At 37.6% G+C, this 138,775-nt stretch overlaps 2 protein-coding genes across 2 annotated transcripts; both read right to left on the reverse strand.

Moving 5' to 3' along the window:
- Positions 1-4,314: 4,314 nt before the first annotated feature.
- Positions 4,315-9,275, reverse strand: LOC145980687 (uncharacterized). The gene is made up of 2 exons (XM_083113745.1): positions 9,224-9,275; positions 4,315-5,138 (listed from the first exon to the last, which is right to left on the reverse strand). The coding sequence occupies exons 1-2, from the start codon at positions 9,233-9,235 to the stop codon at positions 4,449-4,451; spliced, it is 702 nt and encodes a 233-aa protein (XP_082969871.1). The 5' UTR covers positions 9,236-9,275; the 3' UTR covers positions 4,315-4,448.
- A 6,046-nt stretch (positions 9,276-15,321) lies between these two features.
- On the reverse strand, positions 15,322-107,098 carry LOC145980856 (uncharacterized). The gene is made up of 5 exons (XM_083113939.1): positions 107,048-107,098; positions 101,381-102,155; positions 21,130-21,197; positions 15,982-16,941; positions 15,322-15,442 (listed from the first exon to the last, which is right to left on the reverse strand). The coding sequence occupies exons 1-4, from the start codon at positions 107,057-107,059 to the stop codon at positions 16,009-16,011; spliced, it is 1,788 nt and encodes a 595-aa protein (XP_082970065.1). The 5' UTR covers positions 107,060-107,098; the 3' UTR covers positions 15,322-15,442; positions 15,982-16,008.
- Between the last annotated feature and the right edge of the window lie 31,677 nt (positions 107,099-138,775).

A 138,775-nucleotide genomic window follows, 5' to 3' on the forward strand; every position in this document is an offset into this window, starting at 1 on the left:
GCGAATTACTTTCCGAACATCTTCAGCGGACTACGCGAGTCTGTCTGGCGAGCCTAGTGGGCGTGCAGAGCCTGAGCAGGGGGGCTTAGCGATAGGTTCTGGGTTGAGATGACGTCAGTGGCTCGCTTCGTTGATTGGCTACTTCGAGAGTTGTGACTCGTTCCGAAGCTTCAAATGCATAACAGCCAAGGATGTTCTGGAAATAATCTCCCTGTACCGGCTGTGAGTCCAGACGTCAAAGCCTCGCCAGTCTTCAAAATTAGTCCAGGATGTACTACGTGGAAGAGAGATTGACATTAGGGTGTACTTAAGAAGGGCCACACCTTACACCTCAGGTTGGCGTGGGAACGCCGGCCATCGTGGCGGAGTGGTTAGCACATCGCGCTACGACGTCAGGGATCCCGGGTTCGAATCTAGACCTGGGCATGAGCGTTCTTTGTGAGTGTCTCTTCACATCATTACTCATCTTCACGATTAATCAAAGGTGGCAGAAAAGCGAGGTAAAGTAAACAAAATCAATCAATATACTGGGAACGTTGTAACTCGTGACGTCATTAATTTGTCCATATATTCACTAGTACGAATACTCTATTTAGTCCACATTGGTGTCCTTGCAAAGACCGTGCAACATCGGTAACCACACACCATCAACATTGTGAAGATGCAAAAATCCGACTATCATTAAATTTTGCCTGAGCTATCATCTTCACTTCTTAAAACTGTCGAAGGTATAGGTTAGAGTGTTGGAGAGAGAGGATTTCGTTCGAGTGTCAAATAGTTCTCACGGACGACGCTAGATAGCGCACGGAATTGAATAACGCTCGAATAGGCAAAACGAGCGGTGTACGCTCGAAGCCTATTAGTACACGTATATCAGTAATTTGTCTACCGTAGTGGGCCCTCAAATATGCATCGTGAAGTAAAAGACACAGTGAAATTGAAACTTAAGTGAATATAGTCATTATCTCCATGTTAAAATGTAGTTACATGTCTATCTTACAAATACAATGGTATCTGAAAATGAAACAGATGATTATGGGCTGAAACTGAGAGGACTGATATTTTACACATATGTCTACGGTTATTGTCACATTAAAATAATCGAGAGTTGAAGATTTTTTGATCTGAAGTTCCTTTCACCTTAATACATTCGCGTCTTTATGTTGTTTTAAGAAGGACAAGAACTCCATAATTTGTCGGAAAAGCTGGCTGAAAAAAAATATTCATAGCGCATGAACTGCATAGAATTTGCATTAACATGCACTACATTGCAAGTATGTGCATAATCTTCTAGTCATGTTTCTTCTTGCATTTCATTAATTTAATGCACTGATCGTGCTTCACTAATACATAAACTTCATTATATTTCAATCGCATAACGCTATACTCATTATACTCATTTTGATTGTAGCTTTTGCACTTTCATTGGCCTTTCAAAATAAAATACACTGTTACGTTTTAAGCTGGGGACGGTTATCTTGCTGAGGTGTATTTCATAACTAGAGCCCGGAAGTTTGGCAAAATGCCTCTTTTTATCTACTGCATATATTCATAAAATTTTTCCGGATATACGTTTCTTATGTTGTTTCGAATGTTTTAGAAGCCTTCTCATTTTGCCTATTTTGCCTATTTGGAACCCCACTGCTTATTTTTAATTATAATGCCTTTTTTTGCCTTTTTCAATGTAATTTGACAATTTTTTTTAAAAAAATGTGTGTATAAATTATTTTTCTCCCAAAAAAACGTTGTTGGCATTTATTTTTCTTCCGTTTATTATGTGAATAATTTTCGCCTTATTTAAGTAATATTGAACTCACGCATGTTTCAACATTGCTGAAGGAGAAAACTGTGAGAAAAAAGTATTTCATGCTGAGTTAGGATATTGCCTTTCGGTTAACATTTCCTTGTGCATGATTGACTGCTGAAGTGGAGAGGTTGATTTCGAACACAAAGAAGATATTTCTGAAATCTCCCTCTCGAACCTGAAAATTTCAGGAAGTTGCGATTGAGCTTAGTTTACCTCCGCAACCAGTCTTGACCAGATGGGGAACCTGGATATCAGCAGCTATATATTATGCTAACAACCTTCAAAAAATCAGTGAGGTGATCGATGCTCTTCCAGAAAATGAAGCGGCTTCAATTCGTGAAGTGAAAAAACTCCTGTGCTATTCAAGTTTATTTTTGCACATTATGGTGCATTGCCAGAGACAATTACAATTATAGCATCCATGAAAATCTACGAGGAATCTATGCAGCAGATGATGGAAGTGCCAGGAGAAAAGGGGTCAGCTGTTGCGGAAAAGTGCAAACGGGTAGTGAGTGCAAATGATGACTTGAAACAATTGAAAACAATTTGTGATATTCTTAAAGGTGAAAATGCTGTTACCAAAATGAGTTCAGCTACATTAGCTTGTTTTATGTATGCTCCAATAACTTCTGTCGAAGTAGAAAGATCATTTTCTATTATGAAAAACATTCTCTCTGACAAGACGACAATCAATGAATGTTGAGAACTTAAAAAAAACACCTTGTAGTTATGTGCAATCAAGACGGAGAAAATTGAAATGCTCTTCCCAATGTAGATTTTAATATTTTGCCAGAAATTATATATAAAAGTAAGCGACTTCCAAATGTGCCTTTTTTCGGTTTATTTTGCCTTTTTTCATTTTTAGTGCCTATTTTCCACATTATAAATGCCTTTTTGCCTGCCTATTTTAACGAAAATAAATGCCTGAACTTCCGGGATCTATTCATAACTATAACTGTTGATGCTAGAGGTGTATGGGAATTCCGGAAGAGATGCCCCAGCTAAGAAAGATGGGCTGTAAAATTGTTCAGGATAATAAAAAAAAATCTATTAAATTACATGTAAAGATGGGAAATTTATTCAATTTTTCTGTTATAAAAATCTGCGTCTCAGCATATTAACTACGTTAGTTTGAAAGGCAAAAATGTAACACCTTTACGTTTGTCCATCTCTCCTGACTCTCCGCGAAGGGGCTTTGGGATTTTACCAGAGGCGTCTCCTGAGGCGATGGATGCTGCTCATGCGTGAATTGTGGGGAAAAGGACAGCTTTCCCTGCGACGACATTAATGAGCATTTCTACATTCTAATTTCTTCATATAGGAGAAGTAATTATTTTACACGAGAGCGCTCATCTACGCTTATATTACATTTCTTGGATCTGAAGTGAAAGAAAGTGATAATTATTTTCCCACAATAGGATCATGCGTCACTTCATCCAAAATTAGAATGTAGAAATACTCATTAATGTCGTCGCAGAGCAAGCTGTCATTTTTCCCACAATTGGCGCATGAGTTCAGCAGACGCCTCTGGATTTTACACTTCCAGTAGCGGCTTACCAAGTGACGAACATTCGCCTTTCGAGATAATTCAACCTTTTCGGTACTGTTCATGACACGAGAACTTTATCGAGAGGACAATATTTAGAAAGTTCGATTTTTTAGATCTCTCTCCAGAAATGGAATAAACTTATTTTCTGAAGATATCTATATTGGGTGTTGATTAACGGTACAACACCACTTCATGACACCAACTGATAAGTTTGTTCTATGCCAAACCTACATTCTTAAATATGACTACCTAATTTATATTAACAACTTCTAACTCTTAAATTTCTTCCGTTGGGATATTTTGCAGTTAACAATTAAGACTGATTTAAGCGCCATCTGTGATTTACTAAATAAGTTGAGTATCACAAACAGTAACTTTTTTTGTTATGTCGTTCTTTTTCATCTCGAATTAATTTCAACGATGATGAAGATGAATGGAGTATTGGAGATAAGCAAACACAATTAAGGGTCCATGCTTGTTCAGGATTCAAATCGGGAACTTCTGGTTTATTAGCGCTCAGTGTTACTAAATACACTGCCGCTGATGCCAGCAGTGTCACCGTTAACTAGTAAATTGTTGTATGTAGATACAAGATATGTAACTAACATATAGCTGAATAACTAGACACTATCAATGAATCTTTCCAAGGATATAAAAGCAGCAATATATTATATTGGATAACATGTAGACATGTGCAGGCTATCCCATGGATCCAGGACTGTATATCCCATGGGCGGCCAATGGATATCTTATTGATATCCAGTATTGGAGATTCTATAGATATCCAGAACTGGAGATCCTATGAATATCCAAGATTGGATATCCCATGGACGTCTAATGGATATCAAGAACAGGTTATCAGAAGCGGGATATATAAGGGACGTCCAATGGATATCCATGGATCTGATCTGAACATTTTGGATATGCTTTGTAGGTATACACAAGAAAAATACAGGAAGAAGTTTTATGAGCTGAATTTATTGTGTTTAATGTTACAAAATATACATTATCTTTTGCGTGAGAATGAGAATGTTTTCAGCAGTGAGGTGACGGACAGCGCAATTATGGATGGACATGTGCGATGGGACCTCTTTATTCTTCTTCTTCTTTGTACGCATCACCGTGGAAACCGCCAAATCCACCATGGAGGCCTTCCCCACCATATCCGCCATCATGGTACGACTCGTGATGCTTGTGGTGGATGTGGACCGGAACCGGGACGGGGACCGGCTTCTCGATGTGGATCGGAACAGACTTGGGGACGTGGACCGGGTAGGGCTTGTGGACGGGTACCGGGACCGGATGCGGGACCGGAACGGGCACGTGCTTGATCACAGGGACCGGAATCTTCTTCTCGATGTGGACCGGGTAAGGCTTGGGGATGTGGATGGGCACGTGCTTGACGACCGGGTAAGGAATGTGATGCGGGACCGGTACCGGAACGTGCTTCTCGACCGGGACCGGTATGTGCTTGGGGATCGGTACGTGCACGGTTTTCACGATGGTGTGGACGTGATGGTGATTTTCCTTGGCGTAGTGATGGCCGCCGAAATCACCGCCGAAACCGCCTCCGTATCCACCTCCGTATCCACCTCCGTATCCACCTGAATATCCTCCGTAGCCCAACCCAAAGAGGCCTCTCTTCTCGTGCACCTTCCCCTCCGCCCCCTCAATCTCTTCCTTCTTCTCCTCCTCTTCTTGTACGGACTGCTTCGTCTCCTCTTTCTCCTCTTCCGCGGATGAGGAATGAAGGACGAGTAAACCGACGAATAAAAGAGAAATCTGAAAAAATATATAAAAAAACAAATCAAGGGTAGAAAATTTTTCAACTGTTGGCTGAATTCTTAAATTCAGTTCAATTTTTTTTATATATTTTGAGTTCCCTTATGGAAATTTCCATTACTTTTTTTAAAAAAAATTATAATAACAGTATGTGTCTTTATGCTGGGGGTTCGACGTGCTGACCACACGTCACCCCATTACCGATTGAAGATCTCCACACCTCTAGGTAAGATTGTGGGAGGAAGACTGGCAGTTGGGAGATAGGCCAAATCCCGTGTAGGGCTGTATAGCCACGGGTTATGTTAATTTATGTGTTTCTAATGTTTGTGATTTTTCTGTATCATGAACCACGGTGATCTAGTCGATAGGGCGTCTGAGTGCCACGCGGTAGATCCGGGTTCGATTACCGGAATGGGTGATCTGAAGTTGGAATTTTTCCACTGTGGTTCTGTGGCTCTGTGTTTCAGCCAGCTTCAAAATCATTGGACACCCCTGGGGAGAAAAGGCGGCCGTAGCGTGATGCTGATCACATCACCTCCGAAACGACCGATTGGTTGATTTGCTGTTTTAAGTCCACTTTATGTGCAGTAAGGCTAATCGGGACAGGACCTACAGTTTAAAGTGGAATCCATGTGCCTCCACATGATATCGAACCCAAAATTGCATAGATGGAGACATCCCCTAAGAATGTGCCTTCATTGCACGGTACTATATGCACAGGGGGGAACTTTACCTTATATATTTTCTAAATCGTTCTGGGTATGGACGTTATAGGAAATTCGATATCGTGATATATTGTCAAGAAAATATCATCACAGACGATACGATACGATATTTTTTCCGTATCGTGATATCGTCGATATATCGTTTCCACGATATATATCGCAAAATATCGTAACGATCTATCGCCGACACGATATATATCGCCAAAATATCGTGACGGTATATTGTCTAGTTGATATCGCCTGACGATACTTTTCTTTTTCAATATCGCAATATATCGCCTGGACGATAGCTTTGCATCAGTAAAACAATAACGTAGTTTAATATTTAGTTTACAATCTATGAATTAATTGCTGTTTATGTTCATACTTTGGAGCGGAGTAGTTAGCAAATTTGTTTCGAGTTCGAGTCCCAGGCTGGGTAATGGGTGATCTTTGCCAATGTTTCTTAATGAATGTCATCATATCATCTCTCATCTTCATCTTCGCGAACAGCCAAGAAAGGCAGAAAAGACAAGTAAAAATAAACAAATTCCAAAAAATCAAATCATAATTTTGCACTAAATTACATACAATTTATAGATATATCGAATCGCTAAAGTTATATATTTTTATCGATAGATCGATATGCCTATATCAGCCGATACGATTAATCTAACCAATCCCTAATATACACGTAAACACCATCTACACATAGCTTACGTGTATGTTTTTGTGTGTGTAACGCATGAGTGCATTACAGAATTACATGATCACTGTTAAAAGATTTACACGACAATTCCATAGAATACAACTAAAGATGGCAGCACTATGACTGTATATTGTATGTTTAATATTAGTAGAAATTCAAATCTTTAACTACAAATTTGCATAAGAACTTATAGGCACATAAAAGTTCTTTAACTATTATTGCAACATAAAATCTTCTCGTATTTAAAGTTATTTTACGTTGCGAATCGAATGATGTTATATTCTGAAACATTTGATACAAATAAACTATATAAGTTCATTAAGATTCAGTTGTTCTTGAGGTAGTATGTGTGCTTGGTATTTTATTTCTATTAATGAAGGTTGAGCAGAACAGTAGTTGAAGTTATGCGACTGTTTACGTTAATTTTACTCATTGTAGCACATACCTTCTAGAGTGAGATTATTTCCGTAACATCTCTGGCTGTTTTGCGTTGGCTGCTTGGAAGCGAGTATTAATTCCGCAATCCACCAATCAACGAGCGCGCCGCTGACGTCATCTCAAAAGAGCGCCTATCGCTAACCCTGTTGCTCACGCTCTAGACTGTTGGTAGGCTCGCTAGTTGGACACTGTCAATAAGCTGGAGATGTTACGAAAATAAACCGACTATACCTGCGTTTTCGAGTTTTCGAGTTAAACAGCTCCAGAAAAAATACTGTTACTCACTGCAAGTAGTGCAATATTTGAAGTATAATTTTACACGTTTTTCATCGTTAGCGGTGTTATTAAAGTTATTGACAGTATACAAACTGACAATGCACAAAAGTAGTATCAGCACGAAAATAAAACACAATAACGTACAGTTTCCCTAACGTTCAAATTCAATAATAAAAATAAGCGTTTCATATTTTAGAAATGCCTTCTTCATTGTAATATGCCTTATTTATCGCAATTGTAGCAATTATTCTATCACTAAGGCTCTCCCAAATGGTGCAGTGGTAGCGTCGTTGCCTTGTAATAAAGGGGTCCCGGGTTCGATACCAGTGGTTCGTATCCCACTTTAAACTGTAGGTCCAGTCCTGATTATCCTTACTGTGCATAAAGTGGACTTAAACCACAAAACCAATCAATCAATCATTTTATCACCAAGGACTTTTTTTTTGCAGATATTAAATTACATTATATATATTTAACATGGCTTCCATTTTACGTTTCACGATACACTGAAAATTTTGGGACTAGAAGACTGAGGTTAAGGTACACACTTTCGCTCTATATATATGCTACTTTTAATCTTAACTTTACTTTAAGTTACTTCTGTAGAAGAGTGAACGAAGTAATGATAAAGTTGGTTCAAAGTGTTCCAGGTACTGTTACTTAAGTATAACAAGTAACGAAGTCACGCTTTCCCGTTCCCCAACCAATTGAAAAACTTTTACAATATTTAAAAAAAAGGATGTTTCCTAAAATAAATAAAACTTTTGTTGACATTCTGTATATTTTCTTGTGAATGTTCTTTTAAATAGGACTGTCTACAAACTCTCATTCACTTTTCCTTTGAGCTAATTAATTTACTGAGTAATTTTCGAAAATCGTCTAAATTCACAGCACAAACACGATTATATTCTCTAGAATTAGAAATTCTTAATTTATGGGCGAATTTCAGCTAATGTTCCGTGCATTTTTTGGGGAAAATTTCTCTATTCGCAAATCGATGGCGGAATGATTACGACGCCAGAGGTCTCGGGTTCGAATCCCAGCCTGGGCATAGACGTTCTTTGTGAGCGTCTCTTCATCAATTTAATCATATCATCACTCATCCTCATCTTCGCGACTAGCCAAAAGTGGAAGAAAAAGCGACGCTAAATACCAAAGATCAAAATCTAGAAATCTCAATGGTTCTAAATCAATTGGATTTTCCCCCACTATGAAAAGGCATACTTTCGTATTGCCTTTAAAAATGGTGGCAACGTAGTACCATGACAATTGGTGCAACATAATCTCAACACTTGGTGCTGCTCGAAAACTGATGGTGTTACTAGACCCCTAAACTGGTGTTAGACGACACCAGTCTCGCATTATTGTCAGAAGAGTGTTTTTGTTGCACAAATCCTGAGTATTTGTAACACTACATTTGGTGTTATGATACACCACAGTTACACTGCCCACCTAAACCGCTATAAACATTTACATTTAGTATTGGTAGAGTTATTTTATTTCACCATATCCAGCAGACTTCACGTGTATGGCTAGCGAACCTATGAACAGCCTAGAATGTGAGGAAGATGGCTAGTGATTGGTGCTGAGGTGACATGACGTCATCGCCTCACAAGTTGATTGGCAGAGTCGGGTGTGGTTACTCGCTATTAACCTGCAAGTGCACAACCGCACTAGGTGTTACTAGAATCTCACTCTACACTATTGTCACTCAGTGGCGTGTCCAAGAGGGGTTGGTGGGGTCATAGCCTCCATTCTTTGGCCAAGTATTCCTAAAACTGAACGTCGAAGGCAGGGAAATAAGGCAAAATGAGGGCTGACTAATAAGAAAAATGTACGTAGCCCCTCTTTTTAAAAATGCTAGGCACAAACTAGCAAAATTTCAGGAAAATCCGATTACAAGATTCCGAACAATTCTTCCTAGATACAAACACATCTAAGATTTATCTCATACTTACAAAGAGCTTCATTGTGGTGCTGTTACTGTGTACTGCACCTGCTGGAGAGGACGAGTGCATCATGATAGTCTGTGGATGGATTTTTATACAAAAGCCCATCCTTGTGTCTCCTTGTGGATGCAACCAAAACAACGCTTTCTCTTTTCGCATTGTGACTTTTGCACCTCCTTTCCTAACTCATCCAATTACAGGAACAAAAGCCATGTTCCTGGTCCCGACGGAAAAGATCTTATTGTTCCATCGTTTTCATCCGAGGGAATCTCCTTGAAGATAGGATATCCCGTTTCCCGCCAATTTTCTTTGTTTGCCTCAGAATGTCCATATTCCTGTTGCGGTGGGGATCCCATCACTTGTCTGTTTTTTTATGGCTCTTGGTGTGGGTGTCACTGCTCCTTACATGACATTGCGACATTTTTCTCGCATTTCCTCGGATGCGTTACGCAACGAGCCTTGACATGCGTGATGCGTGTCTCTTGAAGATTGACTCTCGCCTCTCAGGGTGAGATGTGTTACATCTGTTCGCTGTGGATCACGACATGGAATCAGTATTCTCAATGAAGTTCATATGGCAAGCAAAGTGTATCACGGCTGAGATATAAGAGCCGAACTCCGTGGGGTAGTGGTTAGCGTCAGGGAGGGATTTATAAAATGTGGACCCCTAGGCTAGCCTTTGGTTTGGCTCCGGGGCTCACCCAGCTTCAAATCAATAGGCACCTGGGGCAACCCGGGGGGGGGGGTAAAGGCCGTCGGCACGGTGCTATATGCACGGGGAACTTTACACTTGCCTTATCTGCCGGTATTATTATTAATATTAACAGTTTTATTATCATTATAATGCATTTCCACTAATTGCATGCTCTGTGTTTATTATACTTGTATACTTTAACATATACACACCTTATTAAAATTTATTGATTAAACTTTCATGAAATAAGCAAGGAGGAGTACAGCATGTTGTTTTATTTTGCTATTATCACAATATTAAGGAATTTTAATACTCGATGGTCTTTGTCAGTTCTGCCCATTCAACGTATCACTTTTGTGCGCCCCCCTGGACTTGTGGCCCCTAGGTTATAGCTAACGATAGCCTAGTGGCAAATCCCACCTGGTTAGCTTTGCGTTCTACGGACTAACAGGGCTGTTTTTACTAAGGTTTGATGTATTATGCTACATTAGGAAGGGGGGCAGTGCTCAAAGTGGGGGGAATGTGAGGGTAATGCTATCCCCATATTTGTCTCAATCTTATGGAGAATGGTTCTACGGTACATGGTAGCCGGACAATTGCGGTGACGGGCAATTGCGATGACGGACAATTGCGATGAACACAGTTAGAAGTGAAAGGACGGGTGGACAATTGCGAATTCTAGCAAGTATGCTGCTTAATTTCCATATTTTCATGAACATAGGTAAGCTCTGCCGAACAAAACAAGTCTTTTTCTGTACCAATTTAACAGTTTTATGAATCATATCTTGTTTAATTTGACAGTGAAGTTGCGAGGTGGAACTTCGATAGCTGCACGAGGCAGCCATGTTGCTTCGCAACTTCCAGTTACGCTGGTAACTGCAAGAAGAAGTAGCAGTAAAGATAATCGCCACCAGAGCTCCAGTTACGAGCTAACTGTACATTGAAAAACAGAAATTTTCACAAACTTCCAGTTACGTGCTAAGATGAACCTTAACTGGACATTGAAAAAGCGGCCCTAAGTGAAGTATACCAGATAAGTATGAAGAATCAGAATCCATACAGAAGTATGGATCAGGAATGGCAGATTTTTAACTAAGCAAACTTCTGCTACTATAGAGTGTCTCAACCTTATAAGTCAGTATGGAAGTAAATGGGAGTAATTCCCTCTCTCTCTAATACATGAGTTTTGCAAATAGCTCTGTCCTTCTCTACCACCGCTGCGTTGCGAGATGTTACAAAATTTACAAAATGTAAAAGTAAAAAATTTCAAACAGTGAAATCATTATCCTGTAGTGTTTTTTATGCTCTATTTACTGACGGCATTATATAGCCTGTCATAAATTCATGTGATCGGAATTTTTCATAATTATGCAAGTTTGCAAAACGCTTAATTTTTTTCTAGTAAATACTTCAAAAGCCATAAATATCAAACCGCTTGAACAACTTCGCCAGTTTTTTCTACGGGATCTATGATGTTTGTAGATATGATATTCTTCGCCTGAGTGAATTAATTTGCTTACGAGGAGAGTTATATATATATATAAAGCCCTACATTGGATATTTTGTATAAATCATCAGACCGTAACACGAAAAAGTTGGTTAGCGAGAAACTTTTCGGTTTGTCGCGATACACATGCAGACCAAGCGAGAAAAGTGTTGACCATTGTTGTTTGAAGTTATTTTTAGTATGCATTGTTACTCCACAGCACCGTTATTTATTCCGCAATCGTAGTTTGCTTATGCGGGCTGTCTCGCGTATCAAATTCATTGCGCGCCACCAAAGTTACAATTCAGTTGAAGGAAGGTGCCCCGGTTCGTAGGAAGTGTAGTGTGCTTTATTTTCCGTAAAGAATGTATCTTAATGTTTGTTTTTGCATTTATTTAATTCTGTTTATGTAAAGGATACAACATTCAACGAAAGAAGTAACAATAGTTGCGTCGTGTATTACACATGTGATGTAAATGTAAAATGGTAAATAGTTACGTCGAAATATAAACATTTACATGCAAATCTTGAGGTAATTATATTTTTTTTTCCAAAATGCATCAAATACATAGATTTTGATGATTTCCTATACGATATTAAGGAAGTAAATTTGTCGAAATCATTAGCGATTAACAGCGACTCGATGCGACTCCGTTTGTTGATCTGGCAACGCCGCGCTCCATTTAACCCATACTGACTCTTAAGGTTGAGACGCTCTATAGACGTGGAGTAGGGGGATTCCAGACATTTGTGACACCTGCAAAGAAAACCTGTATTCCTCAGGACAGATAAGCAGACGCCTGGATTCAACTTTCTGTGATTTCAGACTTAGGGGCGTAGGAATGAAGGGCTGTCAATTATGGTGCATCTGTGGGTTAGTGGCAATTCTCCTACCATTCATTTTAAAATTACCCTAACCGTCAAAATCATTGCAATTGTCATAGATTCGGTTGTACATTAGAATGCAATGTTAATTGGACATTATCCATTGTCTTGTGCTTCAAACCAGAGAGTTCTTGCCTTTAAAAATTTATTTTGTCGGTGGTGGGAATCGAACCTACGACAGATTGTGATTCTTACTACAAATTTGTTGCTCTAACGTTGCACGGGCCCGCCATGGAGCAGTTAGAACAAAGGATTTGTAATGAATAGGGAACGAAATTTAAGGTACTGAACCTTTCCAGATATATAGCTGTTTTCATATCGATCGTTTGAGATATGTATTTTAGGACATGAAATCAAGTAAAATGAACAACCTTTGTTGCACCTTTTTGTGAGATTAGCCCCGTTTTAACCCCTCTTCACACAGAAAACTAAATGCATCATGTCGATTGATGCACTAAAGTGTGTTTTGTAGCTTCTTCAAATTCACATTTTATGGATTTTGGTGCATTTTTATGTGTCGTGAAATAAACACCAAAGTGCATCATTTGATTCAAGTGAGGATTTCTTTAAGTCGAGATGCATTTCAATGCATCAGTTGATGCACCTTCCTGCATCTTTTTTGGATGAGCACTTCAACGTTTCCTCTGAGCTACATAAAGTCTGTAGATGCATTCTGGTGCATCAACACACTGTGTATGAGGCGAAAGCGGTGTAGTGTGGAATGTCGAAAAAGCTGTCAGATGCCACATAGGCCTACCCCACATCTGAATTGGTGGTAAACATCCCGTGCGAACAGGAAGACGTACTGAGCTTGCCATGCGATTAAGTCACTTCTTTGCCGGACCAGCATCTAGGAAGTACTGTCAGTTGTTGTGTGTTCATCACGACCCCCCAACCCCCCCCCCCCCCCCCCGGAACCATTTCACCCGGGCTCAACGCCAATGTCTCCCACCATGTTTCCCGCCAGTTCAGATTTGGAGTATGTGGCATCTGACAGCTTTTTCGACATTCCACACTACACCGCTTTCGCCTCATACACAGTGTGCAGCGTTTTCGAAAATGCGCTCTGACGCATTTCCGGACCCATGTTCATATAACATTATTTCATCGTCTCCATGTAAGGAATATGTCCCCCAAGTATTGACATATAATCATGTTACACCCTGTATATAAATATATATTGATATTGATATTATACGAGAAGATAAAAGTTTTTCAAAAGTACAGCATTTGCTGAATTAAGCCTGCCTTTTATTTCCTCTTTAATATCATTTTCATTTGTTAGTATTACTCCTAAGTACTTGAATTTGAAAACTGGTTCAAACGAGTTATCAATAATTAGATTTTGATTATTACTGTGAGCATATATTTAGTTTTTTCTTTGCTAACTTCCAAACCTATCTCTTTAGCTGCTTTGAAAAATACTTTAGCATTATTCTTAATTGTATTTACATCATCCCCCAGTAAGTATACATCATCTGCATATGCTAACAACTGAGTCATATCGTTTAATTTTAGTCCTTCGTTAATTTCTTTTACCTTCCTAACCGCGTATTCTAAGGCAAAATTAAAGAACAATGGAGGTAATGCATCTTCCTGTCGTAACCGATCATGTAAATTTGTCAGACATATTAATAGTAATGCTACGGATATGCAGTCTTTGCTATATTTTCAGGTAACTGTGGATAATGATCTACAGCAGCGGTTCTCAAATATTTTCCTCGTTGTAGCTTTTAGTCGTAACTAAACGACTAATGTTTTGGGGAATTTTTTGTCCTCCTGATTAGTGGGGCGTTTCTTATATGCTGGAGGCATGTATATGCAAAATGGCATTCGGGCTGTATGTGGAGAGATGGTAAATAAATTAACATTAGAATCCTACGTTTATTATCTTATTGGGTGTTCCTACGTTTACAATACTTATAATTAATTACAAGAATAAAAACGTGAAACACATGTATGCTAGGAAGTATATAAGGAACTTTAATTTTTCATATATTTTTCCAGAGATGTTGAAAAAACGTAAAGAGCAAGAATAAGTTTGTAATCAAACTGTCCACCACAATTTTGGAGTTTTTATTGTTAATCCTCCGAGTTTCTGGTGAGAAGAATGTGCCTGCATAGCTTGACACAGTTGCTTGATGTCTCGCTGTGTACTTGAAACTTTCAAGCGGAGATTCGGTTTCAAATTTTGTATATTATAGATTTCGAACGAGTATTTTATTTCAAAACACATGAAACAAAGACAAGAATGTCAGTGACAAAATCAGCATTACGTTTCTGTTGAGTGTTTAAGCTTTGAAGTCTGCTCTACACATCTGCAGCAAAAAATGTTGTCGTGTGGGTATTCTCGACATTTCTCTTCCGAGCTGATCGCGTACCCCTTTCAAGTCATCCATGTACCCCCCCCCCCCCCCCGGTACATGGTACGCGTACCACAGTTTGAGACACCACTGAGCTAGAGGATCTGTTAGTTTTTGAAACTATCCGCCTCAGCTGTACCTATTTTTAAACGAGGATTAAGTTATCTCCCTTTCTTATTCTCGCCCAATTGGTTGCCAGATGCCTTGGCTTGCTTAAACTCTGTCCCGTTATCTCTTGAGCAATGCCGCGCATAGCGGCAGAGAAGAGGAGAAATCGAGTGGCAGAGGGAAGCAGTACACGTCGCTGCGAAGGCTGTTAACTGGTCGCTTTCCTTCCTCCACGCAACCCCGTTCCCTCTCATGTGATCATAGGTGGAGCAGTTTCGCGTCACTACGGAAACTTGTTTTCATTCGCTTGCTCAAGAGATACCGGGACAGAGAATATAACACTCGTTATGATTGATTATGTATACACGTGTAAATATAACTATTTTCAAATAATGTTTTAATGTCTCTTCAAGCTATGAGACAGATTTCTAGTTCTCTCTTCCTATTTAATGTATGTTCATTGAGTCAGGGTATTTCAACTTTTAGAGACATATACACCCTTACAATATTATGTTCTATACTAATGGACAAGTTTTGAATATGTTTTGGACAATGAACAACAATAGATATATTTTTTCAGGCGCCTTTATTTAACATAGAAAAGAGTAGAAAATTTTCCGATACGTCGAAAACAAGTGCCTCTGTTGTATCTTTGGTGTAAGCTGCAGCTTCATTCTGGCACAAGGATGGCCCTGAAAATACAAGACAGTGATTTGTATTAGAAATGCACTACTTGTGTAAGCGTTATAACACAGAGTAATTGTGTTTCACATATTAGTAAAGTTAGTAATAATACTTTAATTTAATATGGCTTTTAAAGGTTTAAAGGCACAGCAGAATGAACATCTGTATGTGATAAGATCATACTTGTTCGTCTATAAGGGGGAATCACATTTAAATCACATTAAAATAAGTAAGAATATGTTGTCGGTGAGTGTAAGAATACGACATGCAATAATAAGTATATTTTTAAGTCCACTTGATGTACAAATGGTCTAATCGGGACTGGATATTCAATTTAAAGTGGACCGATGTTACGACTAGCGTGTCACGGAAGGTGCACACTCGATCTCCGCCAAATCCGCGCCACTTCACTCGGTCATGGTAAACCTACGGTTTAAATACAGTTTAAAATGGGATATGAACCACTATGCGCCTCCACCGGGTATCGACCCCTTGATTACAAGGCGACGATGCTTCCACTGCGCCCCATAGTTAATAATAAACTTACCTATACTAGTAATAACGTGAGAGGTGCTTAGTAGCTACCCCCCAGGCCTCCTCCATATCCACCGAAGCTTCCACTAAGCCCGCTGCCTTCTCCAATGCCTCCATATCCTCCTCCGATGCCGCTGGAGCCTCCTCCGATGCCGCCGGAGCCTCCTCCGATACCGCCGGAGCCTCCTCCGATGCCTCCGTATCCTCCTCCGATGCCTCCGTATCCTCCTCCGATACCGCCGGAGCCTCCTCCGATGCCTCCGTACCCTCCTCCGATGCCTCCGTACCCTCCTCCGATGCCGCCGGAGCCTCCTCCGATACCGCCGGAGCCTCCTCCGATGCCTCCGTACCCTCCTCCGATGCCACCGGACCCTCCTCCGATGCCTCCATACCCTCCTCCGATGCCGCCATACCCTCCTCCGATACCGCCATACCCTCCGCCGATGCCGCCCTCAAAGGACTCGTGCTTATCGTGGTGGACGGGGTACGGGACGGGCACGTGCTTCACGACCGGGACGGGAACGGGTCTCGGGACGTGGACAGGGTAGGGTCTGGTGACCGGGACAGGCACGGGATGCGGGACAGGGACGGGCACGTTCTTGACCACCGGGACGGGCACCTTCTTCTCGACATGGACTGGGTAGGGCTTGGGGATGTGGATTGGGACATGCTTCACCACCGGGACAGGCACGTGGTGGGGGACCGGGACAGGCACGTGTTTCTCGACTGGGACTGGAATGTGCTTGGGGACTGGGATGGGCACCGTCTTCACGATGGTGGTGTGGTGCTTCTCGTATCCGTGGTCTCCCAAACCACCTCCAAAACCGCCATCGAGTCCACCGCCATAGCCATACCCTCCCCCATAGCCATAGCCAAGTTCACCTAGTCCTCTTTTCTTAATGTTCTTTTCTTCAATCTTCCCCTCCTCCTCTGCTGCGGCGAAGATGGCCACAGCCAAGAGAACAACAAAAGCCTGTAATAAATAAAATACATAAATAAATTAATACACCACATAATAAAGTCGTTTCTATACTCTCTCCCAGGATTCTGTGGTGCAACCGAACGAAAACACGCCTTCCCGCAGTCAGAGACACGAGAGGGCTCAAGCAATGAGCGCATGCACCTACTAGACGTTTGTTGCTTTACTCCGCCCACTGGCTTTCTCCCCTTCTCTACCGTTATGCGCGGCGTTGCTTCACAGACTTCTGGGACGTAAAATATGCAAGTTTTCTCTGAGATAATCTATGGTTTTCATTTATTAATTATCTCAGAGAAAAGTTCAATTCTTAAAAATCGCAAAACTGTTTTCTTCCTTAATGGTGCATAGATGGCGGCATAGTATAAACTTCTATTAACAAGTCCATTGAGTTACGTATTTACATAATACTCTTGAGTTCGACTTGAATTTTTACGGAAATTTATTGGATGTTACAAACGCTATTTGATTTTCAAATATTGTATTTTTCACTTATATGAGCCACACAAAAATGATGGACACTTTCAAGAATCATATTACGTATTTGAGATTAGACTTTAACTGTTTCAAAAACAACAGAATAGGTCACATGATAAATATTGCTTGAGCCTTCTGAGAATTACTTTTACGAAGAAAACACTTCCATGTTGATAAACATAAGGAAATTTATGATAAGATATTAAAAATTTTGAAGTGATGTTTGAGTGATAAATTTTAGGGCAAGCAAGATTGACATAAACCGTACTATATGCCCCTGTAATCCATCGACTAATTACTCATCTCAATTAATTTATGACCGAGCAATCATGACAGTTGCCATGTGACAGATTTAGAAGTGCTCAAAATGTAATTGTGTTTGAAGAAAGATTAGCACACAGAAAGGTAATACGTGAGTGGTAATTATTTATCAACGGAGGATAAGGTATACCAGAATTCTGTAGATATACAAAATATATAAGACGTGCCGACGATACAACTCCAACCCCCCGCATGTTGTCATATATGGCATTGTATCAAAAAGTTATCAACTTGTTTAAAAGTTGTCGAAATGCTCACCTAACACGAATTTCATTGAGTTGAAAATTCAATTGTATTCTGGTATGCATCCTGGTAAGATAGCACGTGTTTTATTGCTTCTAGCTACAGTAATAGTAGGCTAACGAAGCTTAGGCGGGAGAAACTATAGCCAGGATTCTCATCTGTGCTGTCTCAGTTCTTCTCATATATACAGAGAAGAAAATGCATAAAAATTAATTTATGCATTTCACATGTATTCATTGATACAACCATGTGCTTGAGTCAAAATTCGATGCATTTCCTTGCACCTTTCGCTTGGTTTGTGAGAGGTACTGAAGTCGTTACCAGCATCTCCACCACGTAGCCTATCATTCTAATGAATGATGGGATCGAACCTGCTCTCCCAATGGATGATGTAGCTAATCATCATTCATCCTCATAAATGATGAAAGCAATTGTCATAATGACAGGTTAAATGCTTGGCAGCAAAATGCACAATTGAAATAAAATACCTTAAACAACTAGAAATGGTAAATAGTCTCTCGTTGGATTTTAGAACCTTGAACCCGAATCAAACATGGTAAGGATTAGGATAAATACCTGTCTAGAATTAGAAGAATGATGATGAAGTTAATATCGAAGAGTAAATAAAACTATCCTTTCTCCAGGCTTTGTAGGTAGTTCAACTAAGTCAGGCAGACTGCTCTCCTTCTCTCCTTCCCAAAGTGCTATTGCCTGTCTCTAATCAAATCAAAAAGTGGTCCGCTGCCAGTCTGTCGTGGAGACTTCCTATACGCTGATACATTAGTTTTTACCTTCCTATTATTGCAAACAGCTTACTACTTGTTTACCTGTTGTAAACCTTGTAGCCTCAATATATCAGGAAGTGGAAGTCTGCTTAACACTCGACAGTGCATAATTCAAATACCTGAGAGGAGTGGACAGCTAGAGAAAACAAGTGAATGAACCTTGGTAAATTGAAGCTTCTAGAGATAGTTAAAATAAAATAAAGAATAATCCTATTGACTGATACGAATTTATCAAACGAATTTACTTTTCATGCATTTTCCAGTTATTCGATCAGTACGTATTCAATTATTATTGTTAATTTGTTGCTAAAGTAAGTTGAAAAATCGATCGAACAGTACATTGAATACCACCAACCTTTAATACAATATGTGATATTATTTACCATATTCAAAAAAATGGAAGCATTGTTCTTAACTTCAGGATGAACTAATTGTATTTTAATTATTCAAAATAGTTAAGTTTTGTTTGGAAGTAAGTTTTTAGAATATCTGATTCATTTTAGAGGGGCGAGTAATATGAGATAATATATATTTTTATATTTTAGAGCATATTTAATGTTATTTGATGAGCCTAGACGTTTGGTTGAAGACAGCTTACGTAATGCATTCACTTTTGTATGTGTGTCCATTATTAATTATATGTTCAAATTTATCACATATTATAAAATGTAGACATGTAGAACGTACATTTGATTCCGTACTGGATTATATTACAAGAAGTTATAGCGTGGTGTATATATTTATAAACACATTATAGTGCCATTAAGAAATACTATATGAATACTTTACATAAGACTGTTTCTAGAAAACATAGATGTCAGGTAAATTCCCTGTACAAATTTTTCTACAGGATTCACTGTTTTTAAAAAAAGTTCGAGGCTTTTTTCATAAATTTGATTCTTCCTTACTCACCTATTTGTAAAAAAATCTATAGTAAACAGGAAGATATTATACAAAAGAGAAATAAGTTTTTAGTATTGAAACTACCGTTCTCAGAATTTAAACTTTCACAGATAATTTGACTACACCATCAACCATAGCCTACTTCTGATTTATTGGTTATATGTTATTGAATTAAATACACTTCACAACCAATCGTTTCCGAGAGTTATGCTTACTGGTGTTTTTTATTATTATTATTAGAGCTCGGGTTTGTATGTAATTGCATATTCTATTCCTTTCTCGATACATATCTTGAACAGGAAAATGTCAACGAATTATATGACTGACATGATTTTGCATAAGTTTTATGTTACATATTTTTACATACTTATTTGCCAGGATTTTACATATTTGCATATAGCCTGGTGTATATATTTATAAACACATTATAGTGCCATTAAGAAATACTATATGAATACTTTACATAAGACTGTTTCTAGAAAACATAGATGTCAGGTAAATTGTCTGTACAAATCTTTCTACAGAAATGAAATATGAAGAAAATTTGTAGCTCATGTGATGTCATATTTTCTAGTCAATGAGATGCATAGTGCTTACGGTCACCTACAATTGACTGCCAAGTCGAAAGACAGGCTGAAGGAAAAGAAAAACGGGAACTCTAATTCACCGAACGATGCTGGTGTTCCCCCCTCCAACTTTTCTGGTTACATATTCTCGTTTCGCTTTTAAGTGTGGGCAAAGCACCTAGAGACATGTCATCGGTGGACAAGAAAGGTACTTTTTCCTTTACGTAGAGTTATGCAATATGTTCCCTTGTACAAAAAGTACCAACAAAGTTCCTTCTGTAGATGCTTCTTTTTCAAAAAATTGTTTGAAAAGTTGCAAAGAGCTCTCTTACATATTTACATGGTTTACAATAATTTGCAAAGTGAAAAGTAAATAATAGTTGACAAAATTGGTTTCTCAAATATGTACACGCTCTTGTGCTTTTTTGAGTTTATAAATTTGAAACAAATTTTAATTTCAACAATTTATAATTTATGTCTTTAAAATTACGTTGAATATGTTCAAACAAAATAAATATTTAGCAGAATTATTGAAATTGCATGGATTTTTTATTATTAATAATATTACATATGTGTTGATACTACATATATAGCTACACATCCTTTTCATAATACATATTTTGGTATATATTTTCGTACATATTTTGTACTTTGATATTACATAAAAATCCGAGGAGTAATTATTACACTATCAAATATAACTAAAGCCTGATGGTTTTTCGCCAAATGCTGATTAACGGAGTACCAAAGCAGACAATGGAAAATGTGGAGGCAAGTTATTTCAAATGTGAGGGAGAAATCCGTAAACAGCTGTTCTTAGAATGGCATATATAAGAATTTTGAAACTCAAGACTCAGAAACAGCCCCAAAAGCACAGGAAAATATCTTACCTGTCGCTTCATGTTGATTTTCAGAAGAAGATTGAGTTGATGAAGCTGTATCAAGCCTGGGGGATAGACTGATTACTTGAGCACCTTCCGAGGCTTATATACTGTGCTCTTCTGTATCACGTGATCATAATTCATTACCATCTGCGGTAATGTCCGAGTTGCAGCATTGGTCTCGTAAAAAATACACCGTGGGCAGTTAACGCCCACGATGATAACTGAATCGTGTTTGTTTCATGATTTCTTAGTGTTAATTAGCAATTTTTCCTTTGATGGCTCAGTTTATTGTATCGCGAATTGCTTTTGAGCTGAAGCGAAAATAGCGGAAGCATGATTGGTTCGGCAAACAGGAAGTTTCTTCTATTTTAGTACCAAAGAAAAAAAACGTTTTAGCTTCAATTTGTGCTTTAAAAAGAAATTACAAGATTAGCGAAATGTTATGCTAAGTTATTCATAACGGGATTGCTCTTTATGATTCCTGAAACTTTTTTTTTTATGTCCCTCTCGCAAATCATGAAGCAGCAGGCTTGAATATTCAGTGTATGGTGCATCATCTAAAATGCAGAATTGTGTAAAGTACTGCATGCACCTAGCATCGCCTCGTTGAGTGCATGAATCATGAGTTCATGCATAATGATTCTGGGTAGGCTAGGGGGGCTGAAGCCAAGGGCCCCATTTAAAGCTTTTTTGTTTTAAAAAAAAGACAGAATATGCTGCGGAGAAATTTACACTTGGTAGAGCTAAGAGGTGTTACTCGACTCTTGTTCCCATTAAGTTTTTCAAGTGATTAAGTGACCCCCCCTAGATACTTCCTGTTTGAGGGGGGTTACCACGTGAAAATATATGTCACCACTTAACTCTGTACAATTATTATTCTTAACATTTTTTATTTTATACTTATAGGCAGTTGCGGTGATTAGGGGGGCAATTGCCCCTACTTTTTCCAACTTTTGTCCTAGCACTATGCTAAAACTTATCCACGACAATTAAAATAAATGATGATGCCATACCTAGTCTTAGACTAATATTTGATACTCGTCTGTCATAAGATAAACATATTAGCCGTCAAATCAATAAATCATTTGGAACACTTAGGTTCTTGTTTAAATTTAACACACTATTATCTTCAGAAATCAAGCAGCTATTGAAACACTTATATATCCATCTCTCGACTATTGTGACGTAGTGTACTCTGGTAGAACAAATAAAACTTTGGAATTAAAAATTTGAAAAATGTCAAAATGCGTGCGTGCAGTTCATATTTCGCATCCCAAGACGAACATATTTTACCTTCCATAAATGATAAGAATATCCTGAATTTGTACCGTAGGCGACTACTGTATACATATTGCCTTACACATAAAATTATTACATCTGGCAAATAAGTTGATCCCTCGCACCAGTGTGCACAGCCACCACACAAGACACAATTCCACATTGCAACACACAGGCATGTCAGTCGTCCATTTCATAATTAGCTGTCCTACCGAGGAGCGTGTAGAGTATACCTAAAATAGAATCTTTCCGTAATGAAGTAAAGAATTTTCTATTAGCAGAGCAGAGGTTGTGTTCAAATACTATGATGTAACTTGTATGTATAGTCAGTTTATTTTCATAACATCTCCAGCTTATTGGGAGTGTCCAACTAGCGAGCCTACCAACAGCCTAGAGCGTGAGCAACAGGGTTAGCGATAGGCGCTCCTTTGAGATGACGTCAGCTGCGCGCTCGTTGATAGGCGGATTCCGGAATTAAGACTCGCTTACAAGCTGCCAACGCAAGACAGCCAGAGATGTTACGGAAATGATCCCACTCTACGTTTATATTATGTATTTTGTTTATATTTTCTTTTTCATTTTAGGTTGTCTTTTACCATTTCTTGTATCATTTTATTCATGTAACATTTATTATAATTATTTGATCAAAAGCAGCATGTTGTTTTGAACTCTATTAAAACTTAATACTGTGAACACACATAAGAAATGTAAATTTAAATGTATTCCATGACATGGGTTAGGTGGAAGAACAGTCTCAGGCTGAACGGCACATTGCCCCCCCCCCCTCCCAGTTTTGGCACTTTGCCCCCCTTCCCAGTTTTGGAACCAAATCGCCGCAACTGCTTGTAGGCTTACGTTCTGGTAACCAGTGGCGGCAATTGGGTTCCAAAAAAGGGAAGGGGGGCAAAGTGCCAAAACTCTGGGGGTGCAAAGACAGTATATTTCCCTTTGTAGAGATTTAGCTTAGTGCGGGGCCAAAGTGGCGAAAAGTGAGGGGGGGGGGGTAACTTCCCCCTGGCCCACCTAATCGTCGCCACTGCTGGAATTTTCTGTTTCCAAACGTAGTACGTTTTTAAAAATGCTCTATAGACACCAAGAGGTATTCTGAATTACAGGTATACTAAACTTTGTTTAATAGGAAATGCAAACTATGAATTTTTAAATATGTATAACCTCATATTACTTTTAATGAGTTTTTCTTTGTTTCCTCGGGCACCCTCTCAAGACACCCAAATGTCAACATAACTTTCACGTAGCACACTTTGATTGCAAACTAACGAGGCTGTGGCGCCTGAACCCACGGCCAGGATAATCCTCTATAAGACTTGTATTGTGTGCTGTTTGTATTGTGTGCTGTCCACACGTGTTTATGATAATCTCTTCACCTATTTCACCTTTTCACCTTTCGTCCTCATCTTCGCAATTAGCCAAAAGTGGCAGAAAAGCGGAGTGAAATTAAGCAAATCAATCAATCTTTGCTTCCTCATTCCAAAATGTGTAGGATGAAAATATCATAAGAAAATATATTGAATGACACACATAAATATAGGTGCTTGGTAGAGCAGGGGAAATAATGGGTAGACGCCCAAGTAGCTACGGGACTGGTTCTGGATTCTAGTTCGTCTCAGTTCACCTCATTTCAACTGTGTTCTATCCATCATTATTCATCATCATCAAAGAGATATTAAATGGCTGCAAGTAACCAAGATGCAAGTACAACAACAGCACATAGGTTTCCTAAAGATTGAAAGAGAAAGATAATCGAATCCTCATGAAAAATAGCTATAAATTACATGTGTACCACACAAGGCCCACCTAACGTTTGGTATATGTTTTGTTATTATTCTGAGCGAGACACAAGTTAGAAAAATAGTAAAATATACTTCAATATGTTTGTTATAAAGTGCAAGCATTAAAGTTTGAATAGCTTAAATAACGTAACTGCAGTAAACAGCTTCAAATGGACATTTTTATGAACACCTCTTGTAAATAAGTCCCATGCCTGATGCACCATAAGCCCCACAGTTAGAATTTAATGAAAAGGGACAGCTTGCAAATTATACAGTAGTGGCATTAATTCTGGACACTTTTAGTAAAATGTTATTTTTTTAAAATCTCGAATGTAAAAACTATATTCTGTATAGAAATATTAAACAAGTTTAAACGACATCGTTCAGTAACTTCAATCATTGCATCTGAGTGCATCATTGTAGTCTGACTATTATTGTTATTGTTATTTTCAACCAACAGAATGCTTGTGTGCGATTGTTGTATAGTAGGTGAACTGGGAGCATCATGATTGTACATCGTTCAGTAACTTCAAGAATTTCATCTTACTGCAGCATTGTTGGTATTTTCTGTACGCACAGTACTTATAAGATGTTCACTTCACAAAAGTCAGCTTCCAACTGCTGAAAACAATGAAGCTCACACTTAACCCACAGTACAGTACAGAAAATACCAATAATCAGACAACAATGCTGCAGTAGTTGTTACTGAAGTTACTGAACGATGTACAACAATTATGCTCCCAGTGCACCTACTATACAACAATCGCACACAAGCATTGTGTTGGTTGAAAATAACAATAACAATAATAATCAGACTACAATGATGCACTGAGATGCAAATATTGAAGTTACTGAACGATGTCATTTAAACTTGTTTAATATTTCTATACAGAACATAGTTCTAACATTCAATTTTTTTTTAAAAAATTACATTTTACTAATAGTGTCCAGAATTAATGCCACTACTGTACTATGTAGTAAGAACTATGTAAAAAAAGAACGTTTCGTTTTAAATCATGGAAACATAAATTGACATGAAACAATCCAGGAAAATCCAAAATTTCAGTTTTTTACCTAAGCACAAAATTAGTATGTACATGAATGCAATGTACATGTTTCATCAGTACTATCTTAATCACCAAGTTTATACCACTTTATGCACAGAAAGGCTAATCGGGACTGGACCTACAGTTTAAAGTGGGATACGAAACACTATGTGCTTCCACCGGGTATCGAACGCGGGATCTCCTGATTACAAGGCGACGACGTTACCATTATGCCATACGGGAGGCACTCTTGTAGCATTCACACTGAAATGTGCCCTCCTTCCGTGCCAGAATTCGATGCGCCATCAACGATGCCTATGAGTCTTGTAAATACGATCCAATATTAATTTTAATATTATATTCAAAATTCAATTTCTTTATTGGCGTAGGGGGGGTTCTGCCACCTAACCAGAGTCATGGAATACATTTAGACTTACATTCATGATATGCGGTTATCATATTGAACAATACAGTTTAATATGAAATGTACCATTTATCTCTTTGAATGTAAGATCTTCCTTTTGAAAATATTCTATTTTAGATACATTTAACATCCTCTTAGGAAGGGCATTACACGATTTTTTGTAGTCATAAATGAAAGCGGGGACTTATATGCCTGTGTGTTGTAGTGTTGGGGATTAATTTTGCAATTGCTTCTTGTACACTGACACGTGGGATCAACATGTCTTCCAGGCAGTGGTGGTAGTTTAATGGTTTGTGGCTGTTTTCCCTGGTTTGGGCTAGAACCATTAGTTTTGGTCAATGACAACATGTACAGTGGTGTTTATGAGGACATTTTAGACAATAGCATGCTGCCCACACCGTGGCAACAGTTTGGAATGGGCTCTTTTATCCATCAGCACGATAATGCCCCTGTCCATAAAGCAAGGTCCATTGCATCCTGGTTTGAGCTGGCCAGCTCGAAGCCCCGGCTGCAACCCCATCGGTTGCGTGCCAGACCAACTAGACCGAAAATCACCACGAGGCTACAGGACTAATGGAAAAACAATCCACCAGCAATATACCAGAACTTAAAGGAAAGAGTAGATGCTGTAATAATAGCAAAGGGAGGTCCGATATCTTATCAGTTTCATTGGTTGGTGTCTTTGGAATGGACATCACTTGATGTTCGGTGACGTTTGGCTACATAGTGTAGATATTAAGCAGTAGTTGCATGCGGTACATATTTAGGATAGCCTATTCTTATTATTTATGTAAGGTAACATCAGCTAATGTCTTGGGATGCAAAATATGAACCGGATAGAATCATTTGTACCCTTTTGGGTTTTTACTTGCAACATTTTTTTTATTCTACCAGAGTATACTACGTCAGAATTGTCTAGAATTGGATATATGAGTGTTTCAACTTCCTCATAGCGTCAAATGAGGGAGTGTGGTTTTTTGCAAAAAAGTATAATTTTATTATTCTAACGTCGTTAGTACCGCTTTTTAACACAAGCTACTGCACTTCCCATTTTTTAAACAAACCTCAAGTTTCCAGTGCATGTTTCTTAACTGCCACCAAACCAAGAAAAGCATGGAATTTGATTATCTTCCTTGGACTTCTTCCTACGTCACGAAACTGGAATAATATTAATTCTTTATTCACAGATCTTTGGATCTACTGAATATATGCTGCTATTAAAACGAAATTATTATTATTTTACGACTGTCAGCGACTGAATGAATGGGTTTTCTTTTTCTGCAATCTTCCAATAACTGTTTTTTTCAGTAACATTATCTTTGGCTCGCTGCAGATGGCGCTCGCCCACACATTTCACGCTAATGGATATATTTTGCACAGCCAAGCTTCTGGAATTTCTGGTTGTCGAGTAGATTTCTACAGCCTCTTGAGTGTCTCACTGCTTGTTGAAAACAGTTCCAGTACTACTGTGTGATTAAAAATTATAAATTCTCGAGTTTGGACTCCAATTAGAAATTTAAGACCTACATAAAAGCGGGTTACATCAAAATTTAGCGTATTCGATTCTGCGTTAATCTATGCTAACCAATTTTGTTTTCGAGTATGCACTCTATTTTTTATCATATTGAAATAAAAAAGCCGGATTTCTTTGTTCTGCAAACGATTGCTCTCTTTCAAATGCTGTAAATAACAAACAGCTGGTTTGATTGTGCTGATATTTAAGTATGGTGCAGGCATAAAGGTTTTAAATACAATTGTTAGTTTTCAGATTTTTAAAATTTGTCAAAAAACCGTTATCATCAATTTTGCGAGACAACTACAAATCCAATATTGGTCTTGTTTTGAAGCTCAATGCATCTGTTTTTAAAATTCATTATCACTGTCAATTCACATTGCGAAACCGATTTTATACAGATTTATACTCAGCGGAGTAAAAATGTACGTGAAACATGGCAACACCGCACACAGCGATGTTCGTTGAAATACTTAGTTGCTGAGCCCATAACAAAAAAATTGCAGAGCTCTGAAAAACTCAGATTGTTGTCCCTTTGAAGTACAGATGTCCTACATAATCACAACATAAACATTGTTGCAATTACTAAACAATTAACTGATATATTTCGTATTGTTACCTAAGAATAATTAGGACAACATGTTGGTGGTTAAAAACAAGAGTTATGGGAGACTAATAAAAGTTTTTAAATTAGTGTTTATTTTCCTTTCCTATATGCCACTCGTGCGACATTCATTATGTTTAATTACAAACCTGGGTGTGTTGGATATCAAACTTTTATTTCCTTTATGAGTCGCACTTTTTTGATCAGATCCAATGACATTCTCTGTCTCCGTTTACTTTTCAATAAATTTTGACGCTGTAGTGAATTTACATTCTTTCATGTAAAAATAATATTTTCACTTCATGGTTTCATCCTACAGGGTGGCCATTTGATCATCAATCATAAGATAAAAACATATTTATAATATTGCCAACTTTTTATTTTATGAAGATAGTTACTCAGACATCACAATGACAATTTTATCTGTTTTCCACATAATTATCCATTTGAACTCCATTGAAATCAATGCAAGCTTGGAGACGTAATTGGCTTCCTTTCTATCTGTTGGAGGCTTGCCAGATTTTTAAGGTCTAAAACACTTCCGGTTGCATCAAATAACTTGTCAATTCTTGAGATAATGTCACTTTTAAGTGCTAGAGGTCCACATTCCTGCAGCATTCGTGGCTGAACTTCAGCTACACGTTATTTGTAATCGAAAATGCACGTATACATTTGACACGATACTTAGGTGACTGGCTGCCCTTCTAAACAACATCCACTTCTTCCGGTATGTCGGTTAGATTTTACATACGCGTAAATAAAGATAAAAAGGAAAGAATAATACTAGCTCAATTAATAGAATAGTGACAGTGACAAAACGTGCCCCCTTAATTCGTGTTCACCCTGTATAATTAAACGAATAGTGGATATTAACTATTTTTTGATTGAGACATTAACCATTTTTGATTGAAATTCTTGAACACGATTTGTTTAGAATATGATTTCAGTACGTTTGGATATTTTTAAGTCTATGAAGCCAAGAAGAAATAAATTATTTTCACAATTGGAAGCACCAATGTCCTATAAACTCATAAAAAAATGTACGTAAACAATTATTTTTATCTGGCGTGGGGCCTCGGAACAGCATCCGCCTTGTCCCTTCCTAGGGCCGGCTTTTGTCCAGAAGATTTGATATCTGAAGTAATTTTCAAAATGATGCTCAAATATAAATATTGAAGAAACAGCATACTTTATACAGGGTGTTCATAAAGTCCCGGTACCATTGCAAAAGAACAATGGTAACGGGACATTATGAACACCCTGTATTTTACATACAGTAAAAATGTGGACTATATTAGTTAGTAATGACCCAAACTCATATAATGTCTTCGATACCCGGTGGAGGTACATAGTGGTTCGGATCCCACTTTAAACTGTAGGTCTAGTCCCGATTAGCCTTACCGTGGATAAAGTGGACTTAAAATACCAAATCAATCATTCAATCATATAATGTCCTAAAGATGGCAGAGATGCCAAGGACGAGACTATTTGAATTCTGGAACGGTCTCTTCTTATCTCGTACATCAGAAACCTGCCGTTTTTTATATTTTCTCTCGAGTATCAAAATAGTGGGTACAAAAGGATAAGCAACATGCATAAAGCAAGCTTAAATTTGTTTGCATCGAATAACGCACATAACCAATCTATGAAGAATTATGTAAATAAAGTTGACTTACAACACCAAGTCAATCAATCAATATTTAGCCGAAGTCTATGACTTTGTTCTCATCTCGAGTTTTGAATTGTCATTACAATAACTATCTTCAGATATGCGATATATGTCCTATGGATATCTATTATCTATGAGTGGATATTCATTCATGACCAAGATTTGTATAGATATACAATATCCAGAACTTGACGTGTTTTGATGTTAGATTAAAAAGACATCTCATGTACATGTAGCATAGGAGGAGGGCTAATGAAATTTCGTCACATATCAGAATATAGTGGAAAGAATCCATAATTGTTCCTGTGTTTAAAAAAGGTGATAAAATGAACTGCAATAATTACCGTGGAATTTCTCTACTCTCAACAACATATAAAATATTATCTAACATTCTTTTAACAAGACTAACACCATATGCTAATGAAATTATAGGTGATTATCAATGTGGATTTAAACGTAACAGATCAACTACAGATCAAATTTTTCACATCAGACAGTGGGAATATAATCAAAATGTACATCAGCTATTCATTGATTTCAAAAAAGCATATGATTCGGTCAAAAAAGATTAGTAGAGTTTGGAATACCTAAGAAGCTTGTTAGTATGATAAAAATATGCACCAGTGAAACAGAAAGTAAAATTCGTGTGGGTATTAATATGTCTGACAAATTTACAATTCATGATGGGTTAAAACAAGGAGTTGCATTATCTCCATTGCTCTTTAATTTTGCCTTAGAATATGTTGTTAGGAAGGTAAAAGAAACTAAAGAAGGACTAAAATTAAATGGTGTGACTCAGTTGTTAGCATATGCAGATGATGTAGACTTACTGGGGGTGATGTGAATACAATTAAGAATAATGCAAAAATATTTTTCGAAACTGCTAAAGAGATAGGTTTGGAAGTTAACAAAGAGAAAACTAAATACAGGCTTACAGGCCGAAACCAAGTGTTAGGTAATAATCAAAATCTAATTATTGATAACAACTCGTTTGAACCAGTTTCCAAATTCAAATACTTAGGAGTAATATTAACAAATGAAAATTATATTAAAGAGGAAATAAAAAGTAGGCTTAATTCAGGAAATGCATGTTACTTCTCTCTTCATAGACTTTTGTCTTCTCGTTTAATATCTAAGAAACTAAAAGTTAAAATATACAAAACAGTAATTTTGCCTGTAGTATTATATGGATGTGAAACTTGGTCCCTTACATTGAAACAGGAACATAAATTGAGAGTATTTGAAAATAAGATCCTTAGGAAAATATTTGTACCTAAAATGGATGAGGAGACAGATGAGTGGAGAAGGTTACATAATTTAGAACTACATAATTTGTATTCATGTCCAGATATTATTAGAATAATTAAATCAAGAAGACTTAGGTGGGCAGGCCATGTGGCACGAATGGGAGAGGAAAGAGGAGTTTACAGGATTCTTGTTGGGAAACCTGATGGTAAGAGACCTGTAGGAAGGCCAAGACTAGGATGGAGGGACAACGTCGAGATGGACCTAAGGGAAATCGGTAGGGATGGAAAAGAGTATATAGAACTTGCTCAAGATAGGGACAGATGGAAGGCCTGTGTTGCTGCAGCCATGAACCTTCGGGTTTAAGAAGGCTAGAGAGTTAGTTAGTTAGTTTATCAGAATATAGATGGAACTCATTGTATTATGTTCTTTGAATATTGATTGAATGATTTGCTTTATTTTACTTCGCTTATTGTGCCACTTTTGACTAATTTGCGATGGAGATGAGCGATGATATGATGAAATTGATGAATGGACGCACGAACATTCATGCCCAGGCCATGGTTCGAACCTGGCACCCCTCACGTCGTAGCGCAATGTGCTAACCACTCCACCACGAGGGCCGGCGTTATTTCACTATGCATGCTCTGCACTTTCAAGTATTTAAAAAAATATATTTCTACTGATACATTATAATCAAATGAGTGACATGTGCAAACACTTTTTTATATCAAATGTATCGAAAATGTACGGCTGGGTCCCTAGTGCGGAGAGATCCGTCTAAAATAAGTATGGTAATGGAAAATACGGCTAGAACATTGTGGTGCATGATATATAAATACTAGAAAACTGTTTAGAATATGTAACCATCATGGCGGTCATATTGAAGTCAGCCATCTTGGATTTAACTTCATTTACTTAAATGGAAAGATAGGTCGTCATGAGACAAATCAAAATTTAACCTGACTAACTCTCTAGCCTTTTTAAACCCGAAGGTTTATGGCTGCTGCAACACAGCCTTCCATCTGTCCCTATCCTGAGCAAGATCTATATACTCTTTCCCATCCTTACTGATATCCTTTAGGTCTATCTCAACATTATACCTCCATCTTCGTCCTGGCCTTCCTAATAATCTCTTATCATCAGGCGTCCCAACAAGAATCCTGTAAACTCTTCTTTCCTCTCCCTTTCGTGCCACATGGCCTGCCCACCAAAGTCTTCTTAATTATTCTCATAATATCTGGACATGAATACAAATTATGTACTTCTAAATTATGTAATCATCTCCACTGCACCTGTCTCATCCCTTTTAGATCCAAATATTTTTCTAGGGATTTTATTTGCAAACAATCTTAATTTATGTTCCTCTTTCAATGTAAGGGAGAAGTTTCGCATCCATATAATACTATAAGCAAAATTAGTTTTGAATATAAAATGGATTAGAATTTCGCAAGAAACACGTTTCAATATAACGTTAACTCTTATACTGCTGGAACTTTAGTGTTTCGTATGGTTCATATGTGTGTAAACATTCGTTTGAAACAAATATGGAAAACAATTTCATATTTTTATGAGTTACACCGGGACACCATCATGATGAAACAGGTGCCGCAAAACCTATGTAATCCAAGCGAGCTAAATTCTCAGTTTCTAGATAAATACATAATTTTCATATTTGGCAAGAAGAGGCCCTTCAGTAAGCATTAGTCTACTATTACAAACAATTGAGAGTGTAATTTATATTACGTTTCTTTTCTACCTCTTTTATCGCGACGGTGAAGATGAATAATAAGTTGTTGAAATGGATAAACACTCATGTATTTCCTGGCATTCGAATATGAGCTTGGAAACTCAAAAGAGGTCGCTAATTAGTTTAGGAGTCTATCATAAGGCTTGGTGCAGGAATAAGTCACGGAACTTGTTTAACGAAAAGTATAAACGAATAAATATGGTGATGAAGACATTTCACTAACATAAAACACTAACTGTGCAAGTTGTCAGCACATAGGAGTCACGATTGTTCAAGATCACGTATTATCTTTATTATGCTTTTTATAGTTTAATAGAAAACATTCTTGCACGATTCAGCTCTAGCGAATCCATACAGAGTTTCGTGCAGTGTACTGACTTTCCTCTTGTTCTTGGCCATGAATAGTTCTTCTTCTTTTTTGCTTCAATGTCGATTGACGGACAAACGTCTGCACGTTCCTTCAGTCATACAGGAAGGCTTTAATATGGAGGATATGGGTTATTTTAAGCCTTTTTTTCGACATAGATGTGCGTAAGCTTGTTGATAGATTGCGTAAACGAAATTGTATTGTTTTAATGGGAGAAAGTTTGCAAATTTATTGGTAGAGGAAAATTGGAAGGAAGGAATGAAGGAGTGGTAGAAATAGTAAGAAGGAGGAGAGGACAAAGAGGATAGATTGAGAAAAGAGAGAGACTGACAGAAAGAGAGAGAGGAATAACGAAAAACGGAAGAAACAAAGAGTGGCAGATAGAAGTAGAAGTAAATAGAAACAGAGGAGAGGACAAAGAAAGACAGAGGAGGAAAAAAGAGTAACAGATAAAGCGAAATAGTAATGAAGAGAGATGAATAGGCAAAGGAGACATGGGAGAAAAAGAATGGAAGAGGAAGACAAAGAGAGAAGATGTGCTGGAATGAAAAATAATAATAAAAAGAAACAAAGGGAAATGAGAAGGTAAGAGATGAATAGAATGCGTAGAGGAACGGACGAAGCAAGGCAAATGGGAAGTAAATAAAAAGGAAGAGAAGAGAAAAACAGAGGAAATAGAAATAGTGAGAGAATGGTAAATAGTAAAAGGAGAGAGAAATACAAAGAGGAAAATTGTAAGAGATGAGGAGAAAAAGACAAAGGGAGGCATGAAGGAAAGAGGAGTTGTGGAAAGCGGGAATCAAAGGTAGAGGAAAACACAAAGGGAAGAGAAGTAGGAAATAGAGAGTAAAATGAAAAAGCAGACGCAGAGGAAAGAGTGGTAGAAAGATATAAATAGTACGAGGGTAGAGGAAAAGACAAGGCAAGACAGAAGAAAGAAAATGAGTAGAAGAAAGAGATAGTGAAACACGAAAGGACACACGGAGGAAGGAAAAAGAGTGGTAGTAATAAAATAAACAGTAGGAAAGAGAGAGAAAAGACAAAAGGAAACATGAAGGATAAAATAGACAGATATGAAGATAGGACATTGGAAAAGAATGAAAAAATATACCTATTAATTGATTGATTTGATTTATTCTGCTTCTCTTTTCTGCCACTTTCGACAAATCGCGGAGATGAGGATGAATGGTTCAACAAATTTAATTAATGAAAGAACAACACCATGTACAATACACAAGTCCCACGGAGGATTATACTGGCTGTGGTGCCAGAGCCTAGTTAGCCTGCAAAATGCAGTCCAGGATGTACTACATGGAAGAGCGGTTGTCATTTTTTAAAGGCTCTTTTCATCATTTCCCCACTTTCGAATACTCATTTGTACTCTTCAATTTTCAACAGCACGGATTCGAACTCGGGCCCCTGGAGTCGTAGCGCACTGCACTAACCACTACGCCAAGGAGGTCGACTACCAGAAGTGACCAGAATAGCCTATTATGTATTGAAATTAGGAATCTGCGTATACAGGGTGCTCGAAAATTCCCCTTACAAACTCCTAGGGCAAGTAGAGGGGACTGAGTAGATAATATTTGGAATAGGAACCCATGTCCGGAAACGTACCGTTTCCGTGCTACAACCATGACAATGTGTCGGATGTGCCTGTGTTGATATGCAACCGGGTAGGCAGTACTTGATGTCAGAAGATCACCTGATGGCACGTGACGTCTACAAATTGTCGCGTTCCACTGTCGACACAGGTCTGGTGTTGATCAATGAATAGTACGTATCTTTTTTGTTCCCTTGGAATTGTCACCAAATAATTTTGTTTGTATTATGGACTGAGTCACACGTCATTCACTTCTGTACCTTACGTAACACCTCATTTGACATGTTTGTAATAAATTATTACACTTTAGGTCATCAGGTGATCTTCTGACGTCATGTACTGCCTACCCAGTTGCATACCAACACAGGCACATCCGACACATTGTCATGGTTGTAGCACGAAAACGGCAAGTTTCCGGACATGGGTTCCTATTCCAAATATTATCTACTCAGTCCCCTCTACTTGCCCTAGGAGTTTGTAAGGGGAATTTCCGAGTACCCTGTATAAGCTTAATGGTTCTATGCTAATTAATACCGGGTGGCCAGAATTAAATTTACCCAACTCAGAGCCCTCTGTAGCCTGTTTGAGGCCTCCCCTCCCTCCCCGCCAAGGGATTTGAAGGGGGCTGGTGGAATCTCACCCTGTCGAGAAGCAGGCCCGTAGCCAGGAATTATTTGTAGGGGGGGGCGAAGTCAATCCTAGAGGGGGCAAATTTTTAATATATTGTGGCGCATTGGTACACAGAGGCACTTGCCCCCTCCCCCAAAAGCTAAATGTAACAGAAAAGGGATGATATCTTGAAACTGCAACGAACAAAAAAAACTTCGAGCAACATCAAATAGCAATATTTCGATAATGACCTTTCCAGGTTGCCAAAGAATATAAAGTTTAACATAAATAGGCTAATATGGACTATACTTACTTGATCACAGTAAGGCTAATTGCGACTGGACCTTCAGTTTAAAGTGGGATCCGAACCAGTATGTACTTCACCTTACTTGATATTTACAGGTCGATAATGTTAATTGATGACTAACAACAGCTTTGGGCCTCTCTGGGAAACTGATTAAGGGAGCCCTTTATAAATCATGCTTCATAATGATTCCCTCTAGTTTCCAGTATGCAAGATTTTTACGCACAAAGGAATCTAACAAGAATCCAACAAAACCATTGTGTTGTGTTATGCAAGAAAAATCAAATTAATTAAATAATAATGAATACATATTATATGCACTTTGATGAATTGTGTAAAAAATTGTAATACTTCTTTGTACTTGCTAAAACATTAAAACCTGGGTCCCTTAGTCCACCACGGACTCTATTTCCTTCAAAGGGGAGAGTCGTGCATCACTACAGACAATGTTTGTCTACTGGTTACATTAAACATTTTGCAACATATTGTGTGAATTGTATTATATTATAGTTGAAATAAATGTTTTGACACCTGACAAACAAATAGGAATCCCTTGATTGATCAATGACTTCTTGGATTACAGTGTCATCATTAATATTTGATATTAAGTTTCATAGAAATAAATTGTTTTAATAGGGCGCAAATAATTTTACGGTGCGCCATGGCATTCTTCTTAAATTTTTTTTTTTTCATATAGATCGTTTTGCCCCCAGGGCCAACTCCCACCGCCCCATATAGCTATGGCTCTGAACTTGGACTATAAGAATAGGCGATATTGCGAGCGAAGCGAGCAAAAAAATTTTACGAAATGTATTTTTATTTGTATAAAATTTGAAATCGACCGGGGGGGGGGGATTGCCCCTTGTAAGTACCCTTGGCCGTCTGGAAGAAAAATGCAAGCAACGCGTAAAAACTAACTTCATCATGAGTATCCAATTGTCCTGCTATTGTTAGATTCTCCTAGTCTTGTTTTTTACTTCAGTGTTTGCTTCGCCTAGGATGAACTTCCGTCCAAGGTCGGGGGAATATGGCCGCTGCCCCCTGTGGTTGCGGCACTGTCTGTGAGTTTCTCTTCATCAATTTCACGTCATCATTCATTGTTGCGATTAGCTAGAAGTGGCAGAAAAGCAACGCTAAGTAACAAAATTAAAATATCCACTCCCTCCCTCTACCACATGAATCACCTTTGCCAAAAGGTAGACTTGGGAAACAAAAATTTAAGCAGTTCCAAGTTCATAGCAACACATCCAAGAAAAAACATCTGAACACATTCGGCACCATTAATACAAGACTACTCAAAATGTCACAACTCTTCTAGATACTGAAAATTGTGAAATCATTTCCCGAAGTTTGAATCTGGAAGGGAATTTCGCCCCCCCCCCCCAATCCTGATACATTATACGGAATCCCATACACCCTAATAAATCACAAAATCAATTAGTGTCTTTTTTAAGTTGCTAGAGTAACACATGATCTAATTTTAAACATTATTGGGAATTTCAGGTAGGAATGTGTTCTGTATTTTTCACAGGGGAGGCAAAGGAGGTTCTCAGGGGGGGGCAGTTGCCCCCCTGACCACCCCCTCTAGCTACGGGCCTGTCGAGAAGAGTCCACCAGCTGGAGAAAGGCTCTCGGGATATTCCGCGGCAACGGATGAAAACATTTCGCGCGCTGGAAGGAAAGAAATGTATAAATGAAAGGTTGGTTGGAAAGAATTTTGCGAAGAAATGTAAAACAACTTTTTAAAAAATTATAGGCGGGCTCATCTCCGATTCCCTAGATGACCCAGAGTATACGCCGCTGGTTCGAATATCACTTTAAACTGTACGTCCATCCCCGATTAGTCTTACTGTGCATAAAGTGGACTTAAAAACGCCAAATCAGCCAAATCAATAACAAGAAATTTGCCAGAGTTCAATTACATATGAAATAATGCATCCCCTCTCCCTCGGAGTTTTATTGAACTTTCATCAGCTTGAAATTTCCTTTTCTTTAAGAGTATAATATCGTTTAATAACCAGGATAAGATTCCTCTAAGGGGGGCAAAGATGGCCATATCTCCCCCTTAAAAAACGAATGTCAACCTAAAAGTGTATATTTCACACGTATAATTTCATTTCAGTCACAGTAACTTACATCAATTATTATAATGGAGGTGCAGGATGATTTCAAATTCAAGTTGTGTTTTTTGAGGGAGCAACACTATTTGAGGTAATATACCCCCCTTGCCCCCCCCTCATGCGCACGCCATGGGTGTAGTGCTACTGACGTTGCTTAGCAATGAAGAGGTTCCAAATTCGCTTCACGTGTTGGAAGCGTATGCACAGTGGTTCGGATCCCATTTTAAACTGTAGGTCTAGTCCCGATTAACCCGTGTGAGCATATTGTAAACAAACTTTGAGAAAGGCCTGTCTTTTTCTTCTTTGTATTTTCTTTATAACTTTGTTTTCCTTTCTCGGTCTTAGTAACCTTTGACAGGTACCACTCTATGAGTGTTACTTTTAAGTGATTAGTCAAAAGGACTCTCCTATAGGAACGCCGCTTTATTATGTTTATATGTTCAGGACGCTCCTATACTACGGCCTCTTTCCAATCTCAACATGTTATGAAGATCAGTATGAACGCATGTAAATTATATTTTGATAAATATGTTACGCTGCAAATATTAAAGAAAATTATAAGTTAAAAGGATTGATAAAAATTAAAGGATATACTAGGACGTTCAATATATAAGTTTCCCTGTGCTGTAAAATATTGTATAAAGCAATGCCATTAAAAGGAAGCACATGGTTGACAAGCGCCATCCTTCTTCTACAAGGAACAACAATCGATTCGTTATCAGACGTGAAGGCGCATGCGCTCAAGGGCGAAAAGTAAATGCTTGTTCGGAAAACGCGGGCTCGCGTCATAAGGAGTTCAGAAGCATGGATGGTGCATGCGTGTTCTGACAGGGGATGAGGCATTTGTCCATCATTACACTCCCGAATTCAAGAGAACATCCATGGAGTGGAAGCACAAACAGTCTCCTGTGAAGAAGAAGTTCAAGACGGATCGATCAGCTGGAAAGTTGCTTGTGACCGTTTTCTGGGATGCTAAGGGCGTTCTGCTTATGGACTTTTTGGAACGAGGAAGAAAAATTAACGCTGGCCGTTATTGTCAAACAATGGATAAACTGAAAAACGCAATTCGACATAAGCGACCAGGTCTCCTGTCAGCTGGTGTCATTCTTCTTGACGATGACGCTCGCCCCCACTCAGCAGTGCAAACACAACACAAAATTGAAGAATTGGGGTGGGAACGGCTGCCCCATCGTCCATACAGCCCCGATTTAGCGCCGAGTGATTCCCATATTTTTCCGGTGTTAGTCTGAATTGCAAGGTTGCAGTTTCGAAACAGATGAAGAAGTGAAGCGGAATGTGAGAATAGTGCTCAATAGCCAGAGCCCTGATTTTCTTGCAAAGGGTATGGACAAATTGGTGCAACGGTGGGACAAATGCCTGAATCTCTATGGGAATTATGTGGAGAAGTGAGGAAGGATCCTCCTACACATGTATGTATAGTTCTCTAATGTATCTTAAAAATATGTTTTTTTGCTGCATACGGAAACTTATATATTGAACGACCCGCTGTATAATAATCAATAATATCTTACTTGTGGATTATGAATAGCCAGAAAGGCAGAAAGCTAAATTATCTCCTTGGTTACCTCAGATAGTTGAAAATCGCTTAGCAACGTAATCAACGAAGTTCCGCTATAAAAGCAAGAAGTTCAGATAGAAATATTGAGTCATACGAGATGGTATCCGCTCCCAAGTTCCTCCAAGTCAGGGTCTTAATCCGTTGGATGACCACTTAGCTGATTGAGGATCACTTCGGAAACCTGGAACGGGGACGAGGTCTTAACCTAAACCCAACCAGGACCTTTCGACTGATAATCACCAGCAGAGTCAGTAATAAGACAACCTGTGGTCTTCACTAGGGTACCTTTTTCTCTCCGCTAACAAGAATTTTGATCTTTTCGCAGGAAACAGCAACTTCAAGAAATTCTACGCAAAGCTACGTCTTGGAATAGCGGTATCACGTAAAGCTGATGATATCAATTCATAGAATTGTGATCAGGAACAGCAGCGACAACATCGACAAAATTTAACCAATAATAGAAAACAAGTCGTTCGAGGACTAGAACGGAAGATTCCGACCTGTATCTCTGGCAATGGACTAGGTGTTACCTTAGGCTTAACAATCTGAGTCCGATACAAGAAGGTAAAGATACCTGTGGTGTCCAAAGAAGCCCTCAGGGAGCTGTTTTATCTCCACTTCTGTTTGCTTTATATACCAGTGATATCCCTGCTACTCATAGATGCATGTTAGCTACCTATGCAGATGATGTTGCCATCTTTACAAATAGCCCTTTACAAGATCTATGCTATAGCAGGATGAGACAACAACTATTAGAGTTGGAAGATTGGTCTACTCGCTGGTGCATGAAGTATAATTCACTGAAGAGTGCTGCGGTTTTATTTACACGTCGACATAGACAACTACCAAAGATTCTACGACTCCAGGGATCTTCTATACCGGACAAACCTTTTACCACATATCTAGGAGTGGTTTTGGACCGAAGACTAAATTTCCATAAACACATCTCAACTGTGACAGCAAAAGCACAAAATCGAGTTGGACAATTGTACCCAGTTTTCCGAAATCCTACCTTGGGACTGACGACTCGCTTGCATGTGTATAAGATGATGGTACGTCCCACACTCCTGTATGCAGCACCAGCTTGGGGTCATCTCCGACCTTCAGTCATAAGGACATTGCAGATTATACAGAATAATGTTGCTCGACTTATTACTGGTCATAGCCGAGATACTCGTATCTTACAAATCCATGAGGACCTTGAACTAGATTATGTTCAATCTGCTATATATGCCATGTGTTACAAGTTCTGGAGCCAGATCCAACAGCATCCAAATCCAGCGGTTCGGGGCATTGGAACTCGACCACAGGTCCGGATGACCCACTCCATGCCCCGAAATTTTGAACAAATCTAAATTCAAAAATGCTATTGTATTATTGTGTTATGTGTTACATATACTCCCTGTTTATGAGTACTTCAAAGTACTGTTTTCAATGGAGCAGATTAGTGTTCCTTGATAGTGCAGTTATAAAAGCACAGATTGTGATTTTGTTGTTTCTTTGTTACTTATTGTTACTTATATATTGTTATCATTATTATTATTCTATGTGGTTATTTTATGTTTTTGTGTCTTAAAGTGATGTGCAAAATGTAGTTTGCGATTAGAACTTTTCATCAGTGCACCGAACTATGTATGGTTTGAAAAATAATAGTGATTTTTTCCTTCCTCTGTCAATGCAAAATTATAACAAGGAACTCAACAATTTCAAATTAGTGAAATAATACAGATGAACTATTGTCCAAATCCCGGCCGACAGTCGACCCGGGTTATAGCAAGAAAAATGTTGTATATACACTATTTTGTAAGAACATGATAGTAAGTCAAGGGCACAATGGTCCCGATACTTACAAAAAACCTGTTAATAAAGCATTGGCATTGGCATTGGCATTGGCAAAGAAGCCGGACACGGGTACGTGACCTTTCTTCGTGCTTTCTTCCTATATCCTCATCTGTGTAGTTTTATTCTCAACTCTCTTTCTTACTCTATATGACCAATTTTCTATTATTTCTATTCTCTCTACATCTGGTTCACTTCTCATTTCCTTCTCTCTCATTTTTATATTTCTATTGCCTATTTCGCTCTTTCTGTCTGTTTCTGTATCTTGCTCGTCTTTTTATCTCTCTCTGCCTATTCCCCAGTTCCTTGTTTTATTCATTATATTATCTTCTCTCTCTCTCTCTATCTATCTCTACCAATTCTCTTCTATTTCTATTATGTCTTTCTCTATCTCTCTCAGTTCCTTATTTTCTTCTTTATCTTCCCTTCTCTCTCTTCTCTACATTTATCGATTGCCTGCTATTTCTACTCTCTCTATCTGGCTTCTTCCTTTATCTCTCTCTATCTCTATCAGTTTCCTCGTTTTATTTTCTCTTGCTTTGGTTTCATTTCTCACTTGCATATCCCACTTTTATCTCTTCCTTAGAACATATTGCTCCACTGATGACACGGAATCTTGACGTAATTTTACCATACGCAGGGACAAAACTTTTCAATCTTTACCCCTTTTTTAGACACTTTCCTCCGAAACTGGACACTTTGGTGCAAGGGTGTCCGCAGATTTTTTTTTCTCAGGATGGGGCAGGGTCACAGAAACTTTTATTGTTATTATTATGCTATTATTACGGCTATTATTGTTGCCATTATTTTTGTTATTATTATTATTATTATTACTACTATGACTACTACTGTCCTCCTCCGTGGCCGTGCTGTCTAAGGCGCTGTGTAGCGTAACCCGGTCATAAAAATCTCCTATAACGGCTGAGGGTTCGATGTGCTGACACCACGTCACCCCATTACCGGTTCAAGAACTCCACACCTCTGGGTAGGACTGCGGGAGGGAGAGACTGGCGGCCAAGACCCTTACAGGCTGTAGAGTCACGGGTTATTATTATTATTATTACTATTACTACTTATACTTATACTTGTATTTTTTTTAAAAAAAATACATACATTTGTAATTTCCTTACTCTGTACATCCATATACAATTTGCATAACTGTATACAGACAAAAAGCTGTTTTTTTATAGTTAGATAGTGTAAAATAGATTGCAAGCTTAAATGTAACCCTACTTCAAGTAACAACAATAATAATAATAGTTGACAGTGGCGGCGATTGGTTTTCAAAACTGAGGGGCAAAGATAGTATATTTCCCTTTGTATAAGATTTACCATAGTGCGGGGGCAAAAGTGGCGAAAAGTGGGGGGACAGTGGCCCCCTCCTCGCCCCCCCCTAAACGCCGCGACTGATAGTTGCTGTAACTTACGGCCTGTAAGTCACAGAATACAATACTTTTTGTAATAAAATATCTCTAGAATTTCACCATTGGAATTACATTATCTCTTTCTAGAAATCTCAGGGGGACAAGGGGTGCCCTTGCTTTGGTGCCCTACTCGCAGCTCGAACTTGTTTACTTTAGACTAAATCACGCAAACAAGTCGCTGGCGGTAACAGGTTTCGAAAAGTCAAAACGTCACTTCCTTCCGCATGTGTTACGCAATGCAGTGTTCCTGGCCAGACAGCGACGTATGCTTGTGAGATCCTTCCCCGTTCGCCAGTCGAGATCTCCTGCTTGATAACATTGACTCATGCAGTTTACGCTCTCGTGGACAATTTCACTTTCGGAACGGTTCTAAAGTGACTCTTCCTCACACACACACGCGCGGTTAACACTTGATGGTGTTGTAATTTTTCCTCTTTAGCGGCCTGTTATCTTCCGTTGCCCTTTCCTTTTCGACACACGGTGTGATTCTCACAAACCTTCAAGGACAAAGCGGGTATCGTACCGTGAAGAATTGGTTCGGGGTTTACTGTCTCTATGGATTTATGGACCCTACCGATTCATTGTGAAATAGAACGGCACACTACAAGGTGCCCTGAGGAATAGGGGTCTCCTACATTGCATTACGGCCAGGGTTAGACCCCCCCCCCTCAACAATCTTGTCCTAAATAATCCCTCCAAGAAAAATTTCTGGGAGAGGAGAGTTTTTGTTGAACAACAAATATTGATTGGGTTTATTATACTTCGCTATACTGTCACTTTTGTTGGCCCCCGTGGCTAAGTGGCTACCACATCTCGCTACGATGTCAGGGGATCCCGGGTTCGAATCCAGGCCTGGCCATGGATGTTTGATAGTGTCCATTCATCAATTTCATCATATCATCACTCATCCCCATCTTCGCAAATTAGCCAAAAGTGGCACAAGAGGCGAAGTGAAATAAAGCGAATCAATCAATACTCCTGATCTCAAATATGAGCACAGCGCTACAGAGCCAAGGTTCCAGGTTCGAATTCCAGCTTGGGCATGGGTGTTATTTGTGAGTGTCTGTTAAGTCTTCAGTGGCGGGGATTGGGTTCAAAAACAGGGGTTAGGGGAAAGGTGCCAAAACTGTGGGGGAGTAAATACGGTATATTTCCCTTTGTAGATAAGATTTAGCATAGTGCGGGAGCATAAGTGGCGAAAAGTGTTGGTGGGGGGGCAACACCTTCCCTTCACCGTCCTAATCGCCTTCCCTGAGTCTTAATCTTCATGTCATAAACAGAAATACACATGTCAAGAGTGTAACTTCATATTAAATATATTTTAATTTATAACAAGGTGGATTAACATTCTAACACATAAAACAGACATAAACAACGATCATAATAGTTGCTACGCACAGACTATTTACACTTGGCCATAGCTGCCTGTTCGCCATGTATAATTATACATTTACATTTGAAATGTCTCGATATGAATATATGACAGTGTCCCTTCATCAATTTCATCATGTCATCACTCGTCGCCATTAGCCAAAAGTAGCAGAAAACCTGCGCTAATTATCAACATTCAAATTAAATCAATCAAATCTCGAACATAACTGAGACTATGGCTATGAGCATCGATCTCGTTTCGATTTTACACCTCTAAATAGCTGAACCTATAGCCAACTCTTATAGAAACCTAGGGTACGCAATTAGAATCAGTAAAGAGTTTATAAACAATGAAGTAACTAACTAACTAACTCTCTAGCCTTCTTAAACCCGAAGGTTCATGGCTGCAGCAACACAGGTTTTCCATCTTTCCCTATCTTGAGCAAGTTCTATATACTCTTTTCCATCCCTACCGATTTCCTTTAGGTCCATCTCAACGTTGTCCCTCCATCTTCGTCTTGGCCTTCCTACAGGTCTCTTACCATCAGGTTTCCCAACAAGAATCCTGTAAACTCCTCTTTCCTCTCCCATTCGTGCCACATGGCCTGCCCACCTAAGTCTTCTTGATTTAATCATTCTAATAATATCTGGACATGAATACAAATTATGTAGTTCTAAATTATGTAACCTTCTCCACTCACCTGTCTCCTCATCCCTTTTAGGTCCAAAGATTTTCCTAAGGATCTCATTTTCAAATACTCTCAATTTATGTTCCTCTTTCAATGTAAGGGACCAAGTTTCGCACCCATATAATACTACAGGCAAAATTACTGTCTTGTATATTTTAACTTTTAGTTTCTTAGATATTAAACGAGAAGACAAAAGTTTATGAAGAGAAAAGTAACATGCATTTCCTGAATTAAGCCTACTTTTTATTTCCTCTTTAATATAATTTTCACTTGTTAATATTACTCCTAAGTATTTGAATTTGGAAACTGGTTCAAACGAGTTGTTATCAATAATTAGATTTTGATTATTACCTAACACTTGGTTTCGGTCTGTAAGCATGTATTTAGTTTTATCTTTGTTAACTTCCAAACCTATCTCTTTAGCAGTTTTGAAAAATATTTTAGCATTATTCTTAATTGTATTTATATCATCCCCTAATAAATCTACATCATCAGCATATGCTAACAACTGAGTCACACCATTTAATTTTAGTCCTTCGTTAGTTTTTTTTACCTTCCTAACAGCATATTCTAAGGCAAATTTAAAGAGCAATGGAGATAATGCATCTCCTGGTTTTAACCCATCATGAATTGTAAATTTGTCAGACATATTAATACCTACACGAATTTTACTTTCTGTTTCACTGGTGCATATTTTTATTATACTAACAAGCTTCTTAGGTATTCCAAACTCTACTAATATATTATATAATTTATCTCTTTTGACCGAATGATATGCTTTTTTGAAATCAATGAATAGCTGATGGACATTTTGATTATATTCCCACTTTTTTTCAAGTGTCTGTCTGATGTGAAAAATTTGATCTGTAGTTGATCTGTTACGTTTAAATCCACATTGATAATCACCTATAATTTCATTAGCATATGGTGTTAGTCTTGTTAAAATAATGTTAGATAATATTTTATATGTTGTTGAGAGTAGAGAAATTCCACGGTAATTATTGCAGTTCATTTTATCACCTTTTTTAAACACAGGAACAATTATGGATTCTTTCCACTGTTGAGGGATTTCTTCTTTATTCCATATTAAACAAATTAATTTATGAATTTGACATATTAATGAATTTCCACCATATTTAATTAACTCAGCTGGTATTAAATCAATGCCAGGTGCTTTGTTATTCTTTAGCCTTTTAATAGCATCTTTAACTTCAGTCAAGTTAGATTCGGGAACTAAAGGTTCTGCTGTGTGGACTTCATTTACTTCTGATTTATCTCCTACATGGACATTTAAAAGGTCATTAAAATAGTTCTTCCATCTATTTAGAATATCGCTTGGGTCAGCTAGAAAATCACCGTCTTTATCTTTTATCAAGTTTACTTTAGGTTGCCACCCCTTTCTAAACTCATTTACACCTTTATATAGATCTCTGATATTTTTATTTTTGCTGTTTGTTTCAATTTCGTTAATTTTGCTTTTCAAGTAATCTCTTTTTTTACTTCTAAACGTGCGGTTAACTTCTCGCTTTATTCTATTATAATTGTTTAGATTTGTATCATCAGAGTTATTTAACCACCTAAGTCTAGCCTGATTTCTTTTTTCTATTACATTATGACATTCATTATCAAACCATGGCTTACTTTTCTCGGTTTATGGTATCCTATACTTTCTTTAGCTGCTGATTCTATTGCATTACGTATGTGCTCCCAATTCTTATTTACGTCTGTTTCATTTATATTTTCATCATCATTTAAATCCTGCAAAACATCAAATCTATTTGACAGTTTAATTTGGAAATCTTTCTTAATTCTTTCATCAGTAAACTTTCCTGTATCAAATTTTAGAACTTTTAGATTTTGTTGCTTATGATTTATCACTGAGAGTCTTTCTCTTAATTTAGCAATTACTAAATAATGGTCACTGGCACAGTCAGCACCTCTATGTGTACGAACGTCAATTATACTAGTATGCCTTCTCTTATCAATGAGAATATGATCTATCTGATTATGAGTTTTATCATCTGGAGAAGAGCAGGTATATTTATGGATATCTTTATGTTTAAAAGTGGTACTTTTCACAATTAAATTCTTTGAGGTTGCAAAAGTAATCAATCTTATACCATTATCATTACTTAATTCATGAAGACTTTCTTTACCAATCGTGGGTTTAAATGTATCTTCTTTGCCAATCTGTGCATTACAGTCACCTAACAGAATTTTCATATCATACTGAGAAAATTTATCAAAGACCTGTTCCAACTCTGTATAAAAATCATCTTTAGTATTATCATCTTTATCTTCCGTTGGTGCATGTATGTTTATTAAAATAATTTTACACCACCTACTCTGTAAAACTGCATATGATATCCTATCAGTAATAAATTCTACTATTTTAAGAGCCGAGATAATTCTATTATTTATGAAAAAGCCTGTTCCAAAATTATGATTTTCAGTACCACCATAGAAGAAAGTATAATTTTTAGTTTTACAATTCCCTTCTCCTGGCCACCTAACTTCCTGGACAGCTACTACATCTAATTTATACTTAACTATCTCATTAACTGTACACTGAAATGCCCCAGGCCGGTAAAGGCTCAGAACATTCCAGGTGCCTAATTTAATATCCTTATTCCTAATGTAGATCTTATCCTTAGTCCAGGGACATCCCAAAGTAATAAACAATGAAGTAATGAAAATAATCCGAATAGAAGATGCAGCAGAAATATGGGCCCCTCAGGACAAATGTACATGCATAAAATAGAAATGCTACAGTCTAAATTCCTTACAAAGAAACAGGCATATATCCCCGATACCAACAATACACTTCCCTCTGTAAACATTACAACCTGCCTTCTCTCAGCCAAAGAAAGAAGATCCAATTGCTCTGTTTCTTATAAAAAAGCATAAACAATAATATTCAAGTGCAACATCTACTAGTACAAATACGCATAACAGAAGATCGAACATTACAAATAAATCACCTATCAGCAGAATGTGGGAACTGTACAACAGATGTTCAGAAAGGGAACCAAAATTAGATATATTTCACATGCCTATTGGAACATTCAAAAAAGCTATTCAAAGAATGGAAGAATAAATGTCAACAATGTAAATATGAACGTATTTTTTGTAATTCTATATTTCTTTCGTACTTTATACTTAATTATGTAGAACACTGTACTTGGGCATTAGCCTGTTGTGGTCAAATAAATAAAATAAATAAATATTACTGTAGATTTATAAATGAATAAATAGGGACTGTAAAGTTATGCTAATATTTATTAATTAATAGTTTACCGAATGTTTTGGTTTAAATATCAACTCGTTCCATCTCCTTGAATTTTGTAGATGTATTTCGAGTCTGCGTATATGTGAAATGGCAAATGTTTGGATACGTTGGAATCCGTGGCATTTTTGATTTGGCTTTTTTCACCAAAGTATTTCAAATCGATTAAAATACATTACTTGACTGCATTTTTCTTGTTCCACAGCTTTCATTTATCTCTCTCTTCTGTAAAAGGCACTCATGCGTATATAAATTGAAAATACAACTTTCAACATGGAATTCACAGCTAGACGTAGGCAGTAGTTGCGAAAATGCTGGCTTTTTTGAACGGATGGTTTTATACAAGTGTAATCTTCATATTTCAGTAGGCTTATTAAATATATATCTACATAATATATTAAATTAACTGGGTCGTATGCTATTACGAAGCGTAAGGCAGAGAATAGGGAAAGCTGGAGATTGCAGTGAAAACCTGCCAATTAGGCAGAAAACAATGAATGAATGAATGAAATATATACACACCCACATAACATAGTGTAGTCTTTTATATATTTTGTATAGAATCTAATACAGGTAGTATACTTACATAATTTTCAATGTTTGAATTTGGCATAGGAACGTGCATGTAAACAGAAAAGAAGAAAGGAAGGAAATAGTGGCACATCTTTTAACACACTTATCAAATATACCCTCAGTGATACCAAAATCAAAAATCTTGAATTAAACCCCTTTACGTTTGTTTTTAGCATAACATATTTGTATTCTGGCTTTCATGATAAACCTGGTCGCGGAGCAAGCCTCGTGTAGTAGTTCTTAACCGTTCTGAGATCAGAGCGTAGAAAATTCATTTTATAATGTTGATGCCCTGCTCAAAAAATTTACCCTTTTCTAATTTCTTTAACTATTAATATGCACCCTTGAAATTAAATATTAATAAATAAATTATGCAATGTGGTATATGTCTCGGCTTATTGACAAATATAAAATTGGGTTTCATAGAGTTGGCAATCACTGGATCTAATGAACTCTTGCAGCCTGGTACCGGGCGCGTATTTCACATGTGGACATTGAAATAGAGATTGGGGGCGGGGTTTGTAATGGAGAAGTTTCTGGTTGGCTGGAGTCTTTTTTTACTTTATTGAGTATTTGTATGGCGTGCCTTACAATTTGACTATAGTCTTGAACTTGTTGAAAGCTGAAAACCACTTATATTTTCCTTTCTCATCTATCATCTACTTTTAGTACATTGCTTTCATCTTTTCTAAATGTTTCTATTACACCTTCACTTTCACTAAATCGATACTTATCCTCCAACGATTTATTTACATTCTATCACCTTGTGCTGCCATCTACATTTCTTTATCGAAACTCCTTTCTTTTCATTTTGTGTTGTTATGTCTGGTTTGTAAGAACTCTTTTTAAAACAAATAGGTGCGCGCTTATACAGTCAAAATTAAGGTTTTGGCGCTAAACAAGGGTCTGATACATTTTTTAAGTAAGAATTCAAAATGTTTCTTGCTAGCATCTGACGAAAACCGGAAAATGACCCAATATATTTAGTAATTGTATAAGAATTTTCATCAAATGCAACATTTTTAAAATTATTTCCTTTATTATTTCCAATAATAAAGTCCATTCGCTTTCCGAGTATTACCATTCGAGTACGTTGTCTTCCCCCACCAGATGGTTCTGCTTATGCTGGGGCATAGTAGTCTGTGGTTTACAAAAAATGTTCACCCTAGTCAATTAAAAAAATGCCAGTTTCCTATCATATAATATATTATCATTGAGACAGTCTGCTAGCCAATAGGGAGCATTCATGCACAAACCACGCCCCCAATCTCTATTTCAATGTGCACATGTGAAATACGCGTACCGGGCCACAGCCGGTAGTTGAGAAACACTGCCCTAGTACACTGTTAGGCAGATTTCAGTCGTATATTGGCATTTATCTTATTCGTATACTTTCAAGTTAAGAACTTGGATTAAATTATTCATACTTAATTGTTTTCATAATTCATGTATATATTTATGTTTTATCTTATGTTATAATATTATTCGCTTATTTTTGCAACATTTATTCAGAATTTATAGGCTAATAATTATTCGAAATAATATATGCAACGTTTTCATTGTTTTTCAAATCCAAAATGGCTAGGAATATTACTATTTTTCAAGCAAATTTTGTTGTTTAAGCACAAGTTAAATACATTTCTTCTTAATATCGATTTATGTTCAACAATGTACAAGATTGAAGTAATTTGTCTTCGTTATAAACTAAATCTTTATTTAATCATTTTTATGTGCAAGATCAATTATGAAGTATCTGATAAAATCAGTTTAGTTATTTCTATATAGTTTAATATTGTAATATTATAGCAAAGTATTTCTCCCTCGTTTTCAATAAAATATCGTTTTCCTATTGGCTGTTTATGTTAGGAGTGGGGGAACCACGCTACGTGTTTTTGGCGATGAAGAAACTTCCACGTTGGCATTTATAATAGTTGCCAACCTGAACTTTAGCTTACTATCGCTAATTAACATTGATGTGTTATATAAATTATTAGTTTTCCTTGTGTTATTTTATGTTATGAGTTTGTATTATTGTAAGATAGAACAATCTGTTATGATGCGCCTCGCGCTTGAGGTAGACAGTTGAGGTCTTGCTATTAACTGTGAAGGCGGTGCGCGGACTCTCGTGTTAAATAAGTTGCTTATCACTGCCTACGAGCGTGCATGAACCAACAAATTGTAACTTTTAACTTTTGCGAATCAGTATGTACGTGCGCGATTCGTGATTAAAGATTTTGGACACTTTAATTATAAAGTATTTGGAATTTTATTTACTGTCACGTGTCGCAATTCGGTGGTTTTCTTCCTGGAGAAAGGGTGGATCGTCTTAATCCCGATCCCTGGGTGAGAACTGGTGCTCCCAACTGACCAGCCGGAGCAAGGAGCGGTGTGTTGCCAATTCGGATCTCCATACCCTGGAGTTACGAGTGGTGGCACATTGCAAAATACTGAGGGAGAAACTGAAATAGATTGGCCCAAAATAACCAAAAACAAGTACATTCTTGTTCTAAAAGAAATCTGGCTTTCTGTCAGTAAAACTGTGTTTGTTCAAGTCCACTTGTGATTGGACCTACAGCTTAAAATGCGACCTGAACCACTGTACCTCCATTAGGTTGCCTCCCCACTCTTTGCCACTTTCGCCCTCGCATTAAACCATATCTACCCAGGGAAAGTAAACTGTCTTTGCCCTCCCCCCCCTGAGTTTTGGCACCTTCCACCCTCTCCCCAGCTTTGAAGCCCAACTGAGCCTATAACATTCAACAAAAAAATCCGGCCAATTTCCAACAACAGTATTTGCAATAACAAGTTACTTTGTGCTCTAAATCTCCCTTGTAGTAGCATACTGATGTTAATTGTTTAATGCAAAATTCAACATTTCTTTCTATTTTGCACAAATTATACAAGATAAACTGTATTTTTTATTACATAACATTTATTTTAATATTCTGAAGTACTTCTTGAATATTTAAAGCTAATTTATTTGTAAATCCATGTATACAGGGTGACTGGTAATTAGATGTATTCCCTGAAAGGGGTTAAAGTTGAGACAATTTGCAATAAATTTGACCATATGATACCCCGTCCGAAAATTAATAGTTTTCGAGATAATCGAATTTTTTTTTTTTTTAAAAAAATGACAATTTTCCACATAAAAAGATGAATTGAGAAAATACTGCTCATTGGATGGAACTTATTTCAGTGTTTTCTGATAGCTAACAAATAAGTGGTTCGTTGAAGAAAAAAAAGGTTTTCCCAAATAGCAATCGCATGTAAATAACTGGTGCGTCTAAACTTACAAGTGATGATAAAAAATTGCACTCTTAGTTTACTTGGCAACGTATTAATAACAAAAATGGTATGACACGAAGCGTACAAATTACTTAAATTACTTCCTTGTGACATCTGCTATCCAACAAGGTACAAATGTTGCTGACATTCACATTTGTGTACAAGGAATAATACTTCATTCATCTTCATGTGAATGGAATCAATGAACAATACAATTAAAGAACATTACACGTCTTGCTCAAAGTGGGCACCTCCGTTACGAATGCAGGCACGCATGTTTTTACGGACATTTGGTCTCTTAACTCGTGTTTTGTCATGTGGCTTCAAATGTAAAAGTCACAAGGCTTCAAATCGATCTGGGGATCAAGCTGGGCAGTCATCATGCTGATACATCATGTTACGTCTTGTAGCTAGAGGCACATCCTCCAACAACATTGCCATCCCGTTCCTCAAGGAATGTTCATAAGTGATGCCTTTTAAGATTTGGGGCAGGAAAAATGGCTCGATAAAATTATCGTTGATTACGCCCATCCATACTTCTGCCTGGGCGTGCGACTGTGTCTGGATGAAAATTACCCGAAGAAATGGATTGGCCGAGGCGGCTCGATTCCCTGGCCGGCTCGATCCCTCGATTTGAAGCCTTGCGACTTTTACATTTGGAGCCACATGACAAGACACCGGTAAACTCTCAAGAAGAGTTCAGGGAGAGGATCTTAACAGCTGGTCAACACATCAAGGACACCATCACATCACGAGTTAAGAGAAAAAATGTCCGTAAAAACCTGCGTGCCTGCATTCGTAACGGAGGTGCCCACTTTGAGCAAGACATATAATGTTCTTTAATTGTATTGTTCATTGATTCCATTCATATGAAGATGAATGAAGTATTATTCCTTGTACACAAATGTGAATGTCAGCAACATTTGTACCTTGTTGGATAGCAGATGACGCAAGGAAGTAATTAAAGTAATTGGTACTCTTCGTGTCATACCATTTTTGTTATTAATACGTTGCCAAGTAAACTAAGAGTGCATTTTGTTATCATCACTTGTAAGTTTAGACCCACCCGTTACTTACATGTGATTGTTATTTGGGAAAAACTTTTTTCCAACCGACCACTTATTTGTTAGCTATCAGAAAACGCTGAAATAAGTTCCATACAATGAGCAGTTTTTTTCTAAATTCATCTTTTTATGTGGAAAATTGTCATTTTTTTAAAAAAAACAATTGAAATTCGATTATCTCGAAAACTACTAATTTTCGGACGGGGTATCATATGGTCAAATTTATTGCAAATTGTCTCTACTTTAACCCCTTTCAGGGAATACATCTAATTACGTAACCCTGTATAATTGGAGAAGAACATTTACACACCAATATTGATCAATGTTTTGAGCAAATTTTAATTATTGCAATTTTCAAGTATTGCTATCGGTGGGAAACAGTAAGAGTATCAACACATAGGTATCTGTATCAGATCGAAGTGATATTGGCTGAACCCTAATATATAGGTAGGTTAGTTTTTTGTATGATACATTTAAAATATTTTCTTTCGTCTGGACATTGATGACATAACCAAGCCAGATGTTGGGCACAACTGGCAGTGCCCTCTGACGTGATCAATGTTGCCAGTAATCTCCGTAATTTTGAACAAAAATATACATTTTATGAATATGCCATAAATAACCCCATAAATCGTCTATAATGCATGATTTTTTTTTTGTCTTTTGCGAATTCCATAAATACCCACAGATAACATTTTTGCAAGCGACTCCATGTGTGCCTTTTATCGAGGTTTTTCTTTGCTTTGTTCAAATACTTATTTTACGCCTTAGTAACTTCATCTCCATACTGAATGTTCAGGCAGAGAATCATTTTCCTTATTCATATTTTAAAAATTACCACGTAGACAAAGTAGTTCTGGTCTCCACACTGTTTGTACAGTCACGGACACTTCTGGGATGTAATTGGAAGTCAATGGTGTTGTTAAAACCGAGAAGTGTCCGTGACTGTACAACAAAGTCTCGGTTACATGACTTTTCGAACACCCTGTAGGAGAAATGGCTAATATGTGTCTTCTGGCTGCCACATCAGACAAAATTATTTAGCTAAACCCCTAACTGACACTACAAGTGAAATATGTTAACCACAATTGGAAAAATGTCAAAATGTCCGTTTTTTTAAAAAAAGCCGGATTTTTATCGTAAAAAAATACTTCCATTAAAAAAAGCCGGCTGTTTTGCAACACTACTGTGTGTGCGTGTGGGTGTTGATAGGTGGTAGGTAATACATTAACTTGAAAAGGAAAAACATCTGCTTATACCCTGATTTTTTGGAAAGTTCACCTTTGAAATCGGGAATTATACTTGAATTTTATCATGATCCTAGAATGGCCATCCTGTATAACCATTCTATTCAGTAATATTACTGGTATCACTCGTTTGTAAAAATACTAACATAATGCCATTGTGCAAATAATGGTCCCGGCCACAACCTCACAGCTGTCTGGAAGAACTAACTTCCCTCCCCACTGTCCGGAATTTAGAAAATATAACAGTGGATATGTTTACTTAAAGAAATAACAGATGGCAGGGTAGACGTTGTACTACATTCGTTTTTCATGATTCTCTTTGTTGAGAATGTTGTGTACATTGTACTACGTCTCAAGTGATAATTATTCAATGTAGTCGTCAGCGTGTACTTTTTTATAATTATAAATAAAATTAATCGTCAAAAGAAAACCCAGTACTTTAATAATCAACATAATTTTATATACATAGACCTTTCTTTACCTGCATGAAAATACGGTAACAGATTCCATCGTATCTCTTTTGATCCAGAATTGCGCACAAATCTCACTGACCTGTTTTGCGCACAGATTTTGATCCAACGTTGCCACTTTGATAGCTTTAAAGTCTGTGAGCAAAACTGTTTTTTTCTTTAGACAAGAAGAGAGAGAGAAATTAGAAATAAAATAGTAAATCTCTTAAGGATTCAATAAAAAATATAATTTGACCAGTAAATGTAACAAGTCAAGATACAATTTTCATACCAATTTACATAATAGAGTAAGTCACTATTGATGTTTTCAAGATACAATTTTCATACCAATTTACTCAAACTCAAAAGTTAGGTTAGGTTAGATTAATGACTGCACAACAAACACTTCTGTCAATCGAAGCTCGTGACCTTCGGTATAAATACGGAGATACACCGACCACTACATTCTAATCCACCAATCAGGTTCATCCTCTATGCCTATCTAATGCTACCCTTCCAGCAAAAACACGTCTAAGTCCACACACACACAAACAAACACAACAGAAGTGAAAACGGCTTGAGAACATATTACATCTGACAACATCGCCTCATTTTTTTGTGCGCAATCCTGTACATTATGACAGCTTGTCAACGGCTTATCAGATATCACTGATAAAACCGGAAAAGTGTGCGCAATCCGGTTGTAGACATCTTTTTTACCTACCGTCTGTGTTTAGTCCCTTACTAAGAGCAGGGCGATATTTATATAATTTATATGTATTTCATGCATAGTAGTTCAAAATCGCATTATTTTTATTAGTAATACTTGTCGTATCCTATGGTGTATTGCTCTTCTTAGCACTGTGAAATCACCGTAAATTAAATTATTTATGAATTGTTGTGCGGTCATATATCCTAAGCTTCCGTGTTATTTTACTAATATACAACTTTTATGAACGTTGTTTAACTCTTTCTCTTTTGTACAATAGTTTTTTGCATTAATTCACGCATATTTAATATATTGTAATTTAATATCTATTAAATAGAATTGCACCGTTTGCCATTTAGTAACTGGGTAATACATAAATTTTGGGATTGTTCAATCTGTGTAGTATAAGAAACTGATGTAGTATTCTACTTAACATCGTTCTTAATTGTTGTCCCATATGGTACTTCCTGTTGACATGAAGTTATTCTATTTATAGTACGTAACTATGTGCTTCTAAATTGTAATCTACATCTTTTACTTTTTGTATCGTATTTATCATGAACTAAAATATACCATAAGGACTGTAAAAAAATACTTGATTTGTTAAATGCTTTGCCCAAGTATTTTGCCATACCATGTTCCGCGCACTCCCTCTTGGGAGTTTGTTGCTCTACTTTCATCAGTTGTGTATTTAGGTCAAGTTCAAGTTGGTACAAGTCATTGGCTTGCATTTTTTGTATCGTACTTCCTGTTGTCAGTCTGCAATGGCTGTTAACAGATAAGCATTCTTTGGTAGAGCTTCTGTGTTCATAGACAAGGTCAAAGAAATTGTGTGCAGTATCGATCGAAGGAGCACTTTAGCTGTGTAGCTGTTGTATTAGTGTCTGGAGATTACGCGTGTTGGAAAAAGGCAGCTGGTTTCCCCTACTTGTGCATCAGGCCCAGGCACACGACTTTCCACGTTGAACAGCTGTGTGCTGATAAGCAACTCGGAAGACCTAACCTAACGTTCGCAATCGTGTTGCAAATGTTCTTGGCAGTGTAAAAAGAGCTGCCACAAACCAAACTTTTAAGAGACGAAACGTGGTAAAATACCGCACTCTTGATACAAGCGATAGATTTCGTAGAACGTACGTTATAATAAAACCTCGTTCGTTAATTTTTCAACGATCATATTTATCGTAGGCTGTATTTTATTCTGAAAAAATACACCTAATATTTTAACTTTATCTTTGGTTAGAGTTTCACTTCCACACGTTAAGTTTGTTTGTTCTCCCAGTGGCATCAAATACATTTTTTTTATAAATAAGTCTTGCACCTGGCATTTTCATGTAATCATTTAGTACCTAGGTATATTTAAGGCTTCATCATAATCAGTCTTCGAATTAATAAAGGCTGTCACGTAACCCATATGCCCACAATACCCCAGTGTTGACAATTTTGTTTCAATCATGTTCAGAAAAGGTGACAACGATGTGATGCACAGATAAGCACCTCCTTTTCGGCGTTAAAAACCCATTAACATTTATTTGAATGTGCAGAGTGGGCCAAATGTCTTGTTACCCTTTAGTTTCAGTGAAGTTGTGTATTTACATTTGATCCGTCCTGCGACAGTCAATCCATCAAATGTGTCTGTTTATTAGAATACCTTATGCTGTATTGTATTATTGTGTTATTACATAGTTATGTAGGGGTGACAAGACATTTGGACCACTCTGTATATTGTTCCTTGTTAATAGTTGTATCTACTGTCGAATAAAAATTATAGATACTCGAGTTTGGAATCCAATTAAAAATTAACCAGTAGACGTATAAAGAAACGCGTTACATCAACATTTAGCTTTTCAATTCTGCATTAATGTATGGTAACAAATTTCTTTTCGAGTAGGCCTTCTATTTTTTTCGTCGTGAGAACAAAGAAGGGCGTTTTTTTTTAGTTTTGTAAACAGTCGCTCTCTTTGAAATTTTATAAATCAAAAACGGGTTGTCAGATCTCGATAAAACTTTAGTACGGTGTAGGCAGAAAGGTTTTAAACACAATTATTACTTTTCAGATTTTTAAAATTTTGTCAAAAAATAAAACGTTCTTATCAATTTTTCGAAACAACGTTTTCTTAGTTTTTAGTAGTCCTATATTGGTCTGTTTTGAAGCTCTTTGCATCTGTTTTTAAAACCCATTATCATTATCAATTCACAGTGCGAAATCGATTTTATACAGATTTTTATACAACGGAGTTAAGCTGTACGGGAAACGTGGAAACACGCCACACACCGATGTCCGTTGAACCGTGAAAACTTGAAGAATTGAATAAGCTAAACTTTGATATAACTCTTTTTTTTTGTAGACCTACTGGTTAATTTTTAATTGCAGTCTAAACACGAGTATCTATAATTTTTAATCCGATAGTAAGTAATAAATTTAGCACCAAAGCCAAGATTTGTAAAACTAATATTAAATATTTACGGTCATATGCAGAGACAAAATCAAGTTTGAAAATAGCTGCGCTAGCTAGCTACTAATAATGATGATTTTATCCTATTAGATATATTTTTTTCTTCAATTATATAATCAACACACATTAGATTCATAGGTCTATAATCAGTATGGTTATAAGCTTAATTACCGTAAGTATAAGCAGTCACTCCAATACTATAATATTTTCCTAGCTAATTTTTATGAAATACTTCTTGCATCCACTTAATTACTGTAGATCCTATGGTGTTCAATTTTCTCTTTAAAACATTCACTTCGCATTCGCCATCTGGGAGGCCTTGAATTGTACTAGTATATCCAATTTTATATTCTTTCTGTAAAGAAAATTGGATGCCATTTCAACGCCAATTAAGAGAGTAAAAAGGAACTGGAAAGTTTCTGCATCAAGTTCAGAGCAAAACCGGGAGATGGCAGGAGTGGTAAGACTCCTTGGACATAGGTGTACCTCAATGAGAAAAACTTCGGTTTGTTAACTTTGCTCTTTATTATCTAAATGATTTCTTTGTTCTGGTTTAAATGTAATAATGGCGGCTTAATTAGGGGATGGATGAGAGGGTAACTGATGTCATCTTTAGACATCTTCCATGAATTGGAATTTGCAGTAATTATTAATTAATTGACTAATATTTTCCCACAGGCACAAGCACGTCATGTCACAGGTGCGAATTAAATTTATTTTAAAATCTTATTTGCCGAACTCGAAAAACTTGCAATAAAAGAACGATGCTCCCAAACATTTTTAGCACTTTATTACAAATATATGCTAAGTAATTTTCGAATTTTGCAATATTATTGTGTTAATTCCTCTGTCCCATAATTATTGTCCGGTACACTTATGTTTGTTGTCCCATAATAATTGTCTGATATTCAAACTGTGACATTGGTGTATACAGAAGAAGGAAATGAAACACGGGAATGTGTCATACAACGTTATTACTCAAGGATAAGTACAAATTGGCCGCTCAAGTATCCAAAAGAACCTAAATAAAAAGTTACCATTTTGGCATACCAGACTATAATTATGGCACAGAGGGAGTATATTATTTTAAACCATCAGGAGTTGAGAAAACATCGTAAAGCAAATTATCAGCGTAACGTGCAATAATTAATTGATTTTATTTACATTAAAAGTGAAAATTATGTATGCAATAGGCTTTTCTTTCTGTAGCTTTCACAAAACCTAAACATTATGATTCCTTTATAATGTAGAAGGAAATAAAAACGGCATACACAAATTTGTACTCAATCATCGATAGTGTCAAAGCATGAGGTGGTGTTATACTTAACGTTTTAACACGAAAGACTGTTTTTCGAATTAGAAACCTCCAGAAGGTTGTTTCTACGTTACAATCATGTCTACGACAATATAATGTCTGCTAACATGTACATGTGAGAGTTGTCGACCTTTTCATTTCTATTATTTTGTACCCAATCTTCAAGCACAATCTAACAATCTAACTAACTGTGACGGACATAATTGATATCTGGTGCAGAAAAAACCTGATGTTTAGGAAAGAAGGCGAGGTTTCTGTGCTCAGTGGCGGTCGTAAGGGCTCAGCAGATCCTCCGTTGCAAGGGTGCGTGCGGGGAGGTAAAGCCCCCCCCCCCCCAACAGTTGGTTCCGTACCATAGTCATTCGTTGTCCTCCGTGGCCGTAAGGCGCTGTGCTTTGGGCTCCGATTGCGGGACGACATGGGTTCGAGTCCGCCTGGGTTCTCGGCCTGTGTATAGAACCGGCAGAGCTACGAGTGAGTAGCGTAACCCGGTCATAAAAATCTTCTATAACGGCTGATGTTTCGACGTGCTGGCCCCACGTCACCCCATTACTGGTTGAAGATCTCCACACCTCTAGGTGGAATTGTGGGAGGGAGACTGGCAGTCGGGAAATAGGCCTAGGCCCTTCAAGGGCTGTCGAACCACGGGTTATTATTTATTATTACCATAGTCATTAAGAGATCTTTGTTATGTAATGTAAAGGCCTCCCCGATGGTGCAGTGGTAGCGTCGTCGTCTTGAATCAAGGGGTCCCGGGTTCGATACCCGGTGGAGCCACATAGTGGTTCGGATCCCACTTTAAACTGAAGTTTCAAACCCGATTAGCCTTTCTGTGCATAAAGTGGACTTAAAACAACAATTCAATTAATTGTATTGTAAAGAACTTACAACCTCGATAAAACAATATGAACATTAAAATGAAACATTAGTGATACTGTAATTGAAGAAATTGTTCATTACTCAAGGTTTTTTTTTTGTTTGTCGAGTGTCATACAGTGTAACAATCCACAGAATATTTTGTAAAATAATCGACGTAACCAGTTTATTGTCTATAGTAGCAGTAAGAAGGCAACAAACAGGATCCGAGGTCGATTCAGAACACTGGCGTACGATATATTTTCGGAAGGGGCTGGAATTGTATAAGTGGATAGTGCATAGCAGCTTTCTAGGGGGCATCATACACAATAAGATATCTTCTATATTTGGCACTTTCCACCCTCAAAAACAGCAATCGGGGATCATTTTAAGGCCAGTTTGCATTTAACACTGATCTTTTCCGAGTTCTTCACTACTTTTGTTTTAAAATGTTCATTTTCTCACAATTTCGGAGAAGCTGTAGCCCCTTCAGGCTCAATTATCATTATATTTATTTACGTGTGAGTATCTAACTTACTTAGAAACTTCTGCAAAAATTACGAGACTCGATTTGTATAGATCCTTCTTAGGGAGAATTAACGCGACACGTGGTGCTTGAGGATTTTATCAAGCGAACGCGGGATTGTACGGCCTATCGTGTACCTACGGTGTGAAACGTTGCTGTTCATTGGTTCGCTTCCATGCCATATGTGTGTTGCGTGTTGCTTCGGACACCTTTAAACGTTCTTCCAACCATTACAGATCGGTTAATTCATTGAACTGTCCAGCCTAACTGTTGCCTATTTTGTGGGAGCAAGAAAGTGTATTAAGTCCTTGGGTCGACTCATTCTCACCCACCAGGTCGATAGGTGCCGAGGCTTGTTTCGAGTTGATACCTTCCTGGAGATGAGGCCTGCTCGAAAAAGATTTTATAGGTAAAACACCCTTAAACTGTTCTCCGAAGGGGGGGGGGGGGTGTGGGAGGCAAAATGGTTTCGCAGTCATCGCTTCTGACCAGTGATGTGCGTCTACGCATAAACAACGATAGACTACATTCTACTCGTAGACTACGTAATCTATGTAAACAACATGGCGAAAGGTGATAATTTAGCAAAGGGCGCCGTGGAATTAAAAGAAAATAATACTACGTAGCAGTTGCTGATGTGTGAGGAGTACTTTTCATACTCTTTCTTCCAAATTCGAACAATTTCTCACCTAGGAAGAAACCTAATATAGGAAATATTCTAGTGTTTTATGGGGAAAAGACCACTCTTGCCTCACGACTGCCATCTGTTGTTGTTTTTTGCATTTTATCATCTTCCATAGTTGATAAGAAGAGAAGAGAAATTTTGTTGTAAATAGGATTCTTTTCATTTCGTTAGGAACCAATATAGTTGAAAATGTCACTTTCCTTTCATGAAACCCTTGAAAATTAATTTTAATGCACTTTATATTGTCTACGTAGTCTATGTAAACTACAACCCAATGTAATCTACGCGTAGATTACGTGCAGACAACGCATGTAGACGTAAACTTATAGTCTACGGCACATCACTGCTTCTGACTGATGTGTATTATCGACCTGTAACCAAATGGTCTCGGATTCAATTTTCTGTGGCGGACACGTTTCAAATAGATCCAGTACCGATTAGCCTATTTGTGCTAAACTTCGTGCTTGTATACTTAGACATTCTGGAAAATAATATTGTTGAAGGATTTTATTTTATGATGCTCGAACATTTTTAATCGTTGGAATATAACGATGCCATAATAGTTAGTTATAGCTTTTTGGGGTTCACGTGCCCCTGTTGCCCGCTAAATATGCCAATGCGTGTATCAACAAAAACAAATGGAATTAATATTTGTAACTCAGGATACAGTCTATATTGATGAATTATAAGAACAGTATTTAGTATCCTCTCAATTAAGTGTTCGGATTATAGTAGCAATTCTAATACACAGAAGATTTATTGTACAGGGTCAACGAAGTTAGTAATAAGATGTATTTTATACAATGTATATTGATACACCTGTAGATTGAATTGTATCTTCTGCAAATATGCTGTATGAAGAAACAAAGTGCCGTAGAGGTGAGTGTACAAATTACCGTTTTGAAAGACAGCGTTTCTTTAAAGTTAACCTGTTGAAGTAATATACAAAAGATGGGAGCACTTTCGTTTTCCTTGGACCTTAATTGAGTTGTCTGTAATTTATGTCAAATGCAAATTAGTATAATAGCAATTACGTGATTAAAAATGCTCATGCTTGTTGCTAGCTAATATGTCACGCACTAGTAACGGGATGAAAGTGACAGATGTGAATTTGTCACTGTTCTCATGTACGAAAAAAACAGCATGCTCTTATTTTAAGGCACAGCGGGAATTCAAAATGATAAATGTCAGCTTCCATTGCGTTTGTTTATTGTTTCTCTCTCGTGGACGTATTTTTTTACAGACGTTGGAATTAAGGTGCCATGTCCTTTCATATTACGTATTAGTATGCTTTAACTGTATGCATAATAATATTAATATTGGGAAAATTAACTACGAGAGTAACTTTCAGTAACACTGTACATGAATATTCATGTTGGGAAAATTAACTACGGGAGTAACTTTCAGTAAAACGCTACGTGAATATTCATGTTGGGAAAATTAACTACGAGAGTAACTCAGTTAAACGCTACATGAATATTCATGTGAAAATTAACCACGAGAGTAACTCAGTTAAACGCTACATGAATATTCATGTTGTGAAAATTAACCCCGAGAGTAACTTTCAGTTAAACGCTTCATGAATATTCATGTTAGGAAAATTTAACTACGAGGGTAACTTTCAGTAAAACGCTACATGAATATTCATGTTGGGAAAATTAACTACGAGAGTAACTCAGTTAAACGCTACATGAATATTCATGTTGGGAAAATTAACTTCGAGAGTAACTCAGTTAAACGCTACATGAATATTCATGTGAAAATTAACCCCGAGAGTAACTCAGTGAAACGCTATATGCATATTCATGTTGTGAAAATTAACCACGAGAGTAACTTTCAGTTAAACGCTACATGAATATTCATGTTGGGAAAATTAACTAGGAGGGTAACTTTCAGTTAAACGCTACATGAATATTCATGTTAGGTAAATTAACCCCGAGAGTAACTCAGTTAAACGCTACATGAATATTCATGTTAGGTAAATTAACTACGAGGGTAACTTTCAGTTAAACGCTACATGAATATTCATGTTGCGAAAATTAACTACGAGAGTAACTCAGTTAAACGCTACATGAATATTCATGTGAAAATTAACCCCGAGAGTAACTCAGTGAAACGCTATATGCATATTCATGTTGTGAAAATTAACTACGAGAGTAACTTTCAGTTAAACGCTACATGAATATTCATGTTGGGAAAATTAACTACGAGAGTAACTTTCAGTTAAACGCTACATGAATATTCATGTTGGGAAAATTAACTACGAGAGTAACTTTCAGTTAAACGCTACATGAATATTCATGTTAGGTAAATTAACTAGGAGGGTAACTTTCAGTTAAACGCTACATGAATATTCATGTTGGGAAAATTAACTACGAGAGTAACTCAGTTAAACGCTACATGAATATTCATGTTAGGTAAATTAACCCCGAGAGTAACTCAGTTAAACGCTACATGAATATTCATGTTAGGTAAATTAACTACGAGGGTAACTTTCAGTTAAACGCTACATGAATATTCATGTTGGGAAAATTAACTACGAGAGTAACTCAGTTAAACGCTACATGAATATTCATGTTGGGAAAATTAACTTCGAGAGTAACTCAGTTAAACGCTACATGAATATTCATGTGAAAATTAACCCCGAGAGTAACTCAGTGAAACGCTATATGCATATTCATGTTGTGAAAATTAACCACGAGAGTAACTTTCAGTTAAACGCTACATGAATATTCATGTTGGGAAAATTAACTACGAGAGTAACTTTCAGTTAAACGCTACATGAATATTCATGTTGGGAAAATTAACTACGAGAGTAACTTTCAGTTAAACGCTACATGAATATTCATGTTAGGTAAATTAACTACGAGGGTAACTTTCAGTTAAACGCTACATGAATATTCATGTTAGGTAAATTAACTACGAGGGTAACTTTCAGTTAAACGCTACATGAATATTCATGTTGCGAAAATTAACTACGAGAGTAACTATCAGTAAAACGCTACATGAATATACATGTTGGGAAAATTAACTACGAGGGTAACTTTCAGTAAGACACTACATGAATATTCATGTTGCGAAAATTAACTACGAGAGTAACTATCAGTTAAACGCTACATGAATATTCATGTTGCGAAAATTAACTACGAGAGTAACTATCAGTAAAACGCTACATGAATATACATGTTGGGAAAATTAACTACGAGGGTAACTTTCAGTAAGACACTACATGAATATTCATGTTGCGAAAATTAACTACGAGAGTAACTATCAGTTAAACGCTACATGAATATTCATGTTGGGAAAATTAACTACGAGAGTAACTCAGTTAAACGCTACATGAATATTCATGTTGGGAAAATTAACTTCGAGAGTAACTCAGTTAAACGCTACATGAATATTCATGTGAAAATTAACCCCGAGAGTAACTCAGTGAAACGCTATATGCATATTCATGTTGTGAAAATTAACCACGAGAGTAACTTTCAGTTAAACGCTACATGAATATTCATGTTGGGAAAATTAACTACGAGAGTAACTTTCAGTTAAACGCTACATGAATATTCATGTTGGGAAAATTAACTACGAGAGTAACTTTCAGTTAAACGCTACATGAATATTCATGTTAGGTAAATTAACTACGAGGGTAACTTTCAGTTAAACGCTACATGAATATTCATGTTAGGTAAATTAACTACGAGGGTAACTTTCAGTTAAACGCTACATGAATATTCATGTTAGGTAAATTAACTACGAGGGTAACTTTCAGTTAAACGCTACATGAATATTCATGTTAGGTAAATTAACTACGAGGGTAACTTTCAGTTAAACGCTACATGAATATTCATGTTGCGAAAATTAACTACGAGAGTAACTATCAGTAAAACGCTACATGAATATACATGTTGGGAAAATTAACTACGAGGGTAACTTTCAGTAAGACACTACATGAATATTCATGTTGCGAAAATTAACTACGAGAGTAACTATCAGTTAAACGCTACATGAATATTCATGTTGCGAAAATTAACTACGAGAGTAACTATCAGTAAAACGCTACATGAATATACATGTTGGGAAAATTAACTACGAGGGTAACTTTCAGTAAGACACTACATGAATATTCATGTTGGGGAAATTAACCACGAGAGTAACTTTCAGTAAAACGCTACATTAATATTCATGTTGGAGAAATTAACCACGAGAGTAACTTTCAGTAAAACGCTACATGAATATTCATGTTGGGGAAAATAACTACGAGAGTAACTTTCAGTTAAACGCTACAGTTAAAGTAAAAAGTTTTTATTCATACTAGTACATAATATTAAGCCACGTAGCACGATAATTCCAACGACTGTAAGAAATTATGTTAGCTCGAAGCAAAATTTGTGGAGAGGGACTAAAATTTTGACAACTCTCCTTCCACTGGTATACTCAGATTTTTGGGGGGAAGCTGTAATTGTAAATGTGTATATTACATAACTACGTTCTATGGAGTAAGCGTTACACATTATTAAATATTATGTAATCACAATTTTTAATCTTCGTTTTAAAGGTTGTTCAAAGTCAAAAATTCTAATCTGGATCATTTTGTATTTACTACGTTGCTTTTCCCGAGTTCTTAACTGCTTTGTTCGGGGAGGGCTGTAGCCCCAACAGCTCCCCCCTTGCGTACGCCAGTGTCTCCTTCCATTGCTTGACACCTCACGCTGGAGTGACGGAATTCTCGTGAATGCAACGAAAGGGACTTTGTGGGTTGATGATTTTAGAACAACTCTGCTTTGTAGGATGTTGAATTTAGACGCGCATCTTTGCTTTGTTGGGCCTTAAATGTGAGTGTACATATTTTTGAGATACTGAACTTGGAACACCTTACTTTTGTGGATGACTTTAGAGTATCATCGATTGCTTGCTGAATTTAGAGGACCATCCCTTCTTTGGATTCTGAATTTAGAACATATTTAATTTGTTAAGAATGCTTTGGTGATGTTATACGATTTGTGGGAAGCTAAATTTAGAGCAGCATTCTTTTATTAGATGCTGAATTCAGTGCATTTTTGGATGTTGGGTGCTGAATATTTTCGTGCACCTTTTCATGGGTATTGAATTCTGAGTATCTGGATTTATATGAATGCTGAATTTAGAGCAACTTGTCTTTTTGTATGACTTTAGAGTATCATCGATTGGTTGAATGCTGAATTTGGAGTATTCTCTTTGATGGATGTTATATTTAGAGTATTATTACCTTGTTGGGTGCTAAATTTAGAACATATTCGCTTGGTTCGATCGTGCGTGTAGAGCATCCTCGCTTCGTTGATGCTGAATTTAGAGGAACCTCATTTCGTTGGACGATAATTTTAGAGCATCCCCACTTGAAAGTAATTCATTTCACTTCTCCATAGAAGTTTCAATTTGAAAATTCGGCGGTGCTTATTTGAAAGGAAGTAGTATTTCTGTATGGAGGTGTACTGTGTTAGCTTGGTAGAGATAAGTGAAAGGAAAGGGGTAGACAAATTACGTATCCTTACGAAGAACCTCAGATAAAGTCCTTGCCTTGTATTCAAGATTTCCCGGGTTCGCATCCTGGCGGAAGCATATTGCGGGCATTCTAAGAGCACTGGACGATCCCACCTTTGCATACATTGGATTTGAAAGCAAGCTTTCTGATCTTTGCAAAGTACTGAATTTTCGCGCTATTTTAACGTTGGATCACTACGTAGTGAACAATATCAGACTAAAATTACGCTTGGCGTGATTGATGCTGGATAATATAGGAACTACGCATTTGCATAGAGATTTTATTTCCCAAAATGGGCATCGGTGTTTTTTGTGTATCTTCATCAATTTCATCACTCATCCTCATCTTCGCCATCTCTAATGCTAATGTGATGTTTCGTTTTTATTGTTTTTTTTTCAGTTTCCTCAGCAAAAAAAATTACGTCACTTAATATTAATCTTTTAACTTAATATTTTGAGTACTCATTCTTCAGGAGCCATCTAAGCAAGCCCAGGCACCTGACAACGCGTTGGGTAAGAAAAATAGGCAAAGCCAGGCTAGTTAAAATCCCTAACAGTAATTTTTATGGTTAGCATTTCAAATCCACCGCAAGAACAGTGGAACAGTGTAGAGATATTATTTTTCCAGGATTTTTTAGTTACATAAACGCGATGTCTCAATTCAAAATGAATTGTTAACAATTGATTTTTCTGACGTAATATAAACATTTCCTTGCTGAGGGAGAAAGCTCCAAGTAAATTACTTCTTTGCAGCTGCTTCCCTCTAGAAATTCTGCCTTTCCAACAAGGAACTTTGTGCACAAGGAAGCTAAAGTGTTTCCAACTACAGAGTGAGATATAATGCTGCATTCATTTATTTTTGACCTAACAGCAATTAAGCCGTTTTTTGTCCATGAATTTATACACTTAAAAGTCAAATTGGAATACTTTTATTGCCAAAAATGTATGGCGCTGATAACTTCCTCTAAATGTAACGATTTTATGATGAGAATCTAACAGTAGCTAAACGCACAGCAGTGAAATTAGGCGGGTGGCAGAAGTTCGCGCTGTTGCCACGTCGGAGCACAACCCCTTGTGTTCGAAGGTTTAAGAGAATGAAATATCTCGCTGTAGAGTTGGTCTTTGTAATCCATGTGATAGAATTTACAAACTGACATTATTTGTTCTCTTTCACGGTGCCTCTGATCCATGTTTTCCATGCCGAAGGATACTGTAAAAAAAGAAGAAGAAAAAACAATTCCATGTTCGGGAAATGATTTCCTGACTTTTCGAGAAATTCCAAAGATCGTTTTTAAAAGTGGTTAATTCTTGGTATTTTCTGCACTGATTGTCTCGAAATTTTTGGTAACATTATAGTATAGGGGTGCCGGATTTCTTCAAATTTACAGGAGAAAGTACTTACGGAAATCATTTTCTGTAGCATTGTGGAAGTTCAGTGAATGTAGTTTTGATCCATTTTAATGCGAATACATGTTGTTTTCTGTGAAAATATCTGTCCGACAGGCTGTTTCTGCTGCCGCCATTTGCTTTCTGCACGAGAACACAATGTTCCGTGTGTTAATAACGTAAACCCCGTAGTCAATGTTTCAAACTCGCCGTGTTTTCACTAGAACATGACGTGTCAAGTATTTTTTTTTTTAACTATGCTTGCCTAACCTAACTTAACCTAACCTAACCTTACCGAAAATGGTTTTTGGGGCTAACGTGAATGGTTTGTGGGGCTAACGTCAATGGTTTGTGAGGTATTAGCATAATTTCAATTCCGGGCACGAAAGTAGGTATCTTCCGGTGAACGAGGTTGCAACACTGCATTGACAAAAAACACGCACAACGCGCCCTGAACGAGTACACTATCGCCCGCCATAATATGCTACAGAATCGAAATAACAAGTAACAGTAAGTACTCGTAGAGTATTTCTTACTCTATATGTAAGAAATAGACATTATCTTAGTAGAAATGCATTATTTCACCTTAGGAAATGTTCCGCATTTCAAAATAGTACGTTAGCAATGTAAAAAAGTGTGAAATATATTATTTATATGTGTCACCCCCATACTATAAAAGTACCATTTTTTTTTTTAGTTAAAGGTTTTTATTCCAGAGCTTCAAAATTAACACAACGGGGGTAAAATAGCGTGAAGAACCCCAGCTTTTTCTGTGAAAGTTTCCCGACCTGTTCATTCCGCACACCCCTGGTTGTGATAGTCAACAACATTGGATTCTAGTCTGTGGTGAAATCGTTCTCTCATTATTTTGTTGCACACGGCAGTTAATGGCTGCAACTTACGGCCTATAAATTACATAAAACAAAATTATTTGCAATAAAATAGCGCTAGAATTTTCAAGTAACTAACTCTGTAGCCTTCTTAAAGGTTTATGGCTGCAGGAACACAAGCCCGCCATCTGTCGTTATCCTGGGCAAGATCATCCTTACCGATTTTCTTTAGGTCCGTCTCAACGTTATCCTTTCATCTTCGTCTTGACCTTCCTACAGGTCTCTTACCATCAGGTTTCCCAACAAGAATCCTGCAAAATCTTCTTTTACAGGCTCCCATTAGTGCCACATCTAAGTCTTCTTGATTTAATTATTCTAATAATATCTGGACATGAAATTCTAAATTATGTAACCTCAACTCTCCTGTCCCCTCATCTCTTTTACATCCAAATATTTATCTGAGGATTTTATATTCAAATACTCTTAATTTTTGTTCCTATTTTAATGTAAGAGACCAAGTTTCACATCCATACAATACTACGGGCAAGATTACTGTAAATCACTACACTTTCAACATTCGAATTTGATTAAATTTTCCCAGAAATCCCAGGAGGGGCTATTGCCCACACCTTACGAAAGAGGTCCGCCACTGACTTGTGTCTAAATTTGTCTGAATAGTAAAAGTCGACTGGAGCAACTGGTGCGGACATGCATCTGGTAACACTGCAGCTGCTTCCTCCACAGACATGTAGACACAACAAAGACTTCCGCGCCCTGATTACGTCAGCGTAGGAAACATGAAACTCAGACGGTGAGAGCGGTACTACTTGTCCCTGCCAAGATTGACAGTAGATAATGTACAAGCATAACTCAGAATATAGGAGTACATGACTTTTCACTCACGAAGCGACTGTGTTGCTGCCAACCTTGCATAAACAATTGCAAACCGCAGCGGTCCGGATAGGCCGAGACGGGTTTGATACGGATAATCTTCAATGTCTTTCCTATCTTGTAACTTTAGGACTGCTTTGGAGGATGGTGAGCTTGTCCTATCTTCTCATTTTGCCGTATGAAAATTATCTTCCTTTCTAGAAAGGAAACACTTTGGATTTATTTCCAGGATATTGCCTCTGCTTATTTCGTCTCGGTTTGAAATATTGATTTAAACTAGGGCTGATCTGATACCGATGCTGATATATCGATGTCGGCCGATACGAGCGGTAAGTATGGTAAAAAGGTAAAGTTTTCCGTGCATGTAACACCGTGCCGTGAAGGTAGGGATCCACACATTCTCGATCTCGACCATTTTGGAGGTGATGTGATCACATTACGCTCCGGCCGCCTTTACCCCTCACAAATGAGTGAGAAATAGGATGAAAGAAGGGAATAGGAAAAGGAAGAGAATAACAAGAGATAGAGAGAGAGATTATAAAAGATGGGAAAACACAAGCAAGAGAAAAATAAGAGAGAAATTGAGGATGAAGGAAGGGAATAGATAAAGGAATAGAATAACAAGAGATGGAGAGACAGGATGAAGGAAGAAAATAACAAGAAAGAAGTATAGAAGATGAGGGAAGAGAATAGCAAAAGGAAGAAACAAATATGAGAGAACTAGAGAGGTTGAAGGAAGGGAGTACATAAAGGAATAGAATAACGAGATAGAGAGAGAGGATGAAAGAAGTGAATAGGAAAAGGAATAGAAAAACGAGAGAGAGAGGATGAATGAAGGGAATAAGAAAAGGATGACAATAAAAAGATAGAAATAGAGATAGGATGAGGGAAGGGAATAGTATAAGAAAGAGAATATTGATAGGGAAATTGAAAGAGAAGATGAAAAAGAGGAATAATAACTCGGAAAGAGGGAGACATTAAGAAAAATAAACAGAACCGTTCAAAATAGAAGAGAAACAAATTAGGAAACGACAAACAGAATATGTGAGGAAGGGATAAATTCAGAGAAACAGAACAGTATACAGAAATGTAGGAAATGAGCAGAACATCAGAGATGGAGAAACAGAATTGCAAATAGTGGTGACGTCAGACTTTCTGGTTTGGGTCGGTCACTGGATAGCTGTGATAGATTTACTTGGGTGCCATCTTCAAACAAAATATATATATATATATATATACACACTTTTTACAATTTTTGTCAAGAAACTTGCCAGCCACTCTTACCCTTGGCTCATCCTCTGAGGATTAATGAGAAAGAGACAGCACAACGAGAACAACAAAGAAATAAGAGCGAGAAAAAGAAAACAGGGACATGGAATAAGTGCCTCCACATATGGGCTCCCAGTATTGTAATAGTTGCACACTTAGTTGTGGGGCTAAGCATGAAAGTATTGTCAGTCTAAACTCACAAGAAACCGGGCTGAGTGTTGTATCATGACTGTTATCTGAAGCAACAGCAGTAAGCTCCAGTGTTACGGTTGAGCGCTCCCATTGCCGGCGGCGGTGCCTTTGAAGTGTTGAATCTCGACACCAGGAAGCCGCTGGTAGTCGCTTTTACGATCTATAGGAGAGCAATTTGGTGCCAGAGCCAGTTCAAGTTGAAGAAACAAATAGGTGGAGTTGGAAGAAGGCAGATACGAAACCTGTTAGATTCCTCTACGGAGCACAACCGTTCAATGGCGTAGTATAAAAGCAAAATAGACGCATTCAGATATTCTTTTATTTTCTTGTATTTTTTAAATGTTGTTAGTTCTTTCACATCGCTTTTCTGAAACGTCCGGCTAATCGCGACGATGAAGATGAGCGATGATCTTGGCTGCTGAACATTTATTTTCTTTTAGTTGTTCTATTGCAATTTAATTTATTCTTTCTCTCACCTGTCCGTATTTTTCCCTGTGTGAATCTTTCTCTCTCTCTCTCTCTCTCTCTCTCTGTCTGTCGTTCTCCCCTCTCTGTCTCTCGGCCTCCTCTCTCTCTCCCCCTTCCATGTTTCAGTCTTCATTTACCTTTTCTGCCTATTTCTATTTATTTTATTTCTCTCTTTCTCCATGCTACATTTTCTACACCTTTGTTTCTCTTTATCTCGTGCTTATCTATTCCTATATGTTTTCCATCATCTCTCTCTATTTCTCTCTTATTATTCTCTTCCTTCAGTTTGTTTTCTTATTGTCTCCCCCTTTCTCAGTGATTATTATCTTTGGTAACAGTTTCATACATCGGAGACACATTTCTTCATTTTTACACAAGAAACTACTTACGGAAATGAGTTTCTCCAAGGTTTACAACGTTCGTCGAGGTATTTTCTTTCATTGTGGAATATATTTGACCGGGAAATCATGTATTTTTCAAGAGAAATATCTCATCGACGCAAAATTGTCATTGCTTTCATTTGCTTGCCCTACGACAACCGGATGCTGCGTACGTTTGATGACGTAAGCCCCTGTTAGTGTTTCAAACCCCCTTTTTTACTATGCTTGCCTAACTTAACCTAACCTAACCTACCTAACCTTATCGGAAATGGTTCGTGGGGCTATCCGTGAATGGTTCGTGGGGCTATCCGTCAGCTACCCGGGCTATACGTAAGCTACCCGTGCATAATGTATAGTTTCCACCGGTGACGAACACGATAGTAGGTATTTTTCGGTGCAGAAGGTTGAAACACTGCATACCCACAACGTGAGTCAAGATGTTCCCGACATATTGTGTGTTCCGAAAGCGAAGAAAGGAATTTAAAAAAAGCACTCAGAATGTAAAAAATTGCGTTTGTTTTCGTGTAAAAAGCATAATGGCACCTTGAACTATGTTCCGCAATACACAATTGGTAAGTACGAACCATGCGAAACACAAAATATCCGATTTTAATGTGTATCCGATCTATGAAACTGGTACCTTATCTTTTTCATCCTCTCTATTTTTCTCTTTTTATTCTCTTCTTATCTGTTTCTTTTACTCTCACTTTCCTGGTTTGTCTTTTCTTTCCCCCTCACTGTCACACTCCTCCTTCCCTTTCTATTCCTTATTCATCTCCCTTCCTAGGATATACCCATCGCCTGAGCTTGTCCTTACAGTTGTGTCAACTTTCCTTCTACGAAATACACCCTGGACTGCATATTGCAGATTAGCGAGGCTTTGGCGTTTGGACTAACGACGAGTATGATGCTCCGTGGGGCTTTTATTTTCTGCTGTATTTATGTATTCGCAATTGTCCCATCATCTCCTCATCATCATGCATCATGCATTAGACAAAAGTGGTAAAAAAGGGAAGTAACATACACTACGTCAATCAAATAATGTGAACTCCTTGTAGACATATTCATGAAACTTGGTCTCTCAGAACATGGGCGTCGCCAGAAATTTTTGCAGGGGGTGTCGGGCTAATAATAAAAGTCGAATAATAGATAAGTAATAAGTATTATTACCACGGTTATAAATGTCATTATACAATAATAAATATTACAAGCTAACAATAATAACATTTAATATTATTATGTAAATCGGGAGACTTTATCCACCAAACGAGTGAATAACAGCACAATTATTTTGCATTATTTCTTTTGCATTTTATGAAGTTAGTATCTAAATGCACATTAGGGGATTTTTTTAATAAAGTGTAATGTGTGGCCTCTCACCTATAACTGTAATTATAAGAACTTTGAAAACTGTAAAACCATTTGTTCTTTGGATGAAATGGAAGAATATAACCTTGTTTCTGTATTTTTCACTCAATGTTTTCGATTCTGTTCTTAACAAAAAGAGTAACAAACAAACTTTCGGCTTTCTTGTATCTTTAAATGAACAATGTGTCAATTTCCAGGGGGTCCACCGACACGTTCGACCCCCCTCCCGACGCCAATGTCTCAGAGTTGTTGAGGAGAAAATTTCAGTCGTTTCAATCTTACTCCAAACTATGAGGAGACCATTTCCGATATTCCTATCTTTAATTAAATGTTGCGTATGCATGTGTGCCATTAATCAGGGATTTTATTTTCCCCTCAGAGTATCTGTAATAGTCTTTTTTAAACCATGTGTGTGTGTGTGGGTGTGCGTGTGTGTGTGTGTCTATATATATATATATATATATATATATATATATATATATATATACACAGTAAATCCTGTCTATCCCGGAACATGATGGTTCCGAGCAAAATGTTCCGTCTTAACAGTCTCTCCTCTTATACAGCGTTGACTTTAAATACAGTATAGAGCGCTGCAGGAAATAATGGAAAGACAGATTTACATTTCGCATTACTTATAAGGTAGAGTACAAATGCATGTACGTACATGAATACCATTCATCAATTTCATATCATCACTCATCCCCATCTTCGCAAATTAGCCAAAAGTGGCACAAAAAGCGAAGTGAAATAGACACTCACAAACATCCATGCCCATGCCAGGATTCGAACCCGGGACCCCTGGCGTCGTAGCGCGATGTGCAAAGAGGGAAAGAGAAAGATTGAAAGATGGAATAAGAGAGGTGAAGAAAGATTGAGATAAAAGTGAAGAAAAAAGAAAGAAACAAAGAAAGATAACAAGAAAAATAGAAAGAGGACGAAAGAACAGAGGAGAAATAGGCAAAGAAAGGTGGAGAAAGAGGGTAAGAGACGAAAGAAAGAAACGGAATCGTAACAGCTATGAGTATTGTAGCGCATTCTTTCATATCGACAATGTTACCGATAAGCGAGTGGCAACAGAGGCGTGTTCCACTTACAGTATTGCATTGTTTTCTTGCGAGCGAAAAAAATAAAGGAAGAAATTTCCGTCTTGCTGAGAATAAAACCATCTGTTTCCGCGTTAAGGATTTTTCCGCCTTAAGCAGGTCATTTTCAGGTATAAAATCGGTCCGTTCTGGGGACTTTTTTTTCCGTATTTACAGGTTTCCTTCTTATAGAGGTTCCTGGATATGCAGTTTTTACTATATATATATATATATATATATATATATATATATATATATATATATATATATATATATATATATATATATATATATATATATATATATATATATTACTGTAGCAGTGCAAAACAAAAGCGCCTAACAGTGCCCCTGCCACGCAATTTTGTACACAAACATGACTGCAATATTAGAATTCTAATTTTCCTTCAGTGCTCATGGCTGCTTACTATGTGTATTTTTGCTGTAAGCACTTATTAACCTTGCATTGTTTTCAGTGATATCTTGAAGTCAGTAGATAGGAACCTGACATGAATTGTATTTCGTGATATTTATGTCACATTTTGATTGCGGCTCTGTAAATAGCAAGCCAACAGGTGGCATATGTGTTCAGATGTGTTGAAAACTGGTGAACCACATCAAATGCTTTACCAAAGTCTGTACAAACCTGCCTTTCATTTAAGGAACGGAATAGATCATTTGATGTGCAGGCCAGTATATTCCAAGCAATAGTAGATGGATGTGCAGTCACGTTGACTCAGTATGGCCTATATAGACTTTGCTAGAGCATTTGGTAAATGTCTGTTATATCGGAGACACATTAAAATCGGATATTTTCAGTTTCAAATGGTTTGTACTTACCAATTGTGTATATTGCGGAACATAGGTGAAGGTGCCATTATGCTTTTTACACGAAAATAACTTCGATTTTTCACATTACGAGTAATTCTTTTGGTTCCTTTCTTCCGTTGCGGAACATACAATATGGCGCGCACAGCTGTGATTCGTCGCGCGTCGTGCATGTGTTTTGTCGATTGGGAGTGGGTATGCAGTGTTTCAACCTTCTTATTATGTCATCACAAACAATTGACGGATAGCCCCAAAAACCATTGAAGATAGCCCCACGGACCATTTCCGGCAAGGTTAGGTTAGGTTGGGTTACTTTATGTAAGCATAGTTAAAAAAAATTCTCGTAAAAAAGGCACGTTTGGAAACACTGCGAGACCGCGTGACTGTCGACGCTCGCGCCATCTGCAGGTACATAATGGAAACAAAGGCATAATGTTGCCGCTTTTGCACAAAATGCAAGTTTATTATATCCAAAGTGCTTATTTCTTGTTGTGCAGCATTCTACGGTAAGAAAATACCTTCACGAACTTTCAAAATGCTACAGGAACTCATTTCCGTAAGTAGTTTCTTCTGTAAAAATGAAGAAATGTGTCTCCGATATAACAGACATTTACCGAGCATGTGATATGGTTCACCAATGACCGTTGTAAGCATGACCAGTAGTGAGTGGTTTGGTGTATCAATATCGTCAAAGTGAATTTTAGTAAAGTTTATTTCAAGCGCTCTCTCCCATAAGATAGGTTTTGTGGTCCTGCACATAAACTTTAAAGTGGCATCCGAACCACCAGAGTTCAAGCTAGGGACCTCTTGATTGTGAGGCAAGAACGTTATCCTCTGCATATCTGAGATACTCCAATGTGAAAATGAAATTAACTGTACATATATTTATATATTGTCTACTGAAATTCGACACCATAAATAACCCGAAAACAGTAATTTTCGTAAGCCTAAAAAAAAAAAATCTTTAGTATTCAGTGTAAACTGTAAGGGGCCCTGATTTTGTTTTAAAATACACCTACCGCACATTTAAATTAAAATTGTGTTTCTGTTACATTAAAAACCAAACAGTTTTTATGATAATATATTTTCCGCTTTTATTAAAAAATAAGTACAAAAACTTTCGTGAAATACAATAATTGCTGATAAATTGAGAGCAAATATGGGTCCATATTTATAGTGTTGCGCATGAAACTTCTGCCCACGAATTGATGAAGATGATGATGATATGTGATGAAGCATGTGTGATAATGAAAACGATGTTTCCGTCGAGCCATGGGTAGGATTATTCTAAAAATAGAAGAAATGTAAATAAAATTAGTTACATGTACGAGTATTCGAAATAGGACAAGCAGCAACTTATCGCTGAAACACACAAATTAGAGCCATTAAATTTAAGTTTTGTTTATAACAGTGTTGAGAAACTGAAGGAATCAAAATTTAAATGTTATATTTCTAAACATAAGTCAACAATTCGAGTAGAAGGAATCAAAAATAAAGGCAGTTTCTACTCCAGAAAAGAAATAATAACGAAGTTAAAATTAATCAGATGTGACCAATTCCTGTTCCAAAAGTGGAAATAAGTATATGAAATAAGAAGAAATCTTATAAGGGATGTTTGTAGAAGATAATAAGAAAGAAAGGAAAAGCATAAAATTCAAATGTAGACAATTTCTATTACGGAACTAAATTGATTCATGTTAAGGCTGTTTAAGAAATGTAAAATATTAAAAAGTACACAAAGATTGCAAATAGTGTTATCCTTCGAATGTACATGATGGTAAATAAAGGTCGTTCTATCGATATTACGTTCATTAATTTAAATAGGCCAATAAATCACTAAATGAAAACACTGAAAAATTAAGGCATTCCTAAAGTTCTCTTAATGACACCATGTGAATACAAAACAATGTGTATCTTATTTTCTTATGCCGAACCACTTATATGTGTCCAGTTGTTCGAATACCACCAGCACCAATTTTCATTCATATTTTCAGCTTAAAAAATATTGAACCCATTATTCTATGACATCATAACTATTTGTTGTTTAGACTGTGTAGTTTATTATGGTTGTTTTTTTCTGGAAATACGTGGAGAATTAAAAATATAGCGCTTATTGCGCTATCTTATGGCAAAATTTTAAACCGTAGAAGAGTGACAAAGTATTCAGATAGAGGGTCTGTAATACATATAATCTTTGTACTAGTATCCACATCAGGGAGTCGTAACGTAACGAAATGGAACGGTATTTTCAATTACGGTTTCCGTTACGTTACAACCAGAAACAGAATAACTTTTTTCGTGAACAGAAACGTTACCTCAGGTATATGAACATTACGTTACAGGTGTGCATAACGGTACCGAACCATAACTGATCTCTAAAGGAGTAGGTCTTCACGTGACACTTTAACGTTACATCCATTGCCGGCAACCAGTAACGTTACAGGGTAAGAAAGAGGTTCGTCACGTATTGACTAGTAACTTTAGTGTGTGTGGAAAGTGATAGTAACGTTACAATTAACCAGTAACTTAATTGAGGTCACTACTGAAAAAAACGTTACACTCCTTTTTTCAAAGCAACAACGTTATTTATAGCTGGTATCATACAGACGTTCCGATGTGCAATACCGTGTCCGATGCCGTGTTCCGGAGAGAATAACATAGGTCTCTCGTATAATTGTGCTCGTTACTTTTGTAACGTTACAGTTCTTTTCCTCCACAAAAGTCTGTTTCGAAAAAGTGATACACATATCCGTTACGAATAGCAAATACCGTTATCGAAGGCGTTTTCGAAGAAGTCTCATAATTGTTTGATTTTGATTTGCTGTATTTGACTTCGCTTTTTTTTTGCCACTTTTGGCTAATTCTCGAAGATGGTGATTGGTGATAACAATATGAAATTGATGAATGCACACTCACAAACATCCACGCCCAGGCCGGGATTCGGACCCGGGACCCGTAGCGTTCTCATAATTGTGATCGGCAGCATAGTAACATTACAATATTTTGACACCTTGAAAGTCATTAAGTTATAATACGTATTTTCGTTTTGGATGTCAGTGAAAACATTAAATTGTAAAACAAAACGTTTCATTCGGCGTGACAGAATTCTGGTTATCGGAATTTACTGACTAACTATGTATTTATCACAAATATATTTCTTTTCTGCATACTTAATCACTTTACGTGAATTTGTTCTAATTTGAATATCTATGCAAGATGAATTTTAACATGTGCGTTCACTTTATACAATAGGAAAACAAACGTTTGTTGAAGGAAAACGTTTCTATCTATCTATCTATCTATCTCTCGCTCTCGGTTTACATGTGTTACATCAATTAAAAAAAAATACATTATGTTTTTCGATGAGAATGATTCGTTCTTAGATTAAAATGCTGAAGGACGAAACATAAAGGACCAACCATGGTCGAGCCAAAAAGTCATCCGTGCCACGCGTTCGTCCACATAAGCGAGAGGCAAGCTTTTTCCTATCGGAAGACGAAAAATAATTGCTTGCTGCGCGACCTTGAGAAGGCGAACCGAACTGATAGCAGCAGCACCACGCAAATCGGAAAATCTGAAACTTTGTACACGTGACCTTCGATCACGAAGCATCCGAGTAGACAACGCCCTGAGGCGATATGAAAGGCACTTTTAGCCAGTGGCGGCCGGCGGGTACTGTCAACGTGATCAAGAAATCGAAGAAAAAAAACCTCCGCAATGCCTTGGCCCCCCTCCTTGAGGTTGCCCCACTGGCCAAGATGTATATCCTTGTTTGGTAACGTGGAAAACAGTGTGTTTAAGTAATAACACACTAATACGATTCATCTTCACTCACTAACCTATCTTTAAACACTACAGGACACTTCACTAAAAACACAATTACAAGAGGAAGGGAAAGCAAATCTTCTCACCTTCTCCTCCCCCATGCACACGTATTCCAACTGGACGTTGAAAATATTCTACATTTGATGTAAAAAGAAATTGTCGAAATGCCAAAGGAATTTTTACTTTTATATTTTTAAAAAGTCTGGATGGCCCTCTAGGCGCATCTATCTATTATCAAAATGTTCATTTAACTTCGGAAAAATACTAGGTTCGTTTCTCCAAATGTTGGCAGAAAAGTAGATAGTACCTTTTTCACGAATTACTTCCCCAACGGGTCGTACAAATCCGTCGTATTTAGCGACTTATCTCTGAAGATGGCAACGGTGTCAACACTGAGAAAGTTCCCTCGCTGTGCTAAACGGGCACGGCTGGTGTCTTATGGGCTAACCCCATTGGCTAACACCACCCCCTGCCACCTTCTTCCCGGCTTATGGTGCAAAGGTTACTCGCTGAGACTTCACCAACCCTCTGCACGCGTTTCAACTTGGTTAGGCCAGCTCTTGGGTGGCGCCGACCGCTGCCTCGCCGAGGATACGAAACAGCTGGCGATGCAGTGAGGAGGTTGGGGCGGTTCATATCTAGTCTGTGGTTGGGGCGGTCGTCACGTCAGCTTGACCGATTGAAAGATTCGAATCTCATTGTCTGTAAACTATCAATGTATTAATTTAACAATACTTGGGCTAGGGGCTAGGTATGCATTTCTTCTGAGGGTAGTGCCATGGCACGGCGGCTCTCCCCCTTGAGCCGCCGCTGCTTTTAGCAAGTAGAAAATACGTATAAAGGATGGAATTTGTGTACGAAACAAATGAAACCGCGTTTGCGCAACTGGTCTGTAGCTAGACAGGGCCTTTGGACTCTGAAGTAGGCAACAATTGTATGGAGAGTGATTCTCAAAACTAAGCGAATAAAAGGACAGTACACGTATTTTACAAGGGCCCTCATCTGCTTACAATTTTGAAAATTACTTTCAGTAATTCGTGCCTTTTTGGACAGGAGATGAATTAAACTTTGTGGTGTAGAAACAGACAGAGCGCCTACCACGTTTGAAAGAAGAGCATAGGCAGACATTAAAGTAATTTTCAAGAATGTAAGAACGACAGTCGACATGGACATTGAGCAACGTGTGACTGAGAAATACAATCGGAACAAAGGACAAGATTCTTCAAGAAACAGTAATTTTATAAAACTTCCTATCATTAACTAAGTTCATCCTTTTATCCTCTTTTGTTTCTTCTACTTTTGTATTGTTCTTGTATCGCTTTTCTGCCACTTGTAGATAATCGCGACTATGAACATTAATGATGATCATATTAAATCTATGAAGGGATGGTTACCAAAGAAAACGCTCATGCCCAGGTGTCTACTCGAACTTGAAATGTTTGGTAGAGAGTTTATGAGTGGATCACTCAACGACTTCGGCTTCGAGGATACTGTTTCAGTTGCAACATGCAGTATAATTACGTTTCTACTACTCTCAATTGACCCAAGCATGTGGTATGTGTCCTTCATTTTACTTAAAAAGCCCCCTTGATACATGAGATACTGCAAATAATTTCAGACATGCCGTCGAATTCACATTGCCTGGCACTTTTTTTAAACTAAGTAATGAAGTGACGTGTATATTCATATTACGACTAGCTCGAACTAAAAACTCTTGTGGAATACTGTGTATATGTTATCCTTGTTGAAGTGAGGAACTTCATATTTTGCTAAGAAAATATGTATGAAAAAATATGTTTGTAGCTACTAGAAGAATTCAAATTATTATGATGGAATTTCAACTTGCGTATACTCTTCATATAACGTGGTATATAGTTATCGCAGACGAGGTCTTGTTTCGCAGTCAATTTATTTTTAGTTGAGGAACTCGAGAGTAAGTTGCAAATATTTAATGACCCACGTTGTGGTGTGCTGTTCGATTAAGCAGAATTGGAGTGAGAGAAATCATTCAACACGTCAATTTGTAACTGTGAATGCAAGTTTTCTTTGATTTAGCGGGAAATCAGTCTGCTATTGTTGTAAGTAATAAATGGAAACATATACATTTTCTGCTCGAGTAGGAATCCACAGGCGTTATCCAATCAATCAGTTTCTGTGTTTGAAACTTCTGTCTAGGAAAGCTACATAAAATTTGCTTTTAATAACAGCAGCTTCAAAATAACCTATCCATTCTTGTCATGCCAAGTAATGTTTGATTTTGATTTGTTATATTTAACTTTGGTTTTCTGCCACTTTTGGCTAATCGCGAAGACGAGGATGGGTGATGAAATTACAAAATTGACGAAAGGACATCACAAAGAAAAATGAAAATGATGCATAGGCTGGGATACGAACTCGGGACCTGTGGCGTCGTATTGCGATGTGCTAACCGCTCCGCCACGGAGGTCTGCAAAGTTGTATTTGACCATTGTACATTGTTAATGAAATAAAAACATTACATATACAGTGGCTCACATTAGTAACCGAAACGTAGCATTTTGTTTCATTTCTTCACAATATTTCACAATTAACAACATGTACATAAATATAATCCATTGTGAAATATTTATACGCATTTATTAAAGCTATATTCCCTGTTACGTTTTTCTTTTTTTGTTTAATTTTGGGTGTTTCAGCACTTAGGCTATTTTGCACCCGCCACGTTATACTGGGTCCAGCCCCTTACCACAACAAATAACATAACTGTAAGGTCGCATAACTGAAATATGAAAATATTCTGACTTAGGTTAAAAGCTGAGGCTGTAAAGGGGCACTCAGCACACATGACAAAAAGCAGGAGAACATACAGAATTATACTGGCCAGTCGCCAGAGACTTGTTAGTCAGCAAAAGGCAGCCCAGGGTGTACTACGTGGAACTGATTTTGACGATTGGGTGTATGTACTGCGTGGAAGGTCACCCCTTACACCCCTGTTACGTTTTCAAATCTGAAATTAGTTATTTATATTTGGGTGTGAAAAAAAAGATCACTTTAATATTCAGACAAATCTTGAAAGCCTTCTGTTACTGTTACATAGTTTTTTACCGGTCAACTACAATGCGGGGAAAGAACAATTCATGCTACTTCCTGACTACATCTGTTATGAGTAACTGCATTGATCCCTGACTGAAGTACGAGAAAAATGGGTAACAAAACAAAAAAACAACATTTGACGAACGACAGCTATTTATATTTGCCGTATCTAACCAAAGGGTGTCGGTACGTGCAAGGAAATTGAAAATGTTAAGTACATGTAAGCGTACCGTGCGTAACGCAATAAAACGTAATGAAAAGCAAAATGAGGTAAATTCCGTATCTCAGAAAATTCAACCAAGATAAATGGGAGAAAGAAATGAAGGAGCTTCGGTATGAAAAATCAAGACCCTTTCCTCACCCCCACCCCCTTCTCAAACCAAGGGCTCTGAAAGCAGCTGTGCAACTTGGAGCAGACATTGGGACTGCTTTACAGACGGGATAAAATGAAATGTACTTCCGTTTTCCTACCAACTCAGAAGCGAGTTGGAAACTCTTCATTGCTCCTGTATAGATAAGAAAGTGGGGGAGGGCAGTAGCAGACAAGGCCACCACGGAAACTTGTTTCCAGCAAGCTTTATGTTGGAGTCTTGGCAGTTTGTGGAAGGATTTTGTGTTCTGCCTTCCCCCCCTCCTCTCTCTCTTTGGATTGAAAAACAGGGTGCGACGATTATGCGATGAAATACGGTAATATATAACGATAAAGCTTTATTTGATTGAAGATGATGATAATAATAATAATAATAATAATAATAACCCGTGACGCAACGGTCCGTGAGGGCCACGTCCTACCTACCGACTGCCGGCTTCACTTCCACCTGCCGAGGTTGGAATTATGGGGTGACGCGTGGTTAACAAGACAAGTCTTCAGCTAATCTGTGGTCTTCAGTCTTTGCAGGTTTCCATGGCCGCGTCACGCTACTAATTTGTAGCTCCTCAATTTCCTCACGACGGTGGATGGCCACCAACCCCATACACAGGCCGAAATCTCAGAACCAGGGGTTCCGGGTTCGAATCCTGGCCTGGCCATGAATGTTTGATCTTTGCAAATTAGCCAAAAGTGGCACAAAAAGCGAAGTATAATAAAAGAAAATCAATCAATAAATTGTTTATTGTTGGTTGACGTGAATTGTTAATATGCCTAAACTATTAAAATACTCTAATAGCAGGTTTTCTGTTGCAAATTATTATTTGAATTTTGAGGGCATCCATGACGAAGTGCTTTGCATACTGCTCTATGAAACCGGAGACCCTATGATCGATTGATTGATTGATTTGCTTTATTTTAATTCGCTTCTTGTGCCACTTTTGGCTAAACGCGACGATGAGGATGGTCGATGAAATGATGAAATTAATGAAGGGACACTCACAATGAACACCGAATGAACACAATGCCAAAGCCGGTGTTTAAGCAAGCTGTGCTAACCACTCTACCACGGAGGCCGGAATCCTTCTTAATGTATAGGAGAAATCGTTCTTTGACATCGAACTAAGAACAGTTAATATGCGTCACCTCGGAGTTATTATATTTTAAATTTCGAACAATCAATTGAGATTTATTCTTCACCATTATTTTGTCCACATCAAAACTTCCACACAATAAGATCAATTACACTAAGGACAACAGCATTAGAGTCTATGCTTTAAGGAATGATTAAGCACACAACGATGACGGAAAATAATTCACATGATTAAAGTGATGCATTACATCAGTGAAACATAAATTTTCGGTCATGAAGAAAGATTGAAAAACGCAGGGACACAATAATCGATGTGTTTATTTATTTTATTTCGCTTTTCTTCCACTTTTGGGTAATCACAAAGATAAGTATGAAAGGTGTGTTAAGATGAAATTTGTGAAAGGACAACTACAAACGTAAATGGATAGGACACAGTCCAAACCCCACAGACCATTATACTGACCTTATGTCATGACGCCAGATCCTCGTTAGTGTGCAAAATGCACTCCATGGTCACAATGACGTAAGCATTCGTAGAATTGATTTGTATATCATTCTTTCTTTTTTTCAGAAAAACGCGAGCTAAACTATTGCGCGTTCTGTGATATGTTCATTACTTCTCAGGAACACTCGCGGCCTTCAACCAGTTTTATCCTTAAACAAAATTGCGGGTTAGGATGTTAACAGATACTTCAAAGACAATATCCAAAAAATTACTTGTCACATACGCAGAATGTAAAACATTTTTATTTTCTCGTTTCTTCTACATCCTTGGGGAGTAAAGACGGCTGGAGCGTGGTGCTGGTCATATGACCTCCAAAATGTCCGAACTCGAGAATATGCGACACCCTACTGCCACAAACCCTTAAATGTGCCTTCATGGCACGGTTCTATACGCACGACGAACTTTACCTTACCTTTACTACTACTAAGTACTCATGCCCGGAATTTTTGTATTTTTGATCCCTCATTATGTCTCCATTGCTAACCTGTTTCATTTCCAGTCATGACAGCAATTAGTCGATGCAATAAAAATACGTCAAACTTAAAATGAAACAGGTGTCGGCGCGCACACACACACACACACACACACACAAACACAAACTCAAGGAGAGAGAGAAAGGCGGGGTTGGGGTGGGGGAGGAACACAAAATCCTTCCACAAACTGCCAAGACTCCAACAAGACGCTTTGCCGGAAACAAGTTTGCGTGCTGGCCTTGTCTGCTATTGCCCTCCCCCACTTTCTTATCTATACAGGAGCAATGAAGAGTTTCCAACTCGCTTCTGAGTTGGTAGGAAAACGGAAGTACATTTCATTTTATCCCGTCTGTACATCCGAAATGGTAATCTGGCGGTTAAGAAAGCAACGATGAGTATGAGCGACGAAATGGTGAAACTGATGAAGGGACAATCACAAAGAACACTCCTGCACAGGTCGGGATTCGAAACCGGAACCCCTGGCGTCGTAGCGTGCTGTGCCACTCTACCACGTAATATTTTTTATGTACTCATTTTTAGCTACTTCCTTTGTTCCTTATTTTATTAAGTGTATCCGAATATTAATGTTGCTGCTATGTAAAGTCCAACGTTCATAATTTAATATCTGACTAAATTGTATTTTTTCAAAATTGTTCCACTTTGTATCACACATCTACGATACCGAAGATATTTTTTTAAAAAAAATTCTAACGTTCCTTCATTTAAAATGTGTCTGACATGCCTTAAAATGAAAACGTCTTATCTGGCCAAATATTCGAGAGTCTACCTATTTAGCGAAGCGTTTTTCTGTTGTTTGCGACGTGAACAACGTAACGTCTCGAAGGTAGTGAAGTATAAAGACATTTGTAGACATGTGAGCACTTTTGTTATCATATTCACTGATTGTAAATGTCAAATGATGGGGAATTGCAGAATTACGCCTGTTTATTTGATGGAATTCTAAGTGAAAAAGAAGAGAGGAAATGGAGATATTAATACTAACATTTATTGAACGTTTTATCCTGGATGCGAACCCGGCTTCTTAAAGGTAAGTGATCTCACTTTGTATTTGTTGAATATGTATTTAGTGTACACATTTGTGCCTAATAAAGAAGTCCAAGAAAAATGTATTTTTTAGCTAATACGTTTTAGAATTATTATTTTTTTAAGTATTTGTAGGTGTGTTTTACAACAAAAGAGCATTTCGGTATCAAAGCAGAGGGACACAAGAAAGAAAATGCAAGGGCATTAAATGAAAACTCCTTAACTTCATTAGGGGTAACATCTGAAATAAATAAATCAATAAATAAATCTAAGCGTACATATGGTGAGACATGAATCCATAGGGACAAAAGTATATTTTTGGTGAAATGGATTAGAATCACTGCGTGCACCCTAGAAAGTTTGATAAAACACCTCAAGTGTTTTTCTTAAGAGAAGTGTAATACTACCAAATAGGACCTCTGGCAAGAAATCGCTAATAGGCGGTGTGTGCCAAACAAAGAAGACGACGACAACCTATCTCCAGTTCTCAAGGGCATTTAGTGGAATGAGTGATTATAAAGTTTTATTTTGGATTTGTTCAGTAATATGGTGCAGGCGATAATCGTTCAGGTGTGTATATGTATATGATTAATTGAATTAGGTTATTTTACTTACCTTTTTGTCATTTTAGTATATATATATACTAAAGCAAGATATATATATATATATATATATATATATCTTGCTTTAACCCACGGAAATAACTATTTCTGCTTCTGCATTTTTCAGCAGTGTACAAATACGCCACAAGCTGCTTCTACATGGAGCCAATCAGATTCGCAGTGTTCGATTTAAGGGAGGGGTAGGAGGTTAGAACTACATTTTACAGCGGAGGTAGATGAAGAAATTGGGATCCTTAAAACTAGCGTGAATGGGAATCTCGGTCTTTTACGATTGGTTACAATGGAAGGAGAAGGTTCTTCGCTATCCAAGGGAAGAAAGAGAAAAAATCCCGTTCGCATGTTTTTCTCCTTTGATGACATACGACGAGAATCTCACTGTCTTATTCCGGGCTGCGGAAAGAAAGTTGCGGTAAGTGCAATCTTCGGGCAGGTTGAAATGTTTCAGTTCTCGCCGTAAATTCCGTTATTTAGGATTTCAGGATGGGACTTATCTTAACTTGTCGAATCTCATAGCCGTCCTAGACCGAAGCCACCTTGATCGTGTTATTACTATTTAAACATCATAAGTGTTTTCTATCTTATAAGTTACATTCTTCCTCTCAATTGTTCTGCCAGTGAGGGTCAACGTAGAGAACGTGGTCTCGAAAAAGGAAACTGAAAACAGCTCGTCTAAATGTCGGAGAGCCTTAGTTTAGAGTGCAATGGGGTTATACGTCGTATAGAGCGACCACAAGGGGAAAAAAAACGCCGAAAAGTGTACGCACAGATTTTCCTTCTTCCATTCAGCTCTGGCCATAAGAAAGCATGCTTTACTGTGCCCCTCTCCTCCACGCGAGAGTACGGTGCACGCGAGCCGCGAGTCTGCTCAGGTTTATATCCTTGTGGTCCCACAGTAGTTTCTGTTCATTTCTGCAGGAATTCAATCTTATCATAAAAAACTAACTAAACTTTTTGCTCTGATTGTCGTGGATTAAAAAAATGTTAGGATGCAGGCGAAAGGAAATGGAAAATAATTAACGTTTGTAAATTACACGTAGGATTGTGCACGAGTGCACTCTTGCTCACACATCACATTCTGCTATGAGCCAGCGTATTTAAAGGTGCTTGAAGACTATGGGCAGATCTTTTCATGTCTGCAGGTTTGCCTTGGGAAAATTCAAATGCCTAGTTTCAATACATTAATTAATTTAACTTTATTTGGGATTCTATGAAATTATTTGCATGGAGGTGCATATAGAAACGTTCATTTCATCATGTTAACGTTTGAAAGCAACTGATATAGTCTGACCGTGGGCAATAGTTGCTTCGGCATTTCAAAACTCGGCTCCATATGCATGTGTGGGGGGTAGAGGAGTATTTTATTTCCTATTTCGGCAATTTTACGTAGCTTTCCTACCTCTTCAGTTATTTACTATGTTGAGGTTGAATAGATATTGGGACAAACTCAATGGTACGTCCATACCTTAGCCAGGGTTTCAAATAGCAGCTTAGCTGATCAGTCACGGAGCAGGCAACGACTTTAGTCTTTACGGTGTTCTTCAAGCAGCAATTTTAGTATGGTGTCTTGATACTAATTTTTTCATGGCCATTATTTTGTTGGCCGTGACGATATAAGTTGTTATTGAACATTGTATCTAAAACTCAAAGTTTGCTGATTTACGTGAATGCTGAACTCTTACTCCAAATTGAAATGAATGCAATACTCCTTGACTACTAAAAAGTGATAGCGATACTTGAAGTGAAGGTCGGCTTCCCCGATGTCGCAGTGGTAGCGTCGTCGCCTTGTATTCCAGGGGTCCCGGGTTCGATACCCGGTGGAGGCACACAGTGGTTCGGATCCAATTTTATAAACTGTAGGTTCAGTTCCGATTAGCCTTACTGTGCATAAAGTCTGACTGTTAAACGTGACTCAGTCTTACAGATAAGAATTAGAAGTGGAAAAATGTCGATTTACTTCAAATACCCTTCAGAGGATTTTTTTTAACAAAACTGAAAACCGCATTTTTGTAGTTACGTTCGTCTGATTCCCGTAGGACGATAGGTGAAATACGTTTCCCGAGAAATATTTGAAAGGAGTTGTGTTAAGATGTCAAGCATGTAGCCCACAGCCATGCTGTATGATGAAAGCATAGAGGATAAGCCCCACACTTAATCTAGGTTCACAACAAAGATAGCGACTGAGAGGCCTAGCGTAATGAAAGGCAAGGAAAACTGTTAATCATTGGAAGAGACAATGAGTTTCATGTTTAGATCATTCTATCATATGTATAATTAATGAAATTGCTTATAAAAATAAAAAATGGTACAAAATGCTTCAAAGTAATTGAAAATATCGTCTCCAGGAAAAACCGAGAAAAGGAATACGCCCATTCAAACTGCAAACCTCGATTTGCATACTATATAGAAGGAATTTCCACCACATACTTGAAATTAGTTTGAGAAAATCTAAAATACGAGGAATCCCTATTCTCGTGTTGCTATTTCCTGTCAAATAAGAGGCTGTTGCGGTCTACTTCCGCGCTATACATTGAAGAAACAACGCTTTATACTCCGAAGTAGATACCAATGGTTCATGGACGCCCGCATTTTTTTTCAGGGAAGGGCAAGCAAGGTAGTTTTTTCCAGGGGGGGAAACAAGGTGCATGTCCTACACCATAAGTGTTGTCTTTTAAAAAAAAACATTACTTTAATTTGAAGTTATGTTCATGCAATAATTAACATATATTATTGTAGCTGAAATGACATTATATGTGATATATATATATATATATATATATATATATATATATAATTTTTGGTTGACTTTCATTTTCCAGGGGGGTCGTCCACCCCTTGCCCCTCTTTCGGACGTCCTTGCAAAGGTTCTATTTTTATTTCGCGTCTACCACTGTTAATCGCGATGATAAAGGATGCGATAGATGATGGAAGTGGTATAAAGACAATATCTTCTAGTCCAGGTTCTAATCAGACTTTAGACTTCGCATTGTATTACGCTAATTAATTTGCCACGGGATCGGCTACTTTGTGTTTGTCTGCTCATCAAATGATTAATTAGTTATTCAAACTCTATAGGTAGCAAAGCGATATAAAATAACGAAACGGAAAAAATCCACTTGACGTCTTGTAGTACTATCATCAACCTACAATTTCATGCTCACAAATCCACACAGGAAACTTCTTGTGGCATTAGTTTTGCGGAATGGCCTTGGGAAATAAAGATCGCCCATTTCCTTGTTCAGCTCTAGACAATTCAGGTGCCTTATCGAAGCTGCTCTTGAGCACGCAGGGTTTCTAACCTACTTCGCCGTAATTCAGTTGTTGTATCTTGATCAATATGCTGCATTGAACATTCCACTCAGAAATCCCATCCAATTCAACAGGGCGAGCTCACTACCATCCACTATGTGTAGGGTATTCTATAGTATTTTAATCAGGCGTAAAAAGTGCTGGGATTCCAATTTGTGACTAATCTCCATACATTAAGCATATTGTTATATAATGACAGTTAGTGGTCTCCATATATTTACGTATATGGGTATATTGTACGAATACACAAACTCGCACATAGATTTTACTTTGATATTAATTCTTTCAGTATGAATAAAACTATTTTCTTTATAGGGAGATCATAGTGGTAACCTAGAGAAACATATCAAGCGGAGGCATCAAGATAAGCTGTCATTTCTGCAGAAGAAGAAAATGAGAAATGCTATCTCTAGTAATCCGAAAGCCAATATTCTCCTAAATGTAAAGATGACCGCAGACATCCTCAGGCAGTCTTGCATCCGACTCATCTCGGAGCACGGACGTCCTTTTTCACTGATGAATGACCAAGCATTTCAAGATATAGTGAATCCTCTTTTGGAAGCGATGCCAGCTTCTGACAGGTGCGTATTTTCATCAATGTCGTCAGATTGTCCTTTACATGTATTCCTTAGTATGTTCACATTGTATACGAATGAAATTATTTTCATTGTTAGTAACGGACAGTCTTAATCAGTGTTCGGAAAGTTACTAGAGTCAGTTGCTTGGTTCAAAAACTAGGTTCGGTGCAGCTACTCAATTTAAGAATAACTTACTTTTGCAGTTACTTTCTGTTGGATATTTTATTGCGAAAAATTGAACACACCCAATGATCATTAATTACAAGAAAATAAATATTTAAGAAATTTTATTTTGGATTTTATGTCTGTGGTATGTCATCGCATTGTAATATTATGACAACAATCAAGATTAAACCAAACACTGAAGTTTTAATGAGCAACTAGAAATGACGAATTGCAACAAAGCGTGGATGTCCTAAATTCAAAATGGAACGAAGCCCAGCTTTCTTGCCTTAGTAGGAGATTCCGAAAAAAAAGGGAAACAAAAGCGTCCAGAAAAGAAATAGTTGGAAGCTAAACTACCCCTCTAAGAGAAAGGCCCTTAAATCAATTTGACGTATACAAACAAGACTAATTATTCAAATGCCAACAACTCTAAGCTGATTTTTCAAAGGATGACGCTTGGTCCGCGCATAGTCCATCGCAGCTATTTCTGGCTTTCAAGACAGAACCCACTCCTTAACTAGCTCAACTACTGTCCTCGCGTAGCTGGGCAGGACTGAAATTTTGGAGGGCTCCCACCAGGAATTTAACCCTGGACCGCTAGCGCCAAATGTTAAATCACTAATAATTTGGCTACGCGGGAGCCCATAGTTGAAACAGTGTTGCGAAATTTAACTTTTTCCCCCAACGCTACAAATTTTAAAGTTAAAAATTTGTCTTAAAGAATAGTAAAAGTAACGTCATAAAGTTACATCTATTGCAAAAATGAAACTCTGCTACGGTTACAGCTACCTTCTTTAGTTAGAATTCCTTAGAAATTCATTTCAGGTTACTTCAAATACATTGATTTTATTGATCCAGCCTCATGTAATGAAGGTAGAGAGTTCTGTATATCCTTACAATGTTTAGAAGGAATGCAATTACGTTAAGTTAGTTTTTCAAATAACTGTAAAACTAGTTACTCACTGACATAATCATGAGTAATTTCAACTGCAACAGTTACTCTTTGAATAAGTAAACTAAGTATAACTGTCTGGAAAAGTAATTTTCTGAAGACTGATATGTATGAGACACATTTTTTCATCAAATGATATTTAACACACTTTTGTACACTCAAACAAAACTAATTAATATAAGGTTTTCAAATATTATGTCAAATTTTCCTCAATTTTACAAAGTTGTTACATATACAGTGCGTTCGTTTTAAACTCTTATAACACAGGTTAGGTCGGAATATGTAATATAAATACTGTATAATTGTCTGCATGCTAGACGTTACGGGACGAAAGTGCCGGCATCTGTCCCATATCACGTGCTAACTCTGCGCAGAGACAAAACAAACTCACTGTACTCCATATGCCTAGAGACAGGTTATGCTAACATTCTGTAGCTTTCCAGTGCTGGATGGAACTGAGCATGCAGTACAACTTATTTAGATATCCCCTATATACTATTGTTAATATATTTTAGAAAATAAAAAAAATATAGGTGTCACATATATCCTTTTCACAGCCTTAGGTATATCTGAATGAAGCAAAAAGACCTATTGCCAAAGCCCAGTGCTGTGACCAGGGAGGGTGGTGTTATAACTTCCTCATTAGTTCAAACTTTACTAAAGAGCGTTGATTGCATCAAATAACACTGTTTATTGCATGCAAGCTGCGTTAGTTTCTAGACACACTGATAGAGGTTAACCTATTATGGTTTTAAATAACAATCTTTTTCACTTTCACCAAAAAAGTGTTCTGCTTTCTCATATTTGTAGCATTTGCCTAGTTGATGAAAGCTTGATAATATAATTAATTCATACTATTTGAAAAATATTTTTAAGAATTTTAATTCTATTTTGGGTTTGAAACAAATGTCTTGAAAATTTCAAAAATCAAGAAACAACTTATCAATTAAGGATGAAAGCAAATTTTATTCTCTGCAGGTTTATCGTGAACAAGGAAGGTGTACGGAACATGCTATTCAGTCAGGCCCAGCAGATCAGAGAAACAATACGCGGCGAAATGGAGGGAAAATTGATACATCTAAAAGTTGATTCTACTTCGAAAAATGGACGATCATTCTTTGGTGTCAACGTTCAGTTTGTTGTAAATGGGGCTCTCCAATTGCGTACTTTGTCAGTTCAAGAGTTATTTGTGTCTCAAACAGGTAGCAATTTGCGTTACGAATTGTTGAACATTCTGGATAAGTATAATGTGCCCGTGGAGAATATATATAGTTTAACTACAGACACTGGAGCAAACATGATTAAAGCCGGGAAACTTATTGGGGAAGATCAAGAAACACAGATGTCTAATATTTCTCAAGACACTTACGAAGATGAAGATATTGAAATGGAATTGACGAGTAAAGATTATCGTCTCCAATCCGTTCGTTGCGCGTCGCATACTCTTCATTTAGTCGTAAATGATGCTCTCAATTCCATTCCTGAAGTTAAGGATATTATTGTGACATGTCAAGCAGCATGCCGTGTCTTACGATCGCCTACAGCACGGCGTCAATTGAATGCAGAATCACTGCCGGTACCATCCCTTGATGTCCCGACAAGATGGAACAGCACAAATGATATGCTCCAGTCACTTTTTACACTTAAAAAGTTCATAGGGGATTACTATCAAGAGCAAGTTAAAATAAAGCAAGAAGACTGGATATACATTGAGGCTATTTTGACGTCACTGGAACCAGCCAAAGTAGCCACAAAGAGGCTCCAAGAAGAACAGATTCTACTTGGCGACTTCTACGGGATATGGCTGGAGTGTCGCCTTAAAACATCAACAATCAACACAGACCTTGCACGCCACATAGTAGAGGGCATGGACAAACGAGAAAAACAAGCATTATATGTCAATAACGAAGAGAGACTTCCATCATTATTTGAGTATCCAGGATTTCTTGCTTCTATTTACATGTATCCCAGGTACTTTTCTGTTTTAAGTGAAGAAAACATCCATGTGGCGAAGGTGTATCTCCAGAAGTTGTGGTTAAGACTTGAACACATGAAATCCTTATCAGTGTGTGGAGAGGTAAAGAAACAAGAAGATTCCAGCACTGAAGATGATGACAGTGACCATGTCACAAACTACTTAAAGAAACAAGATTTATTGCGGCGGAATACCATATCTGCACCAAAGTTTAATATTGCGTCATTATTGGACACTTACTTTGTTTCAACTCGAAGACTGAAAAGGACTGAAAATGTTCTAAATTTCTGGGAAATTAGAAAATCAAGTTGTCCCGAATTGTACATTTTGGCTTGTATTGTTCTCTCTACTCCTGCAACACAAGTTAGTGTCGAGAGACTCTTTTCATCTCTGAAATTCATACTAAACCCACTCAGGTGTAATATGGCAACCGAAATTATTGATGACATACTTGTTATTAGAAATAATTATATTTTCATGAAAAAAAATCTAACTAAATCTTCATTAAAAAGCAATCTCAGAAATAGCAGCACAGAATTGACTACAAACATTGTAGCAAACTTTGTGGAATCCAATGATACACCACAGAAAGATCTTGTACAACATGTTGAAAATGTGGGGAATATTACTGTCTAGATTAATAATGTATATAATTACTTGATTTTTTTTGTGATCTTATAGTTCATTATACATAAGTAGCTGTAACCAAAGAAAATCTTTTCAGAGGTTCCATAAGAAGTAATTTAATTAAAAGAACAATTTTGCTCGTACTTGTTTAATGTTTCCTAGTAATTAATAAATTTAGTTTTGAGTAGCTGTCTTACCTGTTCACAAAATTGCACAGATATACTGATGTTATACAAGAGTATGAAATATATTTTTATTCATGTCAAATTTGTGGAATTCTGTTTAGTTTTAAATTGACACCTGAAGGAAATGACAGTGTATTTGCTTTGTTTTGAAAGATACAAAATTTCTCTAGTTTTTTAAGTAATAAGGTCTTTTTTTTTCCTTGTTTTAGAATTTACCTTGGAATGATTAAGAGAATAATAAAGATATTCAACAAAATTTTAAAAACTGTTTCAATATATACTTTTCAGAACCTCCGTTCTATTCTTATGCTTATACAGTACGAATGCATACTTTAAATATATGTATATTTACATTTTTTAAAAAAAAATTGAGCTTCGATGTTGTAGGGAGTTGAATATATGGCAAATATTGTTATTCCTTGGTTGGTGAACAAATCCTAATTTTTTTTTATTGTATTAATTCCCATGATATCTGTTTCTTTGTGAGAGATTAGTGTAAATTTTTAGATTTTTTATGATAAATTTGACAGCCATTTTAGAATGTACCTCAAAATGTAACATTTAGAGCACATTACTCAGGAACACCACTCAATAACAGACGTTACTGTTAGCCTCCTAATATGTAACCTAAAATCAATTCTTGTTTTTCAAACACGCTACTTCCTAAGGTTAAGTTTAGTTCTCTTGTTATAAAATTCTCTTAATAAAATATCAAAAAATGGCAACATCATTGTCATTATCTTGTCTAAGTAATTATTGCATGGCATCTGATAAATTATCAAAAGACGCACGCAAATGCAAATTAATGTACATTAATTACCTTGATGGACGCACGTGTCTGCCTGTGTGTGTATCCAAATCAGCATGTTACTTTCTAATGTTCTGGACAATGAGTTTTTGAAGAATGGAAACCGAATAGTCAATCACTCTACTACCAAATCATCCCGTGTAACAGCATGGAATGTAAATGGAGATGACAAATAGCATCCACATATCTTTTGAACTTGACTCATTTTGTTAGAATCAGTCGTTCCACATGTCTTATCGATACCTCAAAAATACTGAACCCACAATTGTAATATTAAAATGGGCTCCAATAACTATCAAAGTTTAATTTTTGCATGGCTGAGTTGGGGTCATGTAAATTCTTGTCCTCGCTAAAGTACAGTATGCGTACGTTGCACAAGACTATATAAAAACAAAGTAAATTTGTTACACACACATAAGTGCGCGCCCGCAATTGCATAGCTGAAAGTCTACTGAACACACACACACATCAACTTTCGAGCACTAACGATGACCATTGCCATAAGCACAATCTCTGGCGTGTGTCCAAACATGCACTTCTATGTTCACTATCTAGTAGTAGCAATTTATGGTAGAAATCAATGGTCACTAAAAGTGCATGTTACAACGTCTGCCCACACCTGGGAGTTAGGAATGGAAGACATCGCCATTATGTTATTAAGTGTCCTGTTCAAAATGTCCTTACTTTTATTTTTAAGAAATTTGCCAGAGAACGAAGCGCGATAGTTTTCAATTACATAGAAAATGATGCACCCCCTCAGAGGAGTAACCACAAATTCTTGTCTGCGGGGGGAGTACTTGGATAAACTATTAATAATAGTAGTAATAATGGCACTATTATTATACGTACACAATTTATATAGCCTATATTAATACATTACATAATGAATTCATTCGCCCCACAACAAACAACAAAAAATATGCCTCTGAAATGTGTGCGCTTCTTCTCCCCCAAACAATTGTTCATACATTTAAGACTCAACTGTTTGTAATAGTCTGACGTACTTACTTCTTGTTACTTCTCCCTCTGGTAATTTACAATGCATTACAGAAAATAAATTGCTAGCGAAGCGATCAAGAAAACTTTTAGATCCAAATTTTTGCAAACTGAAAACAATATTGATTTAATATGGCGCAAAAAAATCATGGAGGCCCATGACATTCTCTTTTACATTTTTTTTTCTATTTACATCGTTCGGCGTCCAGGGCTGACTGCCGCCGTCCCCTATACATCGACCACAAGGAAAAAAACCTTGGGACGAAAAGTCCCCGCGCAGCTTTCCCTTCTTCCCTCCACCTCGGGCCATAAGGAAGCATGGTCCACTCTCCCCCTCCCCTACAAGCGGGAGTATGGTGTACAGGAGTCGTGGGTCTGCGCAGGTTGTTTTGCTCATGGTTCCACTATAGCTAAGGGTTTGAAATTGACAAGACTGTAAGAAAAGCAGATATTGCGAGCGAAACGAGCTAGACAATTTTATATAACTTTATTTACATTTGTATAAAGATATAAATCGAAAGGGGGCAATTGCCCTTCTGTGCCTCCTTGCAGATGCTCTTGACCGTCTGGAAGAAATAATGCACGAAAGACGTGAAAACTAAATCCGTCTTTAGTATCGTTTTGTCCTGCAACTCTTAGATTCTGCAACCTTTCTTTCCATAGTTCAATGTTTGCAACCTTACCCCTTAGAATTGATTTCCGTCCAAGGTTGAGGCCCAATCTCCCCCCCCCCCCCTGTGGTTGCGCCACTGCACCTTCTTTAGCCGTAGTTGTTTTGTGAACTTTCATTGGCTTAAAAATACTTCATTTTCTTCAAGAGCATAATATAGTTTAATAACCGGCGATAAAATTCCTCTCCCCTAACTTTCTGGATTAAAGTATAATAATATAGGGGCATGGAAATCTGAAAGGGGGGTGCGGATGGCCACCTCTCTCCTTTAGAAAACGAATGTCAGCTAAAAGTATATATTTCACACGTATAATTTGATTCCAGTCATAGTAATTTACATTAATTATTATAATGGGTATGCAGGAATGCGATAATTTCGAATTCAAGTGGTGTTTCTTGAGGGGGCAACACTATTATCGGGGTAATATGCCCCATGGAAAAATACCTCGCTTCTCTCTCCGTCGAAAATATCTGCAGACGTCCATGATTAGGGCGGGGCATTAACCCCCCCTTTGGACTTCGTGCGCACGCCTATGGCTACTCATTTCTACACTACATGGAAGGTTTATTCAATTTCGAGCCAAAAGTGTAATTTTCAAATCAGGGTTTTTAAACGTCCACGAACCCATCAACTAATGGGTTCTATTGGGTTCCGCAACAATACCGGAACCTGTTCTATCACAGTGTAAATTCGGTCCAAGTTGCGTATTGTTTCATTTCAAATATGGAACTTAGACCGTCTTTAAATTGATCCGGAACGAAGGACCCTGTGCCGTATTTCAATTGATCCAGAAAAAAGGTTCCTGGAACTTATTTAAATACCTTAAACATAAAAAGGCTCTTTACGGTCCAGATCCATTTATGCTTGCTAATATTCCCTGCTGAACCTGAATTGAATTGATTTAAAATTCCTGATCCTTTAACAACCCTGGTGGAAATTCATTAATTTACAAACAACCATATTTTTAACGAAACATTAATCCCACACAATATACTGAGTTATTTTTCGCAATGTTCCAATGAATGGCAAGAGATTTGGGCTATTCCTTTTTCTTCCTTGATGTTTAATAGATTATATTTGTCACGCACCTATAACGTTACTAGCAAACATTTGTGAATTGTTCTTTCCTTGTAACGTTAACATCTACCATACTGAATTTATTTACGTTCCTTATGCAGATGGTATGTACCCAACTGCATTTTGTTCCGTTCCGCTACAGTGGTTTACATTTTGTTACATTCCTATGTAACGTTAATTAACCATATTGCCTTTCACTTCGTTCCGTTACGGAGGATTGCATTCATTACGTTCCTATGTACCGTTATTTACTACCATGTTGCATTTCGTTACGTTTTTTTGTAACGCTAGTATATACCACAATGCATTTCGTTACTACGTTCCTTGTATCCTTGTAACGGTAGTATATACCATATTGCATATTACGTTATGTTCCAATGTGCTCATTTCGTTCCGTTCCTTTATAACGTTAATATCTACCATAATACATTTTGTTACGTTCTCTGTAACGTCAGTCTGTAACATATTGCATTTCGTTACGTTACATGGGTACCAGCAGCTGAACCATACTCTTCCTCCTACAAAATGGAACGTAACGTGTAACGCAAATTGGGTACGTTACGACTCCCTGATCCACATTGCTGTATTTAGCGGGGCGCTCCACAAAAGAGATGACTAAGCATTATGAAAAGGGATATCATTACATCCAAATAAGCAATCAGAAATTGCCTACATTTGTGGCGGAGTTGTTGTCACAAGCGATACGACGCCAGGGGTCCCGAGTTCGAATCCTGCCCTAGTAATGGGTGTTCTTTGTGAGGGGTGTCTACCAGTCAAGAAATCAACAGTTAGGTCAAGAATGTCAAAAAAGTTGAGAAATGATCATGTTTTGAAAAAGTTTTTTTTTTTTAAAAAAACGTTTTTCGGGTTTATTTGGTTTTTTTCGGGTTTAATTGGGTTTTTCGGGTTTAATTGGGTTTTTCGGGTTTAATTGGGTTTTTCTGTTTTAATTGGGTTTTTCGGGTTTAATTGGGTTTTTCTGTTTTAATTGGGTTTTTCGGTTTTAATTGGGTTTTTCAGGTTTAATTGGGTTTTGTCGAGCTTTTATAAATAAAATGTGAAAACGTAATATAATTCACAATTGTAATTGCCGCCTAACCTACCCACCGTCCGGCACACCAACTAGTAGACCAGAACAAACTGCTAAACCATAGAAATGTTTATTTTTTATCCTTTATTCTTTTACGATTTCCTGGTTACCCTGTGCTTCTGTGGATAGCAAGTTCGTATGTTTGAATTGATATTTGTCTAAAGTACCTGCAGAATGTACAGCTTAATATAGACCTATGTAATTTCTTAATAAAGATTAAACTTTTTATTGGTGAACTGAGCTCTGACATTTCATTCTACTTCATTTCAATATTACAAATGTGCATTTTAGATAGCAAAGTTAATCTCGAGTTATAATGACAGTTGTGATCGCATTCTAAGATTGATTGATTTGATTGATTTAATTTATTTTACTTCGCGTTTTGTGCCTCTTGACTAATTTGCGAAGATGAAATGGATGAATGGACATTCACAAACAACCAAGCCCGAGCGGGATTCGGAACCCGGGACCCTTGGCGTCGCAGCGCGATGTGTTAACCACTCTGCCACAGAGTCCGGCGATCGCATTCTAAGAATCTAAAATGCAATCTCCTTAGTGTACACCTCTATGACATTCCTTCATTTCAGAAATCATTGAAATACCAAAGTTAATAATAAAAACCACTGGGTTTTAAAATGTTTTTTTTTTCAAGTGGGCCCTGGAAACTATATTTGTGGTTAAGAATTTTTGCTATTTTTTCTTGCAGTATAATGAATTTACATTGTTATATACCTGTACTGGGATTTGATAAAATTGAATATTTTGGAATCTAAAATAATTGTATTGAGTTGTGGATAAAATGTTTTCATATTGTTTCTTAAGAATTATATTTTTCTATACATGAAGTTTGATGAAGTCTGAAACATTAATTTTTACATGCATTAATAATTAAAATAGGCCTAAATTTCTTGTTATAGTACAGATACAGTTTTCATCTTAACCGGCCTAGTGGTAGGGGTCTCTCATTAAATGAAAATATCTATTGGATTTGTTATTTTGGTAGACACCCTGTATTATCCGTACCAGTCGAACGAGAACAAGTCTCTGCGCAAATAGTGACACGAGATGGCTCCACCAATGAAAAGTGAGACAAACGGGATTGTGTAATGGGCGACGGGATTTTCCCGATTTCCTCTGATATGCAGAGTTGCAAACTTTTGAAAAGGATAATATCGAACGCACATGGCAAAAGGACCATATTATTGTCTCCATCTCCGTACGATTGGTTTAAGAATGTCTTAGGGAAATATTAGGGATAATACTACAAGAGCAAATTTTGAAAAGCCGTGCATTTAGCGTGCGGACTAAGGTCTGGACCGTACATCCGTACATGTACGGTCAGGACCGTACGGTTGGCAACGCTGCGTTTTCACCACTCGATTTTCCTCCTCTGCCGATATGCGCGGCCCTACTCTACAGATAGCTGGGACAGGGTATATATGTGGGTTGCGTCCCCCTCCCCTCCGCTCTGAATGTGGCGACCAAGTATTAAAATTCCCCTCTCAAAGGGAAGGGCCAGTTCCAGCCCCCTGTCACTGGACAGGAGCAATCACGTGATAGATTATGCATTTGATTATCTGTGTGGGGGTCACGTTCACAGAAAAGTAAATGCATCAGTTGAAATAATACATATAGGGGTGCGCCCTTTCCCATGGCGCCAAATGTCAACCTCCCTTCCACGTAGTGCAACTTGAACTGCAGACTACCGTGGCCCTGGCGTCTCTATCAACCTCCATAGGTCTCGTGAGTGCGTCTACTCCTAAACAACGATACTCTACATTCTACACGTAGACTATTTTATACACGTAGATTACGTAATCTATGTAAACAACATGGCGAAAAGTGATCACTTAGCAAAGGGCGCCTTGGAAGTAAAACAAAATTATACTGAGTATCAGTTGCTGATGTGTAAGGAGAACTTTTCATACGCTCTGTTCCAAATTCGAACAATTTCTCACCTAGCAAAAGAACCTAACATACGAAATATTCTAGTGTTTTATGGGAAAAAGACTAATTTTGCCTCACGACTGCCATCTGTTGTTATTTTTGCATACTATTTATCTTCTTCCATAGCTGATGTTAGAAGAGAAGAGAAATTTGTAGTAAATATTGTTCTTTTCATTTCGTTAGGAACCAATATAGTTGAAAATGTCATCCTTTCATGAAACCCTTGAAAATTAATTTTAATGCACTTTAGATTGTCTCCATAGTCTATGTAAACTACAACCCAATGTAATCTACGCGTAGATTACGTGTAGACAACGCATGTAGACGTGAACTTATAGTGTACGGCACATCAATGTTTGTGATTGTCCTTTCATCCCTCTCGTCATTCATCGTCATCTTCGCGATTAGTCAAAAGAGGAAGAAAACCGATATAAAATAAATAAATCAAAAAATGCATAAAGTCTGTAGCTCAGACCAAATGTTTAACTGCATCACCGAGAAAGATGCAGCAAGGTACATCAGTTGATGCATTAAAGAAAAGGTCTACATTGCTCCATATGATGCGTTTTGGCAATTTCTTTACAAATGATTTAAAAAATGCATCAGACTTTAAAGTTGATTCTTAGCAAAGGCTAAAAGCACACTTTAGTGATTTGATACATGCGTTTCTGATGCATCAAATAATTTGATGCATTTTGTTTTCAGTTTGTAACACCTTCTGAGTTGTGTACTAGTGTTTGCTTTGTCTATCCTAGTACATTTAAGCCGACCTCCGTTGCGGAGGAGTTAGCGCATCATGCTACGACGCCAGGGGTATCGGGTTCAAATCCCGGCCTGGGCATGGATGTTCTTTGTGAACGACATTTCATCATATTATTCCCCATCTTCGCGATTAGCCAAAAGTGGCAGAAACGCGAAGTAAAGTAAACCAAATTAATCAATCTAGTAAATACAACAATTTCGTTCTCACTTACCTCAAATAACTTCAACCTTTGTATCCATAGCTTGAACTTCCACCATATCCATAACCTCCTCCATACTTGACAGGCGCGGCAGCCACAACAGGCTTAACTGCAACGGGAACAGGCTGTGGAACAGGAACAGCCACTGGCTGCTTCACTGGAACAGCAACGGGATGTGGCACCGCAACAGGCTGAGGTACGTAATACCCAACAGGCTGTGGCACGGGTACAGCAACAGGGTGGGGCACGGGAACAGCCACCGGCCTGGGAACAGCCACTGGATACGGCCTGTGGACGGTCACGGGGACTGGATGCGGGACGGCGACTGGGACAGGCTTGGGGACTGGGACGGCGTATGGGTGCGGGACTGGAACTGCTACTGGTCTCGTTACAGGGACTGCTACAGGGTGCGGTACGGGGACTGGATATGGTTGGTTCACTGTAATGGTCTTTACAGGGGGTGCTGCAATAGCAACTGGTTTAGCGGCTAAGCCATAACCAATGCCTCCTCCGTAACCAATGCCTCCCCCGTAGCCAATGCCTCCCCCATAACCAATGCCTCCTCCGTAACCAATAGGTCCTCCGTAACCAATAGCGCCCCCATAGCCATGTCCTCCGTAGCCATAGCCTCCATATCCATGGCCACCATAGCCATATCCTAAACCGTAGCCGATTCCACTACCAAGGGCCAGTCCTCCTCCAATACCACCTAAGGATAATCCCCCTGCTATCCCTCTCTTCTGTTTGGGAGTGTTCTCATTTTCAGCATTAGCAACTACGGCTAACGCCAAAAGAAGGCAACCCTGAAAAAAACAATGGTACTATTATAGTATGGAGGTGACACCTATAAATCATATATTTCGCACTTTTTTACATTGCTAACGTACTATTTTGAAATGCGGAACATTTCCTAAGGTGAAAAATTGCATTTCTAACTAAGGTAATGTATATTTCTTACATTTACGAGTACTTACTGTTACTTGTTATTTCAATTCTGTAACACATTATGGCGGGCGATAGCGTACTGGTTCAGGGCGCGTTGTGCGAGTGTTTTGTCGATTGCAGTGTTGCAATCTCGTTCACCGGAAAATACCTACTTTCGTGCCCGGATTTGAAATTATGCTAATACATCACAAACCATTGACGTTAGCCCCACAAACCATTGACGTTAGCCCCCAAAACCATTCACGTTAGCCCCCAAAACCATTAGGTTAGGTTAAGTTAGGTTAGGCAAGCATAGTTAAAAAAAATTAAAAAATTAAAAATACTCGACAAGTCATGTTCTAGTGAAAACACGGCGAGTTTGAAACACTGACTACGGGGTTTACGTCATCTAACACACGGAACATTGTGCTCTCATGCAGAAAGCAAATGGCGGCAGCAGATACAGCGTGTCGGACAGAGATTTTCGCAGAAAGAAAGATGCATTCGCATTAAAATGGATCGAAACTACATTCACGAATTTCCACAACGCTACAGAAAATGATTTCCGTAAGTACTTTCTCCTGTAAATTTGAAGAAATCCATCACCCCTATACTATAATGTTATCAAAACAATAAAGGACCTAATCAAAACTGTATAGTTAACACATAGATGGCAGAATAACCTACTTGAGAATTATACTGACTTTGCATATTGAAACTTACTAGCTTCACTACTGCCAGTTTGTTCTTAATTACCTGAAACACAGTTCTGAAATCAAGTGTAAGGCTATATCGCATAGTAGTATTTGCTTGATGTCTTCCTTTTTATTTGCGAAGAGCTTTAAAAAAATACATCCACAAAACAAGATATAAATTGAATGTTATAAAGACCGCTTATTGCTATTAATAATTTATTATCATCACTCTGTTGGTCAACATTATCGGAAATGGGTTTTGAAATACCTACTAGATGTCAGGAATAATTGTTAAAATGTTTTACTGTTATATTGAAACGAAAACATAAGCTTTCTTAATGCTGAATATTTCCATAAATATTTAATATTTTTATTTAATATGCGATTGAATTCAATTTTCAATACTTTCTTTGTCCTTTAGCTCTTTAGCTAACAATTAGTGATTATTTAGATATAAGCAAACTATATTTCTTCTCTATCATTTCAGAGAATGTGTGCATGATTTAAACAATTCGTGTGTGTTCATTATTTCCGTGTGTTAATAGTTTAGATGTGAATTGCAATGCTGGAAGTTACCTAAAAATGAAAAGTCTGGCTGTTGATTTACAAAAACGGAACGCAACCGTTTTATATCCAAATTTGAATATTTTATCATGCTTAGAGCTAGACAATGGAGGTTACGTTCATCATAAATAATTTTTGAAAACTGAATCATTGAAATAACATCAATTAGAGTCAATATGTAATGGACGTTACTACTTCAAAAGGTTATGGTCAGTTTTTACGGTAGTTGGGCGTGGTAGATGGAATTCACGGTCTTAAAACCGTTATTTCTAGTCAGTATTTTTTAATCTCGTAGTTCTCCTCTCTGTCCAGTAAAATCATACAAAATTATTTATTAATAATATCACATATGAATAAAACTGCATTAAAATACTTAACTGTAGCACTTGACAATCCATTTCGTTACACAATTCACTTTCAAACTAGTAGATGCCGTGCGAGAGTTTTTATGCACAGATAAGTTAATAGGGACTGGACCTAGAGTTTAAAGTGAAAAGTCTATGTGGCTCGAAAAGATAACGAACTGGAGACTCCTTTTAACAACGTAAACACTACGCCATCTAGGAAGCCTAAGTGATTGTCACGAATCATTGCCTGGGATACATACACTTTTATAATTTAATGAAGAGACATTTCTCACTTGTAGCTTATTTGTATCTGTTTCACTTACGTCACAAACTGTTGCATTGTGGTAAAATTGCACTCAAACATGGCGGCTGTGCACATCCTGACGTCACATGAAACTCATCTATAGGTGTGTTTCACCTACGTCACAAACTGTTGCATTGTGGTAAAATTGCCCGCAAACATGGCGGCTGTGCGCATCCTGACGACACATGAAACCCACCTATATTGTTTTTTTTTATATAATGAACAACAACACTGTTATTCTATTACCTAACAATTAGATACGATCAATGTTTTCTCTGATTAATTTTTAAGATCAAATCAGAAGTGCCACTGGTAAACGCAAGAGGGCGATGATAAAAAAAAGTTAGGGAATTTATATTACTTCTATTCGTGTATATTACATAAAAAAATTATCATTATCACATAAATGTGTATAATTGCACAGTTTTTGTTTGGAATTATGAACTGACTCGCGGAGCTGAGGCTTACATCGTCCTTGTTATATTTTGGCAGCATCACTTGAAGAGTTTTGATTCAGTTCAAAAGCAAAAGAGAACATTATGCTTTAAATTCAATATTTTAATTCCCTCCAATGAGAAGTTACTATTAAATCGAAGTCTCTTTCAAAGACCCAAACAAAGAAACTAAAGTTTGTAAAGTTTGTTAGACTAATCGGAACTGGACGTTCAATTTAAAGTGGGATCGGAAAGCAATGTGCCAATAGAGAGAATCGAACTCGGGGTTCCTTGATTACAAGGCGACGAGGAGTCCAAAGGAAAAACTAAACTAAATTTTTTGTTATTTTGAAAGAATATTAACACGTACTGAAAAAACATATTTTACACGTTTTCAAAAAGTATCTATTTTTGTTTCTAATTCAGACAAGAGTAACTAAAAAACTATGTAACTATAGATATTTCTTACATAGTTAGTATGTTATGTTTCTATATATTTTAGTTATTTTAAGACGTGATGATTAATATCACGTTGTAATTAATATTATATTTCTAATAAGCCTACCCGATGGTGTAGTAGTAAACACTGCAGCTTCTCTTCCCGGTAGAGGCACAGTGGTTAAGATTCCACTCAGTCACGTTTAGCCTATCTGAGCATAAAGTTGACATGGAACAAACTTTGACAAACAAAAACCGAGTCGAATTTAGCTTGATATTTAGCGATTGTGAAATTCTGATCTTTACCAACAATCGAATTTCAGGCACAATAAAATCCTTTATAAATGTTAAGTTATGGACGAAACTCTACTATTTATAATTATGAACCATAACTTTTTTTTAGAAGGATTCATTCTCTAATGAGCCTTTACCACCAGGTTAGCTCAAGCACCTGTTACGCCCTTACAATGTTTGATAAATTTAATATAACAACAAAAAAAATGTATAAGGTGCAAAGTTTAAAGGTTCAGAACTAAAAGATTTATCATGACCAAAAGAATAGAGTTGATTGCTGCGATGCACTAAATATTATGACGTAATTGAATGAACGCCAATTAAAAATTAGAAAGATGTTGATATACTAACCTTTATGTATGTAATTGATGACGAAATGAAAATTTATACTTTTGAATGTACAAATATTTGTTAAATCTGAAATATATGTCAGAACTTTTTAAATAATTTGTCAAAGCTTACTGATGTATAAACTACAAATTTTATTGTAATCTAAGAAAGATTTTCTTACATGCTAGGCAGGGGTTCGAGATTACAGGAAACGGATATTTATACGACAAATTTTTGTTACTAAGGGAGTTGTTTATTAATATACGCGCCTGCATGGGCCTGTTTACAGACCTAGTGTTGAGTGGACTCACACCTCTCAGTTGTTGGAACGTAACACACCTGGCGACACCTTGGGTGAGTAAGAATGAGGGAGGAAGATAAATTAAATCTTTCCTGCACCCCCCAAATAGGTAATAGCTGCACTGAACAGTTCAAGGAACTATCGGAATCTATAGTATTTTTTGCCTAATATCCAACCACATAGCTTAATAATTTTGATTGACTCACTCTGAATCAAGCTCAGGCAGCTGGCGATCTGTTAGGTGAGAATGGGGGAGGAAGATTACCTAATCCTTTCCTGCTCCGCCCCAAAATAGACAATTGCTAGGCTCGATAGTTAAAAGAACTGAAATTCTACCTACTGCTTTAATAAACCTTTTCCAGCAGACCACATATCCACGAGATGAACTAACCGATCCTTGGATAATAAACCTTTTCGAGCAAGGCCTCATCTCCAGGAAGCTATCAACTCGCGGCAAGCCACGGCACCTAGCGACCTGTTGAGTGAGATGAGTCAAGGCAAAATGGATAATAAACCTTTTCCTGCTCCCACAAAAATAGGCAATAATTAGGCTGGAGAGTTCAATGAACTAACCGATCTCTAACTACGCACTGGTAATGATCAGGCTGGAAAGTTCATACGAACTAACCGATCCTTAACCTATGCTAATGGTTTTTAGCTACACCCCCCTTTAGTTTATTCGGTTACTGATAGTATATTTCAATGCGTTATGATGATTATAAACGTTACCTTACAAGAATGTTTCTGTGTTAAGGTAAATAAATATTTTGAATATATTTAGATAGGTTTTATTTTATATTTTTTTCTGATCTAAATGTAAAAAAAAAATTGCTGGTTTCTCGTATGGACTGCCATCTAATGATTATATATTGAATCACATTTGGCGAACATGTTGGCGCCTAAATGTTATGCACTCGTCAAATAGGGCCTAAATATCGAGGTCTAATTTCGAACCCGGAACCTTTGGTGCCGAATCGAGCACTCAACACTTTCAGTCACCGAAACGGCCTCGGTGACCTCTCGCAGCATCCCTATCGGTCCAGACGTCACCGCACTTTACTCACCAAGATCTTCATTCTTCTTCTTCGTTACCCGTGATGCTGTGGTCAGCGAGATGTACTGGAACCCAGATCACCACACCTCCACATCTTATATAGTAAGAACCAGCCCAAAAGTTTACGTTCACTTTCTCTGCGACAGATCATTCTTCCATTCTCATCGGTCGCTTCAGAAAAATACTTTCCCTTTCTCCCAGGGCCGGAAGATGGCGCTGCCGACACGTATCTACAAATTACAAGAGGATCCTATGTCCATCATGGGCGGGTGGTGGGGCGAACAATCCATTTGGCTGCTTTGGAGGTTCTCCAAGCCGAGGTCGGCGCTGTGAAGAAAAGTAACAGGTGTGTGCGCATTTTTTTTCCTGAGCCCACTTTCTTTATTGTTTCTTTTTATTTCTATCTCTGAAATGGTGAAGTGTGTTGGTCAACCGACTAGGAAGGGTTAATGTTTATGACATACTCTTCTTAGTTTTTTTTTACTTCTGTCTACGTTAACTAGTGTGTACATATTGGTTAATATAAACATTATCTCTTACATAAGCGTGCCGTAATGTATGTCGTCGTTGTTGCCTTGTAATCGAGAGGTCCCGGGTTCGTTCCCCGGAGGAGACATATAGTGGTTCGGATCCTACTTCAAACTGTAGGTCCGGTCCCGATTAGCCTTACTGTGCATAAAGTGGACTTGAAACAATCAGTCAACCGTAATGTATATATTTTTTGCCGACCTCCGTAGCAGAGTGGTTAGCACATCGGGTCCGGGATCCGAGTTGAGCATCGGTGTTTTTTGTGAGTGTTCATTTATCAATTTTATCATGTTATCACTCACCCTCATCATAGGCAAAGGTTGCTCAAAAAGCGAAGTTAGGTAACGAAATCAAGTACGTAGCAATTTTCTCAGTAGTCCTTACATTGGGTGGCTCTGGCGGTTACCTAGCCTCTAATAACCGGCTGCATGCTGGATTAAAGATGACCAGAGCTTGGTGCTAATCACATCACCTTCTCAAATAACCGACATTTGCCTCAGAAATAGGCGAACAACTTCGTCTTCTATTTCTTTTAAAAAAGTGTGGCTTGTGCAAGTTTAATTCAGGGTAGAGGGTCCCTGGTTCGAACCCGGGACCCCTTGGTTACAAGGCGACGACGCTACCACTGCGCCATCGGGGAGGACATTTTTAAATTAGCAAGAAGCACAAAATCTAAAAAATGTTTTAATAAATAAAAAAGACAGAATTCAACTTATGAGTTTTATGTATATATCTATATCCCGAAATAATAATACATTTTTAAAACAGTAACAGTGATAATAAAATGTTCTTCTTCTTATCAAAAATTCTCTCCCCGATGGCGCAGTGGTATCGCTGTCGCCTTGAACTCAGGGGTCCCGGGTTCGATACCCGGTGGATGCACATAGTGATTCGGATCCCCCTTTAAACTGTTGGTCCAGTCCCGATTAGCCTCACTATGCATAAACTGGACTTAAATCACCAAATCAATCAATCACTCAAAATCATTCAGAGAGTGCAGCACATTGCACAAACAGTAGCAGCTTCAACATTGAAGGACAACGAGTGAATGTAATAGATTTCAACAGAGAAGTAGATAACAATGAAACATCTTAGACCTCCCTACTATGATCCCATTTCCCGAAATCCTTTCTAAGATTATTTATGTAATATTTCTGAGGGTGAGCGCCTCCTCAAAGATATCTTCCAATTCCATGCCGTGAAAAAATGGCAAGTTTAGATGAACTAAATAAATTATCATGTATATGATTCTTGATGACATTTGCAATAAGTACTGTACTCAGATTCATCATTGGAAATTTCTAATAATAGATTACGCGACTATAGTTAAGTTATTTACTTAATACAATATTCTTAAAAGATAAAAATCAGTGAAAACATTAATAGGGCTATTGGTTCTATATCTAGGCAATACATTTCTGAATAAATAGAGAGATTAGTTAGTTATGTGTAGATTATTATAAAATTATAGTCTTGAAACGTAAGGTCAATCGTGAAGCTTTATGATTTAAGTAAATTAATGTTTGCTGTTCTTAGCTTCACAATATCTGAACACATACTTGCACACCGTTCGGCGAGTCAGTCCGAATCCAACCTGTTGCATTCTTTTAATCCTTTGCACGAGATGTGATTCTTCCTCCGATGTTAGCACCCGTGATCGTCCTAAACGTTTGACGTGGACTTTGCGCAGTAGGTTGTCTCGCAGAGTCCTTCGTGGAATACTATATTCTCACACTTAGTTCCTCCTTTACAGCATTTATTGCCCTCAGCAGTTGTTCCTGTGTCCACAAACCTTGTGGTTTATAACGTACCATTTTACTGAAATAAGATGGAAAAGTATTTTTAAGGACCGGAGTACGTAATAGCAACGCACACTTCTTTCAATACCACATTACTGATGTTCACAAGGTTTGCGAGGTTTGTGGACACAGGAACAACTACTGAGGGTAATAAATTCTGTAAAGGAGGGACTAAGTGTGAGAATATAGTATTCCACTGTATTCCAGAAAAAAATCCATACAAAAACTCTGATAAGCATGCCTGCCTAGCGATATGTAGTACAAGTACAGCGCCTTGAATAACGTAGCGTGGAAAACGGCACGGTTCTGCGCTCTCTGGCTCGTTCCCCTCGAAAATGATCCGCTAGAGGCGCTGGTGTTGCTAGGTAACCAGGGCTTGGGTGAAGCACTGGGAAGATTTTGATTGGCTCGCATGCCAGCAACCCACCCTCCCGCAGTGACGTAGACCCGATTTCAACACGTGCTTCACAAGCGTCAATAACAAGCTAATTTTGCGGCAGGTATAGTGTGTAGTTAGAGATCGGTTAGCCTTGACGGATCTCACCGTATAGGTCGGTAGGTGCCGGAGCTTGCCCCCGAGTTGATACCTTCCTGAAGATGAGGCTTGCTCGAGAAAAGGTTTACGACCTGTGTCAGACCACCTCGGTCAATAGGCTTAGGAACTCGTGTGTACTTGTAGATACAAGCGGGGTTCTCCGTGCTGGGCGAACTTTCCACCTAGACTTTGTACCTCAAGTCCAGTAAGCAGGTAAAAATACTGTGACAATATATGAACGAGACCGACGAAACCTTCCGACTTACTCCTTTCCGCCTCTCATACAACGCTACAGCACTGCTGCTCGTTCTGCAGTCCTCTCGTGCATACGAGAGCGCTCTTTCACAAGTACGGCCGGTTGCCAGTATTTGATATGATTTTTATTTTATTAAAGACAATGAATGATTTTTCTTCATTGCAAAATTGTTTCTTTTTCTGCATTAATTCACACTTACAGTTTGATAGCAATCAAAAATTGCTTATGAAACTGAATGTAATATGATCTTACATTTTTTTTTCAACATGATATCCTACAACTAGGAACGGTGCGTGAAAATTAACTCCTCTATTTTTTACTCCCCATCTGCTAATTTGAATACAAATTGAATTCCTCGCTGAGGGCTGCGTGGGCTGGGCGCTGTTGATAATCACTTCATGCGTGACACGTCTCTACATAATTAATCAAATTGCTATGAGTGTTAAGCAGCCAGATAGTGACGTAGGGAATGGATCTTGTCGAGAGTGATTAGTGTAATCCAACTTCTCAATTTGAATGATTACTACTTAAACCTTTCTCACTGGGTAGCACTAGGGATAAACATGAAAATAAGACAAGTGAAATTTATAACCATGGGCATAATTTTGGGCTTATCTGTGGGGGTGGGGCAGAATCGAACTTGGTGTTTCTTTGGTAAAAGTTCTCCATCCCATACAAATATAGTCAAGTACTATAGAGCCGCGGTGGTCTAGTGAGTAGGCGTTTGACTGCCACACGGGAGACCAGGGTTCAGTTCCCGGGTGGGCGAACAAAGGTCGGAATTTTCCTGGCCTTGTCCCCGTATAAAGCGGCTCTGGGGTTCACCCAACTTCAAGTTAAAGGATACCTGTGGGGTAAAGGCCTGGTGCTGATCACATCACCTCCAAAGAGGCCGAGATCGAGAATGTGTGGGGCCCAACCCCCACATCCCCTAAATCCTCAACCTGGGGGGGCGCCCCCCTGGGGAGACGTGGTGAGCAATGAAAAATATATACATGAATTACCCCCCAAAAAAGTTGTGGCAAACACAAATCCCTTGTGTAAGTCTCAGAAAAGAAACTTCTGCAAATAGTTCTCTCTGTCACTCATTAATTGTGTTCTTAAGAAATAAAACCATATGATGTAGCTTGAAATGTTAACTGCAGTGAGGGCAGAATGCTTTGTAATGTAGGCCTATTACGCACATTTATTAATTAATGAAAATGTTCTATCAACAAAACAAGTATTAGTATTTTTTTAATATCTGTAATAATAAAAGCATTGTAAAATATTATTTGAGTTAGATTTATTAACCCTAACAGCACAGTTTTGTACATCAATAATTCATTACGCCTAGAGGGAGGAGGCGTGGACTAATTTGAAGGCGCAAAGGGGGGCGCAGGCCCAAAAAGTTTGAGAACCCCTGTCCTAAATGTACCTTACCTTACTATTCTACTAAAAAAACTTACATTTGTGATACCATAAAAAATTCTCTTTATTTTTTTGCTGATCAAGTCAAGGGACCCTTAACTTGTAAATTTTAATAAACTTGAAAATTTTGGGTGAGGCAAGTGCCTCCTTGCTCCTGCTAAGTTATGCCTATGACAGACCTTTCCCTGCTTCTCTCCCCCACAAATACGCAGTAGCTAGCTATACTCCGTCCACTGTAAGTACGAAGTTCATGAAAACAAATACCTCTGACTTGTGAGAAATTCTATTGGTTAATCCTATGACAGCTGTTCCGCAGAAATCCTGCGCGAAGGAATATAATGTGATCGACAGCAGCACTCAGAAATGTTACTGTTGTGGAACTTTATTTTATTAAATATATACCTACGGTCAGTATGTCCATGGATGAGCTAAAAACCAATTGACAAGCTCACAAGTAACGTGCTTTTCTTTACATTCACTACATTCTTAATGTGGACAGAAAATAGTCCAACAAATTAATTCCCAAGAATAATTTTAGTATGTATGAATCGAAGCATACCTAAGTTGTGCAACATATAAATGTATTCTGCAATGAATGACAGCAACTACAAAGGATAATTAAATTAGACGATGCTTTTTTATTTTGCTGTATTTCAATCTAAAAACTCATATTCTCGTTTTTCTTTTCTCTTTGGAATATTTGGAGGGAAATGTGATTTTAAACATGACATATTACGTCTCCATCTACAGCTACATTTTTCATTATTTTCTACTGTGAATAATTTTCTCAAAGCTACCGGTATCCAGAGAGAATGAAGATTGTATTTGAAGTCTGTTGATGTTCTGTTCATTGTGGGAAGAACACTTTTTTTGGCGAGCTCATTAAAGTGTCTTAAAGTCGACTTTCGATTTCGATTTCTCGTGTCCTGGCCTGCGCATGGGTCATGTCCCTTCATCAATTTAATCTAATCATCACTCATCCACATAGCCGCGATTATCCAAGAGTTGCAGAATAGCGAGGCGGAGTAACAAAAGGTGTTGTTCTGTTCTTAGTTATTTTCTCCTCTTTCATATCTTGCAGCGTTTCCATTGCTTACACAGTGCGTTCGTTTTGGATCTGGACTGAGATAGCGTGTGAACTGTCTACATGTTAAAGATATGTTGGTAAATGAGCGAGACGTTACGGGACGAAAATGCCGGCAACTGATCAATGTCACGCGCTATCTCGGCCCAGAGCCAAAACGAACGCACTGTACTTCTAGATAGCTAATTTAATTTGTGTAGATTTATTAACAGTGTGCGAATTAACGGGAGGGAGTGCCGGGGGATTCCTCCCCCACAAAAATGTTCATTCCCGGCAAATTAAAATTGTTTTTACTCCTGCCATGGATGTTTTTATCCTCCTCAAAGAAAATAGAATTGAAAAAATCATTCATGTCCATTAATGGTCCAGTCGTGAAAGATTTCCCTGTCGAAAAATATGCAGCCTTGTGGATTAAAGGACACTGCAGCTGACTAACCTCACCGAGACAACAGCAGGCTATTTTCCACGTAAGTTTTCGTGGCGTATTTTTCATGTATTTATTAAAGTATTCCCACGAAACTTGTAGGTAAGTTATATGGACGTTAAGTTTGAACTTTGGAATAGAAATTTGGTAAAGTTTTCTGTTTTACTAGTTCATTTGCTTTTTTTGTGTGTTTGAGCGAGTTTTTCTAGAATGAAATATAGTAAGTGTTTCTAAATTACGTGTAAATGTTATAAAATTTAATGACTCAGGTTAAATCCAATGTTCTAGAACTGCAAGGCAATAGTTTAGTTTATCGACTGGTTACATATTTACAGGGGCGCCGACTTGTCAAAATTATTGCGGGGCGCTTATCACTGAAATAAATTAATGAATTACTCACTCCCTCCCTTTTTTAAGTTTTGGCCTCAGTGTTCGGAATCTCATAAAAGCCCATGAATTCCTCAAAAAATATTAAAATTTTCATTTACAATTCGAAAGCAAAATGTCAATTGTTCACGGATGGATATGTCAAAAGTTTCGTCAACCATAATAGCAAAATATTCCCGACTTTTAATATCTGCTACCCCGGAGCGCAAAACAGATCTCCCTAATATATCAATGGTCTCGTTCTGAATGTCATGTTAGAGCCATTTGTAGCCCGAACGTCCCATCCACTCTCCTAGTTCATGCACATCGTCTTTTGAAATTGTTTTATTAAAAATGTTAACAATACTCATAATTATATACTTAGTATATAGTAATAAGTCATGTGTTTTGCTGTCTCTGGTCATAGCCTCCCCAAAGTTGATGGTCTAGAACATTTCAAATGTGTATTAAAAGTTAAGATCATGTGGCACAATTCAGAGTAAACTTTACAAGAGAAGCAAAATAATACATTAGATCCTCTTAAGCAAAATTATTTGGAGCTCTGCCCCCACATCTTTAACATTGGAGGGGCTCGAGCCCCCTGCTTCCAAAACTGATTTCGCAAATACTCCAATGAGCTTGCACCCCCACCCCAAGCAAAACTTAATTCGAACAGTGTTTATTATGGTATTTTGCATAGCCTATCACAGTTATGCTTCCCTATCACTCGCGTATAAAATGGTATTCTTTTGAGGATAGGCTATGGGAAGACATGGGGGGGGGGGATATTTCTATTTCATTCTTAGTTTTGTTTTGTTTATGCCATCTTTCTGTCTCTATCCTGCATCGTGGCTGTGTGGTGTTTAATACTGTTGAATTTTCATTATACAAGAATGCAAATTCATTGATAAAGGAGAATGGTGTAGAGCATGGGGTCGGACTACGGTACGCGCGCTGGTTCGAGTCTCTTGGGGGGAGCGCAACAACTTTTATCCTGGGATTTCAACCTGTGTATGGGACAGGTAGACACCCACCATCGTGAGGAAATTGGGGAGCTACGGATGAGTAGCGTAATCCGGTCATGGGAACCTACAGCAACGACAGAGGTTTGTCGTACTGACCACACGTTATCCCGTAACTGATTGGATGAGCGACCATCTCTTTTCAGGCATGTTGGATTGAGGCCAGCAGTCTTTATGCCCTGGACCTCAAGGGCTGTTGCGCCATGGGTTGATCTTTTTTATTTATCTATGACTACAGTGACTGATTTTAGTAATTATTATATTGATACTAACAGCTACACTTGTAAAAAGGACTGTTTTCCAAATACAGGGTTAATCATATTATACCTACCATTCTACAGAGTGGCCCGTAAGTCTCTACCCATTCATATATCTTATGTATCTAGCGTATAGAGTTTTCTGTGTGCTGTTGCGCATAATATTATGCAATGCCATCTTCTGTGAGACATTTTCCGCAACATAGCAGGGTTCCCATCCATGTTATTATTTGAGCCCGGATATGTAAGCGAAATGCATATTCTTTTCCAGACTTCTAATGGTAAGAAGAAAGGTTATACTTCGTATTACATACCTTGATGAGCTATTTAACTAAGGTTGAAAGTTCTTATAAATGCTTATTTCTGCACGAAACGGTTATGCTTGCTTATTTTATGATTTTGGTTTACAATAGCATATTTTACCCAAATCTGTCAAATTTCAATCCTATTTTAATCACACGGCGGCATCGGGATGACGAGATCAATGCTTCTAAATAGCCGCACGGGAGAAACGGTATCCAAGAAAAGATTGTCACGTGCCAGTTCCGACGACACAATGAAAAATGCAAGGAAGAACTGTTTCCCGAGAGCAACGATAGATGGCAGCGCGTCATATAAAGAAGAGCGGAGTTCATTGTAGAAACTAGGAGCGGAGAAGAATGATTATATATATTATAGTAAATGCAAAATACATAAAGGAAGAGTATAAAAATTATAGAAGGAGTGAATAAAATGTTGTAAATAGCCAATTAAGATAAATAAGAATATGCTCGTATATGAAACAATTATGAAAGTTAATAAGTGAGCAAATGAATTCAGAAATGTATCTCCTTTTTGATCCTAGTGATCAAAATTTGATTTAATACCTCTGAAGAGAAGAACATCGTCAGCTTTTGTATTTCTCCGTCCCTCGGTGGCGCTTTGTCCAAATTAGACGCCCCGAAGCGCTTAAGGTTGCGCTTCTTATTGCACGCACTGGGTCATAGGCAGCGCTTGCTGTCAGCGATCCTGGACTATTCCCCTTTTGGTCGTTACATAGGAGGTGGCGCTACTGTCAGTTTAGTCGACCTTACTCTTTCTATAAGTATAGCTTGTGTCGTTTGTATAATGCCAAAGAAGCGGGGAAAACGAGCGCATATATGTAATAAATAAGATTACGCTTTAAAAGGAAAGACAATAAATTAGAAGAAAGAAAAGAAGAATAAGCCTTTTCCAAAAATAGAAGGAAGAAAAGAAGAGGAAGCCTTTTCCCTAATCAAAGATAGAAAAGAAGAACAAGCCTTTTACCAAAATAGAAGGAAGGAAAGAAGAAGAAGCCTTTTCACTAATCAACGATAGAAAAGAAGAAGAAGCCTTTTCTCAAATCAAAGATAGAAAAGAAGAAGAAGCCTTTTCCCAAAATAGAAGGAAGAAAAGAAGAAGAAGATTTCCTTTCAATTATACATATATTTATAAGAAGAATATAAGCGACGTAAATTTGGAATCAGCATATATATATATATATATATATATATATATATATATATATATATATATATTTCAATGTATATACAAGCTTCATTATATATTTTCTCTGTATTGTGTCAAGTTTTCAGAATATAGATCCGCATTTAACTATATCCTCTTGGCTATAAAACGCTTTCTTATTTGGAATTTTCGAATAAAGAACCTATCCCCTGAGATTAAGATATCTGTAGCCGTGGTATAAATTTATTTTAAGAAGTGCACTAGAGGGACGATGCAAGATACAGTACATCCAAAATCATTTTTCCAAATTACTTGATATTATAACACAGTTGAAAGCTTGAAATAATCCATTGCAACATTCGCTTTCTCTCATTGATGAAATTTCAGTAACGTTGTCTTCAGAAACTCACGGTGTTGCTAAAATTGTGTCCGACAAGCTCGGTCAGGTATTACTGAAAAATCCCGGTTACAAAACACTGTCAAATTTATAAAAATATTTCTGATGAAGAAACAGACATTGAAGAGGAATTCACCGAAGAAGAACTGTGGTGTTTTTTACATGCGCCTGTGATGTCATGCTACGTGGAAAAAACATTTTCACTGCACAAATCATTCTTCACTGACAGACACAGGAGATTCACACAAGAAAATCTCAGGATGACCTTCCTTACATACTGTAACAGCTTTGAATAAGATAAGAGATCTAATAAACAAATGTTTTTTTTTTTCCAGATTTTCCTGTATTGGTTTATGCTTATTTTTTAAAATTTTTTGTGCTTATTAACTTGCTTATTTTACTGTTTGATTGTGCTTATATATCCAGGTCCTAGTTATTATGTTATGTTATGTATTCTTCGGTTCGTCTCATTATGCCCTCTGCTTGCATGAATATCTCAATGACACTTTTCCTAACAAATGGATATGTCGTGGTACTGAAATACCCCGGCGCCTACGAAATGGCCCGCAAGAACTCCGGACTTGACAAAGTGTAATAACTCTCTTTGGAGATACATAAAGAACACTGTGTCGAAACAACGTTATAATTCCAATGATAAGTTGAGGGCAGCTGTTACAGCGGCATTTGGAACAATAACCCCTGCTATGTTACGAAAAATGTCTCACAGAACATGGTGTCGCATAATATTATGCAGCGAGAATGAAGGACAGCACACAGATGCACTGGACACACACATATATGAATGGGTAGCGACTTACGGGCCACACTGTACACAACAACATTAATCTTCATTTTTGAGAAGTTGAAAGTTGACATTAACCTTCTCAAACTATTCGCATTGTATTAAATTTTAAAGTGAATATGCAAAGTGCTTAAATTATAAAGCTTTCCACACGAACCTCTTTTATTTCATTATTTACAGGTGTTTACATGGAAGTCTACCAAATGCAGGTACATTAGACAGATAAGTCAAGTATATTCTTCTACAATGATACTATTTCTATTTTATATTAATTACAATGTATTTTGCTTCAAATTATTAAACAAGTTTGATTAAGTTTTTGCAACAACGATTCCAACAGCAAAATTTCGTCTAACGTCAGCACCATCTGGTGACAGAGTTTTTAGTTTATAAGATCTCGGTTATCCATTAATTTCGTACAATTCCTGTAAAGTGGATTTGTTCTCGTCACCGTCTATTTCTCGAGAACAGACGATTCATCAAAATTTCGAATATTTTGTTTATAATTTTAGCTCTCACATTCATTTGATTACTTTATATTGGCTGTTACTCTACAGGGTGACCATGTTAACACGGATGAACAGCACACTTCCTTACTGCAAAACGTGCTTCACATTTCCGCCATCAGTCTCGATCAGGGCCGGCCCTAGGTGGATGAGGGAGTGGGACAACAAATATAAATTCACAGTAGGGATGAAAATTGATCATATTGAAATTTTTTCTTCATTTCAAACTTCATCAGTCAGTGAAATCCTTGATAGCACAATTGCAAAAAATATTACCGAATCTCTATCATATCTGAGCCATGTAAACTTCGTTGCCCCTTTTATTTTCCTTCTTATAACTTAGATCCTGAATTTACAATTAAGACAGGAATGAAGCAATATTGCACGATGCACTAACGTAAGAAAATGTGTACTTATTATTCTGTTTGAAGTTTACCCAATACCATTCAAACATTAGTGCCGTTCTGATGACATTGTGACCTCAGACTTTTCTTCTACATAGATAGCAACCCTGCTGTCATCTGGCGGTGAAATCCTGAACTGTAGGGCACCCTGTGCGTCTTATTTGTAACACTAAATACGTGACAAGGATATAGTTGTTACTGAGAAGCGCTGCAATAAATATCTCCAGTGGGTACAACTTTCTACCATTTCGTCTTTTCCGCGTGTCACCGTTTGTTTATTTGGGATGCAAGAGGGACACAGAACATTTTGCATGCCGTGGAATAATTTCCTGCCGCCATTTTCTTGACACGACGATAAATAAGCCCACAAGATGGCGGGTCGAAGATATACAGGGAGGGAATTAAAACTAGAAATTCAACTAGGAGTTACGATTATGGCCGCAGAAGGAGAGATGTAGTGCTCTGCAGGTGTGGCCAAAGTGCATTTGGATGAAAGGGAAAATGCAAACGCACCGACTGCCGGAAAGTGTTTATACGTCATGCTTTGACAGCGTGGAAAATTCCTTCCGACAGATATGTTTAGTGGTACAGGATCTTGTTCAGTGATGTGCCATAGACTATAAGTTTACTTCTATATGCGTTGTCTACACGTAACCTACGCGTAGATTACATTGGGTTGTAGTTTACATAGACTACGTAGATAATCTAAAGTGCATTAAAATTAATTTGCAGGGCTTTCATGAAAGGAAAGTGACATTTTCAACTATATTGGCTCCTAACGAAACGAAAAGAATCCTATTCACAACAAAATTTCTCTTCTCTTCTATCATCAACTATGGAAGAAGATAAATAGTATGCAAAAAACAACAACAGATGGCAGTCGTGAGGCAAGAGTAGTTTTTTTGCCATAAAGCTCTAGAATATTTCCTATATTAGGTTTCTTCCTAGGTGAAAAATTGTTCGAATTTGGAAGAAAGAGTATGAAAAGTTCTCTTCACACATTAGCAACTGATATGCAGTATAATTTTATTTTAATTCCACGGCGCCCTTTGTTAAGTTATCACCTTTCGCCATGTTGTTTACATAGATTACGTAATTTACGTGTATAAAATAGTCTACGTGTAGAATGTAGACTATCGTTGTTTACGCGTAGACGCACATCACTGACTTGTTTCTCGACTAGATGTGACAGGAAACGAAGTTAGTAAACAATATCCCAGCGCAATACAACGTGGAGTCTGGGTTTTGACTTTTGATCGCAATTTCATTTCTTTCTTTAACTGTAGGCTATTAATTTTTATCGTCAGGACACGCAAGGCTTGTGTGAGTTCTTCACCTGCACACTGCACCAGGGTTGTTAAGGTTCCAGGAACCCTTACATTCTAATGGGTTATTTTGGGTTCCGCAACAGGACCGAAACCTACTTTTTCTAGCACAATTTAAATTCTGTCCAAGTTGAGTATTGTTTCATTTCAATATGGAACTCGGACCGGATTTTAATTGATCCGGAAAAAGATTTCCGGACCGTATTTTAATTCATCCGGACAAAAGGTTTCTGAATCTACTTAAATTGAGCCGGAAAAAGCCTCTTGGACCGAATTTAAATTCAGTCTGAAAACATGTTCCTATACCATATTTAAATTGAGCCGGAAAAAGGGTCCTGTACCGTATTTAAATTGAGTCGGTAGAAATGCTCGGGTACCAGTTTCATAGATCGGATACACATTAAAATCAGATATTTTGTGTTTCACATGGTTCGTACTTACCAATTGTGTATTGCGGAACATAGTTCAAGGTGCCATTATGCTTTTTACACGAAAACGAACATAATTTTCCACATTCTGAGTGCTTTTTTTTATTCCGTTCTTCGCTTCCGGAACACACAATATAGCGGGCACATCTTGACTCACGTTGTGGGTATGCACTGTTTCACGGATAGCCGCACGAACCATTTCCGATAAGGTTAGGTTAGGCAAGCTTAGTAAAAAAAAAAGGGGGGGTTGAAACACTGACAGGGGCTTACGTCATCAAACGTACGCAGCATCCGGTTGTCGTAGGGCAAGCAAATAAAAGCAATGGCAATTGTGCGTCGGTGAGATATTTCTCTTGAAAAATACATGATTTCCCGGTCAAATATATTCCACGATGAAAGAAAATACCTCGACGAACGTTGTAAACCTTGGAGAAACTCATTTCCGTAAGTAGTTTCTTGTGTAAAAATGAAGAAATGTGTCTCCGATGTATGAAACTGTTACCAATGCTCGTGTTAAATGAATCGGGTAAACAAGTTCATGGACGGTACTTAAATTGACCTGGTAAAAAGGTTTCTGTACCGAATTGAAATACTTTAGAGATTAAAAGGTTCTTTACGGTCCAGAACCCATTTGCGCTTGCTGATTTTCACTCCTGGACCGGAATTGAGTTTACTTTAAATTCCTGGACCTTTCGCAACCCTGTATGGGACCGGTGGCCATCCACCATTGCGAGGAAATTAGGGAGCTACGAACGAGTATACTCTATAGAGTAGAACTCGGTCATGAAATCCTACAACAACGACTGGGAGTTCGTCGTGCTGACCACACGTCACCCCGTAACTGGTGGGATAATTTCCCACCCATACCTTCATTAAACATTTTCTATAACAGTAACGCTTAAAGTATTATTTTAATAGAGGCTATTTTTTTCGTCATTACGACCGTAAAATATATAACACGGACATTTTTTATTGGGGAAAGGTAAAAAGTAGGAGGACCCTGGTAGAAAGATGGGGGAGGGGGCCAGGGTGATAGAGGGGCGTCAAAAATGCCCCTCCCCGGTTGAAAATGTTATCTTGACCTTCAATGCAACTGCTCTTTCTTTCAAACAAAAATTATACATATTATATAGTTACATATTTTGACATATTTTTGGTGCTTTCAATAACAGTAGCGAAATACAAAAATGATACATATTATATGGTTACATTTTTTACATATTTTTGGTAGTTTCAATAACAGCAGCGAAATATAAAAATTATACATATTTTATGGTTACATATTTTGACATATTTTTGGTGGTTTCAATAACAGTAGCGAAATACAAAAATGATACATATTATATGGTTACATTTTTTACATATTTTTGGTGGTTTCAATAACAGTAGCGAAATTCAAAAATTATACATATTATATGGTTACATATTTTTGGTGGTTTCAATAACAGTAGCGAAATACAAAAATGATACATATTATATGGTTACATTTTTTACATATTTTTGGTGGTTTCAATAACAGTAGCGAAATTCAAAAATTATACATATTATATGGTTACATATTTTGACATATTTTTTGTTTTCAATAACAGTAGCGAGATGCAAAAATGATACATATTATATGGTTACATTTTTTACATATTTTTGGTGGTTTAAATAACAGTAGCGAAATACAAAAATGATACATATTATATGGTTACATTTTTTACATATTTTTGGTGGTTTCAATAACAGTAGCGAAATTCAAAAATTATACATATTATATGGTTACATATTTTTGGTGGTTTCAATAACAGTAGCGAAATACAAAAATGATACATATTATATGGTTACATTTTTTACATATTTTTGGTGGTTTCAATAACAGTAGCGAAATTCAAAAATTATACATATTATATGGTTACATATTTTGACATATTTTTTGTGGTTTCAATAACAGTAGCGAGATGCAAAAATGGTACATATTATATGGTTACATTTTTTAACATATTTTTGGTGGTTTAAATAACAGTAGCGAAATACAAAAATTATACATATTATATGGTTACATATTTTGACATATTTTTGATGGTTTCAATAACAGTAGCGAAATACAAAATTATACATATTATATGGTTACATTTTTGACATATTTTTGGTGGTTTCAAAGTGAAACTACTGGGCCTTGATGATATTTTCACGTCTTATGGTGTCATGTGGAAGTCTGCGAAACCGTTCTTGGTTTTTGTTATACCCACATTTGTACGATATGACCCACAATTGGAAACCACACACTTTTATGTACATGATATTACCCATGTATTGTGAATATACACCAAAAACCACACAAACGCTAACAACGTATCATAAAACAAAAATACATACCTCTTATCTCAAAGAATCACTCTTCCACCTGCAGAGTTACACTTATAAATTACTATAACAAAACACGAACGAATAGCCTCTGCATGCAACGTATCGTAGCACCAAAATGGCGGCCAACCTTCTCCCAACAAGAGTAGGGACAACTAACACTCAATTGTGACGCTAGAGGACTCCACTAATCAGAACCCACTGCTGCTTTCAGCCTGATACCACAGGGCCACCTGAGCAGAAACGAGAAAAATATGGTTTCGAAGTGAAACCACTGGGCCGCAAAGGGTTAAAAAATTCACAAAAATAGAGAGAGCTATCTCTCTATTTGCTATCTCTATTTTTTGTGATTTTTTTTTAAATCTTCCCGTTTGACTGCTTCACCCTATATAATCAAGTAACATTCGTACACGCATGCACATTTAAAACATTAATACAGGGTGGCTGCTCACCGGGAATTCCTTGAATTCCTGGAATTATGCGTGAATTCTACGTGACTTTTTCTCCATAGACGTGAAAAATTACGTTACTAATCCAAATTCCATTGAATTTTACATATTTACAAATGCTCTGTGGCAAGTTTTTAACAGTTTAGCTTTTATTTTTATTGAGGAAAATAAAACAGAATTCTTTCAATCCGTTTACTTTGTTAGTGTCCTTTGCAGAACAATCTCTCTGACACACTTCAGTGCGAAGCCTGAAGTCTAGAGAATGCAATTCAGGAGAAAAATCGATCAGAAATTGTAAATATTATTATTCATATCAGTGAGATGATGATACTGGTTCTGGAGTTGGCAACCCGATATATTATGAGTTGGCAACCTGATTTCCTATAAGTTGGCAACCTGATTTCCTATGAGTTGGCAACCTGATTTCTTACGAGTTGGCAACCTGATTTCTTATGAGTTGGCAACCTGATTTCTATTCATAGCCAAGGACCACGGGACATAGTGAGATAGCCCAGATGTTGGATTCCGTATACGTGACTGGTTGAAATAGAGGAAACATTTGTTTCTACCCTTGATTTTTTGGAATGTCCGTCTTTAAAACCGGGAATTATACATGAATTTTATCAAGGTCCTAGAGTGGCGACCTTGTAATAGCAAAATGCGTGATAGCCGGCCGGTTTTTAAGTAAATACAATAAGAATCTAGAAAAGGTCAATCGTGATCTTCAAAAGATTATCCGCGAAAGGGGTTAATCGCGAAATTAAGACGAGCTGTCGGATTAATCGCGAGAGAAACGACCGCAAAGAGGATTAATCGCGAAACCAAATTTAAAAAAACGAAAATTTCACTTTCTAGTTGAACCCCTTCCTTGGTTTCTCCAGTCACTAGCGTAGCCAGGGAGAAGCTGATAGGGCTCCAGCCCCTCTCGAAATTTTGAAAAAAATCAAATTTTGAAACAAAAGCAGTAAAGAACTCGGGGAAATGACTCCGAGTCTTCCAGTAACTTTTAAAACAAAGGTTTAATATGGTATTTACGAAATATTTTATATTGTACCCTCCCGCAAATAGAACGCAGCTTTTTTGTATCCACTTTTACAATCCTGCGTGCGCTAGTGGTTTCAGCGATCCAGTTAAAACATTCCAGTGATGTGTCAATGCATTTCATGAAGCCTGGAAAAGTCCGGTTTTTTGGTGGGGTGGGTCAAAATAAGTGCGAACCTTCAGGAGGGTGCAGTACAAAGAAAGACAGGAATAGGAAATTGTTTGTCTTCAATCTCTCAGTCTTACTGAGGTTTCGAGGAGGCGAAACCTGGAAAGAACTCACTGGAGAAGCTCCAGTCCGGCCTGCAATGGAATAGGCGTGTACGTCTCCAGGGCAAGAACCAGTAAATCGTTTGTTGCTGCAGACGCGGAGAAAGTGCATTTTAAAACTCGCACACACACACACGAGTAAAAAGCCTGCGTTTAACATGGGCTCTCAATAATGATTTCCTAAGTCGGAAAACGTATTTCATCTTCGACCTCTGCTTTCTGGACGATGCTTTCGGTATTGTCTGCCTCCCTTCTGTTCCGGAAGTACTTCAGAGTGGCGAAGGCTCTGTAACGGTGAAGCGGAGAAAGGTGGGACAATTCCCTCACTAACAGTTCTAAGAGGAGTGGCGGTGTCACCTAAGGTTGGGCTGTCTCGATATATCTGCGCAGAGATACTGGGACAGACGGTTGTTGCACTTCGTCTATTCGTTGCAACTCATTCACTTTCGAAAGGCTTTGAAGTTGTTGGGCATGTTTGAACATAATCCTTTTCGGGAACAACCAACATTGGTTTTGCTGTTCTCGACAGATGTCAGCAGTGGCCAAAAATGCAAAAGTCTTTGGAGTACTAATCATCAAAGTCGATGAAACACGCAAAAATATTAAATTATCAACAAGAAATAATAAAATGTAAACTAAAAACTATTTGATTTGAATAAAAATAAATGTCCTAACTTTTTAATTTGTAAAACAGAATGCTGTCAAAATGTTCATATCAAGAACATTTGATAATTTAATATTCCACAGACCATAACTTGATTTAACAACAACGCCAGTTGATATGATCCATATTTTTATGTGACGTCACCAGTATAAAATAGTATAATAATGCACCTTGTTCGTAATTTATATCTTTTGTTTATTGTTTATTGTATTTTATACTCTATTATGAGTAGTTTAATGTATCTTCATGATTGCGAGAGTGCACTATACGAATTTGTATTTCTAAACATGTATAGATGTCAGTTTTGTTGGTAGCATCTTTTTGTAAATAGTGAGTGATTCATCTGTACTTGAATCTGTGTTCTCGAAATAGTATAAAAGCGAGGATATCGCGTAAGAAATATCACACTTTCGCCACAGATCGACGAAGCTTTTAAACCTAAAAATAACTCCTCGGTGTTGTGTATACATCTTGGTATGGTAGTTCGGGGCGCAAGCTAGGCCTATGTGATCATAGGTATGCCGATGGCTATGCATTGATGCTATGCACAATACTGCAAACATTATTCATTTAGAAATAAAGCTAGCCTAATGATTAATTTGGAAATAAAAGGCTAAAGAGCAAATATTGGCTCAGTTATTATTGCATATCTCTTGGTGTGGTAGTTCGTGGTCCAAGCTAGGTCTATGTGATCATAGGCTTGCCGATAGCCACGCATTGAGTTTATGCCTTTTAGTTGAGTCAATTCATCGACAAAGTGAAATCCTCGCCTTCGTCTCAAGTATATTTGCATTATAATTGCAATAAATAAAGAATAAAACATTTCAGTTTATACATACTGCAGTAATGTGGTTTTATTTCTCTGTGCTGTGAATATTGTCTTTGCCTAACACTATCCCTGTACCTGAGAGGAGTCTGTGTACTTCACCGAGTCTCATCGTTCACCGCTGAGTGTTATTAAGTTATTATTAATATATAAATAATACTTGAAATAATAAACCTAAAGAACGTGTCACAGTTATTCAATATTTGTTACCGCATATATTTCATTTGTAAAGGTGTAAATTGTGTTTTTTAGGCGATTTACAGCTCGCGCCTTCAACACACACACCAATACATTTTAAAACCTTGTCCCTAGGTTCAAAACACACAGTATCTAAAGTTCTGTGGATATAACTATTGGCACTAGACAGGTATTTCTTCGAATCATTACATAACGCCCATTTCCCTTTTGATATATGCAGGTTTATTAATATCTTATTTACAGAAGAAGTTAAGACTTGGCCGTTATTAACAAAAAATCCCATTTCAGTGTGCCCTGTCCCCCTTCCCAAAGAGAGTGTGTAGACTCATGTAGCCACTAGCTTTACGAGTAAAATAACCCTTCAGTACCAAAAAAGGTGGCTGAAGGTATGAGTACGTGTGTACGCGGTTTCCCATATGAAATGTACTATTGAGATGATGTGAAAAGAGCAAGTGTGTGTATTAAAATAAAGAAAGATAACATCCCCGTCGGTTCACATAGTAAGGAAAAGAAAGCTCACCGTACTCCGCCAAACACGTGAGAGTCAGTGTTGCCACAATACGAGGCCACAATTTCCTTTTACAAGGGGCAAAATTTCCCCTTTTGGATCAATTTTTCCCTTCACGTAAACAAATAAATAAACTACAGCAGCCGCTGCAGTAGCAGTAGCGGTAATAATAATAATAATTATTATTATTATTGGTGGTGGTGGTGGTGGTGGTAGCAGCAGTAGTAATATTGCCGTTGGTCCATGTTTGTATGAATTAAAAAAATGTTAAACAAATTTTTCACATACATGTCAGCCACATCTCTTCCTGGCTAGATGTCCCAGGCTTGAATCCTGGTCAGGAATCCATTAAATCATCAATCCTCATCGTTACTATTATCCGAAGATGCATAAAAGCGACGTACAATAAACTTAACAGAAATATAAATAGATACAGGCTTTTATTCAAAGGAGCAGAAATAGAAAGGAACATGAAAAAATAAAAATGTGAATATGAATTTGGAAATTAACATAAACTGTAATAATGAGAGTCAGATGTCTTAAAATTTCCCTGAAATTGTGGTATTTTTCATCGAAACTTCCTTTTGATTAAAAATTCGGTCAGAATTTCCCTACAAAAGGGAAATTTCCCTTCATGTGCCAACACTGCTGAGAGCCACTGCTCCCCTGCCCTTCCTATTTATATACCCAGCCAATAACCTTAGCCATTACTTTCCGCTTGTCGGTTGTCCAGCTACACACCTACCTACCCCAGCGGCCAAGAATACAGACGTACAGGAATAGATAGATATATACACAACATTATCAAAACAAATGAAACTAAAAACCGACCGACCCAATTAGATTAATTAATAAACATATAAAATAAAAAGCGTCAAGTAATTATCGCATCATTACACATTCAATAGCCGATTCTTTTTAGGACGCTGGTGTCAAGTCCCCTCCATTTTTAAAACAGAATATTTCGAAAACCGTGTTATCCGAATCAGAAATTATTGGTATCCCATTCCTTGTATTCAACACAGAATCCAATACCGTCATTTTGGGGGGCTGGCGTCATGTTGGCCCCCAATTTTTTTAAAAAGCGAATATCTTGAAAACTGTGTTAGCGCAATTAAAAATAACTGTTAGCCCATTTTGCCCATTACATGTACATTCTGCCCCAATATCGTTTTCGTCTAGCCCATTCACATACGTGCTTCGGTTAGTTGATTTCTCCCAGATAGGAAGAAGCACACATACCTCCATAAAAAAAATCAGCATTTGTTGTAACATATCACACACAGCAGGAGCAGCCAGCAGAGAGTGGAACAAATTACCGTCACTCTAGAGCAAATATCCTCTTTAGATAATTTCAAAATGACTCAACTGGCTCAACAAAAAGATCACTCTAAATAAAATGTTCACCTTTAACACTGGTAAACACTCTTTTTATTGCCAACGGAATTAGTCAATTTAGGGTATCTTTGTAATTTTGATATCGAATATATCAGTTTTTCTACATTGGCTCTAGTGTTTTTAATAATGACTGTCCTTTTAAAAACATAAAAAACATGAAATCTCATTGTTAATCACTCTTAATGAAGATAAAAACGTCGTTTATAAGATTTTCTTGTGTGTAAGGTTTCGGAACAATCACATTGAAGATCCCAGCAATAGTCTGCCAAACTAGCGACGATTGGGTGCCAAAACTGGGAGGGGGCAGGTGGAAGGACAGTTTAGTCTCCCTTAATAGACATGGCTTATACCATAGTGGGGAGGCAAAAAGTGGGTGGGAAATGTCCTCCACACCCCTCCTAATGGCCACCATTGATCTGCTTTCTAGTATCTGTCCCATCTGCTTTGAAATATTTCCTCCATTATCTACTTTATGTCTTGGTGGGACCTCTCCCCTTGTTTTCCATTAAAATCAAGAAGATTATCTGGAAAACTGTCAAAGTGGATTTGGAGGAAATTTATCTTTATGCTCATATTAATAACAAAATTTTGAAGTTTGTGAGCAAGTTTTGCACCAATTCTTCATAGTTTTCCTGTTCGTGATTGCCGAAGAAGGAATTGACAACTGAATCATGTAGAAGCTTCAATATCATTCCTAAAATTTGAGAGATTTGAATCATTAATGAGTTTACGATTTTGAGGCCCTTCAAAAATCCCAGATTTTTAGTTTCTCAATACTCAATCCATGAAGGGATCTATAGATGTAATGAAGCACGCGCCACCTTTATTCAAGCCTTAAACTACTTCAATATGCAATATATGCTTCCTTTACAAAGTCAGTGATTGTTTTTTTTTTTTGTTTCTGCACAGAATATTCACCACAAATGCAGCACATTCCATCAGAATCATTTACACGGCCTGCTCGTGAAGAACGCACAGTTTCATTCCCCTCAACAAGAGAAATAAAACTCAAAAATAAAACAAAGAGAAATGAACTTTAAAAAATATATTATGTGCAATGGATGGCCTAGAGAAATATTTTTCTATTCTAAAATAAAAGCTATGCCCTATTTCATGTCAACGCCTACAGCTTGTAATGGTCGGATTGGCCATTACTGTTTTTTGTATATTGTATTAATTAATTGCTGGCCAGCTACAAGGTGTAGGGTTAAGTAATATGTTTCCATGAGTGTACTTTTATGTTATTATTACACGTAAGTGTATGTGCTTATTGGATTGTGTTTTACTGGATATTAGATTCCCCTGTTTTTTATCTCCCCGGTTGGTGGAGTTAGCTGTCTTACAAAAGACCGTTGGCAGTGGATTTTTTTCCAACGCTACGCCCACGGACGTTTACTATAAAAAAAGGCCAGTGGGCTTTATCAGAAAAACAGTGTTTCCCCATTGATCGACGAAGACGAACGTCTCCTCAAGTTTAGTCCACTTTTGGTGACTAGACTTAATATAATAATGTAGCATTTGGTGTAAGCCAACCCCTGTTGCTGTCCCAAGTCCCCTTTTAGAAAAAGCTTTGAATATGTGAATATTTCCGTATTGAATAATTGATGTCCAAAAGAAAGAGTGAAGGCGTAAGGAAACGCATTTGTAATGAACGGAATATTATTTAAGCTGAGGGTAGACCCGCAGAGATAGTTATGCAAACTCTGCATTAAAGGAAGTGCCGATGGTGTGAGCCATAGGTGCGCAATTATGTTGATTTAGAGATTTGTGAATTTGGTCTATGCAAGACACACATGGAAACGCTTTGTAAATATGTATATTCCGTATAATAAACCAATATAACCTACTAGAAATGTTATGATTCCAAGAACTACGGTACTGTCCACTTAGAACCAGTTGTTTATTCACTTGCTGTACATGTGTAAACGAACCAGGGACTAAAATATATAATTTGTTTGTGAAACCCCCCTTTTGTAATTCCGGCGCAAATATAATCTGCTCGCTTGGCACACAGGGGGAGGTGAAAGGAGAGATTTGAATGATTAAGGCAGGAAGTAATCCAGAGGGCCGTATTAAAACGGGGGGCTGGGGTGTCGACACTTTCACAAGCTTTTATTGAGATAAAGTTAAAATCGAAGGATATTAAGTATCTCAAGAACTAGAACCAACTTGGCAAAACTGTTGTTCATTTTGGATTCAGCACAACTAAAATAGCATATATTCTTTCAAAAATCTTTGGCAGCAAAAAAAATAAATAATAATAATAATAATAATAATAATAAATTTGTAGACCTGTGGAATCAGTCTTAAAACGATTTGATCATTGATTGACTGATTTGGATTATTTCACTTCGCTTCTCTGACATTTTTGGCTAATCGCGAAGATAAGGTTGAGTGATGATATAATGAACTTGGTGAAGTGAAGGGATTGGAACCCGCGACCCCTGACGTCGTAGCGTGGGATTTATGCATTACTTAGTTAACGCAAGACACTTGATTTCTCTTTTTGTATTTATGCCTTTCTAAAGGCTGAAGTGATTTTGTTTCTGTACTACTTGATTCAGGTTATATATATTCGGAAAGTAAGTACCGAAAGGTTGTAAAAATAAAGTAAAATAGTTTCGTACCTTTTTTATTTGCATTGCATTCTACAGACCTTAATCTACTTTTCTACGTATTTTCCACCATTGTTCAAGCATTTGTCGTAGCGTGGCACACGTTTTTCTATCTCATCATCATAGCATGTTCCCGCCTGTGATGAAAGCCATCCATGCACTGCTGCTTCGACGTCGTCATCCTCGCCCAAACGCTGAAAGTCACTTGGTGCCAAGTCAGGGCTGTAGGGCGGATGATCAAATTGTTCCCAGCCGAATGACTTGACCAAATTTTGAGTTTGTTGGGCCGTATGCGGACGAGCATTGTTGTGAAGCTACACAATGCCTTCGCTAAGCATTCCGCTTCTTTTGTTTTGAATTGCACGAATTCGATATTCCAGGCGATCTGGCACAATTTCGTAGAGGACTGTTCTTGAAATTTGTGGAAATTCCATTGAAAGCGATGATATTGTCAAGCGTCTGTTTTCATGAATTTCCGCGTCGACCGCACACACCAAATCCTCGGTCACAACAGATGGCCGACCGCTCCTTGGTTTATCGTGAACTGGGTCACGACCTTCTTTAAACATCCGGACCAATTTCCTCACCATCCCTTCACTCGTTGCACCCTCTCCATAGACCTCACACAGTTGACGGTGGATGTCGACACCGGTTTCATGTTTCTTGCATTTAGAAAACGAATCACAGACCGGACTTCACAGTCGGCGGGCCGATTGATTTTCTTGAACATTTCAAACCTTCAGAAACCTACGAGGAAAAAGCATGACCTACTGCCACGAGTGCCTGTGGCTTACTAACGGATGAAGGACGCAGTGTTGCCAAACTTAGTGCACAAAAAAGAGCTAAATTTCACCTGAAATGCAGTTAAAACTGACTTTCAAGGAACTAGATTTACGAAGTGCTTTCTGAGTACGGTAATGTTAATTGTCAAAGGGATGGGGCGCTGCTATTACCGTTAACTCTAAATTGATGACAATTTATTCTTAGTTTTCACCATCTAGATCCGGCGGCATCACCCATCTCATGGTCGTACGAAATCGAAAATAAAGGATTCCCTGATAACAATATTATGGGGATATAAGAGGGGACGCAGCCAATATAACAATATCATGTCACGTGCAAAATGTACACTCATGGCAAAAGTTGGTCTATGTGGGCCGGAACCCGTGATGGTATCATAGTGAGGCGCCCCAGTTCACAGGCAAACGAGTGCCCCGAAAGAGCCAGATCTGGCTCCAAGAGAGCTAAGTTGGCAACACTGGAAGGACGTCTGCGAAAACTCACACGGTCGCGACTGCAGCGTTACAGCGGAATATTTGCAAACTGTACGTTTTGCAATATTGTGACTCGAATTTGGTAAAGTTCACTTTCTTGTGATTTGAGCCTAATATTTTTACTGGTTTCATTGATTTTGATTGATCTGATTGATTTAGTTTATTTTACCTCGCTTTTGTGCCACTTTTGGCTAATTGCGTAGGTGAGTGATGATGTTATGAAATTGATGAATGAGCACTTACAACACCCGTGCCCAGTCCGGGATTCGAAATGTGCTAACCACTTTTTTATTATTATTATTATTTCACAAACAATTATAGAGTTGTTGTTCACAATCCACAAATTTTACATAAATACCTCTATTTTTTGCTTACATTTTTTTTACCTAACTTTCCCTGTTTTACATTCCTTTAAATAATACATTTCTTAAATAGTTTGCATATAAATATGGACTGGAATCTGTCGCCACTCCGCCACAAGGGCAGGCTTTTACTGGTTTGATATCAAGTTTATGCATATATAATTGTAAGTCTATTTACTCTTCATGTAACTTCATTTGTATTTTAGTATTGTTATATTCTCTCAATTCTATGACAAGGTACCTAGGAGCCGAAACACGCCTGCTAAATAAAGACGATAACTATTTATCTATCTGTGAAAGTAGGCAGAACGGGGAGAGAAGGAAAGATTAAGATCCCCGTCTCTCCATTCTCACCCAAAGGTTTGCCAGGTGCATGGGCTACCGGGAAATTAGTCCCGCTTATGAACAGAGGGTAAACACATCTATCTCGGCCCAGAGCCAAATCGAACGCACTGTCTATACACGTCGCAAAGTTATTATACCAAAACAGGACACATGACTATCATCCATTAAGCACGGAAAAACAGGAAAGTGGAGGTTATCAAATGAAAACTAATGCACATTTTTAAAAATATCAAAAATAATGCCAGAAACTTTAATTTGAACAAAGAACAAATGCAGAAAATACTAAATAAATGACGTCGGATGGCAAAACTGATCAGTGCAGCAAAAACCGATTCTAATATATAAGAAATAGTCAACTGATGAATTTAAGCGTTAGATGCATCAAATAGGAATGCTGTATTAAGATATATAATTGAATGTCGAAATTCCCAAAGTTGTTTGAATTGGTGGTGTATTCTATCTTAGAGGTGTTCCCTCGGACGTCACCAAAATGTATTTGGTCGTAGAATCAGTAATTTCCTGGAAATGTGTGGAGTGCACATGCTCAATCAATTCGGTGAAAAATATAATAATCATTCACCCATACGGTCGGCGTGATACTTTAAATAATAAATTATGGATAAAGGGCCCCTACTATTTTATTATTTACCACAAAATATCGTTTGAAAAAGTTAATCTCGAAGTAATGTAACAATTGCTTTTAAAGTGTCCTAAATCTGAATAAAAAGTAGTTAAGCAAGTTCATGTACAAACACTTTAGAAATAATTACTCCACCTTGGGTGGCCATGTTTGTTTAGCAGTGCCATCTAACGACGAAGGCAGAAGGTATTCATCTTCCTCGAAAGACTGGTTATGTTAATGTAGTTCCTGAGATGATGTATGAAGGAACTCTCCATCACGGCTATGTAGGTGGGACATGTATGGCAGTTAATCCTAACTCATAAGCTATTCAGAAGAACAACAACAGCTCGATAATTTTTCGTGCTAAAGAAGTAGAGATGCATCTTCATAATGTGTATTCAGTAATGCTGCGACATATTTATTAATTCTTTACTACTTCCATGCTCAATCATGACATTACTCTTCTTGTGCTTTCGTTTCAAATTGGCATGGTACGGAGACGAAAGGAAACTTGCAGAATGTCATATGCGTTGTTTGGCAATAATTCGTCTGTTTCCCAATAGATGTCAGTCAATTCCACTGCTTTTTTTAAGAGTCGTGTTTCCCTTGTAGGTTCATCCGAATGCTGCAGTTTGAAGTCACGTTGTAACAGTGTACGTTACTCAAGTGTATGGTGTATGTTTTTTAAGGTAATTGTTCTTTTTATTGAAGCGATGAAAAATGTTTCCCGTCATACATTTCACCAGTTCGTCGCTTTTCATGCGAGACCTTCCTTGCTTGCATGCTCCCCAGCTAAGTGCATAGTTAGAGATCGGTTAGTTCATCGAACTATCCAGCCTAACTATTGCCTATTTTTGGAGGAGCAGGAAAAGGTTTATAGTTTCCTTGATTTGACTCATCTCACCCAACAACCGGGGCTTGCCCCGAGTTGATAGCTTCGTGGAGATGAGGCCTGCGCCATTCTTTGTCATTTGCCTCAGAATTCTGGTTTTTATTTTAGCACATTCTATGTCAATTATATCTAAAATTATACATTTGTTGTGCTTTTACACTAGTATTTTAAATTTAGGCTACATGGCCTGCGCTTATTCGTGAGAGTTTGATACACTGGATCCGATTTTTTTAGGAAGTTATTTTCAATTATTTCTCGCGCGACAAATTCCGATATGACGGTAAGTGCGCCCTCATATCCCGTCGGAACCCCACCACTTTGCTCGGTAATACAATGCGTTCCGATAGAAGGTGAAAAATCGTGAGAAACACCCATTTACACGTGGTATCATGTAGACTTCAGAGTTACTCCATGTAAGGAGAGTGTTTACCTACTCGACACGAATATCTTGAAATCTCGCCGTAGACGTGAAAAATTGGAACTTTATTAATCCAAATGCTATTGAATTTATACATATTTATAAATGCCCTGAGATGGCATTTTTATCGAAGAAGGAAATGAAAGCTGCTTGGAAAATAAAACCAAATTTTCTCAATCCGTTTACCTTGTTAGCGTCTATTGCAGAACAAACTATTTGACAGACGGAACACTGTTGAAAGATAAAATATCTTGAATTGATTAAAATTTGAGTTTGAAATTCTTACACAATTAACATTTTTTCGTAGATTAGTAACCCCGTAACATTTGTGACTTGTGCTTGTAGACGTACCTAGGTATTTCTGAGTACAGAGTCTCCCTGATGGCGCAGTGGTAGCGTCGTCGCCTTGTAATCAAGGGGTCCCGGGTTTGATACCCAGTGGAGGCACATAGTTGTTTGTATCCCACTTTAAACTGTAGTTCCAGTCTCTATTAGCCTTACTGTGCATAATGTGGTCTTAAAACATCAAATCAATCAATCAATTGAGTCTGAGTATGTGAAATTCCAAATGTAAATTCCTGACCTTAAATTAAGTATTTTAAATAAATATATACAGTTTTATTGAATTGGTTTAGATTTTTTTGGTACGTTGGAAACACACGGACAGTTTCCACCTGGCGGTGAAAATTTGAATAACCTTTTTCCACCAGCATTCATTTTCCAATGGTCTACATAGCCTCTATATCCGTTTCTTCGAACTGATTCCAGAGGACTCTGAGTAAGGTAACATTTTTTGTGACCACCCTGTACACTGCGTCATGTGTGTTGCATAACTCCACGATGAAGTTACAGTTACGCACCATGTGTGCATTTATTTCAATATCGTCGGAATGGGGCACTCCTACTAAAAAGAAAACCTAGGCATATGCAAGAACATGAATTTCTCCCCATGTTACAAGTGGAAGCGTTTCTTCATGTCGATTATTATGCTAGACACGATACTTGAAAAATGTGGAGTGAGTATTTTTTGAACCCAATGTATTTCTTATGGAGAATAAATCTCAACAACTTCAACTTCAAATTGCAGCTAATCAAATGGAAGTTTCGACTTTTCCGCCTGTCAATTACATCTTCAATCTTTCCTCTTTCCGTTGATACATTTTTTCTATGCCATCGGAAGTTTCGTGTTCCCAAGAGAATAAATAAAAAATACTCCCATAAGCACAATGCATTTCTCCTTGCCTTCTACGGCCATCCTGGCAGCGCTGCCAAATCTGATGCGAATAAAATAGCTAAATTTCAGCTTAAATGGAGTTAAAACTGACTTTCAAGAAGCTAGTAGATTTACGAGGGCTGGATAAAGTGGCTCGTAGCGTAATTTTAAATGTTAAAGGGTAGGGGGCGCTGATATTAGCTTTAACTTTAAAGTAATGGCAATTTATTCTTAGTTTTCCGGCGGCATCACCCAGCTCAATAATCCACCGATGGTCGTATGAAATCGAAAATAATGGATTCCACGATAACAATATTATGTCTGATTAATTTGATTGATGTGTTGTTTAAGTTCACTTTATGCACAGTAAGGCTAATCGAGACCGGACCTACAGTTTAAAGTGTGATCCAAACCACTATGTGCCTCCACCGGGTAACGAACCCAAGACCCCTTGATTACAAGGCGACGACGCTACCACTGTGCTATCGGGAACAATATTATGTCATCTCCACGGTGCTAGAAAGGGGAAGTTGGGGACGCAGTCAATATAACAATGTCACGTCACGTGCAAAATTGCATATACTTGTGGTGTTGGTCTATGTGAGCCGGAGCCTCTGTTCACAACCAATCGAGTGCAAGAAAGAGTCAGTTCTGGCTCCAAAGAGCTAAGTTAGCAACAGTAAATTCGGAGGGAGGAGCCTGGCGGAAACTCTTCCGCATGCCCATAAGCATTTATTTAATGTAAACAAAACCATGTGACTAATAAGAAGTAATTCCTTTCCTATATATTAGTTCCGTTGTTATTCTGCCCATGAATATATTAGACGTAGATGCACTACTCATATGTTCGCACACAACTTGAATATAGCAGCTACATTGAGTAGCATGACTTTATCACACGCACTATATATCTACGCGCAAGATTTCTGCGCAGCTTCTATTCCAACAACTAATGGGATTTCTCAGAATCCATGTAAGTGAGACGAATCAAAAAATAAAAATGGTTGTGTAGGTCATGATAGTAAGTGGACAGGATAAATCTACAGTTTTACTTTTTAATATAATTTGTTTCGAGATCCAGAACTACTGCCATCTGTCATTAAAATTACAAAACAAAATCGGAACAAGGTCTAACAAAAATACCAAAATAGAATTCTTATCCCAATCTTTGATAAGTGGCACCACTCACTCCTGCTGCCACCCCCTCCCCCAAATGCTAACGCCACGACCACGGCCGGATTAAGACGAAATTGGGCCTGATGCTGCACCGAAAATTGGTCCTGATGCACTTACATACTATGATTAATATATATATTTTTTTGTTTTTCTTGTTTTTGTTTTTATTATTATTATTATTGTGATTATGATAATGTAATGATTACAGGGACGGCGAAAGGGGTGGGCACGGGTGGGCAAGCGCCCACCCAAAAATTCCTGTGCCCACCCGATTGCCCACCCAATCAAATTCAATACTTGGAGATAGCTATATGAATGATTCGATAAATAAGTGTATTCTGGTGTTCATAACATGTAAATTTTACTTGTGAATATTATCTATGTTAGAAAATGTTCACATATTATCAACCCATAAAAAGCCAATTTTGTCATTAGAAAGTGAAAGTAATTACTAGAGCTATTGAAACAAAAACTGTGATCAAATTAATACTACCATCATTAAAAGCAGCTAGTAGGCTTAGGAGGCTCAAAATTATGCAAGGTATGATCAAGATTAGATCAGAATTTAGGGTGAACTTGAAGACTGCAGCTCCGGGCCTCCACATACGTATATACATCCCGGCCTGAGTATGGTTAAAATAATCTCCAAATAAGCAAATAAAAACTTCATCTTAGCGTTACTTCCTCTGGCAACACTATTGTTTATTTCGACTTTTTAATTATTATTAGAATAATTTCATCAAGAAGACTTAGATGGGCAGGCCATGTGACACGAATGGCAGAGGAAAGAATAATTTACAGGATTCTTGTTGGGAAACCTGACGGTAAGAGACCAGTAGGAAGGCCAAGACGAGGATGGAGGGGTAAAGTTGAGATGGACCTAAAGGAAATCAGTAAGGATGGGAAAGATTAGATTGATCTTGCCCCGAATAGGGACAGATTGAAGGCTTGTGTTGCTACAGCCATAAACCTTCGGGTTTAAGTATGCTAGAGTGTACAATATAGTTTTAGTTAGCTCTGCATTGAAATTTCAGAAGTGTCCCTTTTTTATTTCATTACAATTTTTATATACCTGTTATCATTAAATATCAATATGGTATGCGAAATATCAACTTTATATTCATTCTACTAATAAGAAGGAATCACAATAATCACTACAATACTGAAGTGAATAAATTTTAACAAGCCAGTTATGTATGGAAAAAGCTACAGAATTATTCAATTACTAATGAGTGGCTTATGCTATTTAGACATCCTGGTCCCACACATACATTTTGCCACATTAATCAACCTAAAATATCAACAGAATCTGTAGATGCAGCTGAAGTAAATAAATAAAAAATGTCAGGAAGTATCCAGAAGACAATTTTTTGTTAAGTTTGTTTTTAAGCCCACTTTTATGCTCAGATAGGCTAATCGGGACTAAACCTACAGTTTAACGGGTAGTCCGAACCAGTTGCATTGTGTTTCCACCAGAGGAGGGGGGAGTCGAACATAGGACCTCTTCATTATAATGCGACAGCGTTATGCCATTGGGGAAAAATATACAGAACGAACTCGCAACAAACGTGGTATTTTATTACCACAGAACATGCGTCCATTTTGAAAGGGTGATTGCCTAAGACCAGGGCCGGATAGAGGCGAAATTAGGCCTCATGTTTGAAATCTTCGGTAAACAATAAACACAATGACGTTATAGTTACGTCACAGCGCAAAGAATAATAGTAACTCTATAATAAGTAACGGTGTGTCTAGGCGTCCGAAATTGGGGCTCTAAATTTGATTCTAAGATTTATTTTCAGGTTAATATAGCAAAAGAAAACTATTCAGCTTTCGGAAAATTCTCGACTGTTTTCTCTGGGCCTATTTCAGGAATGGGCCTAATTCTGCAGCATCAATAGCACACACCTTAATCCGGTCCTGGCCACGACTTGTCAAGTCAGTATCAGGTGTGAGGGTCCCGTGATTCCTCACAATATGACTATGAGGTGTTTCAGGGTTCCATGTGTAACATCCACACATAAAATATAAGGTTCTAGACATGCGAGTGGACTAAAATATTCATAACGAATTGATCTAATAGAATTATGAAATACTTTGTGGTGACT

This window comes from Lepisma saccharinum, chromosome 28, assembly GCF_977018435.1.
Source record: "Lepisma saccharinum chromosome 28, izLepSacc3.1, whole genome shotgun sequence".
Taxonomy (NCBI): Eukaryota; Metazoa; Arthropoda; class Insecta; order Zygentoma; family Lepismatidae; genus Lepisma; species Lepisma saccharinum.

Excerpts from the sequence above, each read along its gene's own strand:
- LOC145980856 (XM_083113939.1), bottom strand. Across the intron at positions 21,198-101,380 it reads TTCAAGCTATGGATACAAAG|TCTATCCCCCAGGCTTGATA; the intron begins GTTGAAGTTATT and ends TCAAGTAATCAG. Across the intron at positions 16,942-21,129 it reads AAATCAACATGAAGCGACAG|GCTTTTGTTGTTCTCTTGGC; the intron begins GTAAGATATTTT and ends TATTTATTACAG.